Source organism: Saimiri boliviensis, chromosome 4 (assembly GCF_048565385.1).
Source record: "Saimiri boliviensis isolate mSaiBol1 chromosome 4, mSaiBol1.pri, whole genome shotgun sequence".
In the NCBI taxonomy this organism is placed as follows: Eukaryota; Metazoa; Chordata; class Mammalia; order Primates; family Cebidae; genus Saimiri; species Saimiri boliviensis.
In genome coordinates this window covers 56,900,497-57,044,675 of record NC_133452.1, presented here as the reverse complement: position 1 = coordinate 57,044,675, position 144,179 = coordinate 56,900,497, and the positions used below count along the sequence as shown (strand labels likewise).

The following is a 144,179-nucleotide window of genomic DNA, read 5'->3' as shown; positions in this document are numbered from 1 at the left end:
GCTTAATAGTCTAGTGAGTCCCTTGTCAACTGGATTTTGGGATATTCAGTTATCTAACAATCAAGTTCAGCCAAGACTTTGCATCCATATTCTGCACTTAAGAGTTTCCCTTTCTTAATACTAAGCTTGTGGGCTGTGCCATTCACAAAATAGGGAAAGAAAACCATAGGCTGGAGTGTGGAGAGTGATTCAACTCAGAGTCCTAGTTGAATGCAACTCACAAATTTAACTTTTGTCTTTATTGAGTTACTTATTCATCAAAGTAATGTCAGCACATAGTTTTCAAATCAAAGAATTACCAAAAACCTCATATTAAGAAGACTTTTCCCTCCCTATCTCTCTCCATCTTTAATTCCCCTTCTAGAGGTAACTACTTTCCACTCAGCCTTTTCTTCTGGGATTCACATTTATGTATTTACACAAAGTACTTATGCTGCTCCGTCTTGAATTTTTTTAGTTGATTTAGACTTTATTTACAACAATTTTTATGGCAGCTGAGGCATTGACTCTTACAAGGTATCCTTTTTATCTTCTTCTGCCAACCAATACAATCACAACTCAAATTTTCGTTAATATTTTTGTTGCATCATCGCGAATATACTGAATACACAAGCTTGTTCACTGATGAGTCAGAATGCTAGGTTAAAAATAATTTTCACTTGGAAGCTGAACAGTACTCCTGCTCTGTCCTCTAGCACTCAGTGTTGTGCACAAAAAGTGGTGCTATGATCATCCTGATACTGAAACCTGGCAGAGATACAATACGAAAAGAAAACTTCAGGCCAGTATCCCTGATGAACATTGATGAAAAAATCTTCAATAAAACACTGGCAAACTGAACCCAACAGCACATCAAAAAGCTTATCCACCATGTTCAAATAGGCTTCATCTCTGGGATGCGAGGCTGGTTCAACATACACAAATCAGTAAACGTAATTCATCACATAAACAGAACTAAAGGCAGAAACCAGATGATTGTCTCAATAGACACAGAAAAGGCCTTCAATAAAATCCAACATTGCTTCATGTTAAAAGTGCTCAATAAACCAGGTATTGAAGAAATATACATCAAAATAATAAGAGCCATTTATGACAAACCCACAGCCAGTATCATACTGAATGGGCAAAAGCTGGAGGCATTCTCCTTGAAAACTGGCACAAGACAGGGATGCCCTCTCTCCTCACTCTTATTAAGCACAGTGTTGGAAGTTTTGGCCAAGGCAACCAGGCAACAGAAAAGAACACAGGGTATTCAAATAGGAAGAGAGGAAGTCAAATTGTCTTTGTTTGCAGATGACATAATCCTATATCTAGAAAACCCCATTGTTTTAGTCCAAAAGCTTCTTAAGCTCATAAATTACTTTAGCAAGGCCTCAGGATACGAAATCAATGTGCAAAAATTATAAGCATTTCTATACATCAACAATAGACAAGCAGAGAGCCAAATCATAAATGAAGTCCCATTCACAATTGCCACAAAGAGAATAAAATACCCAGAAATACAGCTAACAAAGGAAGTGAAGGAGCTCTTCAAGGAGAATTACAAACCATGGCTCAAGGAAATCAGAGAGGACACAAACAGATGGAAAAACATTCAATGCTTATGAATAGGAAGAATCAATATCATGAAAATGGCCATAGTGTCCAAAGCAATATAGATTCAATTCGATTTCTATTAAACTACCACTGATATTTTTCAAGGAATTAGAAAAAAAAACTATTTTAAAATTCATATGGACCTGAAAGAGAGCCTGCATAGCCAAGACAATCCTAAGCAAAAAGAATAAAGCTGGAGGCATCATGCTACCTGACTTCAAACTATACTACAATGTCACAGTAACCAAAACAGCATGGTACTGGTACAACAACAGGCACATAGACCAAAGGAACAGAATAGATAACTCAGAAATAAAACTACACATGTACAATAGTCTGATCTTTGGCAAACCTGACAAAAACAAGCAATGGGGAAAGGATTCCCTATTTAATAAACAGCGCTGGGAAAATTGGCTAGCCATGTGCAGAAAATTGAAACTGGATCCCTTCCTTATACCTTATACAAAAATTAACTGAATATGGATTAAACACTTAAATGTAAAACCCAAAACTATTAAAACCCTAGGAGAAAACCTAGGCAATACCATTCAGGACGTAGGCATGGGCAAAAACTTTATGATGAAATTGCCAAAAGCAATTGCAACCAAAGCAAAAATTGACAAATAGGATCTAATTAAACTGAAGAGCTTCTGCACAGCAATTGAAGCTGTCATCAGAGCAAACAGACAGCCTAAAGAATGGTAGAAAACTTTTGCAATCTATCTATCTGACAAAGGTCTAACATCCAGAATCTATAAGGAACTTAAGCAAATTTACAAGAAAAAAAACCAACCCCTTAAAAAATGGGCAAAAGATGGGAACAGACACTTCTCAAAAAAGACATACATTTGGCCAACAAACCTATGAAAAATAGTTCAACATCACTGATCACAGGAGAAATGGAAATCAAAACCACATTGAGGTACCAACTCACACCAGTTAGAATGGTGATTATTAAAAAGTCAAGCAACAACAGATGTTGGCATGGTTGCAGAGAAATAGGAATGCTTTTACACTGTTGGTGGAATGTAAATTAGTTCAACCATTGTGGAAGACAGTGTGGTGATTCCTTAAAGAGTTAGAACCAGAAATATCATTTGACCCAGCAATTCCATGACTGGGCATATACCCAAAAGAATATGAATCATTCTGTTATAAAGATACATGCACATGTATGTTTGTTGTGGCACTGTTCACAACAGCAAAGACATGGAAGCAACCCAAATGCCCATCAATGATAGACTGAATAAAGAAAATGTGGTAGATATACACCATGGAATACTATGCAGCCATAAAAAGAATGAGATCATGTCCTTTGCAGGGACGTGGGTGAAGCTTGAAGTTATTATCCTCAGCAAACTAATACAGGAACAGCAAATGAAACACTGCATGTTCTCACTTATGAGTGGGAGTTGAACAATGAGAACACACGGACACAGGGAGGAGAACAACACTTACTGGGGCCTGTTGGGAATGGATGTGGGAGGAGAGCATTAGAGAAAAGAGTTGATACATGCTTGGCTTAATACCTAGGTGATGGATTGACAGGTGCAGCAAAGCACCATGGCACTTGTTTACCTGTGTAATGAACCTGCACTTCCTGCACATGTACCTTGAAACTTAAAAAAGAATAATTAAAAAAGTGGTGCTATCTGGATTTCCATTGCCTTGCACATACATGAGCTTCTGTTTGCTTTTTGCAGGTTTTTAGGATGTTCTGTGCTTTATATACCACATCTTTAATTTTATTGTCTTTTAAAATTTTCCATTTGTCTTTTTATTTAGCTTCCTGGGAGATTTCTTGAAATTATATTTTGATTCTTCTACTACATTTTAAAGAATAATTACCTTATTTCTATTTATAAGAGCTCTGTCTTATTCTGATTGGTGAAACTTGTTTTACTGACACACAGTAGTTTCTTACATAATTATGTTGTAGTGTGTGGTTAAAAGGTGGACCTGCTGCCAGACCACCTACATTCAAATCCCAGCTCTGTGATTTACTGGCTGTGCAAACTGGAACAAATTACTAAATTTTCTCATCTGTAAAATAGGATAAGGCCTTCATTATAGAACTGTTGTGATTATTCAATGAGTGAATACACTTAAAGCACTTAGAACATTGCCTGATCTGTAGCAAGAGCTCCATAAGCATTTGTTGCTTTCTTTATCTCTTTGAGGTTATTAGTTACAGGTTTAAAAAAATATTTCTGGTTTGTCTCCTTTCTTTGCATCCTGTTTGTTTAATTTGGTGCCCATCTTGAGACTGGATGGGTGTCAAGTATCTGGTGATCCCTGGCTGTTCATAATTAAAAGTAACTAAAATGTTGATTGTAAATTGTAAATGTATGCATCAAGCACCAGAATGTTTTTCTGATGGAGTTCACTGTAGGATGTGAATATAATGAACCTTCCCTTTTTGGGCAGGATGCTGAAAATCAGTACATAGAGAGCTGTTCAGTTTCTCCAGAGAAGAATTCTGAGAGCAATGGAAGGCCTTGGCATCCAAGAGTTCAATATGTATATTTTCAGTGATCCTCATTTTGGTCTTGGACTTTAACATAGTTGTGCATCCTTTATTCTGAATCCTCTCTGATTAGGTTTTCTCAAATAAATTTTTTTAAATTTTCTTTTGGGAAATTGATGAAGGGGTGGTTACTTATTCTCTTTGAGAAGGAGAGATGGGACTTCCAACTACTCTCTATTTAAATAGATTGTCAATAAGTCCATCCATTGAAAGGTGTTTAGCTTTACATTTAACACTTATCTGGTGTCTTCCACCTTGAGACTTTAGTGGGTGGGATATGTTAGCTCATTTCCTGCTAGTATTTTACTTCTATAAGCCCTTAACTTAAACAGTTCTCACCTCTGTTTAGTCAGTTAGTTACTACTGCTCTTTCCACTTTTTACCTTTGAAAATTTTATTAATATATTTCCCTTGCAGTTGTCTTCTCATTCTTTTTGTCTTTGGGTTTATATATTTTAATTTCTCTTAGTAATCACTTAAGTGGGGCTCAAAGAAGTAGGCACCTAGGATTAGTTTTCCATGTTTAACTAGAACTCCATTTTTTAAAATGGGAAACTTTATCACTTTTTTTTTTTTTCTTGGAAAGGCAAGGAATCGGTGATTACTAATTACTCTAGATCCTCTGGAATACACTTATTCCAATTTCTAGGACCCAATATTCTGCCTGTCAGCTCAGCACTTTAGGTGAGACAGAGTTTTCTGCAATTCATAAAATTGTATTATTATCTGATCTCCAGAAATTTCATGTTAGTGAGTCAATATTGTCCTTTAACAAAGCTATCCCACCTGTCTTTTTGTTCTCTGTCAATTTCAGTGAGTCAGATTGTCTCTCCCATATTTTATTTTTGTGAATGCTGAAGAAAGCGGCCAGTACTCTGTGATAGTCATGTAAGCATTTTTTTTTTTTTTTAAATCAAGCTTTCTAAGGCTGAAGTCTCCATGATTACTTGACCTGAAACCAAGAGGTGACAGGTGGAAGTTTAACCACTGCTTTGCCACTTTCAAAAAGTGTATATAGTAATGAAAATGTTCACATGGAGTTCTTGGATCTTGGATTCCAAACCTCAGCCTTCAAAAATATACTTATTTACGTTTTACTTGGATTCAGCCACATCAAAATTTTAGGTTCTATCCTTGTAGAAACCCTTTTCTAGATAATACTTTAAAATATATGTCTAGATTCTTCGGATTCTAACTAATAATAATCAAACTAAAATTAACTGTCAGAATCCATAGAATAATTCAACAATAAAGCTGAGAAGCATCTGGTTCTCATACGTAGTCATGACCAGGAACTTCAATGACAGCAGACCATAACCTGTCTCATCTCTGATATTCTGTATGTGGCCATGATCATTTCTAGTTTGCACCACAGAGGGCTGAATATGAGCCACCAAGAGTACATGAGTTTTTTTATATTATACGTTCCACTAAAGTAAAAGACAGTCCTACTTTTTCAGTTTCAGTCCAAAGATATCCCTGGGAAGGGCTTCACTTGGCACAGATTGAACGAGACAACTATTCCTGAGCCAATCAACTGAGGCCATAGCGTGGGATCCGGTAAGACTGTTCCTTATACACATCAACTTAAAGTGAAGCTATGAGCAGCAAAGGAAAACATTTTGTCATTTCAAAACCTTCACTCTTTTTTACTCTGAAAACGTCAGCTTATAGCACAGAAGCTGATAGTTCACTTTAAAAAAGGAAATCTGAGAGCATTTACTGACATCAATGCATTCAACAGGAAAATGTTCTTGTGGCATTGACAACCAGAACTATAAGCAAGAGAGTTAAGGATGTTGGAACAAAAAAATACTTTTAACATAATACACCTCAGTAAATGTTTTGGATATTGGTGATAGTGAAATGTTCAAACTGGAATTAAAATCACTTTGACACATTATCCACTAAGTCAGTCACTAAGGTGATTTCTGACAATCTGGTTAGTGTATACATATGAATGAGTTAATAAAACTATATAAATTGAAAGGGGAGAGTTACATCTTGCCTCAGCACATAGTTTGTCAGAGCTAGTTATTGGTACCTTGCAAAAGAATGGACACAAACTTGAATTTGAATTTCTTCAGTTGGTTTGCTGTCACACAGTAATTTTTACATTCTGATTGTTTAAAAATACATGTAAGAATTACAATTTGCATTTTAGCTTGTTCAAGCAAGTGCAAACAATTCAAGACTTATAATTCAATACTGAGTTATCCTTCCCTGCAATCTGAAGATGAGGAATTTGAATTATTTACTTTGTGTATCAGTGCAGATACCATAGACCTGATTTATTGCTGGTAATGACAGTGAGTAGATTAGCACTCTGAATATTCAAAATTTAAAACATGTCTTATTAATTGTTAAAAGTCTCCTAAGAATTAATGCTTGATTTTGAAAAGCAAGAAAACATATTTTGGTAAGTGCAAGTTTTCAAAAACATTAATGGAGAATAGTCAGAAGTATTCCCTATTGTTACAGTTTTCTCTGCTTCAAAATTTCAGAAACTCTCAACCCCAAATATACATGCATGATGATTTCAGGTAATTTCACCTATATGCAAAGTGTGATATGATAGATAGCTGTGAATTTAGGTACAATATCTTAAAACTCCTCTTTTGTGATATTCTCTTGAGGGTAATGTATTAAGAATGCATGCATATTTATGTAGATTAGATTGCACATTTGTCTAACATAAAGGTAGATGATAGTCGTTAGAGAGTCTTATTCATTTCAACTCACATTAAAATCTTTGAAATTCGAAACATTCAGGGGTGAGACAGAAGGTGAGTGTGAGGACAGAAATGTATGAGGATGGATTTTTTGTTTCCCTTGCAGCTTTAACTCCAGCAGTGTCACAGTGCCCAGGGAACAGAAGGAAAGATGAAAAGAGATGCTATGAGCTAGGAGTCATATATTTTGCCTTCATGAGTGGGATATGAGCTCTTTTAAAGCTGATTGACTTCAAATAAAGTCACAATACACCAGACTGTAGAGGGAGCATTCCAGAGAAAGCGGCTGATAAAAAGATAAATAAATTGACAGTCTATATTTAAGCCTAATTTATAACTGTTTCTCAGAGTTCCTTTGAATACCAGGGTTGCAAAGATGTGGAAGAAACTTGGCTAAAGGAAGCTGAGTGTAGATTAATTAACTCAGAGAAAGTACATGAAGATGTATCATTGCCCTGTGTATGTGTGGGATGTTCTTGATCATTTAATAGAGAGGTGGTGGTTTTCATAATTAAACTTTAGGAGTGAGTATTATCAGATATGTGACTCAAATAGGTGTAGATGACGGTGCTTTAAGGTATTACCTATGTCTCAACTTCATGTCTGACAGAAAGGTTGACTGGGATTATGGAAGATATAGAAAGGATAGTGAACTTCGATATGCCTTGGTACTTGCCAAGGCTTTGAAGGAGTCCAAGCAAAATCTTTTTAAAGGGTTAGTTGTCCAATATCAGTGAAATATGTAGAGTAAAGATCAGGAGGAGTAAGTTTTCCCCAAAAGATTTTTGCTCTCACTACAGGCATTGTTCTACCAAATTCAGGGACTACAATATTTTTAGAATTTAATAGATAATATGAGTGACTTGTAAACAACTATGTCCAAATTTCCAAGCTTTTTTCTGATTTAACTCAAAGTTATCAAATGCAGGAATGTGTGTTAGGGTTTTTGATGGAGTGCTGGAAGCCCTGGACAGCCCCAGACACTGAAGGAGGTGAAGGTTCACTAGACCACAGACTCAAGGTCCACATAACATGTTGTGGTGAGTCAGTTGCTCCTCTAGGAGAAAAAAGCTTTACCTTGATGGTATTTTGCTGGCTGTCACACGCCTCCAGTTGAAAGGCCAGTTGCCAAGGATCTTCATCTGCAGATCACTGCTTGTTGCCCCAGAATCTTTAGCAGAGAAGTGACCTGGGTCTATTGTTTCATCTCCATTCCATCATGAACTTTGGGAAACTTGCAGCATCTCAATATCTTGCTTCCCTCTTCTGTGTCGCTTTACTTCCTTTTGACTGTGATGAATGTTTTTCAGGTACTGCCTGTAATGAGAATGAAGAGATCTACAGCTCACCCACTGCAAAGTGAACGGGGGATTATTACAAAGACTAATTAATAAGACTCATTTGACTGACTGCCCCGTTCACTACCTCTAGTTCTACAGAAAACCAGAACTGTCAAGCAGTTTACTGCTAGGCTCTGTGAAGAGTAAATCTGTGAAGACTTTTACATAAGGCCAATGGAAATAGAAAGAGAAAGCAATCACTGATTTATGTAAGCTGGATTCCAAGCAAATCTTCTGGTCTGAAAGAAATTGGGAAGATTCTGGCTGCCTCATTGATCGTCAGAACTCTAATTCGGGTATACGAGATCCACTTAAAACCTGGACTACTTTCTCACTACCTGGGGCAACTTGCACCAACATCTAGAGATTAATTGGCTGTGAAAATAAAGCCACCTAATGGGAATTTGATACAACATAATCACATAAATGTACTGCAAAACTCACCAGACCCCTGCAACCCCAAACCCTGAAGCCCAGTCAACCATGGTTCATATGATTATATCCCTTCTTTTGTAAACCTTTCCTCCATTTTTGTGCTTCCAAACCCCACAAAATAGAAAATTGGCCTACAATTGCAGTTGCTAATTAATTGTTGATGGGAAAGTGAAAGCCATTGAAAAATAAAGTGACTGCATACTTAGGCTATTTGGTTATAAGACCATGATGGTATTTCAAATAATGGGTATTTATTATTTATAAGTTACTGATGAGGCAGTAATGAAGACAGGACTTCAAAAAGTCTGTGAAGGGCCAGGTCATTCCAAAGCAACAGGGGCCATGCTTAACAGACACAATTTAGAGTCTACACTAGAAGGAAGAGTCCTTCAGAATTCAAGCCTTCTCTGTGGAAATAGGCTTTAGGGGGCCTGCTCAGGTCTTCAATTCTCTGCAGGGTTCCCTTTGATTTTATGACTTCTCTTAACTACCATCCTTTACTCATAGCTTTACTCTATGGTGTATTTTTTGCTGACTCAAAGTTTCTGCTTACCTGTAATTTGGCTCTTCTATGGTTCCTCTACTTTATGTCTGATTTTGCTGTTTTTTAAATCTCCTGCTCCTGCTGATTACAGTTCCTCTGTCTTTCACACTAATATTTCTGCCACGTTAAGGGAAGATACTTTGGGCAAGACAATTACCATGATTCCTGTTGGATGGAAGGCTTTTTTTTTTTTTTTTTTTTTTAGTTGTGGTGACATTTATATAAAATAAAACTCACCTTTTTAGCCTTTTTAAAGTGTACACTGGTGTTTAATGCATTCATAATTGTTGTACAACCATTACCACTATCTAGTTTTAGAGAATTTTCATCACCACAAGTGGACACCCCAAACCCATTAATCAATGACTCCTCATTTTCCCCTTCCCCAAGCCACTGGTAATCACTAGTCTTTTCTTTTTCTGTAAATTTGCCTATTCTGGACATTTTATATAAATAGAATCATACGATAACTTTTGTGTCTGACTTCTTTCACTTCACATGATGCTTTCAAGCATTTTGTTTTCGTAATGCTTTGCATCCGTGGAGCCTATGTCAGTACTTCATTTCTTTTTTATAGCTGAATAATATTCCATTGTATGGATATACCACATTTTGTTTTCCCATTTATTGTTTCGTGGACGTTTGGATTGGTTCCAACTTTTGGTTCCTACAAATAATGCTGCTATAAACATTCACGTACAAGTTCTTGTTTGAACACCTGTTTTGAGTTCTTTTGGGTATATGCCTAAGTGTAGAATTGCAAGGTCATATGGTAGTTTTGTGTTTAACTTATTGAAGAACTGCTGAACTGCTTTTAAAAGTAACAGTACCATTCTATATTCCTATTAGCAATATATGAGAGGTCTAATTTCTCCATATCCTTGCTAGCACTTGTTATTTTCCATTGCTTTTTAAAAAAGAGACTTCTTAGTGTGAAGTGGTATCACCAAGTACTTTTTCTAAAGCTTCATTTAATTAAAAAAATGGACATACAATAATTGTATATCTTTATGTGGTACATAGTGCTGTTTTGATACATATGATATATAGTGATCAGGTGAGGGTAATTAGCATATTATTTCTTTTTGTTGGGAACATTCAATAACTATAGTCATCCTACAGTATTATAGAACCCTAGCACTAATTTATCCTATTTAGTTGTGACTTTGTGTCCTTTAATAAATCTCTCATGATTCCCTCATTTTCTCTACTCTTTTCAGCCTGTAACTATTACCCTCTGTTCTACTTTTTGCTTCTGTAAGATCAACTGTTTTCAGCATCTGCATATGAGTGAGAACATGCAGTGTTTAACTTTCCTTTTCTTGTTAATTTCACTTAACATAATGTCACCTAGTTTCATCAATTTTGTTGTGAATGGCAGTATTTCATATGTTTTATGGTTGAATAGTATTCCATTGTGCATATACACCATATTTTCTTTATCCATTCATCTCCTGCTGGACACCTAAATTGACTCCATAGCTTGGCTATTATGAATAGGGCTGCAATAAATATGGGGTTACAGATATCTTTTCAATATAATAATTTCCTTTTCTTTAGATATATTTCCTGCAGTAGGATTGCTGGATCATATGCTAGTTGTATTGGTAGTTTTTTTTAAAGAATCATTATACTGTTCTTCACATTGGTTGTACCAGCTTACATTCCCACCAGCAGTGTATAAGTTTCCCTTTTTCCACATCCTTATCAGCATTTGTTACTTTTTGTCTTTTTGATGGTAACCATCCTAACTGAGGTAAACGGTATCTGTTAGCTATTTGTATGTCTTCTTTTGAGAAATGTCTGTTCAGGTCATTTGTCCATTTTTTAAATTGGATTGTCTGTTTCTTTGCTGTTGAGAGTTTGAGTTCCTTGTGTATTCTGGATGTTAATCCCCTGCTTAATGAATAGTTTGCAAATATTTTCTTTCATTCTGTAGGTTGTCTTTTCACTGTTTTGATTGTTTTCTTTGATGTGCAGATGTTTTCTAATTTTTATATGATCCTATTTCTTTTTGTTTGTTTTGCTTTTGTAGCTTGTGCTTTTGAGGTCTTATTCATAAAAATATTTTCCAAGACCAATGTCCTAAAACATTTTCCCTATGTTTTCTTTTTAATTATTTCATAGTTTCTGGTCTTACATTTAGGTCTTTGATCGATGTGGAGTTGATTTTTGTATGGAGCGACAAATAGAGATCTAGTTTCTGCTTAGATAAAAAACCCAGAAGTTGTCTTTCATTTTCTTTTTATTCCATATAGCTGCATCACCACAAATGGTTCTACTTTGAATATATACTTGGAATTTGACCAGCTCTCATCACCTCCACTGCTTCCACTTTGGTCCGAATCACCACTGTCTCTTGATCCTCTACAGTTGTTTCTCTATCCCGTCATTCCCCTGCTGACAGCTGCCTATTAGCTTTCAGTCTCACTAAGAATAAATGTTCCAGATTCCGTATCATATAAAGCTCTGATTGGATGCCAACCTTTTCTGTGTTGTAATCTCCTATCTTTCTCTAACTTCTTCCCACCCAGGCAGAATACTCTGGATTTTATTTAGGCTTAAGCTTTTCCTCCATTTATGGTTTACTTTTGCTTTTCTCTTTTCCTGGAACACTTGTCTTCTCCCATCAGCTTCTTTTTTTTGTTATTCAGGTCCCTGTTCAAATATTATTCCTCAAGGGGGTCTTCTTCAACTACCTTATATAAACTTGTCCTTTCCCAACCCCATTTTCCTTTCTTATTTTAATTAATAACAATTACTCTATTTATTTATTTGCTTAAATAGCTATTGTCTGTTTCTCTTTAGAATATAAGCTAGAAGATGTCAAGGTCTTTGTTGTATTTATCTCAGTTTTCCCAGTGATATAGTAGCCTTTCAAAATATATTTCCTGCATGAATAAATGAACAAATGAAGAAATCCCATCCCTCTGTGGTGCTCTCAGTAGAGTCTGTAGCATAAAGAGGCAGGCAAAATTAATAACAATTTATAGGTTCAAAATATTTTTGCCTCATTCATCTTCAGGAATGGACTTTATTGTCTCATTTATTTTCTACTGCTTATTGAAAAAAATTGGATTATTTGTTTTTCTATTCATTTTGCTGTCCTTATGTAATTTTTTGGGGGGTACAGCTAAACAGACCACAGTTTGAACGATTTTTGCATGAAAGCACCCTTCTTTTCAAAGACATTTTGTTTAGTCCTTAACTTTTTGAGAAGAATGGTGTAATACACACATGTAAGTCATACAAAGCTATATTTTTCCCTGATGGGTTTATTAGTTTTAAGAAATTGTAAGTGCTATGAATCTAGCTCTTGCCTTTTAATTTCATTCTTGATATTATGAATTTTATCACCAAAAAGCATATTCATATCTTTCCTTAACCGTTTCTTTTTCATGCTAAGTGAGTCCTGTATGTGTAGTACTGCTTCATGGTAGGTGATCATCAAAAGAGAAAACTCTGTCATAATCGAATAAACATTACATTTTCAAATTTGACAAAAATATATTCTGACATAGTTATGACCAAATCACAATTGACCATTTGTTTTTTCTTGGCCCAAACTCTGATGCCAATAAACTAGGTAAAAGAAATTGTAAGAGCGTTGGCTTTGGAATTAGTCAACATGGGGTCAAATCTCAGTTTCGCCCCTTATGTCTATAATGAACAAGTTACTCTGAATTTCAGTTTCTTTGTAAAATGGCTAATATAGTGCAAGAGTTTAGTGTCATGAACATGAGCAATAATACATACAAAACACCTGGCAGACTCTAGCTGATAAAGATGTACTGAATAACTGATGTTATTATTTAGTTATATTTCTCTAGGGTTTTACTTCATGACCATAGGTCCCATAGAAGAATGAAAAATTCCTGGTCATTATAATTTTCTTTTTAAAACTAGCATTTGTTCTATTTTTTTAACCAAGGAAGTATAATCTGGTTGACTATTTCCCCCTGTCCCACTCTTAGAAATTGCCTACTCTGTTTTTGGATAGTATTTCTACTGTTTGAAAATGTAACTTAGCAGAATAAAAGTTGAGAGCTTTTGGTTGAGGCACATGGAAGACAAAGAGGGCATGTATGGAGGTAAGACAGATTATGTAACCGAGTGTGACTAGATCTCAGGTTCCCTAGGGTATGGAGTAGGATAGGTGGCTGGCTGCAAGGTTTGCAAGGTCAGATCTCATTGGGTTTGCTAGCCGTGCCAAAGAGTTTAGGTTTCTCCAGAAAGTATAGCCAAGAATTGAAACATTATACAATAGGTAATGGCATAATCACACTGATGTTTAGAAATTATTACTATGGCAACAATGTAGAGACAGGACACAGGGAAACTGTTTGACCACTTTTCTTTTCTTTTCTTTTCTTTTCTTTTCTTTTCTTTTTTTTTTTGAGAAAGAAAAATAGAATAATAAAAAGAATAAAGAAGAGGAAGAAAGAGAAAGAGGAAGAGGGAGAGAGAATAGGGGTATTGCTTTATTGCCCGGGCTAGAATGCAGTCTAAATATGGGTATGCCTATAATTGTCCTTAATAATGGAGACATAAAATAAAATGAGGGAAGAGAATAACAAACAAGGAGCCAACCAACATTTCGTTTAAACTTCTAAGTTGATATGATGTGGTACTGATAAGAGTGTATATTTTGTATATTTAAAGTGGAGAGTTCTATAAATGTTAATTACGTTTACTTGTTCCAGATCTGAGTTCAAGTCCTGGATATCGTTGTTAATTTTCTGTCTCATTGATCTGTCTAATATTAATGTTGAAGTCTCTGACTATTATTGAGTGGGAGTCTAAGTCTCTTTATTAGTCTTATATGTCTGGGTATTCCTGTATTGGGTGCGTACATATTTAGGATCTTTAGCTCTTCTTGTTGTTGCATTGATCCTTTTATCATTATATAATGTCCTTCTTTGCTTCTTTTGATCTTTGTTGCTTTAACAACTATTTTATCAGAGGCAAAAATTGTAACTTCTGCTTTTTATTTATTTATTTTAGCTCTCTGGTTGGTTGGTAAATCTTTCTCCATCCCTTGTTTTGAGTCTTTGTGTATCCTTGAATGTGAGATTGGTCTGGATGCAGCATACTGATGGGTTTTAGTTTTTTATCTAAATTGTCTGTCTGTCTTTGGATTGGGGGATTTAGTCAATTTAAATTTAGAATCAACAATGATATATGTGAGTTTAATACTGCCATTTAATATTAGCTGCCTATTTTGTCCATTAGTTGATGTAAATTCTTCATTATATTGATGCTCTTTTTGGTATTTTTTAGAAAGGCTGATACTGTTTATTCCTTTCTATGTGTAGTGGTTCTTTCAGAAGCTCTTGTAAAGCAGGCCTGGTGGTGATGAAATCTCTGAGTGCTTGCTTGTTCACAAAAAACTTTACTTTTCCTTCACTTATGAAGCTTAGCTTGGCTGGATGTGAAATTCTGGGTTGAAAGTTCTTTTCTTTAAGAATGTTGAATATTGGTCCCCACTCTCTTCTGGCTTGTAGGGTTTCAGCTGAGAGATCTGCTGCAAGTCTGATAGGCTTCCCTTTATGGGTAACCTGACCTTTCTCTTTGGCTGCCCTTAGTATTTTCTCCTTCATTTCAACCCTGGTGAATCTGACGATTATGTGCCTTGGAGTTGCTCTTCTTGAGGAATATCTTTGTGGTGTTCTCTGTATTACCTGGAGTTGAATATTATCTTGCCTTACGAGGTTGGGAAAATTTTCCTGAATAATATCCTGAAGCGTATTTTCCAGCTTGGATTCATTCTCTTCGTCACATTCAGGTACACCTATCAAGCGTAGATTAGGTCTTTTCACATAGTCCCATATTTCCTGGAGAGTTTGCTCGTTCCTTTTTATCCTTTTTTCTCTAATCTTGTCTTCTTGTTTTATTTCATTGAGTTGGTCTTCGACCTCTGATATCCTTTCTTCTGCTTGATCAATTCGGCTGTTAAAACTTGTGCATACTACATGTAGTTCTTGTATTGTGTTTTTCAACTCCATCAATTCACTTATATTCCTCTCTAAATTGTGTATTCTTGTTAACATTTCGTCAAACCTTTTTTCAAAGTTCTTAGTTTCTCTGGATTGTGTTAGAACAAGTTCTTTTAATTCACAGAAGTTTCTTATTATCCACATTTTGAAGCCCGCTTCTGTAATTGGAACACACTCGTTCTCCATCAAGCCTTGTTTTGTTGCTGATGAGGAACTGTGATCCCCTGCTGAGGAAGAGGCGTTCTGATCTTGGGTATTCTCAGCCTTTTTTTGGCTGTTTTCTTCCCTTCGTTGTAGATTTATCCACGTGGTCTTTATAATTACCGTCTTTGTAATTGGGTTTCTGAGTGGACGTCCAACTTATTGATTCTCAGCGCCAAAATCTGAGCAACCCACTGTGCTGACTAAATCAGCGGTGTTAAGATTGATGGTGCTTTTCTGACTCTGCACCAAGAACCAATGCTCTGAGGCACCGGCAAAACCGCCTCACCAGTCACAAGAGTCGTGCTGGCGACCCGTGGGGCTCCTCCGCTGGGAATCTCCTGGTGCGTGCGCAACAAGAATTCATGTGAAGGTGTGGCATCCTCTCCTTTGCGCTTTCACTGGGAGCTACAATCCCGAGCTGCTAGTGATCAGCCATCTTGGATCCATCAGCTGACCACTTTTCAAGAGAGAAATCCACAGTGGGTGTTGTAGTGTGCTGCCCAGATCACACCTTCAGGATGAGGCTCTTGTCTAGGGAGAGCCCATGTTCAGTGACTAGTCTCTACATGTTAGTCAGCCTATTTTCCTCAGTCTGGGACAACTCTGAAGAGCCATCTTAGCTTCAGAGCTCCTGTAGGATGAGCTGACACCTCTCCTGTATCTGCATCACAGTTCAACTTCTCCTTCTGTCTAATCCTATTTCCCCCACTTCCTTCCAGGTGGTGGTCTTAGTACATTCTCTAATAAACTTCCTGCACAGAAATCTTCATTTCAGAGGTCGTTTCCCGGCAACCTAAGACAGAAAGACACTTGTAAAACTTTAACTAAGAAATTGTGAGGGCCTAAACCTAGTGACTGACTAATGGAGATGTATAGGAGAAGATAAATTCCACAAGTATTCAAGAGGCAGAGTCAATAGAACCTTGCCTTTGATTGTATGTGTGTGTGTGTTTGTGTGTGTTGGATGGTAGGTAGGTAGTGTGAGCCTGGCAGACAATGCAGGAGAGGATGAGACCTAAGAAAAATTCCTAGTTTATGATTTAGGCAACTAGGTGGTCCTCATCCTTCAGGCATATGTGATGCCTGAGCACCCTCTTTGGCTGTGCTTTCTCTGGTCCAGCTGGTTGTTAGGGCTAGGAGTGGGACTGCCTCGTGGTCTATGGAGCATGAGGTTTGGGAAAAAGAAACAGTATCCAAGTCCAAAGCCAGAGTGAAACAAAACAAAAAGTCCACCTGAAGCATCAAACAAAAAGTGGTTATGGAAGGAGGCACCTGAGACATCAGTTAGAGGAGATGGCTTTGGAACGGGGATGAGGCAGAGCCTGAAGAAATTCCTTGAGGCACTGAGAGAGAGAGATCCAGGAACTTTCAGCTCCTTCCCTGTGGGTAGAAAAAGGAAAGACAGGAGGAGGAGAAGGTTTAGAGGGAGAAGACAAAGAGTTTCTATCAAAAATGTCAACTTTTGTAAGCTACAAAGCTTCCATAATACACGCTGCTTTTAATTATGTCATTCCTGGGACTGGGCCTTACATTTTCTGTTATCTGTATGACATTGAAACCAGAGGTCCCAGAAAATGAGACAAAGAGAACAGAGTGTATATAAACATAAATAGTACACATGTAAATTATATGATTCTTTTTTCACAAGGAGTGTAAAAATATAGAAGAAAGGAGATAACTTTGAGACATGTTTGAAAAAAGCTGAATAGAAAAGGAGAGAGCAAGAAACAAAGTATGGTGTAGACACTTAAATACTATCTATGAGATCCACTTAAAAACTCATAAATAGAATACTTAATATTTTGTCAGTCTAATTAGAAGAGAAGGTTAGAATGTAAACTTTAATTTCAGACCCTTGAAGAAATTACAAAGATATAGAGCCAATTAATTCTGCACTAAATATACCTCTAGACTATACCCATGGTGATTCAACGTTTATATGCTTGATTGTGCATAAAAGCATATAAAATGCTATTGAAAATGAAATAGAAAAGCACTGCTTTGAAACATATCAACTGCAGTTCTAAGAGAAAAAGAAATGATACAAATATATTTAATAGGCAGTAGGAGATCTTTCATCTTAGTCCTTTACTAACAATATTTTTTCTTAGAAAAAATATTTTTGTGGATATGTTAGATAATACAATGAAAAAGAATTATCTGAGAAGAAAATACAGTTGTTAGCAGTTGTCTTTGAATAGAAGGATTATGAAGGTGATTTTAATTTTCTCTCTACTTTTCAGAAGTTTCTAAATATTCTAAACTAAGCATATATTATGTTTACAATCAGAAAAAGTCAAAATACACCATGAAATGAAGATACTACATTTCATTTTATTGTGGGAAAGCTGGAGAAGCAGGACATCTTCTAATTCTTTTGGCAAAACACCATTTAATACCCATGAAAAATTGTGTTTGGCGAGAATAACCAGGGGATGTACAAACTCTGTCTCAAAATATAGTTCTTTCTGAAATACATTGGGGACAGAGGCAACCAGGGAAATATTCATCCCTGGCCTTAACTTGTGGGGTCATTTCTATCACTGCAGCTTGTGAGTCCCTCTGCTGTTGCAAATGTGCTTCACAATCCCCAAGGCGGGAAAAGCAAAGGGAATTGAGACTCCTTGAGATGGTTAATTACAGGTGTCAACTTGGTAGGCTACGGTGCTCAGTTGTTTCTTCAAACACTAATTTAGGGGTTATCATGAAAGCGTCTTATCTGATGTGATTAACATTAACAATCAGTTGACTTTCAATAAAGGAGATTATTCTCCACAATGTCGTAGGCCTCATTCAATTAATTCAAAGCCTCAAGAGGTTTTCCATAGAAATTCCACCTTAGTTTCCAGCCAGTTGTACTGCTCTGCCTACTTGACAGCTCCCATTGTCATGAGTCAGTTCCTTAAAATTTCTCTGTCTCTCCATATATGTTACCTACTTACATATATACAAAACATATTTATTATGTATTTACATGCATATAAAAATATAGAGACTACTGACTGAAACAGACCTCTAAGCTCATCTCTCCTGGAGCCCACACAATTCCCAGAGAGATGTTAATGATGCAGGAGGTTTCTTAGCCACTTTGCCAACAGGGGACCTCCATAACCAGTGACACTCCTGTGCCTGGGCCTTGCTCATCCCCCAGTCTGCCACTGGAGGTGCCCTGCCCACTCACTCCACATGTGCTATAGCTTGTACCTGCATTCTGTGGTTCCTGAGCTCTTGTCTCAAGTCCAAGAAGAACGAGGATACACTGACAATTGATACCTGACAATTGAAAGAGGAGGATGAGCAAAGGAGGATAACTTCATTGAGTGATGGAATAGCTCTCAGTGGAGGGGGTATCTGGAGAGGGTCCCTCACACTCACAGTCAGGTGGATTCTCTCCTGGTGTTGTTGGGTCCAGGGCTTTTTATGGACTCAGAATGGGATGTTTGTGCTGATTGGTTTGTGAATATACAAAAAAGGTTAAAGTGAAGACACCACTCAAAGGTGGGCAAGACAGTGCAGAAAATTAATTAGGAAATGGTAGGTATATGTAAAACAGGTGAAGGATGGGTATCAATCAGAGGAAAGCACTGCTAAATAGGAAGACAGGTTCTCAATCCAATATGTGAATTTACTGGGGACTTATAGCTAAGCTTAAACCGTCTTCAGCTTGAAGGTCAGGTTTCAGCAGGGACCCACCCCTAACTGCTTAGGCTTTTGTCTGCCTCCTGCCACTATCATTACTCTTCTTTCTCTAAGTCCTTCCCGTGTCTTGAGGAGCTGGTCCCCCAGAAACCAAACATCACATCTAATTGGAGCTCTCCTACACTCTTTTTCTGACAGTCAGAGACTTCAAATACACCTAGAGGATATGGGTTGAAACTTGACAAAGTGACTTGGTCCCTTGGAGGGAAGTATTGGACTTTGGGCCCCTGAAATGACATTGTTCTGCAAAGACACTGTCTTCTTCTCTTTCTATCTTCTCCCCTTTCTCATTCTCTAATTCCACATGTCTTCACAGGAGGTGTTTGATCTGTCCTTTTGGTCTAGCCTTGTGAATTGAAGGCTGGAGAGGTTCAGGCTTTGAGTAGATAATAAATGATGCCTCTTTGCATTTCATGTTCCCTGGTTCTGAAGGCAAAGGGGTGACTGACTATAATGGTCTGGACTCCTCGATCTATAGGAAGAGGGGTTGTAGGTGTTTCCCTCCTTTTTTTTTTTTCTTTAGAAATAAAATAAAGCACATGCCACCACAGAGAGCAGTGTTGTTGGTTTTGTCTTTGTTTTTGCTCCAAAGACTGTCTGGTCTTATATGAGGAAAGAATATTTATTCTATTAGCACAACTTAGACTTTCCCCTTGTGAATTAATAACCCTAGGTCTCTAGTATTCAGTGGCATGTGAAATTTACTGAGCTTGACTTTTTAATTTTTGTTTTTGTTTTTATAATTGTAATAAAATATATATAACATGACATCTAACATCTTAACAGTTTTTAAATGTTAAGTTCAGTAGTGTTAAGTACATCACATTGTTGAGTAACCAATCTCCAGAGCTGGCTCATTTTATCAGTCTCAGCCCTTGTCATAAGCAGGTATGTTTAGTGATTTGGTCTCTGCAGACCCTACTTTAATTGAATTCTCCCTGATGCCCCGGAGAGTGGGCTCTTTCTATTCATTTAGCACTGTAGTAGTTTTCCACAGCTGCTGTAAAAAATTATAACAAGTTCCGTGACTTGAAACACCAATTTATAGTTCTGGAGGTCAGATGTCCAACATGTGTCTCACTGAGCTAAAATCAAGGCCTTGGCAGGGCTGTGTTTCTTTCTGGAAACCCTAGGAGAGAGTCATTTCCTTTCCTTTTTCGGCTTTGAGAGGCCACCTATGTTCCTGGACTTGTGATCTTTTCTTCCTCTAAAACCAGCCATTTAGCATTTCTCTGACTTTATATTTTTAATCATATTTCTTTCTCTGACTCTTCTCCTTGACCCATTTTTTCACTTTTAAGGACTCATGGGTACATCGTCCTCAGGTAATACAGGATACTTTCTGTATTTTAAGGTCAGCTGATTAGTAACCTTAATTCCATCTGTAATCTTCTTTTTTTCTTTAATTTTTATTTTAAGTTCAGGGATACATGTGCAGGATGTGCAGATTCGTTACATAGGTAAGCATGTGTCATGTCATGTCATGGTGGTTTATTTTACCAATTATTTTATCATGAAGGTAGTAAGCCTGGCATCCATTAGTTATTTTTTCTGATCCTCTCCTTCATTCCATCCTCCACCCTCTGATAGGCCCAAATGTGTATTCTTCCCCTCTATGTGTCCATGTGTTCTTGAATTTAGCTTCCACTTATAGTGAAAACATGTGGTATCTGTTTTTCTGTTTCTGCATGAATTTGCTAAGGATAATGGCCTACAGCTACATCCATGTCCTGGCAAAGGACATGATTTCATTCATTTTTATGGTTGCCTGGTGTTCCATGGTGTATGGAATACATGCACCACATTTTGTTTATCCAGTCTATCATTGATGGGCATTTGTATTAATTTCATGTCTTTGCTATTGTGAACAGTGCTGCAATGAACATATGTGTACAAGTGTTTTTATAATAGAATGATTTATATTCCTTTGGGTATATATTCAGTAATAGGATTGCTGTGTTGAATGGTATTTGACTTTAGGTCTTTGAGGAATTGCCACACTATCCCACAATGGTTGAATTAATTTATACTCCCACCAACAGCATATAAGCATTCCTTTTTCTCCACAACTTATTTTTGACATTTTAATAATAGCCATTCTGACTGGCATGAGGTGGTATCTTGTGGTTTTGATTTGCATTTCTCCAATGATCAATGATCAGCCATGTTGAGCTTTTTTTTTATTTATATGTTTGTTGGCTGCCTGTATGTCTCCATTTGAAAAATGTCTGTTTATGTCCTTTGTTCACTTTTTAAAGAAATTTTTTTTTCTTGTAAATTTGTTTAAGTTCCATATAGATACTGGATATTGGATGTCAGATTCATAGTCTGCAAAAATTTTTCCTGTTCTGTAGTTTGTTTACTCGGTTGGTAGTTTCCTTTGCTGTGCAGAAACTCTTTAGTTTGATTACATCCCATTTGTCATTTTTTTCCTTTTGTTGCAATTGCTTTCAGTGTCTTTAGTCATGAAGTCTTTTCCCACACCCATGTCCTGAATGGTATTGCCTTGGTTGTCTTCCAAAGTTTTAGAAGCTTTGGATTTTACATTTAAGTCTTTAATCCACCTTGAATTAATTTTTGTATACGATGTAAGGAAGGGGTCTAGTTTGTAATCTTCTGCATACAGCTAGCCATTTATCCAAGCACCATTTATTGAATAGGGAATCTTTTCCCCATTGCTTACTTTTGTCAGATTTGTGGAAGATCAGATAGTTGTAAATGTGTGATCTTGTTTTTGGGTTCTCTAATCTGTTCCATTGGTCTATGTGTCTGTTTTTGTGTCTGTTCATCTCTTCATGTTAACAACTCTCAATAAATTAGGTATTGAAGGAACATACTTAAAAATAGTAAGAGCCATCAATAGGGTCACTGTGGCCTGTAGTATAGTATAGTTTGAAGTCAGGTATTATGATGTCTCCAGCTTTGTTCTTTTTGCTTAGAATTATTTTGGCTATTTGAGCTCTTTTTGGTTCCATATGAATTTTAAAATAGTTTTCCCTAGTTCTGTGAAGAGTGTCAATGGTACTTTAATGGGAATAGTGTTAATTTTATAAATTGCTTTGGGCAGTATGACCATTTTAACAATATTGATTCTCCCTATCCACAAGCATGGAATGCTTTTCCATTTGGTTGTGTCATCTCTGATTTTTTTGAGCAGTGGCTTGTAGGTCTCCTTGTAGAGATCTTTCACTTCCCTTTTTGGTTGTATTCCTAGGTATTTTATTCTTTTTGTGGCAATTGTGAATGGGAGTTTGTTTGTGATTTGGGTCTTGGCTTGATGGTTGTTGGTGTGTAGAAATGATAGAGATTTTGGCATATTGATTATGTATTCTGAGAGTTTGCTAAAGTTGTGATAAGATTTTTTTTGGCTGAGACAATAGGGTTTTCTATATATAGAGTCATGTCATCTGCAAACAGAGACAGTTTGACTTCTTTTTGTCTTATGGGAATGCTTTTTATTTCTTTCTCTTGCTTGATTGCTCTGGCCAGAAATTCCAATAATATATGTTGAATAGGAGTGGTAAGAAAAGGCATCCTTGTCTTGTGCTGGTTTTCGAGGAGAGTGCTTGCAGCTTTTGCTCATTCAGTATGATATTGACTGTGGGTTTCTTATAGATGGCTCTTATTATTTTGAAGTATGTTCCTTCAATATCTAGTTTATTGAGACTTTTTAACATGAAGCGATGTTAAATTTTATTGAAAGCCTTTTCTATGTCTATTGAGTTAATCATGTGGTTTCCATCTTTAGTTGTTTAGCTGACGAATCAAATTTATTGATTTGCTTATGTTGAATCAACCTTAGAAGATGAAGCCTACCTGATCACTTCGTCTTCTAAGATAAACTTTTTTATGCGCTGCTGGATTCGGTTTGTCAGCATTTTGTTGAGAATTTTTGTATTGATATTCACCAAGGATATTTGCTTGAAGTTTTCTTTTTTTGTTGTATCTCTGCCAGGTTTTGGTATCAGGATGATGCTGGCCTCATATAATGAATTAGGGAGAAATCCCTCCTTCTCAAGTGTTTGGAATAGTTTCAGTAAGAATGGTGCCAGCTCTTTTCTGTACAATTGGTAGAATTAAGCGTGAATTTGTCTGGTCCTGGGCTTTTTTCTGTTGGTAGGCTATTTATTACTGCCTCAATTTCAGAACTCATTATTGGTCTGCTCAAGAATTCAGGTTTTTCCAGGTTTAGTCTTGGGATGGTGTATGTGTCCAGAAATTTATCTGTTTCTTCCAGATTTTCTAGTTTATGTGGATAGAGGTGTTTATAATATTCTCTGATGGTTGTTTGTATTTCTGTGGGGTCAGGGGTAATAGCCCTCTTATTATTTCTGATTGTGTTTATTTGAATATTTTCTCTTTTCTTCTTTATTAGTCTAGCTAACAGTTTATCTATTTTATTAGTTTTTTCAAAAAACCAGCTCATTGATGCATTGATATTTTGATTTTTTTTTTGTTTGTCTCCATCTCTTTCTGTTCATTTCTGATCTAGGTTATTTCTTGTCTTCTCCTAGCTTTGGAATTTGTTTTTTCTTAGTTCTCTATTTCTTTTGGTTGCAATGTTAAGTTGTTAACTTCAGATCTTTCTGGCTTTTTGAGAAGGACATTTAGTGCTATAAAATTCCCTCTTAACACTGCCTTAGCTGTGTCCCAGGGATTCTGGTATACTGTTTTCTTTTTTTAAAATTCTCATTAGTTTCAAAAAACTTCTTGACTTCTACCTTGATTGTATTATTTACCCAAAATTCATTCCAACAGGTTTTTCAATTTCAATGTCATTATATGATTTTGAGTGAATATCTTGTCCTGAGATCTAATTTGATTCCATTGTAGTCTGAGACAGTGCGTATTATGATTTCAGTTCTTCTGCATTTGCTGAGACATGTTTTAATTTAATTCTGATTATGTAATTGATTTTAGAGGAAGTGCCATGTGGTGATAAGAAGAATGTATATTCTGGTGTGTGCGTGTGTGTGTGTTTTTTTTTTTTTTTGGGTGGAGTGATTAGGATGCGGACATCTTTGGAAGATCAGTGCTTTGCCTGCCACAAGCATCAACCTGGCAACTAGTTTCATTATTTCTAGACTGGGAAGTGACTTCCACACGACTTTCACAATCAATATATCCTCCCTCATACTGAGAAAAGAAAATCTCAAAAAGGGAAAAAGGGTTTTAAGCTGTTTTGTTTGCATGAGTATGAATCTAACTTAATAAAAACTGTAAATGGAATTGACAGTCATGGTAAAGTGTGACATTGCTACTTAGAAAACATCTTAGATTGTATCTAGTTGAAGTATGAAAAATTTCAGCTTCTTATTTTGGGGGAAATGAAATGCCTCATAAATAATATTCTAGGAAGGACAAGGAGCTTACCTACAATTTTTTTCTTCTTCTGTAAATTTTTCTAACACTTGAAAAAATGCTGACACTTTATGACTATGAAATTGGTGGGAAGAATGAATAAATAAGGTGCTCTAATAAAGAATAGCTTATCATTATACATTCAAAATTGTTCTTCACTTTAAGCATAGAAAACTGTGTAGGATTCTAAATCACAAGCTATTTGAAATGAGATAAGTGATATGTATTGTCTATGAATACTTAGAGAGCCATAATTTTATAAATTTTTTTAAAAAGGGAAGAATTTTGTTTTAATACATCTAAGAGGGCAGAAAAGAAATATCAAGATATTACATGAATTCTGAGCTACAGAATAATGAACTATCCTTTGTATATAAAGATGATAGTCAAGTCACCATTGGTAAAAGAGATATTCTAAGCTAATAAAATCTGAACCTCTATCTTCCCCTCAAGCTGTCTTACCAGAACTGAAGTTCAATAAGTCAATCAGACAATATTGCTGAGGGCCTTCTGTGTGAAAGTTACTTTGATTAATTCAGAGAAGCAAAGAAAAAATGGTCTTTTAGAAAGAAACTTGCTAAAATAATTCTGTGCCATATACTGAAAGAATGGTATACTTGGAAAGAGTGTCTCCTGGTTTAATTTAGTAGTTATCCCAAGGCATGCCACAAAAAAACCCAAATCTGGATATTCGTAAAATTCTTACATTGGGCACTGGGGTCATCAAGCAGAGATCTGGAGCTTATACTGCAAAGGAAATGATCACCTATAGCCCAAGCATGTGTGGAAAAATTGAAATGAGTCAGATTTCCACATCTAACCAACATCAAACTTAACATTTCTTGGATTTAACATGTGTCATAGGCCTTCAAAGTGCAGGTTGACTTGCCTAACTAATTTACACATTTTGAAAAGAAGCTGAACACTTAGAAATACTCTATTAGACACTGCTACTTCTGCTACTTAAAAACCCCAATGTGCCTCATTTTAAAAAGTACTTGCTGAGATTCTTTTAAAGTGTGATTATTATTATTCATTCAAAACCGCTTTTAAGTTTTTAACAAATGTATAAAATGATTTATCAGCCTTGTCCGTGGGTTGCTCCAGATGTTGCTTTCCAGGCTGTGATTTTTATGAGTCTACTTTATAGGTCAAAGAGCTGGGAGTCAGGGTGACTGGTTATAGCCTCAACTCTGGAGAGGTAGTAATCATTTAGTGGGCAGGAAAGCAATGAAATGATCATTGAAAAGTTTTGCATTTTAAAGACTATGTGAGATATAAATATGGGAAACAACAAACCCAGGTCACCAGTCAATTGGAGATACATTGACCTAAGTCTTTTAGCTCTTGTTTCTTTTCTTTTCTTTCTTTCTTTCTTTCTTTCTTTCTTTCTTTCTTTCTTTCTTTCTTTCTTTTTTAAAAAGAAAAAACCTAAACCCAATGGAAGTAGTAGTAGCATCTCATAAACTTCAATGTAAGGTTCCAGTTTCACTGCATCTTCTTATTACCAGCTCTATCCTTAATCCTGAGGCTATGATGCCAAGGGAATGTGACATGCTGAGCAGTCTAAACAAAAGAATAGAGCTGACCTGGATTCTTTTTGAATCCATTAATTAACTTATTTATTTATCCAGGAACATTAATAGGGCACTTACAGGCACTGTTGGTATATAAAGATGCCTGGGACACAGCCCTTCCCTCCACTGGCAAAAAATTCTTTGGTAAGGAATAATTCATAAGGAGGGGCCAAAATAAAGGTAAAGAAAAGTGTCAAGAGAGTGCTAAAGAGAGATGAATGAAACTTTTGAAAAACCATCAGGATAACTGGATTCACTGAAAAGAAAGCAGGATAGGGTAGAGGTGAAGCCTGAAATTTGGGGTCAGTTAGACCTGGGTTTGAATTTTGCTTCTGTAACTTCCAATATTGTGACCTTGCTCAGGTTATAGCCCCCAAGACTTTGTTCTTAAACATGATGATAATGGCTTCATAAGGTTCTTCATAGAGGATTAATACTGTCATTCTAAAGAACTGCAAATCTTGGCACATAAAGACTGATTAGCAAGAGGCAGCTGTTATTTTTATTGCTGTTTTTATATAAGACTGCTCAGAGGTTTGGAATATTTCTTGTGTGGGGCAGGGAATTGGATTTGCAAAATTCTTCTCGCCAGTAATATGGTAGAAATGCCCACATACGCTCATGAAAACATGCTGTGACGTTTTCAGGAATTTTGCAAGCTGTTTATTAAACATAGCTGTACTTGAAATCGACCATGGTGGGAGTATTTACACTGTGAAAACCAGCAAACACTACAAATCTGAGCTCCTTGGTGGCCACTTGATTTAGCAGCATGTCATTACAAGCAAATTTCAATCCTAGCAGACCTATGGGGCTCCGGGGGTGGAGGGTTGTAAGTGTAGGTTTGGAGTGGAAAGAGAGTGAACACATATTCAGGATTTTAAGTCCTGTCTTGAGAGAACATAACCAGGGTCAAAGGTGATGCCAGAATGAGAAGAAAAATGCGGGTGAATGAACCCTCTCTCTCTTTAAAAAAAAATTCCTTAGAACTTGTAAACATGTTAAAACTTTCTTGTAATTCAAACATTTTATTTAAGCCTTTGAAAGCACTGTTTAAATGTCATATTTATTGGTGCATTCTGGAATTGAAAATTACAGCCCCAGAACGGCCCAAATGTTTGTTCCTTGATAGCAGCTGTTTTCAATATAATTGGAAGAAATGGAGCACACATGTAGTAAAAATATTTATAAACACTTCTTTTTGTGCTATCCGAATCTCCACAGTGAGTAACAGTGCTCCGGGTGCCCAAGTGTACCCAAGTCTATCATTTTCCTCTTTTCTGAACTGTAACAGGAGGATCTTTGATGGTTATGAGGTATTTAAAATCCAGCCTGGTCCTTATGATGGAGAAAGTGTTCCTTGTGCCTAACCTAATCACTATTGCTTGAATTAAATCTCATTCCTTCTCTCTTTGCCTCCATTAGGAATGGAGAATTGCTGGTCAGTATTTCCCATTATTCCATCATCTAAGCTGGTAATGCTACATTTAGTCTTTTAAAATTTCTCTCTGTAGTACTGTTTTACAAAATTTTCATTGTCTAGGTTTTTTTCTGCATTCTCCTTTAAAGATATGTTTTTTCTGTCTCTGTTTCTTCCATACCTCTTATTACCTCTCCAATTGCAAAAGCATTCTTTGTTCCACTAAGTCCCTCATTTAGGGGCACTGCTGCCTGTCTATTCAAGCAGTAGATCCCTATCTGATAAATTCTCCATCCCTGATCCGTTTCTACCCCTAGATTACTCCTGTTTTGGAAGGAGCTCCATGTACCTCTGAGGTGAGGCACTCGGCAGTTTATTTATAGCACTTTCATTTAATTGGCCTGCTAGGTTTTGCAGCTTGCTACTATTGCGTTCCAAACCTCAGTGACCAATGATGTGTAAAGTCATCAAAAGTCTCTTAATTTTCTCCCTGAGCGAACCTGGCACTTGAAAGTTTAGAGTTATTAATGGTTGTTTTGTCAATGATTAAACTACATTTGCTTGGCCTAGGAGACCTTTTTGGGACAGGGTAGACATACTATTAACATTTCAGGGCCCGAGGTTTCAACCAGCTGACAGCTGAGTGGCAGTAAAGTTGGAATTGAGATGGAAAATCTCCAAACGTTTTTCCAACCCTGCAGAACCTAGAATGAACAAAACTGCTATGCATAATGGAGGAGAAAGAACGGGGGCTTTAATGTCAGGGAGAGTGAATGAACTCTGCCCCTGATTTGACTCTGTGACTGTAGCCAAGTGCTTAATTCCTCCTGGTGCTCAGTGTCCTTATTTACAAACTTAGACAATGTTATTTATTTCGTAGGGCTGTATAAGGAATAATGTAATACTATTTAGAGACTATAATTAGATGACTATCATTTATTATCCAAACCAGGACAGTTTTGAAATGAAAGGGGGAGCTTTTAATTATGCCATGAAAAGAGACATACACTGGGGCTTTCCCAGGCAAACGTGCATGTCCAGTTATGATCACTACAATTCCCTTATGTGGAGAGGCTGTGATATATTTAAGTGAATTTTGGTTTAGGGTAGGAACTAAATACATGTTTTGAAGGATTAACAGAGGGCTTTTGCCCTGTTTCCTATTGTCTCGTATTCTTCTCTTTTGATGCATAGCATAACTTCAGGAAAGAATGACAGTGCATAACACAAAAGGAGGCCAGAGGGTTTTTGGGAACAGGCCTCATTCCTTCTAAAATGTAAGCTTTATCTGGGAGTGGTTGAGAAGAGCGGTACAGAAATTGCACATGGGTTTGGAGGATGTAAGAGCAGAGGCCAGCAGATCAGGTATTATCCAGGAAGGAACTAAACTCCAGTGAAATCCTGATTCCAACACTGGGTGAAAATGGAAGCAACATTTGCATGCTTTTTTAACCCAAAATTTAAGTGTGGGGTTTGAGTATCTGAAATGTCCAAACGGTACTATCAAGTGTAAATACATCCCAGTTTTGAAGACTTAGTACAAAAAGAATGGAAAATATCTTGTTAATAATTTTTTATACCGATTACATGTTGAAATGATATCTGATATATCAGGTTAAATAAAACACATTTTAAAAATTAATTTCAGCTATTTCATTTTACTTTTTAAGTGTGCATATTAGAAAATTTTAAATAATGTTTGTGGCTTGCACAGGTGGCTTGCCTTATAGTTCTACTGGACAGTGCTGATGTAGACCAATGGGATGCCATAGACTTCTTGAGTTTTGCACATACCTGCCTTGTGTAGGAGCAGCAGGATGCCTTCCATGTTCCCAAGAGCAGTTCAGGTAAGCCCCTGAAAGCCTGCATACTGGCTGGGAATAAGAGAGGATGCAGGCAGCAGGGAATTACTGGGATCAATAACCAGTAACCAATGACCCCAACAGCTGTGAGGTGTCTTGGTGGCTACTATATAGACAGAAAACAATACTAAGGGCAAGATTCTGCCACATTCATCTTCAGATCCCCATATCCAGTGCTTTTGTGTTATTTAGGCTTTCTAGAACTTAGGTAAAACCCCCTGGGAAAGCAAATGGAGACCCTGGCATAACTGACATTGTTTCTGCCACTCAGTGGAATGGCCCCTGAAAATTGAAATTAAATTTAAATAAAGGCAAGGGTAATATTAAATATTTAGCAACTGTATAACACTCCTACCAACCAATCAGAACAGAGGTTGGCTGAAAAATTCTGGCAGCTGCCTGCTGTGCCTGACCTCATCTTTTAAATTTCTGGGACATTCAGAGGGCTGGGGCTTTGCAGAGTAGGGCTTAGGGTGGTAGTGATAGTGGAGAGGAATGCGTTTGACTGGTAATGGAACATTTTAATACCTAACATCTGTTATGCCTGTGCTAGTGAACACCAGTTCAATATCGGATCTGGTTAAAAAATAAAGTTACATTTCTTTTTCTAAGCTTGTGAGTTGATTAATATGTGTTGCATGTAAATTGAAAGTTCCTTGCACACTTTTTTTTTCTCTCTGTTTTTCTCTATTGCAGAGATTTAACTCTCACTATTGTTGTCATTTATTTTATTCTTCAAGCCATCACACACACACACACACCCACACACACACACACACACAGAAAGAGAGAGAGAGAGAGAGAGAGAGAGAGAGAGAAACTACCTCATTGATTATAGTGAGCTCTTCAGATTTTTCTTTTCCATCTTGATCTAGTTAAATATCTAAGTCAACAAGGACATTATTTTCATTTTAAGGAAGCAAAATTACTTATTAAAAGACATAGTAATGAAGTATCACACCATATCTTATAAATACACACAATTATTATATATCAATTAAAAACAAAAAACTTATACTTTTTAAAAAAGAGTAATACTGAAAGGCTTACTATATCAGTTGGGTTATTTGGCTGTGTGAGGGAGGTGTAACATAGTATAAAATGATCTTTAATTAATAAGGATGGGAAAAGCCCTAAATTGGAATACAAATATAAACAAATAAACTTAACTAGACATTAAATAGATAAAGTGGCCACAGAGAATAAAATAAAAAGCAATTCAATTAATTTTTGAAAGGAATTTCTTGTACACCTTCAATGGGAATGATGAACAAGAGGACGAATTCTGTAGTATTGGATTGGAATTAGAAGTATCAGTGATCAAAAAAAAAAAAAAAAAAAAAACAAAACAAAAAACAAAACTAACAAAGAAAAAAAAAAACTCTTTTAAAGGGATCTAAAAACAAAAACAATCCTTGTTGGTAAGCTCATCAGATGGCCAGATTTTGGTTTCTAATACCATATCTCAGTGAAAAGAACATGAAATCTTTGACGAAATGATCAATTCTAGGGCAAAGATGAAGAAAGTATAAGGTGAGTACAGAAGAAATAAATTGCTCAAAAAGGATAGGTCCTAATCTACTGGTACGAAAAAAAATGATAGAACATGTTGAAAGGATACAAGAATTAGCTTAACAGGTTCCAATTGGGTAAATTTTGGAATATGTGAACATCAAAATAAATAATGACAGGAATAAATTTGATGAGTCTATGACAGAACTAAACTAAACTAATGTAGAACAAATTTAAAAGCCCATGCGTGCAGAAGAATACCAAATATAAATGTGGAAGAAATAAATAGTATACATATAAAAGAAAATTAGTATTTTGCAACCACTGTACTAATAATTTGATTCAGGCAAGAATAATCCCATAAACTGAAATCATGAATGAAAGTATTTTCACATGGTCTCAAAATAGTAACTCCCAGATTACTAATTATGAAAGGGAAAAGCTACTTTTATGGCTATTGTAGACATCTGGCAGATATTGCTTTTGCCAGGTGATCAAAATATCATCAATGAGGGCACAAACATCTCTGATATAATGTACTGAAAAAACTAGAGCTATTTTTCCCCAAAATATTTGATAGAAAAATAAGACAAATCTACACTGAGTGTCATTTGGCAAAACTACTGCCTAAACTCTTAAAAAAAATCTTAGTGCCATGAAAGGCAATGAAGGTTGAGAAACTTCCCTTGATTAAAAAAGATTAAAGAGACAGGAAAACAAAATGCAGTGTGGTCTTTGATGGAGTCCTGGATCATTACTGGAACAACTGGGGTAATTGAATATAGATCATATAATATATATTACATTAATAGTATATTTCCTGGTGATAATTGTTTTTGGTTATTCAAGATAATGCCCTTGTTCTTAGCAGATACAATCTGAAATATTTGGCATGATGGGTAATATTGATTGTTTGCTAGTAACTCTTAGATAGCTTGGGATAAAATATATGCACTCATGTAAAACAAACATGTGCATGTTTATGTGCTTGTGTGTGTGAGAGAGAGAGAGAGAGAGAGAGAGAGAGAGAGAGAGAGAGAGACAAAATCAGATGTGATAAAATTTTAAAAATTGATAAACCCGAGGGGAGGGAATGAAAATGTTTCTTTTCCTTTCACCACTTTTCCGTAAGTTTGAAAATGTTTAAAATAAACTGAGAGAATGGTTGGAGGCTTACCTTTTGGCATGAGGGTAATAGAAAAATATCTTTTAGGGCCATGCGTGGTGGCTTAAGCCTGTAATCTCAGCACTTTAGGAGGCTGACGTGGGTGGATCACCTGAGGTCAAAGAGTTTGAGACCAGCCTGGCCAACATGGTGAAATCCCGTCTCTACTAAAAATACAAAAAATTAGCCAGGCATTGTGGCAGGTGCCCGTAATCCCAGCTATTTTGGAAGCTGAGGAAGGAGAATCACTTGAACCTGGGAAGTGGAGGCTGCAGTGAGGCGAGATCGTGCCATTGCACTCCAGCCTGGGCAACAGAGCAAGATTCTGTCTCAAAAAGAAAAAAAAAAAAACAAGAAAAAAAGAGAAAAATATATTTTAATAAACAAAATAAAAAGTATAGGTGTCATAGCATAGCCAAGATGGATTCTAATCTTCATAGTACCACTTGCTCTGCTTACTAGTGTTACATACAAAAGCAAATTTCTTAAATTTTTCATCTATAAAAGGGAGACAAACAATGAAATTTACCCTGTGATAGAGGCGGCTAGCTGCCTAACCAATATCTATTCCTTCATTCTTTCTTATTGAAAGAACCATAAATTTGATGACATTGGCAATGTGCCCAGCTATAGAACTACAGTTCCCAGAATCCTTTGTAGAATGGTCAAGCCATGTGATTGGAAGTTGATGAATTAGAGCTTTGACAGGTAGTACACTTAGCTGGCTGATGCCTTTTTACCTTTACTTCTTTCCCTTCCTCTTGTTCCTGCCTAGAAAATGGATGCAATGCCTGATTTCTGGTAAAGTAGGATTCCTTCTGAGTCTTCAACACTTGATTATTCAAGTCTTTGTAGCACAGAGATATCACACTGATTTTTAAACCCAGGATTCTGACAATCTACGTACAATAAATTCACTTTTGCACGTAATGAACATTTATAATTGAGCTAAAGAATTATAAGGACAACAAGCATAATAAACGCAAAGGAAGTACTCAGTCCTGCTCACATTTATCTTTTCCCTCCTTACAATAACCCTGTAAGGTGGGTGAGCTTGTCCCCATTTGTACAGGCTAGGGAACTATACTGGTCAGAGTCTCAGCGGGAGATAGATGGCACTGCTGAATGAGGTAAATGAAGGATGACTAAAGAAAGGAATTCTTCAAAGACGTCTTCAAGGTGTAATGCCCTGCAGGGGGTAATTCGATCTCCCAGGGCTAGTAATAGCAGAACTGTTATCACACCCTGGCTCAAAGAATAAGGAGAGAAAGTGATGAGTCCCTAGACCATAGAAAGAGAAGGATATCTTGAGAGAGATTGTGACCTTTAATCAAGAGACAGAGCTGCCCAGAGATGACTTTGTTAGGAGGAAATAAATACCTGGCCTCACTTCTCTCCCTTCAATCTCCTGTCAGGTTTCTTATAGCTGAACTTGAAGAGAAGCCAGTGGGAAAGGATGTCTGATAATATAATCCTTGCTGGTCTTCCGTGAGAGCAGGGCGGAGATGAGGGCAGTGCATCTGGGAGGACATGAAGAAGGTATCCAGCACAGGAACTGAAGCTCAGAGAGGCTAGACACTTTATTAGAAGTCACACAGCTAGGAAGCTTCAAAGGCTAGACTGGAACTCAGATATGACTCTCAAAATATCTATTCTTTCCATGATATCAAGTGATGGTTCCTATGAGGAGTGATATTATATTTGCAATATCTTCTCCAATCTAGTCTATGTGAATTTATCCATTTGTTTAATAAAAGTATAGAAAGAAGAAAATAATGTAAAAGTTTATTGTTTATGTGGTAAAGAATATACTTTATATAGAGAAGGAGCAGATGAATTGTCTATGGACATAATTAGCTTGTTCAAGTAATTTACAAAGAGAACAATAGTTTTATTCTTTTGATTTGATTCCCCTTTATTGCATACATCATCATAAAAACCCAGATTAGAGTTACAAACTAGTGTCTCCAGAAGAAAGTCATTAGTTTGTTAAGGTCCCAATCAATAATAGAACATCTATTTTTGCATAAGTTTCAAATTGCCTAATAGAAAAATCGGTTTTCTTGAAAATAATTAAATTGCAAGTCAGGGTTTTCTTTCTCTTCTTATGAGCATCAGTCATTTTCACTAGCAACCACACGGTAAAACTGAAATAAAATGCTTGCTATTTACAGGAATAGCTGAAAATTAATCTCATTTCTACAGGCTGCCATCAGATGTAAAATAATTTTTTCTAAACACCACAAAAGCCATAGTCTGGAAATACGATAATACAATAATGGTTCTGTTCTTTTAGGATATTTCTTATTTTATTAATTGAGTGATTGAGGATGGTTTTGTTGAGTAATTTCCTAAATGAATCATTTAACTTCTCAGTGGAACAACCTATTTTCTTAAAAAGTTAGATAAATTCCAGAAGTTTATAATTCATAATTTATTCTCCTTAATGAGCTGGTTAATATGAACAGTAATAGGATATAGAAATAATATGGTTACAAGTATAAAAACCAATTATTTAGCTTATGACAAAAATTTCAATCAAGCTAACATTAAATTCTGCGTGTTATTTAACAGAGTGACTTAGAATCGGTTTGATAAGGGATGAGAATAATTTTCCAAAAGATTTTTGAAATGCTAACATCATGGAATGCCTAATGTCTCCATAATCTCTTGCATTTTATTCAAGGAATCCAGTTAAAGTGTGTTTAAGAATTTTAGCTAAAGTTGACTTCAGCTGTGGTTCATGATTGCAGTATTAGTTTAGGCTGGGTACAGGGCTCACACCTGTAATTCCAGCACTATGGGGGCCAAATCAGGGGGATTGCTTGAGGCCAGGAGTTTGAGAACAGTCTGGGTGATATAGCAAGAAAGATTCTAGTGTCTACCGAAAAATTTAAAACTTAATTGGGATGTGGTGGTGCATGCCTGGAATCCCAGCTATGTGGGAGGCTAAAGCAGGAAGATTGCTTGAGCCTGGGAGTTTGAAGCTTCGGTGAGCTATCATCATGCCACTGCACTCCAGCCTGGGTGACACAGTGAGACTCTGTCTTTGCAAAAACAGTATTAGTTTATATATTCATTTTACATGCTTCTGAGATGTAAATTATAGGCAGAATTTTAGTAGGTAGAGATTTAGGAAGAATCCCATACATTATATTTTATCATTTTATGTTAGTATTCTTTTTTTGGTTGGATGGAAAGTGAAGAAAATGTGTTTGTTTTTCTGCCCGAAGGATACTTTTGCCTGTTTTAATTTACTAAATATTAACAACTTGTATAAAACAGCATTTAGTATACAAACTTGAGCACTGGCTTACCTGAGTTCAAGTTCCAGATCTTCTATTTACTAGCAGTGTAATGTAAAATAGTAGTAATAATACTACTAACTCTATACAGTATTGTTTGCAGAGTGTGTGAGTTAGTGTAAGCCCTTAGAGCAGTGCCTGTAACATAATAGGCTTTTAATAATGTTCACAGTTATAAGATCTGGGTTTAAGGTACCCCATTGCCTTTTCCTTGGTATGGGTCACATTTACCTCATGCCAATCTTTTATATAATGGTCTCATATGCTATACATTGGAAGCTGTTTACAAAAGCCTGTACAAAAAATTATCACAAAAAATCAGGGTGATTTTAAATCCACAAGTTTCATATTGCTGTTGATTTTAGAATTATAGAATAGAGAAATTGGAAGATTTCTTTGACAGTGATGAATGGGGAAAGAAAATGAAATAATTACAACCTCTTAGGTAGAAAACCTGTGTTTTATTCTGAGCCTGGCCACGAATTAACTGTATTATCTTTGGGGACATCACTTAATCTCTTGGGTCTCAGTTCCCTCGGCTAAAGACAATGGGCCTAATAATACCATTTGAGAAAGTGTATATTCTCAGATTGTACATTGTTCTCTTATTATTATCATTTACATCTACATTTTGTATTTCAAAAGTGCCTGAAAACATTTTATCCCTCTCTGAACTTTGGGATGTCTACAGAATAGTCAGCTTCCTATTGTATTGTCATCGTTTAGGTCATGTGAGTTGAGAATTAGGAAAAGGGCTGAGAGAAGGAGGCCTGGAGAGTCACTTTCATAGAAACCAGAAAAGTGTTTGTTAGGTTATTTACCTGTGCAACACAGAGGGGCTCTACAGCCAGGCACAGCAATTTTGGAGGCAGACACCACTCATTTAACCTTTCTGGATGCAGTTGTTTCTCACTTCATTAGCCCCAAATTCATTTGAATCTGGGAAACCCATGCCAGGAACACAGTTCATTCCACCTCTAATTCAAAATACCTGGACTCCTTTGGCCAGAGGCCACATCTTGGGGCTGGCTTATCTTTCTGTGGCAACCTGGGTCTTGCCTCAGCCTTTGCTACAACAGGAAAAACATCATGAGGAAAGATTAATTTTAGTGTAACAAGGCCAAGAAAAACAAACCGACAATTTAAAATATTAAAAACCTATTAACTGAGAAAATGGGAAGCCAACATTAGCCCTGAAGTAAGAAACGTGCCTAAGAAGCAAGAGCTGTTATAAGCAGCCTACCAATTACTGAGAATTAGAGCAAGATACCTTGGAAGGGTAAAGTGATTGTAGTAAAAGTGTTGTCAGAGCTTAATTAGATGAAGAAAACACACAGTTTTAACTCTGATAGGTTTGATATTTACTCTGTCCCTATGACCGTAGTGATGAAGGTAGCAACCCCATCCTGAGTCTCAGGGTCACCTGCAGGGCTGCGGAATGTGTGCCTTGATTAAACTTTTTGAAGACATAAACAAAGAAAAAGAGAAGATGTGAACACCAGCTAGTTGGTACCAGTAAGTTTTAAACTGGACATCTACCTTCACTAGTTGTGGTGTATATAGATAACACTTGTAGCGTAGTATGATGACTTTTCAGTCTGTGTTTTGCAAGTTTATCCCTAAATTCCCAATCACTTCTCTTTTCTGCCTGCCTTTCATTCCAGATTGTCTTGGCCTCTCAATATGATAGAGAGAAAAGGCAGGAATATAGGTAGCATTCCAATCTGTCCTTTACTCTTCCAGGATTCAATCACAGGTTTGCTTCAGTTCAACAAGCCTTTTCTTGACTGGCCCCTTTCTTGGGCACTGTGCTGGGAGCTGTAGAGATAATCAGGGCTTCATTTTAACACAATCAAACCAAAGACCTTCTGCTAGCCACCCTGCTAGTCATTGTTTCTCACTCACACAACATCAGTGTGCTTTGTTCTCAGCTGGAGGCTGAAAGTCTAAAACATTTGCACAATTATCAACACCCCACCCCCTGCAATAGTCTTAGTATAAGGCCCTAGGGTATTTCTTGGTTGTAGTACTGATGGTAGAAATAGAAGAAGATAATGGGGCAAACATCATTTTTTAGTATGGGCAATCAATTTGATTTTCTATAAAAATGAACAGTATCTTAGCTACTCAGGAGGCTGAGGTTGAAGAATGCTTGAGCCTGAGTTCAAAGCTGCAGTGAGCAATAATCACACCACTACATTCCAGCTGGGGTCAAAGAATGAGACCTGAACTCTAAAAAACAAAACAAAACAAAGAAAGGACAACTAGTAGTGATATTTCCATCAAAAATATATTAAATTTCAAAAGTTTTAAATCCATGAAGATGCTATTTTTCTATGTTAGGTGTATAATAAATTTTTAAAAATTTCATGGGTACATACTAGGAACATATATTTATGGAGTACATGGAATATTTAATAGGCATACAATGTGTAATAATCACATCAGGGTAAATGAAGTATCCATCACCTCAAGCATTTATCCTTTGTGTTAAAAACAATCCATTTATACTCTTTAGCTATACAATTACATTATTACTGACTATAATAACCCTGTTGTACTATAAATACTAGATCTCATTCATTCTTTCTAACTGTATTTTTGTGCCCATTAACCATCCCATTTCCACCATACCTCACTACCCTCCCCAGCCTCTTGTAGCCATCTTTCTATTCTTCTAGCTCCATGAGTTTGTTTTAATTTTAAGCTCCTACAAATTAGTGAGAACATGTGAAGTTTGTCTTCCTTTGCTTGGCTTATTTCATACTTAACATAACGACCTCTAGTTCTATCCAAGTTGTTGGAAATAACAGAAGTTCATTCTTTTCTATGGTTAAACAGCACTCCATTGTGTGTATGTATCACATTTTCTTTATCCACTTGTTTGTTGAAGGAAACTTAGGCTGATTCCAAAGCTTGGCTATTGTGAATAGTGCTGCAATAAATGTGAAGGTGCAGATATCTTTCTGATATACTGATTTCCTTTCTTTTGGGCATATACCTAGCAGTGGGATTGCTAGATCATTAGGTAACTATATTTTTAGTTTTTTGAGGAACGTCCCACTGTTCTCATCGTGGTTATACTAATTTACATTCCTACCAACAGTGTAAAAGGATTCTTTTTCTCCACATCCCCAACAGAGTTGGTTATTGTCTTTTGCATAAAGGTCATTTTAGTTGGGTGAGATGATATCTCATCGTAGTTTTGATTTACATTTCTCTGATGATCAATGATGTTGAGCACCTTTTAACATGCCTGTTTGCGATTTGTGTGTCTTCTTTTGAGAAATGTCTATTCTTTTGCCCATTTTAAAATTGGATTACTAGTTTTTTTCTTATGGAGTTGTTTGAGTTTCTTATATATTCTGGTTATGAATTCCTTGTTAGATGGGTAACTTTTAAGTATTTTCTCCTGTTTTGTGGGTTGTCGCTTGACTTTGTTGATTGTTCCCTTTGCTGTGCAGAATCTTTTTAACTTGCTGTAATCCCTTTTGCTCATTTTTTAATTTAGTTGCCTGTGCTGGTAGGATATTACTCAAGACATCTTTGCCCAGTCCAATGTCCTGTAGAATTTCCCCAGTGTTTACTTATAGCAGTTTCACAGTTTATGTCCTTAACCCATTTTGACTTGATTTTTATATATGATGAGAGATAGAAATCTAGTTTCATTTTTCTGCCTGATACCCAATTTACCCAGTACCATTTATTGAAGAGACTATTCTTTACTCAATATATGTTTTTGGCAAATTTGTCAAAAATGAGTTCACTGTAGGTATATTAATTTGTTTCTGGGTTCTCTATTGTGTTCCATTGGTCCATGTGTCTGTTTTTATGCTAGTGCCATGCTGTTTTGGTTACTATATCTCTTTAGTATAATTTGAATTTAGGTAATGGGATTCCTTCAGTTTTGTCCTTTTTGATCAGGAGAACTTTGGCTACTCTGGGTTTTCTGTGGTTCCATATAAATTTTAGAATTGTTTTTTCTATTTTTGTGAAGAAAGCCATTGGTATTTTGATAGGGATTGCACTGAATCTTTAGATAGCTTTGAATAGTATGGGCATTTTAACAGTATTGGTTTTTCCAATGGATGAACATAAAATATTTTTCCATGTTTTTGTGTCCTCTTCAACTTCTTTCATCAATGTTTTCTTGTTTTCATTGTAGAGATCTTTCACTTTTTGCCTAAGTCTATTCCCAGGTATTCTATTTTATTTGTAGCTATTGTAAATGGGATTACTTTATTTCTTTTTCAAATTACCTTATTTCCATTTCTTGCCTGATTGCTCTCACTAGGACTTCCAGTACTATGTTGAATAACAGTGATGAAAGTGGGCATACTTGTAGTGTTTCAGATCTTAGCAAAAAGGCTTTCAGCTTTTTCATTAAGTGTAATAGCAACTGTAGTTCTGTCATGTGTGGCTTTTAGTACATTGAGGTATATTCCTTCTAGATCCAGCTTTTTTGAGAGTTTTTATTATGAATGAATGTTCAACTCTATCAAATGCTTTGGGTTAAATCTGCATGGTATTCTATAGCCTTCTCATACTTGAATATTGATATCTTTCTCTAGGTTTGGAAGTTCTCTGTTGTTGTTGTTATTATTATTATTTAGATAATTCTTCCTCTCACCCAGGCTGGAGTGCAGTGGTGCAATCTCAGCTCACTGAAACTTCTACCTCCCAGGTTCAAGTGATTCTCCTGCCTTAGCCTTCCAAGTAGCTGAGACTACAGGTGCATGCCACCACATCCAGTTAATTTTTGTATTTTTAGTAGAGATGGGGTTTCACCACGTTGGCCATGTTGGTCTCAAACTTCTGACCTCAAGTAATCCACCTACTTCGGCCTCTCAAAGTGCAGAGATCACAGGCACGAGGCTCTGCACCTGGCCTAAGGCCAACAACTCTTAATTTGTCCCTTTAAGGCTATTTTCTTGATCTTGTAAGTGTGCTTCATTATTTTGGAGTTTTTTTTCTTGTATCTCTGCTGACATGTATTTTCAAATAGCCTGTATTCAAGCTCACTAACTTTTCCTTCTGCTTGATCAATTTGGCTACTAAGAAACTCTGTTTTTTTCCCAGGCAAGATGGCAGAATAGGAACAGCTCTAGTCTGCAGCTCCCATTGATATCAACGCAGAAGGCACCGATTTCTGCATTTCCAACTGAGATACCCGGTTCATCTCATTGGGACTAGTTAGACAGTGGGTGCAGCCCATGGAGGGTGAGCAGAAGAAGGGTGGGGTGTCACCTCACCCAGGAAGCACAAGGGGTTGGGGAACTCCTTCCCCTAGACAAGGGAAGCCATGAGGGACCCTGTTGTGAGGGATGGTGCTGTCTGCCCAGATACTACACTTTTCTAATGGTCTTTGAAACCCACAAACTGGGAGATTCCCTTGGGTGCCTATACCACAAGGGCTCTGGGTTTCAAGCATAAAACTGAACAGCTGTTTTGTCAGACATGGAGCTGGTTGCAGGAATTTTTTTTTTTTGTACCCCAGTGGCACCTGGAATGCCAGTGAGACAGAATTGTCCACTCCCCTGCAAAGGGGGCTGACACCAGGGAACCAAGTGGTCTTGTTCAGTGGATCCCACCCCACAGGAGCCCAGCAAGCTAAGATCTACTATCTTGAAATTGTCATGGCCAGCACAGCAGTCTGAAGATGACCTGAGAAACTCGAGCTTGGTGGAGAGAGGGATGTCCACCATTGCTGAGTTTGAGTAGGTGGTTTTCCCCTCACAGTGTAAACAAAACCACTGGGAAGTTCAGACTGGGCAGAGCCCACTGCAGTGCTGCAAAGCTGCTGTAGCCAGACTGCCTCTCTATATTCCTCCTCTCTGGGCAGGGCATCTCTGAAAGAAAGGGAGCAGCCCTCATCAGGGGCTTAGAGATAAAACTCCCATGTCCCTGGAACAGAGCACCTAGGGGAGGGGGAGACTATGGGTACAGCTTCAGCAGACTTAAATATTCCTGCCTGCTGGCCCTGAAGAGAGCAGTGGATTTCCCAACACAGTGCTCAAGATCTGCTAAGGGACAGATGACCTCCTCAAGTGGGTCCCTGACCGCTGTCTGGGAGACATCTCCCAGCAGGGGTAAAAAGACACCTCATACAGGAGCACTCTAGCTGGCATCTTGGTGGGTGCTCCTCTGGGACAAAGCTTCCAGAGGAAGAAACAGGCAACAACCTTTGCTGCTCTGCAGCCTCCACTGGTGATACTCAGGCAAACAGGATCTTGAGTATACTTCCAGCAAACTCCAGCAGACCTGCAGAAGAGGGCCTGACTGTTGGAAGGAAAACTAACAAACAGAAAGCAATAGCATCAACATCAACCAAAAGGACGACCACGCAAAGACTCCATCAGAAGATCACCAACATCAAAGACCAAAGGTAGATACATCCACGAAGATGAGAAAAAAACAGCACAAAAAGTCTAAAAATTCCATAAACCAGAAGGCCTCTTCTCCTTCAAAGGATCATAACTCCTCACCAGCAAGGTAACAAAACTGGATGGAGAATGAGTTTGATGAATTGACAGAAATAGGCTTTAGAAAGTGGGTAATAACAAACTTCTCTGAGCTAAAGGAGCATGTTCTAACCCAATGCAAGGAAGATAAGAACTTTAGTAAAAGGTTAGAGGAATTGCTAACTAGGCTAACCAGCTTAGAGAAGAACTTAAATGACCTGACAGAGCTGAAAAACACAGCAGAAGAACTTCATGAAGCATACACAAAATCAATAGTCGAACTGATCAAGTGGAATAAAGGATACCAGAGATTGAAGATCAACTTAATGAAATAAAGCATGAAGACAAGATTGGAGAAGAAAAGAATAAAAAGGAATGAACAAAGCCTCCAAGAAATATGGGACTACGTGAAGAGACCAAACCTACATTTGATTAGTGTACCTGAAATGATGGAGAAAATGGAATCAAGTTAGAATGCACAGTTCAGGATATTATCCAGGAGAACTACCACAACCTAGCAAGACAGGCCAATACTCAAATTCAGGAAATGCAGAGAGAGTCACAAAGATACTCCTTGAGAGAGCAATTCCAAAATACATAATCATCGGATTTACTAAAGTTGAAACGAAGGAAAAAATGTTAAGGGCAGCCAGAGAGAAAGGTTACCCACAAAGGTTACCCACAAAGGGAAGCCCATCAGACTAACAGCAGATCTCTGCAGAAACCCTACAAGCCAGAAGAGAGTGGAGGCCAATATTCAACATTCTTAAATAAAAGAATTTTCAACCCAGAATTTCATATCCCACCAAACTAAGTTTCATAAGTGAAAGAGAAATAAAATCCTTTACAGAAAAGCAAATAATGAGGGATTTTACCACCACTGGTCCTGCCTTACAAGAGCTCCTGAAGGAATAATTAAATATGGAAAGGAAAAACTGGTACCAGCTACTGCAAAAACAACCCCAAATGTAAAGACCTTCAACACTCTGAAGAAACTGCATCAACTAATGGGCAAAATCACAAGCTAGCACATAATTTTACACATAATAACATCAACCTTAAATGTAAATGGGCTAAATGCCCCAATTAAAAGGCAGAGACTGGCAAATTGGATAAAGAGTCAAGACTCATCAGTATGCTATGTTCAGGAAACCCATCTCACATGCAAAGACACACATAGGCTCAAAATAAAGGGATGGAGAAATAGTTACCAAGCAAATGGAAAGAAAAAAAAATCAGAGGTTACAATCCTAGCCTCTGATAAAACAGACTTTTAACCAAAAAGATCAAAAAATACAGAGAAGGGCATTACTTAATGGTAAAGGGATCAATGCCAACAAGAAGAGCTAGCTATCCTAAATATATATGCACCCAATACAGGCGCACCCAGATTCATAAAGCAAGTTCTTAGCTCTTACAAAGAGACTTAGACTCCCACACAAAAATAGTGGGAGACTTTAATACCCCACTGTCAATATTAGACAGATCAATGAGACAGAAAATTCAGGATATTCAGAACTTGAACTGAGCTCTGAACCAATAGGACTTAATAGACATCTACAGAACTCTCCACCCCAAATCAACAGAATATACATTCTTCTCAACACCACATAGCACTTATTCTAAAATAAACAACATAATTGGAAATAAAACACTCCTCAGCAAATGCAAAAGAACAGAGGTAATAACAAACAGTCTCTCTCAGACCACAGTGCATTAAAATTAGAACTCAGGATTAAGAAACTCACTAAAAAATGCACAACTACATGGAAACTAAACAACCTGCTCCTGAATATCTACTGGGTAAATAACATAATTAAGGCAGAAATAAATAAGTTCCTTGAAATCAATGAGAACAAAGACACAGGTACCAGAATTTTTGAGAAACAGCCAAAGAAGTGTTTAGAGAGAAATTTATAGCACTAAATGCCCACAGGAGAAAGCGTGGAAGATCTAAAATCAACAACATAACATCATAAGTAAAAGAAGTAGAAAAGCAAGAGCAAACAAATTCAAAAACTAGCAGGAAACAAGAAAAAATTAAGGTCAGAGCAGAACTGAAGGAGATAAAGGCACAAAAATGCTTTGAAAATAAATCAATCCATAAGCTTGTTTTTTGAAAATATTAACAAAATAGATAGACCGCTAGCCCAACTAATAAAGAAGAAAAGAGAGAAGGATCAAATAGACATGATAAAAAATGATAAAGGAGAGATCACCACTGATCCCACAGAAATACAAACTACTATCAGAGAATACTATAAACACCTCTATGCAAATAAACTAGAAAATTTGGAAAAAATTTGATAAATTCTTGGGCACATACACCCTCCCAAGACTAAAGCAGAAAGAAGTCAAATCCTTGAATAGACCAATAAGAAGTTCTGAAATTGAAGCAGTAATTAATAGCCTACCAACTAAAAAAGGCCCAGGACAAGATGGACTCATAGCTGAATTCTACCAGAAGTACAAAGAGGAGCTGGTACCATTCCTTCTGAAACTCTTCCAAACAATAGAAATAGATGGACTCCTCCCTAACTCAGTTTATGAAGCCAGTATCATCCTGATAATAAAACCTGGCAAAGACAGCAAAAAAAAAAAAAAAAAAAAAAAAAAAAAAGAGAGAGAGAGAGAGAGAACATTTCAGGCCAATGTCCCTGATGAACATTGGTGCAAAAATCCTCAATAAAATACTGGCAAACCAAATCCAGCAGCACATTAAAAAGCTTATCCACCATGTTCATGTCGGCTTCATTCCTGGGATTCACGACTGGTTCAAAATATGCAATAAAGGTAATCCATCACATAAACAGAACTAGTGACAAAAACTGCATGATTATCTTAATAGATGCAAAAAAGACCTTCAATAAAATGTAAGAACCTTTCAAGCTAAAAACACTAAATAAACTATGTATTGATGGAACATATCTAAAGCTAATAAGAGATATTTATGATAAACCCACAGCAAATATCATACTGAATGGGCAAAAGCTGGAAGCATTTCCTTTGAAACCTGGCACAAGACAAAAATGTCCTCTCTCACTACTCGTATTCAGCATGCTATTGGAAGTTGTGGCCAGGGCAATCAGGCAAGAGAAAGATATAAAATGTATTCAAAAGAGAGGAAGTCAAATTGTCTCTGTTTGCATATAACATGATTGTATATATAGAAAACTCCATCGTCTTAACCCAAAAACTCTTTAAGCTGATAAGCAAGTTCAGAAAAGTCTCATGATGCAAAATCAATGTGCAAAACTCACAGCATTTCTATACATCAATAACAGACAAAGAGAGCCAAATCATGAGCAAACTCCCATTCACAATTTCTACAAAGAGGAAAAAAGTACCTAGGAATACAACTTACAAAAGATGTGAAGAGCCTCTTCCAGGAGATAGATATACAGACACATGGAACAGAACAGAGGCCTCAAAAATAACACCACACATCTACAACCATCTGATCTTTGACAAACCTGACAAAAAAGCAATGGGGAAAGGATTGCCTATTTAGTAAATGGTGTTGGGAAAACTGGCTAGCCATTTGCAGAAAACAAACTGGACTCTTTCCTTACACCTTATACAAAAATTAACTCAAGATAGATTAAAGATTTAAATGTAAGACCTAAAACCATGAAAACCATAGAAGAAAACTAAGGCAATATCATTCAGGACACAGGCATGGGAAAATACTTTATGACTAAAACACCAAAAGCAATGGCAAACATTAATAAATGGGATCTAATTAAACTAAAGAGCTTCTGTACAGCAAAAGAAACTATCATCAGAGTGAAAGGGCAACCTACAGAATGGGAGAAACTTTTTGAAATCAATCCATTTGACAAAGGGCTAATAACCAGAATATACTGGGATCTTAAACAAATTTACAAGAAAAAAATAAACAACTCCATCAAAAGGTGGGCAAATAATATGAACAGACGCTTTTGAAAAGAAGACATTTATGCAGCCAACAAACATATGAAAAAAAGTTCATCACCACTGATCATTAGAGAAATACAAATCAAAATTACAATGAGATGCCATCTCACATCAGTCAGAATGGCGATCATTAAAAAGTTAGGGCACAACAGATATTGGAGAGAATGTGGATAAATAGGAATGCTTTTACACTGTTGATGGGAGATTAAATTATTTCAACCATTGTGGAAGACAGTATGGTGATTCCACAAGGATCTAGAACCAGAAATAGCATTTGACCCAGCAATCCCATTACTGGGTATATACTCAGAAGATTATAAATCATTCTATTTTAAAGACACATGCACATGTATGTTTATTGCAGCACTGATCACAATAGCGAAGATTTGGAGTCAACCCAAATGCCCATCAATGTTAGACCAGATAAAGAAAATGTGGCACACATACACCATGGAATACTATGCAGCCACAAAAAGAATGAGTTCATGTCCCTTTCAGGGACATGGATAAAGTTGGAAACCATGATTCTCAGCAAACTAACACAGGAACAGAAAACCAAACACTGCATGTTCTCACTCATAAGTGGGAGTTGAACAATGAGAACATATGGGCATTGAGAACAGGAAGGAATATCACATGCTGGGCCCTGTCAGAGGTGGGGAGCAAGGGGAGGGATTGCATTAGGAGAAATACCTAATGGGTTGATGGTTGCAGCAAACCACCATGGCACATGTATAGCCATGTAACAAACTGTACGTTCTGCATATGTATCCCAGAGCTTGAAGTATTCAAAAAAATTGTAATTTTGATAAAATCCTATTTATCTAAAAAATGCAACAGTTGATGGTTTTCTTGGAGCATGATTATCACCAAGTTGTACAGCCTTTTTATCTGACTGTAATTGCAGGAAATCTCACTGTGTATGTGACCTGAATGCATATTACCTAGTGGAAAATTCCATAAATGCAGAATAGCCTAGAGCACTCAACTTCTGCCTCACTTTTTTTTTTTTTTTAAATCAAACACAGGGATTGCCAGGCAATAGCTTTAAAAACCATGGGGTCTCTTTACAATCTTTACAATTCTCTGTCATTTTTGTCTATCTATATTAATTCTTAAATTGCATCCATTTAAATTACTATGCTTCAACCCTAAGGAATGTATTATGGAGGCAATTATGAAGCTGTGTTTTCTGGTGCCACACATTTCAATAATTAGCTGAAAGTCAAATGTTAGTATCACAAAATAGTGAAGTAAAATATAGTAAATATATCTTGCCCGTAGTAGGCTAAACTAGAACAAGCAATCTAACATTGAAAGGAAATTTGAATGTGGAGACTCAAAGTGGTTTTTTTAATGATGTAAATGTACAGAAAAGTAGATATATTTCATTTGCTTTAGCCTCTAGGCAGATCTGGTGGGACTGGAGGGGCAAAGATAGAAAAGGGAAATGTATGGAGATGGATTGTAGGACAAAATGTGAGTGTGCAATTAGGCAGCAGTGTGGGATGAGAAGACAACTCAGGGCACAGTCCTCAACCTAAAGCTGCCAAGAGCTCACAGACAGCAAGGAAATTCTTTATTATGTGGAAATTAGTTATGAGATTGCTGGATCCCCTTCCTTCTCTGGGTTCCATTTCTACAAATTGCCCCTCTTTCTCTTCTTTTTTAATACCCCATACCCTCCTTTAAGTCAATTTAAACAAACACTAACTATAAAGTTTGTAATGTCTCAAATTATACCCCAATTTTTATTTCTCATGCATTATTAAGCTCTTCTTTTGAGTAACTTCACAGAGTCATAAAATCTAATGTGAGTTGAATTGTGTGTCCTCCCAAAAATATGTTGAAATCCTAACCCATATGACTTTATTTAGGAATAAGGTCCTTGCAGATGTAATAAGATGAGGTCATAGTGGAATGGGGTGGACCCCTAATTCCATATAATGGTGTTTGTATGAGAGAGACAGCCATGTGAAGACACAGATATACACAATCAGAAGGCTGTGTGAAGCTGGAGGCAGAGACTTGAGTGATGCATCTACAAGCCAAGGAACACCAAGTATTGCCTATGCTCACCAGAAGCCAGGACACAGACATGGAACAGACGCTCCCCCAGAGACTCTGGAAGGCACCAGTCCTGTTGACATCTTCCTTTCAGACTTCTAGCTTCCAAAACAGTGAGAATAAATTTCTATTGCAGAGACAGAGAGAGAGAGAGAGAGAGAGAGAGAGAGAGAGAGAGAGAGAGAGAGAGACTCTGATGCATTCATTAGTATGTTAATTGCATTTTTCAACTCCAAAATTTCTGCTTGGAACTGTTTAACTATTTCAATTTCTTTTTAAAATTTGCCTAATAGGATTCTGAATTATTCTCTGTGTTACCTTGAATTTCTTTGAGTTTCATCAAAATAGCTGTTTTGAATTATCTGTCTGAAAGGTCACATCTCTCTTTCTTAGATTGGTCCCTGGTGCCTTATTTAGTTCATTTAGTGAGGTCATGTTTTCCTGGAAGCTCTTAATAACTGTGGATGCTTGCTGGTGTTTAGGCATTGAAGAATTTGGTATTTGATGTAGTCTTTGCAGTCTGTGCTTGTTTGTACTCATTCTTGACAACATTTTCCAGGTATTCCAAGGGACTTGAATATTGTGATCCAAGTTTTTAGTCACTGCAACCGTATATGCATTAAGGGGCACCCCAAGCCCAGTAAGGCTGTATTTCCTGCAGACTCACACAAGTAATGCCTTGTTGGTCTTGGATAAGATCTGGAAGAATTCTCTGGCTTACCAGGCACAGACTCTTGTTCTCTTCCCTTACTGTCTCCCAAAGAAATGGAGTCTCTCTCTCTCTTTTTCTCTGTTCTGAGTTTCCTGGAGCTGGCAGAAGGGTGACACAATCACTCCTGTGGCCATCACCACTGGGACTGTGCTGGGTCGAACCTGAAGCCAGCACAGCACTGAGTCTTGCCCAAGGCCCACTGTCACCACTACCTACATATCACCTATGTGATAAATCGCAATTTTATGTCTAGGATACAGAATAATTAATGAAACAAGCATAAAATAAATAGATTTTATTGTATATAGGGAAAGAAGTAAATGCTTATTATGCTTCTAAAATTCAGGTATAATCCTTCACACAGATATTTTTCTGCAGGTAAATATGGAAACACTGCAGTGGGGATTGAAGTATTTGTCACAGTACCAGTTGGTCTGAGTACCAGTTGGCCCTGAGCCTTTTAAATATGTTTTCCCATACAGTCTCCTGAGAACTTTTTAGTTCTATCCCCCTAGCTTTCCCAAATATGGCAATAGAAAGGGAAATTCCTGGCTCGGTGAGTGTTTTCAATACTTGTCCCAGCACTAAGGGTAACATCTCCTGTGATTGTTCTGTACCTGAGCAAAACTGCATGTGTTTTATATAAGTAATGCCCCAATTACTCCATTTCACAATGTGGAAGGCATAGTCAAGTAATTTGCTGGTAGGGATAAAGATAATTAGAGTTGGGGCTGAATTTTAAGTCAGGTATGACTCCAAGCCTTTCCTACCAAGCCATACTGCCTCTCCAGGTATTAGTGACAGGGCTGTAAAAGTTCAGGGCATGTTGGAGGGCACTCACTTTCCTTTGTCTGGCTGACTTTTGTCTTCATTAGAAAGCATGCTATCCATCAATTTGAGGATTTAACTGGTATTTCTTTATGTAGGGAACATGCATAGAGGGAGAGACTGGAAAAGCACCAAAACCATATGTGCAGTGATTTCCTAATGGTAATTTACCTGTATGTGAAAAGGCATGAGCAAGATTTGTATAATGACAAAAATATGAGAACTTTTGAAATGCCCATCAATAGGGAGTGGTTATATTCATTAAAGGAATTGTATAGAGTAAAATATTATGCAGCTCTTAAAAAAGGTAAGGTTGATCTGTATGTGCTGGTATAGAAATACGTTCAAGATAAAGAGCAAGACAATAAGTATAGCATTTTCTTTTTGGGAGATAGAAAAAATGGTGGAGTGAGGGGAGTAGCAGACAAGGCAGGGATTAGGATAGTGTGAGAAGTGAGAAGTTCGCAGGAGGGCTTGCAGCACAGAGACCAAGTCCCCTGAAGATACTAGGTATTCACAGGAGCTATATTCATGCACAAAGTCATTGTATGGCTGATCTTTCTCAACCCAATGATGACACAAATGTAGGTAATAGAGTATGATATTCACTTTGCCGTAATGAGATACTAGCACACACCTATTAGAATGGATACAATTAAATATATTGACCATACCAAGTGCTGGTGAGAATATGAAGCAACTTGAACTCTCATACACCACTGGTGGAAATATAAAATGGTCCAATCATGTTGGTATACAGCTTGGCAGTATCTAAAAAAATCTAATCATACACTTATTATGTGTCAGCCATTCCACTTCCAGATATTTACCCAAAGAAATAAAAATATATGTTCATAAACAGACTTGTACACAAATATTGACAGCAGTTTTATTTTAAATAGTCAAAACCCAGAAAGAACCCAAATGTCTGGAAATAGGTGAATGGACAAACATACTGCTGTGTATCCATGTAATAGAATATAAATCAGCAATAAAAAGAAATGAACCATTCAACATGAATGAATCGTAAAATAATTGTGCTGTGTGAAAAGCCAGGCACAAATACATATGGTGTGATTCAATTTATATCAAATTCTAGAAATTGCAAACTTATTTGTAGTGATAGAAAACAGATCTATTATTGATTGGAACTGGAGGAGGGTAGGGAAAGAAGGAAGAGAAACATTAAAAAGAAATATGGTGTGACTTTTGGGGGATGATGAAAAGTTTTATAATCTTGACTTTGGTGATGGTTTTAGTGAATACATATTTGAAAACTTATCAAATTGTGTACTTTATGTGCAGTTGATTGTACATTAACTATATCAATAAAACTGTTTTAACAATTACAAAAAATAAACAGCAGAGTTTAAGAGGACTTTTGATTCTCCTTTGGCAGGTAAGTGGATAATTATATACTTTTTTGTAAATTGATAAATATAAAGTGGGGGTGAAAGATGGGGTGGGGAGATAGAGAATATTTTCAGTCTTCTAGAAATCCAAGTCTACATATGCCAATGAATCAAAGAAAGACCTAAGTGGATGTTAAAAATCCTGGTTATTTGATTAAAATCATGACTTCGCCCTTACCGATAAACCTTCGTGTAAACACTTGAGTATGTTCTGCTGTGGATAATGAAACACACACTTTGAGTCTGTGGCGGAGGAAGGGTGTGTTTGGTAACTAGTGGTGAGGCTGGCAGCTGGATCTCTGAGGTACTGTTTAAAGATTATTTATGATTTGTTTTCTTTAATTTTCATAAACAGAGAAAAGGAGCTTATAAGTTTTTAACAGTCCACTTTTCTCTCCATAGGATTGCATTTTATCAAACACAGGTTTTTGTAGGATTCTTTAACATCTTACCACCAACTGAACCAGATGGTGTCTTAAGCTTTGGTTGGAATAATTTAACTTGTCTTTCTTAAACACAGTATTTAATAGCTTTTCTGAAAGAAGAGCCCCCTTAAAATATTAGCCTATTTCAAAGCACCATGAGCAGAAAATAGAGCTCTACTTTTTATTTTTTTTCCAACGAATGTTAGAAAGAAAAAGATGTTTCATTCCTGTGTTATTTCTCGTATTTCTATGGTTTGCTCCTCAGAAATGCACAGTAGTGGTATCTATGAGACCTGAAATAGATCCTCATGGCAAAGGTGGTGATTTCATCACATGTGGAATAGAACCTTAGAAAAGACCAAATGCCAATGGTGGCTTCAGTAGTCATGATGTTGTATCCTTCATTTCTTTATCTGAGAATTTTCCTAATGGGATTTTAAAAAAATGCAGCATTCAGTGTCATGGTGTTAAAAACTTGGAGCAAGGTCCACTGTTTACGCACATTGCAGGGTTGATAAATATGACAGTCAAGCATTGTTGGTTACATTGCACATTCATCTCAGAAGATTTTACTGCCTGCTAATCTTGTAAAGCACAGATTAACCTTTGTCCAAGTAGGGAGTGAGAATTGTGAGAATTTAGTCATTGGCCATCAGTCTAAGTCAGTTCACAGATTTTAATCTGTGGCAGAATGGCTTCTTAAATCTCCTTATTAAACAGCTCAGAGCTCAACAGGAGGAAATTACTGCTCCTAGATGACACCTTGAAACAAAGCCATACAGTTTCCTTTCTAACCAGCACAACTGGAGAAATGCCTTCAGATGGAATTATTAAGGAAGAGGAAATTCCTTGAAGCACAAAATCAACCTTATAAAGGTTACTAATATTTCAAGAATCTCTTTGTCACTGTTTCGCTTTCTCAAAAATAATCGTGCTCTTGCTGCCCTGGAAGACTTATAAAACACATAATCCGGGCAAGTGGCTTAGCACTGGAGGCTTCCACAGATTCCAGTGAGGAGAGTTGTTACTGAGGTTATCTTTTGAGTTTCTTTCAGAATGAAGGGGTAAGTAGACATATACTGGTGATGGATGCTTGGGTGCAATCTCAGGTCAGAGTCCTAATGAATAATGAGAGTATATTGGGAAAGAAGCAAAGGGGAAAGGGAAGAAGCATGAGGAAGGGACCAAGGTCTTGCCTTTGGGGAAAACTAACAAAGTGAGGCTTCCCCACTCTAAAAATGGGCATGGCACCTTGGCACTTTGCAGCATGGTTCCACTGTCACCGTAACAGAAAGTATTTTCTTCCTAGAAAGTTTCCTCCCATATGTCAGGTACTAGTGCATAACTTAGATTTGTGCTTTACAATTCACAGAGTACTATTTCCCTACGTACTTACCTTACTCCCTGAAATCCAGGTTGAGGTAGATGCCATTGTCATCCCTAGTTCGCATAAAAGAAATCAGATACAACGTTAAACTGTTTTCTCAGGAGCACATGGCTAGAGAAGGGAAGAGCATAAACTGGAGCCTGTGTTCTCTGATGCCGACACTGGATAATCTGTTAGTTGTTTAGTTTACCACTTTATTACCCTAGAGAAGTAGATTTACCTTTGGAATTTATTACAGCACCCTGATACTAAGTAACAAGTGCTTATCGTAATAAGAAGTTTAGTATGATAGTAAAGTGAGTAGACTTTGGAGACAAAATTGCTGGAGTTCAAATCCGAGTTCTATCACTCACCACATTGTGACCTTGGGCAATATTTTTAACCTCTTTGTTAATAGTATTATTTATTGCACAGAGTGGCTGTCAAAGAGTAAATGAGTTAACAAGCATAAAGCACTTAGAACGCTGCCTGGCATCTTCTACCATTTGCCTATTAGTTCTAACCACAACAGCAAACACCGTTGTTACCATAATTGATGCTTATTGTATAATAGTGAAAAGCATTTATTACATTTCTTCCAGCTCTCTGGGAATAAAATTTAGTTCTGAATGGCATGTTTTCAAAGTTGATTTGAATCCTGCCAGGAATACATTAGTCACTGGAGAGCTGCAGTCCTTTAGTAAATTCATGTTTCTATTCCCAGCCAATACCTTAAAGAACAGGAAATGTATACTCATATTTTAAGGTGTTTTATTTATACCTCCCAAGCCATATCTAGGGATTTCTGGATTGATTGAGTTCTATCTATAATCTTGAGTTCTATAGTATTTGAGAGGGCTTGTAGTAAGAGTGAATATTTAATTCTAGAGATACACACATGTACCTTCCTCAATATGTTTTTCCCCCTTATTTTATCTTCTGCCTTTCTCAGAGTTCAACTCTTGGATTTTTTTCTCTTCTCTACCTGCATCTACTTCCTTAGAGTTATAATCCAGTCACATGACTTTAAATTGTAACACCATGCTAATAACTCTCAAATTTATGTCCCGGTTGGATTTTTCTTCTGAACTTCAGACTTGTATGTCTAACTACACCTCATCTCTTGAAAGTCTGGTAAGTGTCTCAAACTCAGCATAAGAAAACAACCCTTCCTGACCGTCCCCCTGCAAACCTGCTGCACCTTTAGTATCCCCCATTTCAGATGGTGCTGTCTCCATTCTTCTAATGCTTCAGGCCCCAAATCTGGGAGTCACCTGTGACTCTCCTCTTTCATACCTACATCCAATTTGTTAAAAAGTCCTTTTGACTCTATCTTCAAAAGCAGTCTGGAATCTGGCTACCTTTCACCATTTCCATTACCACTACACTGGTCTGAGCCACCATCTAAATTAGGAGCCAGCGTCCTCCAGATAGGCCTCCATGATTCTATTCTCATTTTCCCATAGTTCATTTTCAACACATCAGCTGGAATGATGCTTTTAGAATATAAGTCAGATCAAGTCACTATGTTAGTGAAGAATCTAGTGGCCTAGAGATCTTTTTTGAGCACCACCTCTTACTTCTCTGACCTACTTTCCTTCTCTTCTCCTTATTTATGTTTCTGTTGCTTCCAGCACCTTTGCCTGCTTGTTTTTGCTGCCTGGAATACTCTTGCCCTGGCTGTCTGCCTGGCTAACTCCCTAACATCTGTAAGTGAAGGTGCTGAAATCCCAATTTCCCAGAGAGGCCTACTCTGATGAACCTATGTAATGCTGCACCCACGTCCCTGCTTGATTTCCTGTCTTCCAGATTTCCCTGACCCTGCTCCTCTTTCTTTTTTCCCTGGCACTCTTTCTAACAACACTTTGTGTCCACAATCCCCATCAAACACCCCTGGGAACAGATGTGCTTTAGAATTTAGGCTTTTTCATATTTTAGCAGAGAATGCAGTGCATGTACCATATATCTTAGTGAGTAGTGTTTTCAAATACATTTGTATTTCTGAAGCAAAATACAGAAATATGTAGATTTGCTATAATAAAGACTATCCATAGCTGCTTGTCACTTCAGTTCAGGCCAGTTGCACTGACAATTTAAGAAAAAAAATCCCCATTTTTATCTCTTTGGCAGATAAGGGATTGTGGGCCTGTATGTAATTATTTGTTGCATCATTTGTCTCTCCACTGGAGTGGTAGACTCCCTGAGGTGGGTAGTCATGTTCTTTAAATCGCTGACATACCCCAGATGCTGAGAACAGTGTCTGGCACATAGTAAATGCTCTATGTAAGTTGCTGGAATGAAAGAATTTGTCACACAACTCTTCCTGTCTTTCTTCCAGATTTAATAAGCTAGTAATTGTTTATTGAACATGTATTTATGCCTTACATATAGGCTTTTCTACCTGGATTTTCTGTTTTTTTTTTTTTTTTGGATCCTTTAATTCAGCTCTTTTTCTACTTTTTTTAAAGTAGTCAGGTCTTTCACAGTTTAGGCCAATCTTACCTTTTAAGTATCCCCTTGGAATACAGTTTGTGATGCCCGTTTCCTATGAACTGCTATGGTAATTGTTTTTCATATTAATACAGCATTTGTACCCGATATTCATACACTTCATTCCTTGTATTAATATATTTTGTGGTAAATAATCTTCACTCTATCTATATTGTAAGCACCTTGAAAATAAGGGCTATAATCACCACCACCACTAGCAGGGTGTTAAGTAAAGCTCCTATTTCACAGTAGTAGGCTCACCATTTAACAAGTTAATACGTTTTGTGGTTTTTGTACTAGACGTTAGGACTGTGATGACTTATTTGATTCACTCCTTACCCTGAGAAAATATACTGACTGTCTAGTGAGGGGAAAAAAATAGGCTATTACAACAGAATTGCTTGGAGCTATGGTAAGGGAAGTATCAGGGACTATGTGCAGTTAGCCCTGCCTTGGAGGACCAGCTATCCTCCTTAAGATATTGGAAGCTAAGATACAACATAAAAAATAGGTGTCACCCAAAGGAGGGGGACAGGGAAGGGGAAAGAATGCTACAAGCTGAGGGGACTCCATCTACAAAGACCTGGAAGTGAGAGAGAGAGGGTATGTCATTATATAAGGCACTCAGTGGATGAACTAAAGGCATTTTGGGTGGCTGGGATACAAGTTGCAAGGGAGGTGAGTGGTGGATTGAAAGATAAACCTGGTCTTGAGGGAGTCAGAAGCCAGACCATAAAGGGTGTTGAACATCATCCTAAAGAATTAAGCCTTATAAGAAAAGTGGTGAATTATTCAAAGGTCTATGATGTGCTCAGACTAGCATTTTTGAAAGATGACTCTAGTTAGACTGTGAAGAATATATTGAAGAGATGAAGGCTGGAAATAGAACAGCCCTTTATTTTTCTAGTATTTGTGGCAATGCCTTGAACAAATGTGCTTGATGTTTAACAAGCACATGTAGGATGGAAAATAAATCTTAATGGTTATGCTGAGGAGAATACAGGAATATGGTAATGCATTTATTGATTAAAAGGTTTTAGCTTTTATTTTGTGATCTTTGGAAAATAGATTTCCCCAAACTAAAACTAAAATGCATCCACGAAACATCTGAGTGGCAGGCATGTGTTCTACAAAACAGGATGCGATACAGGTTGAGCCAACCCTCTGACAGCAGAGATAGACTCCAGAGGGTAGGGAAAGGACAGGTCAGAGATGCAACAGAAAGACTGACAGTGACAAATGGGGTGTGAACTCTGGGAGAATGAAGAGCCCAGTGTACCTCACACTATCCTGATGAAAGCAACCCTCAGAGACCCTTAAAGGACGAATCTGTTAAGCAGATGCCTTCAATATGTCACTTGCAGACAAAGCATTCTTTGCTAAAACCCCTCTTAGACGATGAATATGTCTGGTGAGAGGAATAATTCGTCAAACTAATTTGTTATAGTCCAAGGAGGTCTCTGAATAATAAGTGACACTAGAGAATAGAAGGTAGTTATCTAATGGAGTGTTACAATTCTCTTCCCCTGAGACTGGGGCCTCTGTTTATTTATTTGTTTTTGGTCTTGTTGCCTGCATGAGGCTAACATTGTTCTCAGCAATTTGGCTTTGTTAATAATAGCCCATTGTATGTTTATTTTGAAAATGAGAAAATGTGAACACTGTGTGGGAATGCTGGATTTCAAATGGGATTCATCAGGGAAAATTGGGTCTGAAACTTAAAGCTATGGAGAAAACAGGAAACGGTACAGCTTGCTGTTGCTCCATTGCTTGGGTGTGAATCTATAGGATCCTCAAGGAAAGGACAACTAAAACTGGATTTGTAAGGCAGTATCTTCTGCTAGTGAGCTCCCTCAGAAGAGCTTGCAACCCAAACCCAAACCACTAAGCACTACAAGAGAACTCTTATTTTTCACTTTTGTGCAGTAATAAAAAAGAATCACCCTACCAAAACAAAACCAAACCAATTTATTAGCAACTAAATGGGAAAATTATCACCATTCTGATAGAAATAATCATGTTTCAAGGGAAATTGTCAACGTATCTATTCCTAACATAATAGATATAGGGCTGCACATTTCTGAAGGAACTATTTTCCTTAGTCATAGTAATGACTATATTTATCAAACTATAATCAAGAAAAAAGAGAAAGAAAATCAGAAGGGGAGAGAGAAAAAGAGAACATATATGAGCTTAGTCTGCTGGGATGCTCCATGACCATTATTTTTAGGTCTGAGGTTGTCCGTATTGAATCCAATCAGTATTCAGCTCCAGTTTTTTAGTCTTAGTTTCATAACATGCATTTCATGATCTCCATAGCAGCATTTCAGGAGTTAAATAATTAATGTCTCACAAAGGAATTTAATGATTTCAGAAGCAAATAGAAAACTTAAAATAAATTGTTCCCTAACTAACTGTCAGGGCAAGAAATATCAAGACAAGGATTATAAAGAAATCTTCACAGCATGGTAGAAAGAGGTAAGAGCTCCAAATCTGTGAGTTGTATAATTTTAGAAAAATATTCTACTTCCTATCACAATTCTTTATTCTGCCAGATGAGAAGTTTGGATTAGATGATCTCCCTAGCTCTTTTCAGATCTAAAATCTATCATATGAAGTAGACACCTTTAAATCTAGACAGTAAATATTTTTATTGCCAGGTTTTGGAGGTCGTATGATGAGCAGGATATGGGCCTTATTTTTGCAGGTTCACATAATGTGGCATGAAGGTCTCATTTTGTGCAGATGTGCAAACTGAGTAGCATTTTTGCTATTTTTTTTCTGAAACATATTAATATAATTCATACAAAAGCTTTCCAGTGAAACATAAGTAAATGCTAATCTATATGGCCCATTGGTGTATTTTTCATGCTTGTGAGTTCATAAGGGTCTCTTCAGCCTGTGTTGATGTACAGCTGGAGGTAGACTTTTAGGGTAACCTCACAGATACTATAGTTCGTGGAAGTTTGTTTGTATGTGTTTGCACAAACATGTACAAATTTACTCTTTAATCTTGTGTGAGGTCTTTCAATGCAGAATTATATTCACAACCACTTCTTCCACTCCTTCCACCCACCCACATACTTTCAGTACAAAAATTCACTGAACTCAACTGTAAATGGTCAAGTGTTTGACCAGATGCTACCATAAGAGGAATTTTATCTACTTTCCTCCTGGTTCTCAAGTGAAGCAGTGACACAAGTAGGGAAGAGGATTCTTATCCGAATTCTGAGAGCTTTACCTGTTTGTTTCCTGCCAGGCGCAAATGTGAGTAGACAGTGCTATCCAGCACATGCATTGTCTAGGTCTGCCAGCCGTGGCTGTCAGTGGGTTCCATGGTTCTGAGGTCAGTCTCCTAGAATGGCACATTTCAATGTCCACATGATAATAATTTGTAATACTAATCGAAGTCTTTTATTCCACCTTTTTATTTTTAGAATGTTCTGACTTTTATAAAATGTTAGAGTATTTCCTCTGAAAAGCATTTCTGGGAAAATGCCTAATACTCCATGTTAATTTTTTTTCCCTTAAAAGTTCACGTAGATAATACACAAGACCTTTTTGGATTTTCAACATTCCTTAGCCAGATGTTCAACAGCAAATATTTTCTCAGCTGGAAAAAAGAAAAAAAAAAAAAAACAGTGAAACTTGACAGCAATGGTGGGAATTATCAGTATCAGTGAACACTTATTATTATTATTTTTTGCTTTTGCATGGAAGACTGACAAAAATATTTGAAATAGGACTCTTAGTCCTATCTTTAATATACCTTAATGAATTCCAGCTCTGGAGTAGCCAAAGAAAATTGATACTGGAGACTGCAGAATGTACAAAAATATGGAACATATTCAGAAGTTATTACTGTGCATTCTACTTCCAATCATAGGTTCTCTCAACCTCTGTGTGATAAATGAACCTTCAGGGTATGTTTGCATTGACATTTATGAGTTTCAAGAATAAATGACCTGATTTTTTTTGGAGAGGCATTCCCTAGAGGAGACTTAAAGGTAACTGAAATATCTTTGGCCCAGAATGTTTCTTACCTAGCTTTGATGCCAAGATAATTTAATTAAATATGAAAACTCACTTAGGAATAAAAATCTGAAGGCACTTTGGGTATTGCATTATGGGGCTAAGCCAAATATTTCCAAAATACTGTACTTAAAATGAAATTTTCATACATTTGGCTTGTTAATTAAATATGATTAAAAAATTTCCTTGAGAAGGAAAGGACTTTTTGAATCCACCATATTAAAAAGAATGCTAAATAAATTGGAACACAAGAAACCATTGGTTTGGGGGCAAACTTGGAAAGTAACAGCTTTTTTATCAATGAAAGGAATATATTACTTTCCTTGGTCTGCTCCTTCCCTCCTTTATCTTGAAGATATTAGGGTCCACTTTATGGTCTTTCCCAGCCTGTATGGTTACTTGTTCCCTAGCTAAAGTATTTGGAAAAGAACTAGAATCCACTCTGCTGCTTTCTCCCACAATCCTCAGATTCTAAAGGGTTCTCAAGTAAGTAACAGTAGGCAAAGTAGTGTCCTTTTAACTCAGAATATCTGTGGATTTCGACTTGGGTTTTTCAATTATTGACTTGTGATCTTTCCAAATCTGAATCATCCTATAGACAAGGCTCCCTCATTGTAACATGGTAAATTATCTTATAATTAAAAACTAAGTTGTAGGCCAGGTGTTTTGGCATATACCTGTAATCTCAAAACTTTTGGAGACCAAGGTGGGAGGATGGCTTGAACCCAGGAGTTCAAGAACAGCCTGGGCAACACAGTGAGACCCAATCTCCCCAATAAAAAAATTAGTCAGATGTACTGGTGGGTGCCTGTGGTACCAGCTACTCTGGACGGTGAGGTAGGAGGATCACTTGAGCCCAGAAGTCCAAGGCTGCAGAGAGCTGTGATTGCACCACTGCACTTCAGCCTAGGCAAGAGAGCAATATCCTGTTTCATAAGAAAAAACAAAAACTAAGCTATTATCTTAGAAATATTTTTTAAGATACTACAGTAAAAACTGGCATACCAGAACACTATAAACCACCACTGAAAATTTTGGCATTTTAACTTTGAGAATGTGACATTGAGTGTGCAGTGACAGGTTACTTGAAATTTGAATGTTAGAATGTAAATTTTGGAAATACTTGGGCTTAAAGAGCAGTCTCAACTTATTAAATGATATCACCATGGACTTTTAAGTAGATATTAAAAATCCTTTAAGAAATTTCTTGAGTTTAATTAGCAAGAACTTTTTTAATCTGAAAAAATTTTCCTCACTTGAATGAGTAGAGTTGATGATGCTTAAGTTCCAATGTTAAGGAAATGCAGTCCATGGAGTCACCTTCCTGCTCAAATCCTTCTTATGGTAAATATTGAGCACAGGGAATTACCATTACCTATTCTCACCCCATCTCTATCTCTCTCTCAGTAGAAAGAAAAATGTTTTGTTTTATTTTTTGTTAAATTTTATATTTATTCCTCAAGCCATATCAAATTTATTATATTATATTAAATTACAATATATAACTTAAGTGGAAATATCAAAAGGCGTATTTGTTTCTAAAGGGATTAGCAAAATATTTGGAAATTTCTATTGTATTATTCATTCTTTGAATAATGCTTGTATCTGTGCTTTGGTTGAAAGGAATCTTTTCAATTATGATTGAAACACATAAAGTCAGCAAAGTTGGATAAAATGGTACCTTTATCACACCTTGATGTTATAGTTCTACTGGAAGGGTAGACAAGCAATTGATATACAAATAATTGAACATTCATTTGCTGTTCACACCAACCTGAAGCCTGATTACTTGCTAGAGAGCTGCCTTTCACTTCCTCAAACCATTTTCCAAGCACTTTTGATTTCATAATTGGCCCCAATGCAAGGAACCAGAAGTACGGAATGTACTGCCAGAAAATCTCTTTGCATTTCTGTTATTGGAAGCCAATAGGCTTAAAACAAAGAAATCTTTTAAAGGAAATTGTAAAGGACATATTACACAAATTTTAGGCTAAATAAATGAACTTAAACATTTTGAATGATGGTTGTTATTTTGCCTACCAATAATTGTAAACATTCTGGGTTATTCAAGGTGATGGATAACTGATAATGTAACTCTGTGTAATGTTCAAATAGTTAGAGTGTTTATAGATGTAGGATATTTATATCATAGTATATATGTGATAGTATATCATGTGCATGATATAAAATAAAGCCACATACTATTATTAAATCTTAGACTGGCATTTTCTCCTTATATTACCTAGTCTCAAACTGAACAATTAACAGTTAGCTGTTCACAAAACTGCCCAATTACTAACATCACTTAGTGGTATTAAAAAATACACAGGTCAGGTCTTTGAGTGAGTCCTTCTTAAGAGCTTCTAATTCAGCAGGATTGGAAAGTGTCCCAGGAAGTTTTAAAAAAGATCTTTGGGTGGTTTTGAAGATATATCACATTTCTGATCTTTTCACTTTAACCACCTGTTAGCCAGGTACCTCAGCTCCTTGGAGATGGAGTGAGTAAAGTGAATCCTCTGTTTGTATACCAAATACTAGGGTACGCTGCATTAAGACTAATCTCTGGTATTTGCCATTATATATGCAAATACCAACATAGATAAAAGAAGAAGCAAAACAATTATAGTAACAGGAAATCCACTCCTGAAGCTGTTGACTTCAATCTTAGAAATGGGTGGAAATTTCTACTTAGAGAAATCAAATTTAGGAATAAAAATTGAAAGTTGTCCCTCAGTAGAATGAAAGTGTCCTGGGAGATCAAATGCTAGAATTTTAACATACTATCATTTATTTCCTTATGAAAGTCTATTTTCTTATTGCAAAAGTTAAACTGAGGCAATAGAGAAAATGTTTTTAAAATTAGAAAATAAGTGAAGGTACAGAGTGTTTGAGTGACTTTGCAACCATTTTGAGGCCGAAGCAGAATTCTAGCCCTGCTGCAGAGGTGTTACTCTCGACAGCCATGCAGGCCTGTCAGGAGGATGAGTGGACGGGATGTGGATGTGGACTTGCAGTTTCCTAAACCTCCCCTCTGCTCCTGCATTTCTGTTTTAACATAAATAATTGAGGGGTAGAAAATTAATTAGGAAATCTTTAGGTTTGTTGGAGACATGTCGTGCTACTACCAAAATGTCTTAGGAAATATAGATTTAAATGTACCTGTCAGGCTGGGGTTTTACCTCAGCTTTTTAACTTTAAACATGGCCAATGGGAAAACAGAGACTTTTACAAATAACTAGAAACTTTCACCTGTGATGCATTATATGTTCCTTTTCTTGGTAAAATAATTCTGTTTTTTTTTTCTTTAGATCTCCCCCCCCCGCCCCCCACCAAATGACCACTGTAAATTTCTAAATATATGCAAGCATCCCAATAATATATCTTCTGTTTTTCAGACTAACTTAACAATTGGATACCTGTTCCTAATAAACAGTCACTTTAATTCAGGCTGTGAATTCAGAAAAGAAAAATACGAGCCCTCTCAACAGGGTTTGCTATTTTAGGAGTCTTCTAAGCTTTTGTGCTCGGTCATGCTTAGCTAACACAAAGCTCTCTCCCTGGGAAATCAGCCATCTTAATTGCTCAGGCTTTCGTTGAAGAATATTAAAAGTGACCAGAGCCCAGAGGGTCAGAGTCATAATGATGAATATTTATTGCTATTCTTATGTCCTCATTGTTCAGTGACACACAGAAGCATCTCTACATTTTTAGTATCATGTAATCAGCATCAAATCACTTTCTCTGGAAACCTTGACCCTGTTTCTGTTAAATCACATGCACACTACTAAATGATTTACAAGCTGCCCAGCTTAGCTTCATCTTTTCCCTCTCTACAGTGATTGCATTTCTATTTTTTTTTTTTTAACAACAAACTTCTCCTAAGTCAAAGAAAACCTCACCTCAAGGAGGTCAAATTCCCTTTTCCTTCTCATTCCATTAGATGAAACAGGACTGGAACTCACTGTTTCTGAAGTATAATTTTCAGTGCTAGGTAATATGGTAGCCTAGTGCTGTGGAGTGATAGAAACCTCTAGGCTGACATTTGGTGTTGGATCATTTCAGACACAAAGGAAATCTACTTATTCTGAGGCTGCTGTGGAGGCAGCTGGCCTGCAGTTAAGCAACAGCATAAAGATCATGCCTGCCCAACTTTGAAATTCTAAAACAAATAAAAAAAAAGAAAGAAAAAAAGAAAGAAAGAAAAGGAAAGCTTCTGTTGTTAGAAATTTTCTCTTATGAACCTCAGGATGTCTGTTTCTAGAAATGTCAAGTGACATTGCTAAGACTAGTATAATGTAGGCTACTGACAATATGGGGAGATAAAATAATAAAAATAGAAATTTTGTCTCTGTTTTGGTGAAATCCTTTCTAAGATATAGAGATCCAGTTGTGTTTTAGGGTACATGTTTAATTGAATAGGCCCTTTGTTTAGTTTCAGATTTCTTCCAAATAGTATTTTTATATCCTCAATAAATAGTATTTCCCATTCCCAGCCCCTCTTGTATAGTTCTTCATGTATAAGGGATGTTCGGTCAATCACTTTTGAAAGGCACCTTATCTGCTAAAGTTGTCAGATAATTTTAAAAAGCTTTAGAGCAGTAATAGTGGCTCACTTTTGTAATTCCAGCATTTTAGGAGCCTGAGGTGGGAGGATTGCTTGAGCCCAGGAGCTTGAGAGCAATCTGGGAAGCAAGGCGAAAACTTTCCTTTATGTAAAAAAAAAAAATTAGCTGGACATGGTGGCACATGCCTGTAGTCCCAACTACTAAGGAGGCTGAGGTGGGAGGATCACCTGTGCCAGGGAGGTTGAGGCTGCAGTGAGCCATGATTATGCCACTGCACTCCAGCCTGGGTGACAGAAAGAGAGTGAGACTCTGTCCCACTACTACACCCCCCAAAAGAACTTTGATCTGTTAGATTTCTTTTGTTTTTTTTCCTTATGAAAAATGTCCAACAATCTGCAGTTTCTATTGCATTTGAAAAAAAAAAACTTGGATTTGCTTTTATTTATTTAGAGACAGAGTCTTGGTCTGCACTCAGGCTGGAGTGCAATGACTGCAACCTCTGCCTCCAGGGTTCAAGCGATTCTCCTGCCTCAGCATCCCAAGTACCTGGGACTACAGGCACGTGCCACCACTGCTTTGCTAATTTTTGTATTTTGAGTAGACACAGGGTTTCACCATATTGACCAGGCTGTTCTCAAACTCCCGATCTTAAGTGATCCACCTGCCTTGGCCTCCCAAAGTGCTGGGATTAGAGGCTTGAGCCACCATGCCCAGCCTGGTTTGTTTTTAATTTTATCATGAAATATTTTAAACATAAAAGAAGATAGACAATAATATAATAAATGCTTACATACCCATGAACAAGGATTAAAAAGAAATCAACTTTATCCCATGTTGTTTGTTTCAGATATCTTTTTAAAAAGAAGCAGAACATTGCAGACATAGTTGAAGGTCCTATCACTCCAGGGATCTGTTCTCTTTTTCTTTCCTCCCTTTCTCAGATGGTGCTGCTACTTAGAGGTTGATGCATGTCACTCTCGTGCATGGCTCATTGGTACATGCTTATAACTTTTACTGTATAAGTTGCGTATATTTTACTACTTCATTTACTGTATAAATAATATATATTTTACTATGTATGTTTTTACTTATAAGATAGTTGGCAACACACTGTATTTACGATTTTCAAATTTTCTCTTCTTAATATTATATTTTTGAGATGTATCAATTGTCTATTCATCTAGTTAAAGTTTATTGCTTCTCCAACTTTGGAAAAGGAAGTTTTCTGTTTTTAATAATTTTTAATTTATTATGAACCAACGTCTTATTAAAATGTACTAAAATAAATTATTAGAAACATGTAATAAAACACAAGTTCTACATTTTTATTATTGCATTTAACAGATAAAAATTATTCCAAGTTGCTATTAAAGTTTCTAAATATTTCCTCTCAATTTCAGTTCTCCTTTTTACATAGATTGATAGATTAAAGACTTCAATGTAAGACCTAAAGCCATAAAAAACCTGAGAAGAAAACCTAGGCAATACCATTCGGGACATAGGCATGGGCAAAGACTTCATGACTAAAACAACAAAAGCAATGGCAACAAAAGCAAAAATAGACAAACGGGATCTAATTAAACTAAAGAGCTTCTGCACGGCAAAAGAAACTATCATTAGAATGAATAGGCAACCTACAGAATGGGAAAAATATCTTTGCAATCTACCCATCTGACAAAGGGCTAATATCAAAAATCCACAAAGAATTTAAACAAATTTACAGGAAAAAACAACCCCATCAAAAATTGGGTGAAGGATATGAACAGACACTTCTCAAAAGGAGACATTTATGCAGCCAACGAACATATGAAAAAAAGGTCAACATCATTGGTCATTAGAGAAATGCATCAAAATCACAATGAGATATCATCTCACGCCATTTAGAATGGTGATCATTAAAAAGTCAGGAGACAACAGATGCTAAAGAGGATGTGGAGAAACAGGAATGCTTTTACACTGTTGGTGGGAGTGCAAATTAGTTCAACCATTGTGGACGACAGTGTGGCAATTCCTCAAAGATCTAGAAATAAATATACCATTTGACCCAGTAATCCCATTACTGGTTATATAGCCAAAGGATTATAAATTATGCTATTTTAAAGACATATGCATACATATGTTTACTGCAGCACTGTTCACAATAGCAAAGACTTGGAACCAACCCAAATGCCCATCAATGATAGACTGGATAAAGAAAATGTGGCACATATACACCATGGAATACTATGCAGCCATAAGAAAGGATGAGTTCGTGTTCTTTGCAGGGACATGGATGAAGCTGGAAACCATCATTCTCAGCAAACAAACACAAGAACAGAAAACCAAACACCAAATGTTCTCACTCGTAAGTGGGAGTTGAACAAGGTGAACACATGGACAAAGGGAGGAGAACATCACACACTGGGGCCTGTTGGGGGGTCAGGGGCTAGGGGAGGGATAGCGTTAGGAGAAATACCTAATGTAGATGATGGGAGTGATGGATGCGCAATCCACCATAGCACATGTATAACTATGTAACAAATATGCATGTTCTGCACATGTACCCCATAACTTAAAGTATAATAAAATAATAATAATAATAATAATAATAAATGATTTGTCAACTGACACTGATCTCACAGAACATGATTTGAGTATACTAGGTCTATATCATCTATTTTCCCCACTGTACTTTATTTTATGGCCTGTAATTGTAACATTTCCTTATTAACTATTTTTGTAGTAAATTCTGGTTTTTGCTATCACAAACAGTGCTCCAATGAATATTGTGACCTAGTATATGGCTTCTTGTGCAAAAATACCAGAAAGCAATTATTTAGTCAAAAGATATCGTCTTCTTCCTCAGTGGTCTTAATACATTTTTGCTTGCAGTGTCCTAAAATAATTTTAAAAACCTAAACTCTCACACATCTTTATACATATATATACATATTAATAAACATTACATAATACCATTATGTATAAATATATATATGCATAATTAGAGAATGGTGCATATACACAGGCTAGTATATACGCATACATTTCCTAGCTGTGACCCCCGAGAGAGTCTAAAAGCAGTGACATTCCAGAAAAAACAAGTGCACCAAGCATGTAGATCCGGGTTTCTCTTACCATTCTCTGATTTAAAAAAAGCAGCGCGTTTTGGAAAAATGGCTGATTCTAGAACAGAGTCAGGGAAAATACAAGAATGGCTTAGAGAACTTGAAAAATCAGAAAGTAAGAAATGCTTTGAAGACAAAATGATGAGGGTCAAAGTGACACAGGAGCCAAGCTAAAAAGCTGTCAATGGACAAGGCTGGGGTAATTTGGGCAACAAAATAAATAAGGTAGTATCGGATTACAACCTAACATATAAAGTAAATACCCACGAATTTACAGAAATAGAAATACATGATAATACAAATAAATAAATAAATTAGGAAGAAGAGACAAATATTCCGTATCAAAGAATTTCAAATAATTATATATAGATAAAACTTCTTCAGGGAAGTGGGACACAACTCCTGGATGCCTTAAGTGAGGACTGTGAATACTGACTTCCCTCCTAAGAGCACAATATGGGTCATGGTGGGAAGGTCAGGAAGAGCAACTTTACGCTAGAGAGATCTGACAAACACAACTGCAGCTGGGCTATCAAGGAGAGTCTCCTCAGTGACGTCATCTTGATAGAATGTATCTTTGATATGATGTGATGATAAGGACAGTTTACCTTTGTGGTCTTCCATCACAAAATGCACAACCACAGTCTAACCATGAGAAAAAAATGTAGAAAAACCCAATGTTAGGGCATTTGTCAAGATAAAAACAATAACAACAACAACAACAAAAACCAAAAAACAAGGAAAGATTGACAAACTGTCATAGTCTAGAGGAGTCTAAGAAGACATGATGACTAAATGTGATGTAGTAACCTGGATGGGATCCTGGAATAGAAAAGGTATATGAGGTACAAACAGGAAATCCAAATAAAGTATGGAATTTGGTAATAATCAATTATGCATATTGGTTTATTCATTGTGACTATAGTAATGAAAAATGTTAACAATGGGAGAAACAAGGTGCAGGGAATATAAAACTCTATGCTGTCTGTAAATCTGAAATTATTCTGAAACAAAATGTTTATTTTTATAAAAAGGCAATTGAGAAAATGTAAAAGAACCAGAAACATAGACATTTACATAAATACCTGTACCCCCCAAATAAAACAAGTAGACATACATGTAAAAGTTTATTTTGGGGTTTTCAATTCCGATCCATGATTTAGATGTCTCCTTACACAATGCCACACTCACTTAATTTCTGTAGTTTTGCAGTGCATCTTGAAATCAGCTAGTGCAAATCCTTCAACTCTTATTTTTCAAAGCTTTTTTTGGTATTCTGGGTCCTTTGCATTGTGATTTGTTATTGCAATACCTTGCCAATTTCTATTAAGAAAGACTGCAGAAATTTTAATAGACATTAGATTAAATAAACACATACGTTAACCTGGGAGAAGTGACCTCTTAAGACATTGTCTTAGAATCTATGAATAGAAGATAGCTTTTCATTTTGTTAGAGATATTTAACTTCTCTCAGCAATCTTTTGTAGGTTTTTGTGTACCAGTCTTTCGTTTCTTTCATTAATTTTTTTCTATGTATAGTATTTATTTTTGATGCTATTTTGAATAAAATTGTTTTCTTAATTTCAACTTTTGATTATTGCTCTATTAAAAAATATAATTGATTTCTCAATTTTGATTTTGTATCCTGCAACCTTTCGAATATGTTTATTAATTCCAGGTTGTTTTCCTTTTTTTGTGTGTGTAAATAATAAATATTTTACTTTATTTGAAAAATAAACTATGGAAGAAACAATGAGTGCTCATCAATGAGAGAAGGCAACAGATTATTTTAATTCATTTTATCCTGGTCATGATATTTTTTCGACTTTTTAAAAAAATTATACTTTAAGATCTGGGGTACATGTGCAGAACTTTCAGGATTGTTGCATAGGTATACACAGGCCATGGTGGTTTGCTGCCTCCATCTCCCCGTCACCTACATCAGGCATTTCTCCCAGTGTTATCGCTCCCCAGACTCCCCACCCCTTGCTGTTCCTTCCCTAGCCTCCCACCACACAACAGACTCCAGCATGGCATATCCCCCTCCCTGTGTCCATGTGTTCTCCTTGTTCAACACCCACCTATAAGTGAGAACATTCAGTGTTTGGTTTTCTGTTCTTGTGTTAGTTTGCTGAGAATGTTGGTTTCCAGATTCATCCATGTCCCTGCAAAGGACATGAACTCACCCTTTTTTATGGCTGCATAGTATTCCGTGGTGTATAGGTGCCACATTTTCTTTATGAGGCACTTTTTACAATAGCAAAGGCCAGGAACCAACTTAAACGCCCATCAATGATAGACTGGATAAAGAAAATGTAGTTGGTTTTCCTTTTTGTTTTTCCTTAAGATTCTCTACATACAATATCATTTTGTCTGCAAATAAAGACAGTTTTATTTCTTTTTATCCAATCTATACCCCTTTAGTTTGTGTTTATGTCCTGATGACACTGTCTGAAATCCCTAGCACAGAATTGAATAGAAGCCATGAGAGCAAATATCTTGGCATTGTATCTGATCTAAGTGTGAAAGCATTCAGTCTTTTGCTATTAAATAGGATGTAAATCCTAGGGTTTTTCAAGAGGTCCTTTATAAAATTGAAGCTGTCTTATATTCACAGTTTGTTGAAAGTAATTTTTAAAATCATAAGTGGATATTGGATTTTTCTCAATGCTTTTCCGAGTCTATTGAGGCAGCCATGTGGTTTTTGTCTTTTATCCTGTTGATATTGTGTATTATACTATTTGATTTTTGGATGTTAAACACACTCTGTATCTTCACATCCAAGTGGGAAATCCCACTTGGACATGATGTGTAATCCTTTTGACCTGTTAATGAGATTTGGTATTGTTAATATTTTGTTAAGGATTTTTATATTTGTATTCAGTAATCCTAAATGAATTGGTCTACAGTTTCTTGTTTGATGTCTTTGTCTGGCTTTAGTATCAGAGTAATACTAACTTCATAGCATGAATCAGAAAGTGTTTCTTCCTCCTTTATTGAGTTTGTGCAAGACTGGTATCTATTCTTTTTTAAACATGAGGTAGAATGCACTAGGGAATTCAGGCTTTTCTTGAAGGGAATGCTTTTTATTACTAATTTGATTCCTTCCTTCCTTCCTTCCTTCTTTCCTTTCTTCCCTCCGTCCCTCCCTTCTTCCTTCTTTCTTTCTTTCTTTCCTTTCTTTTTCTTTCTCTCTCACTCTTTCTTCCTTCCTTCCCTCCCTCCCTCCCTCTCTCTCTTACTTTCTCTCTCTCTCTTTCCTTCTTTCCTTCCTTCCTTCCTTCCTTCCTTCCTTCCTTCCTTCCTTCCTTCCTTCCTTCCTTCCTTCCTTCCTTCTCTCTCTTTCTCTTTCTCTCTTTCTCTCTCTCTTTCTTTCTTTCCTTTCTTTTGCAGTCTTGTTCTGCCACTCAGGCTGAAGTAAAATGGTACAATCACTATCACTTCAACCACCACCTTCTGGGCTCAGGCAGTTCTCCCACCTCAGCCTCCCAAGTAGCAGGGACTATAGGTGTGTGTCACTATGCTGGGCTATTTTTGTTTGTTTTTCATAGAGAGAGGGTTTGTCATGTCACCCAGGCTGGTCTCAAACTCTTGGAATCAAGTGATTTGTCCACCTTGGCCTCCCAAAGTGCTGGGATTACAGGTGTGAGCCACTGCATTTGGCCTAATTTAATTTCTTGCTATAGTTTTCTATGAATTTTCTATTTTTGACTCTCTTTTACTATTAATAATAAGTATCTTTGTCTCAATTTTTCTATTTTATTCAAGTTGTTAATTCATTGGCATAAAGTGGATTGTAATATTTTCTCATAATCATTTAAATTTATGTAGAAGTTACTGATGCTTCCATTTTCATTCCTAATTTTATTAATTAATCTAATTCTTTATTGATTTTGCTGATTTTTCAAAGAGCAAACTTTTGGTTCCATTGATTTTCTCTGTTGGTTTTCTATTTTCTTATTCATTGATTACAGCACTGATCTTTTTGATGTCCTTCTACTTAATTTGGGTCTGGTTCACTTTTTTTTTAAATTTAGATGGACAAAGCTTAAAGTTTTTTTCCTTTCTGATACATATTTAAAGCGATTAATTTTTCTCTAAGTACTACTTTAGCTGCATTCCCAAATTTCTATATATTTTCCTCTTCATGTAATTCAAGATATTTTCTTATTTTCTAAGTAAGAAATAAGATTAATTGATCACTGTTAATTGATCCTTGGGTTATTTATAAATGTGTTGTTAAATTTCCAAATATTTGAGATCTCCCAAATTTCTTCATTAACAACAGAAAATGAACAATTTTTAATTTAACTAAAATTAAATTAGAGTTAACAATTTTAATTAAAAACTAATTTAACTTTATTGGTCTCATAAAACATATTTTAAGTAATTTCAATTCTTTTAAATTTATTGAGACTTATTTTATGGCCTAGAATATGGTACATTCTGGGGAATATTATTTTTGTCATTGAAAAGAGTGTACATTCTGCTGTTTTGGTGTGGAGTGTTCTGTAAATATCAGATAGATCAAGTTGTTTGGAAATGTCTGTTTCAGTTTTCAGTATCTGTATTGATTTTCTGCCTAGTTGATTTATTAACGACTTAAAATGAGGTATTAAAATCTGCATCTATAATTTTTGAACTGTTGATTTCTTCTTTCAAATTTGTTTGTGTTTGGTTCATGTTCTTTGGGGCTCTGATGTGATGTGTGGTACATTTAAAACTTCCATATATATTGATCCTTGTATCATAAAATGTCCTTCCTTGTCATCAGTAATTTATTTATATTTCTTTTTTTTTTGAATCTTATTTTTAATTGACATGATAATTATACATAGTTAGGGGTACAGAGTAATATTTTGATATATATATGCAATGTGCAATGATCAAATCAGGGTGATTTTCATATCTATCACTTCAAATATTTATCATTTCTTCATGTTGGGAGTATTCAAAATCTTCTCTTCTTGCTATTTGAAAATATGCAATGAATGATTGTGAACTGTAATCACCCTGCAGTGCTACAGGGCACTAGCACTTATCCCTGCTATCTAGCTATGCTTTTGTATTTGGTAATCAACCTCTCCATATCTTTCCCTCCCCATTCCTCTTCCTAGGCCCTAATAACCACAGTTCTACTGTTTACTTCGATGAGCTCAACATTAATAATATTTCTTATTTTAGTCTCTATTTTTTCTTATATTAATAGCAACTGCAGCTCTTTTATGGCTACTACATGTAAGGTATATGTTTTCCCATCCTTCTACTTTGTCTAGTTGTCTTTTTATTTATTTATTTATTTATTTATTTATTATACATTAAGTTCTGGGGTACATGTGCAGATGTTGCAGGATTGTTGCATAGGTATACACATGCCATGGTGGTTTGCTGTCTCCATCCCCCGTCATCTACATCAGGCATTTCTCCCAATGTTACCACTCCCCAACTTCCCCACCCCCAACTATCCCTCCCCTAGCTCCCCACCCCCCAACAGACAGTGTGGCAATTCCTCAAAGATCTAGAAATAGAAATTCCATTTGATCCAGCAATCCCATTATTGGGTATATATCCAAAGGATTATAAATCATTCTATTATAAAGACACGTGCACACTCATGTTCATTGCGGCACTGTTTACAATAGCAAAGACCTGGAACCAACCCACCAATGACAGACTAAGCAAAAGAAAATGTGGCACATATACACCATGGAATACTGTGAGGCCATAAAAAAAAAGATGAGTTCATGTCATTTGTAGGAACATGGATCAATCTGGAAACCATCATTCTCAGCAAACTGACACAAGAACAGAAAACCAAACACTGAATGTTCTCACTCATAGGTGAGTGTTGAACAGTGAGAACAGATGGACACAGGGAGGGGAACATCACAGACTGGGGTCAGTTGTCTTTTTAAATTCAAATGATATCTCTTGTAGAGAATACACAGTTGAATTTTGCTTTTTTATTCAGTCTGACAGTCTCTGCCCTCTCATTGGAGTGTTTATTTAGTTTATACACTTTGAAAGACACTATTGATATAGTTGGATTTACGTTTGTCATTTTGCTGTTTTTGATATGTCTCATGTCTTCTTTGTTCCTCTGTTCTTCCTTTATTACATTTTTTGTATTGAACAAATATTGCAATGTGCCATTTTACTTTCTATGTTTTTTAAAAATAACAGTTTTTTCCAGATAATTTATACACTATAAAATTAACGTATTTAAAGTGTGACATTCAGTTGTTTTAGAATATTCAGAGTTGAGTAGTCATCACTACAATCAATTTTAGAACATTTTCATCACCCCCAAAAGAATTCCTGTACTCATGGGACGGACTCCCCCATTCCTCCCTAAACCTCTCCCTGCCCAGACCTCAAACATCATTATTTACTTCCTGTCTCTAGAGATTTCCCTGTTCTGGTAAGAGCAAACATTCTTATATTGTTTCTGATCTTAGGAAGAAAGTACTCTTTCACTATCAAGCATGATGTGAGCTGTGCATATTAATAGATTCCCTTAGATTGGAGAGGTTCCCTTCTGTTCCTAATTTATTGAATGTTGTTTTCAGAGAGGGTGTGAAATTTTATCAAATGCATTTTTCTGTATCTATTCAGATGATCATGTAATTTTTGTTTTAAAGCCTATTACTGTGATGTGTTATACTAATTGATTTTGCATCTGGCGCAAGGAGAGGTTTAGAGGGAAATGGGGGAGGCTGTCCATAAGTACAGGGATTTTTCGTGGTGATTAAAATATTCTAAAATTGATGGTGGTGATGACTCCTCAACTCTACTCTATTAATATTTTCATAAACTTTACATTTCTGAAATAAATCCCATTTGTGAATGGTATATAGTCCTTTTTTATATGTTGCCAGACTCTGGCAGGATTTTATTGAGGATTTTTACAACTATATTCATAACAGATAGTTTTCTTTCTTTGTGATATGCCTTTCTCATTCAAAGATTAGGATACTACTGGCTTCATAGAATGAGTTGGGAAGTATTTCCTCTCTTTCTGATATGTAGATGGCTTTGTGAATCATTGACATTAATTTTTTTAGTGTTGGGTAGAATTTACCAGAGAAGCCAATTCGTCCTGTGCTTTTCTCTGGGGGTGATTTTTAATTATCTATTCAGTCTCTTTACTTGTTCTAGGCCTATTCAGATTCTCTATTTTCTTTTTGAATCAATTTTAATAGTTTGTGTTCTTCCTGGATTTTACTCATTTTGTCTAATTTATGTAATTTGTTGGCATATAGTTGTTCATAGTATTCCTTTATAAATGTTTTCATTTCTGCAGGATTTTTAGTAATGACTCATCTTTCATTTTTCTTTTTCTAACTCTATATTTGAGTTACTTTCTTAGTGGTTACTGTAGGGACACACTATATATTTTAGGGGTACACTATACATCTTAATTGTCACAATCTGGGCCAGGTAATACTGATTTAATTTCAATAAAATATAACAACTATATATGTTATAAACACAATACAGTATTACAGTTTTGCTTTTGTAGTTTTATACTTCTCTCATTCTAGTGTTTTCCCTCAATTGGGATTGCAAGCTCAGGCTAGTTTAGCATAACACGTTCTCATTTTGATAATTTTACTAACAACACTGCCATCCACAACTGTTGTGCTCTGCTCCAAATCAAATTCACCCCTGTTAGCAGCAAAGCTGCCGGTTTTCCTGGCCTGTCCTACTCTTGTAAAATGACCACGCCAACTGAGTAGGTATGTGTGTGTTTATGTGAACGTGTGTGTGAGTGTGTGTATGGGAGAAAGCAAGCTAGGTAAAGACGGCTGCAGGGAGACTTCTCCTGTTTTTACACAAAACATTGGTAATTTTTCATGAGTAAATGCTTCTTACTTTCTTGTTTACCACTGGCTAACTCTTTATAGCTTTGAAATGTTTGTTTTTAACAATTTTTCTAGTTTTATATTTGTTTTTTCGGTGGGGAGAAGACTCTCTAATGTCTTCATGACATCACATTCAGAAAGTCATACTTTGTTTTACAAAGAGAACACTTTTGTAAAAATGTTGAAGAATAGTGGGATAAAGAATAAAAGTCAATTCCCCTGTACCTTAATATACAGTTACAATCACTGTTAACCTCAATGTGAATATTCTTTCAGACTCTCTTGATGTTATTACTATACAATTTTATATTAAGAGGATCACACATTACAGAATGTTTTACAACCTGCTTTTCCCATTCAATAATATAGTAAATATTTCAACGTCAGCATTAATAGACTTACATCATCCATACTGATGCCTGCAGAGGATGTCCTTTTATGACATAGTTATTCAAAAATTCATTACCCATTCCTTATTGAGGAGTTTTAAGAAGATTTTCTTTCTTTTACTTTTTCTCATTTCATACATGACAATGTGATAAAAGTGTATCTGTACTTATGTGTGTAGGTATCTCTTTAGGATAAATTTTTATAGAAAATATTACCTGTTTTCAGGATGTAATCATTTTAACCTTGGATGCATTTTGTCAAATTGTCCACTGATTTATACTCCTCCATCTATTTATATGGATTGCCATTTGCTGTATTTTCATAAGCACTTGGCATCACTCATTACTTTCATATTTCCCAGGCAAATAATCGAGATGGATAATTCCTACTTTTGTTTGCATTTATTTGATTGTACAATTGAACATGTTTTCTGGTATTTATTGAATATTTCTAACTTTTTTTCTGTGTGAACTTCTCATTTCTATTCTTTGCCAATTTGTTTAATATTAGAATTTTTCCTATTTGTTAAGATTCTTTTGTCATGTTAATATTTTGCTTGTTATGTTTATTATGAATATCTTCCCCATTTTTTCATATCTTCAACCTTACAATGTGTTTTTTTAGTTTATTCACCTTAAAAAAGCTTATTTATTTATTTATTTATTTATTTGAGACAGAGTTTCGCTGTTGTTGCCCAGGCTGGAGTGCAACGGCGCAATCTCGGCTCACCACAACTTTCGCCTCCTGGGCTCAAGAGATTCTCCTGCCTCAGCTTCCCGAGTAGCTGGGATTACAAACATGTGCCACCACGCCTAGTTAATTTTGTATTTTTAGTAAAGACAGGATTTCTCCATTTTGGTCAGGCTGGTCTCAAACTCCCAACCTCAGGGGATCCACTCTATGGAGTCAGAACATTGAGGCTCCAATTCTAGCCTGTCTACTTATAAGCTCTGTGATTACAGATAATAAATTACTCTATGTCTCAGTTTTCTCATATGTAAATTATGAATAATGATATCACCTACCTTATAGAAATTGTATATTAAATGTTACAATATATGTAAAACATTTAGAATATTGCCTGTAAGTTCTTAATGACTCTTATCTGTTATTGTTGTTATATAATAAAATCTGAACTAGTTTCTGTCTTTCTGATATTCACAGCCACCCTCACACATGTAGCATATTTTGTAATACTTTTTGTAATATGCTACATGTGTTTGGTTGAAGATTTTAAATATATTTATTCATACTTTGTTCCCATACTTCTATAGTATTAATATTTATATACTTACATATTCAGTCTATTTGGATTACATTTTGGTGAATGAGATGTGTATCAAGTTTTTCGTTTATAGTTCATTTTATTGAATAATTGCCAGATAAGTTAATAATTTGTTACATAGTACATTTTTTGCTTTCTATTAGCTTGAATTCCAATATATAATTAGTAATAACTCTGGCCTCTCTACTTGGTTCTAATTAAGTCTGTCTTCTGCCTCAGGATAATGCTACAACTATTTAATTATTGAAATAGTTTTAATACCCTTATGCCTGTGTGATCCTGTTTTCTCAACTATAAAAGTATGAAAATAGTGGTGCCTATCTCAGAGAGGTGTTTGAAAATTAACATATGTTAAGTGTTTAGAACAGTTGCTTTGCTACATGCAAATATTTTAATACATATTAGCTGTTGTGATCATTTTTTTCTGCAAGAATGTTTTATTTCTAAAATGTTGGATCCAGTCAAGGGGTACAATCTATTTTCCTACCTCTTGGATCAAGTAGGCTTCTGCTGTGGCATGATCAGTAGAATGGCAGAAGTGACCTTGTGTGATTTGTAAGCCTGGGCCTCAACAAGCCTTATGACATCTACTTTTACCCTGTAGGAAATTTGGGCTCTCTTGCTGTACAGAATATAACTGAGGTGCTTGGGTGGCTGTTCTAGAAAACCACCAGAAGCATGATCCATTTTGGGGCTTTCATTCTTAGTATAAATCTCAGTGCCAGCAGCTGTAAGAGTGACCCCCAGGTGAGCTTAGCAGAAAGACTATCCAGCTGAGTGCAGCTAAAATTGCAGAACTATGAATAAATAAGCGTTTTAAGCCTCAGTTTTATAGCTTTCAAATGCCACAGTAGATAACTCATACAGAAACATTAGTTTTCCGTTTTATTTTAAAATCAAATAATTGCCTAAATATCTCAATAATTGAAGTTTTGTATTCTACGAGAGTGCTTACTTACTTTTCTGTAATTTGTCTTTGAATCTAAAGTTTAGTCATTATTCTAGCAACACAAAGGTCTATGAAGATCTAAGAAAATATGAAAACTCACAATACCTAAAATAAAAATTGATAAATTATTAAATTGTTATTAAATTATTCTCATAGTCTATGAACATTTTTTCTGTTAAATATATAGAGGACAGAGCTATAGTTTGAACAAATAATGGCCTATCTGTGCTTTAACTCAGCAGTCCTGGTCATCTGAAATGGCAAGATACTCAATCCTTCTCCCAGCCTACTGTCAGCCCCTAACCTCCCAGCCCCACTATCTAGAAACCTGGGATCAGTACCGACCAGCTACCACTAATTTGCATGTTTTCAGCAGTAAAATTCTCCTGTATAGAGAAATATTTAAAATAATAGTAAATGCAGTTGTGTTCTTTATGTTAATTTTTGATGTTTCTAATTTTTCTAGATGTAAATAATGGGGAAGTTATTTTTGTAATTTATCTGAGAAAGTAATAACCCAGGTTTTTCTAAAACAGGATGAGATGATAATGTTTTTTTTTTCCCCAGTCTCACCAAGAAAAACCTTTAGGGAACCACAATATAATTTGATGAATTAATTTTATTTTCTGCCACAAATACCTTTTCTAGCAGTGCATGGCACAACATTCTACCCTTTTTGTTCTATCTGTTCAACATATTAAGAAAAATTACTGATAAGATACAGGCCAGAAAATTGCTGCAGTCTATCAGACCAATGGATCTTTCTTCCCCACCCCTCTAGTACCTCTCATGATCCATGCACATGCATAGTGTGTGTCACATACATGGCATGGTTTCCAGGCCTATGCATATGTGTTTGTGTGTGTGTGTGTGTGTGCATGGGCTTATGTATCTGAAAGCATTTACAGTATATGTATGTATATATCTAGACTAGCATAAAATAACTGAGAAGATTGTTTATAACTTAAATGTGTATAGCATTTTATATTTTGCAGTTTTCTTTTAACAATCATATCATTTACACTTACATATATTTAAGGTAAAGAATGCAGGAAATAAGTGCCTCCCACTACAGAGAAACAACCATGAACAAAAGAGGCTAAGTAACATGTCTGAGGTTATGGAGGAAAGAAGACAGATGGGAAGCACAATCCCTGACTAGTGCCCTCTACCCAGCATTGTGCTGGCCCCAGCATGACAGACAGTACATTTTCTTCATGTCCAATGAATGCAATGGAAGAAAGATACTCCATTTTTAAACTACTTTTTTTAAGTAAATCTTCTTGAGAAAACGTCCAGTGTAATCTGGGCAGCATTATATAGGAAGACAAGGATTACGTTTCAGTTTACAGCACATGTTTTGTTATTCTGCATACTGATACCTGTTTAAAAAAAAGTAGGCTCTGGAATACCATTGGCTTATGCAATTTTGAGAGTTCTAGAATAGTCTGCTATATTCCTCCCTCCTAAACATACACACATACCTCTACATATTCTGTATAATGTATCACATGCTAATCATTAATCAGTTAAGCTTTTTAGGGTTAAATATTTAACCAAATACCTAATTTAGTCTAAAGTAAAAATAGCATAGTTCATGTTTCCTCTCTCCCTCACAGTAGAAATCTATAAATGGCTATCTTCTTAGCCATCTTATAGAAGAACAGAAAAGTTACAGATGATTAAAGAGCTGATTAATAATGCAAATATAACCTTTAAAAAATCATTGATCATATAAGCAGAAATGACTTCATCTTCTGTGAGTGGCTTGGTTATAAAACACCTATTTACTTTTAACCATCACTATTGAGCCAGCCTTGAGGAAATGGGAGAGAGCCATCTGCTCCAAAAAGGTGATCATAAATAACACATAATGAAGCATCATTCAGTCATTATTGGTTGGGGTAGAATTTCATGGGGGTCAATGACAGAACTTGGATATTAGAAAGATGGGGTTTGAATGGTGACTCTTCCACTTACTGCCACTGTAACTTCAGACAATTTAACCTCTTTTAGTCATTGTCCTTTTATCTGCAGAATGGAGATAGTACTGTCTACTTCAAGGGTTCTTGCGAGCATTAAATTTAAAAATACATCTATAGTACTGAGAATGGCACATGATATGTGTTCAATAATTGGTTTTTATTACAAGAAATGTGGCAATGATTTCATAAAAAAAATTCCCACTGATTCAAGAACTCAGATATTTAAAAAACATTCCTAAGATTCCATACATATTTAAAAAATATTTCTGAGATTTTTGGTTTTGCTTTAAAGCCTACTTTAGACACAAATAATGTGAATACTTCTGTCTGTTATGTTGCTCTTGGAGACACCACAGAACTTTCCAAGCCTACATGTCTTATCTCTTTCCTAGTGCAAGCTTCTGGATGTCCTGCTAAGTGCCTCATATCATGACTCCCTCACTTTGAGAAAATATCTATTTCCTATTCTTCTGCTCAGTGTCTTGGGGCCCTGACCTTTGCAAACTTGATTTTCTATCATCCCTCTGCCAATTGCTTTCTGCATAGATATGGATAATGGGAAGCAAAGCTGGGAAATTGGAAGACTAGAAGAGGAAGCCAGGTTATTTCTGTGCCTTCTCTTTCATCTTTGGGCTGCATTTCTAACATAGGCTGATTATTTTCCATAATTCCATCTTTCTTTGGCAGACCTTCTCTCTGTACTCACAATTTCTGTTGGGCAAATGCCTGCCATGATCCCAGTTCCCAGTTGAGACCCTACCTCCATGGGTGGCTGCTCCTCTATGGTTTCACTACAGTCTGAGTGTTCTGGATTCTGGACTCATAACTTGCTTCGTCTCTTCAGCTCTTGAGTAACTTTTGGCTGACACTGATCTCTGGGTTTTGCTGCTTAACTCTGGTGTCCTTACCATTCCCTAATTGTCTTTCAGTTCTTTCTGTTCCTTTGTGACTTAATTGCCTATATTAATGTCTTTTATTAAACTACTTGATTTGCCATCTCCTGATTAGATCTTGACTTATCCAATCATGGTGATTCCATAGCTATTTTCCAAGCAACTGACCTAGCATAGAGATTTGATTTTCAGTAAGTTCTGGATTCCAGAGGACTTTACAGTGAAGAAAATATTAACTATGACTCATTTTTTTATTTAAGAAATTTAAAAAATACTTGCTCCAAACTTTTATAACTATTTTTATTAGTAAGTAGCTATATAGTAGAAATTTTGTGAAAAAAAATTCAAGAAATCCAAGAGATAGTTTTCTTCATTCCTGTGTTAATATTATGGCTCCTGACATTTAGGATTTTGAAGCAGAAATAATTAAAGTTTGTGCTAAATAAATGAGCTTAGAATTCCAAACTAAATCCCAAACTTGATGCATTAAGATAGTTTCTTTCTGTTTCTCATTGATGTAATTACCAAAAATTAAACTGAAAAGAAAAGAAACAGTAAAATTGTTATGGTCTGAATACTTGTGTTCCCCTAAAATGTACATGTTGAACGTGATCATATTATCACCAATATAGGCCTTGGGGGGGTTATTAGACCATACAGTTGAACTCTCATGGATGGTATTAATGATCTTATAAAACAGGCCCCAGAGAGCTGCCTTGTCCCTTCTACCAAAAGAGGATGCAGTGAGAAAGTGCTGTGTACTACACAATTGTCTCTCACCAGACGCCAAGTCTTTTGATGTCCTGATCTTGGACTTCCCAGCTTCCAAAACTATGAGAAATAAGTTTATATTGTCTATAAGCTACTTTTTGTTATAGCAGCCTGAATAAACATAGACATCAGCCAAACATTAAAAAAAATAACTAATGTTAGCAAATGTATTTTCTACTTAATCACAGGGAATATTATAAAATAAGTCAGATATTTTCAAGTTACTGCAAAAGTCATAAAAATAATCAAACTTATGACTTCTTTCAGTGTTGTAGATCATCTGTAATTTAAGGGAGAAATAATTGACCGAAGAAAAGAAGGCGAATTGAATTCTGAAGATTAGGAAAATCTGTTAACATTTCAAATAAAATATAACCAGGTTCTCTTAGGAAATCAGATGTGAGCATGTATGTTTTCATTTTTATGCAAGTGGGTTGCATTCAAAAGAAAGAGAGTGTGGGATAGTCAGCATGCTCTGGAACATATGTCTTAGTTTAATTGCTTTTCTGTTTCTCATGATCATTGGGAAAATGTCATCAATAAGTTAGGGTTATGGAACTTATCTAAAATTGTAGAATATTTGCTCTGATGGATTTATGTGAATACTATGTTAATGTAAATTTAAAAATTCATTAAATTGACCATTTCAGGTAAATTTGAATTGAGGACAGACAAGAATTATTTCTCCGAGGTGGTGCAGCTGGTGCTTAGAAGCTGTTACTGACCTTGGGCCGGGCGCGGTGGCTCATGCCTATAATCCCAGCACTTTGGGAGGCCAAGGCGGGTGGATCACGAGGTCAAGAGATTGAGACCATCCTGGTCAACATGGTGAAACCCCGTCTCTACTAAAAATACAAAAATAAGCTGGGCATGGTGGCACGTGCCTGTAGTCCCAGCTACTCAGGAGGCTGAGGCAGGAGAATTGCTTGAACCCAGGAGGCGGAGGCTGTGGTGAGCCGAGATCGCGTCATTGCACTCCAGCCTGGGTAACAAGAGCGAAACTCCGTCTCAAAAAAAAAAAAAAAAAAAGAAACTGTTACTGACCTTGAAAATGCTGAGATTCACCAACAATAATGAATGTCTGATTTTAAAAAATGATTTTCAAGAAGGAAAATCTACATGAATGAAAGCACTTCTCAAAACTGTCTATCAAAATAATATTAGCAATAAAAATAAGTCAATGAGGAAGAAAACTTGTTTTAATAATGCATACAAGAAAGTATAAAATAAGAAACTAGGTCTAGAGGACTTAATCTTGTATTCCATCATTATAAATATGTAATGTAGCAATGGAAAAAAAGTGTTTAAAAGTAATTCAATAATAATAGAAACCAAAACCATCATATGAGAAGCGGTAAAGTAACACAATGCATATCTATTTATTTAACTTGACAAACTGTTTTTAGCGTGAGTTTATGTTAACAGAAAATTGAGTGGAAAGTACATGGAATTACCATATTGCCCCTCTCTCCTCTGCAGATAGTTTCTCCTGTTATTTGCATCTTGCATTAGTGTGGTACATTTGTTACAATTGATGAACCAATATTGATACATTATTACAAGTTTATAATAACTAAAGTTTGTAAGTTACAGTATGGTTAACTCATTATATTGTACATTCTATGGACTTTGAAAACTATAAGGTGACATGTGTCTAACGTTACAGTATCAGAGTAGTTTCACTTCCCTAAAAACACCCTGTTCTCTATCCCTTTTCCTAAACACTTATAATAGTTGATCTTTTTACTGTCTCCATAGTTTTACCTCTTCCAGAATGTCATGGTTGGAGTTATATAATATGTAGCCTTTTCATTTTGAATTCTTTCATTTAACAATCTGCATTTAAGTGTTGTCTTTTATTTAATATAAGGTTTCTATTTGATTATTCATGTAACATCACAGGTTGACATTTTATTTCTAAAATGTAAAAATAAAAATATGTGGGAAGAACAGGGAATAAAAATGGCAAATGAGATGTTTTTGTGTAACATAAAGAAACGTTTTTCTAAGGAATAAAACATAAAATATGACTCACTTGGTTTAAAGACTTCCTTCAATTCTCAAAAAGTAGTAAAATTCAATCCATTTCTTAAAGTGTAATTGCTCTTTCCTTGTAAAGTATGGGTTTGTAGTAAATATTTTAGGTATTTATTTTTATATGTTCAGTTTAATAATGCAAAAGCTGCATACCTAAGAAGTTAAGTTGTCTTTTATCCCAACAATTGTTAATTGGAGAAAAGGAAGGTAAGGACCAAATAATTTTAGTTTTGCAATACCAAATGAATTTTACTATAGAAAGTTCAACAGTAACAGTGATTTAAGAGCTGTTATGGATTGAATGTGTGTGCTCAGCCCATCCATACGTTAAACCCCTAATCCTCAATGTGATTTTATTTGGAGATAGGCTCTGTGAAGAGAGATAAATGTTAAATAAGCTCATAATGAGAGGGCCCTAATCCAACAGGGCTGGTGTTTTTATAAGAAGATGAAAGGATACAAGATCTCTTTCTTTCTTTTTACCACATGAAGACACAGTGAGAAGGCAGCTGTCTGACCCCACTTGGTCATCTTCTTAATTTTGAGAGATAGACCAAAACTATAGATATTGATGTCACTCTGTTATCATCATAATATATTAAATCCAGTATCAAGCACAAACTTGTGCTTGATATTGGATTTAATATATTATGGCTATTAATAAAAAACCCCATGGCTGTATGCAAACTTTTGAGAGAAGATAATGCAAGGTGGGGACTATTGTTATGTGTATCATTAGGATAATACCAAAAGTTTGGAGTGTGCTCTTGAGCTAGGATCCCCATGAACCAAACCAACTAAAATCGAATAGATCAAATAATGAGCCAGATAAAGAGTCTACTCCTTTTAAACAAGCTAGCTGTATATTAATTCCTTACAACTGAATCTCTGTAATACCCAATATATTTCTCCATATGCAACCAGAAGTACAAGCAACTACAGACACTTCTCTGTTCAGCCAGTAAATCATCTAATGGGAAAGCTTTTATACTACTGAAAACATGCCTTAAAATTGACAGTTGAATGAAATTCCTCTATAGATGTTTAAAAGTCCTATCTAGTAGCAGAAATGTAGCTGAGGTTTATGTTATTAATATTATCCCAGGATTATGAGTTTGAGAAACAAAACATTAGTCATGAACTATTTTAACAATTTAGAGCAGTCATCACACACACACACACACACACACACACACAGACATATGTATACATGTATATTATTTATTTAATTTGGATTATTTTATCTCTTCCATGATGAGTCATGGAATGCAGAGCTTTTAATAATGAAAGCTTTAAGGACTCAGGAAGGATCAGATGGCCATTCAGACTCTCCATGAGTCTGTGCTTAATATTGGATTTATGTCCTTCTAAATACTAGGTTTGTTTCTCCAATTCATGTGTATAACACGATAACTGATGGGTTATCATAAATAATTAGAATTTGATCATGGAGTTCATTCAAATTGCATATCTTAACAATTTCAGTACTGGCTGATTTAGCATGAAAATCTGGCAAAGTAATTTCTTGGTATTCAATTAATTTTTATCCTGCTTGTGTTAACAGTTTTATAAACCATTCTATCTTTTCATTGGAATTCTGGGAATTCTTATGCCATCCAGATGATATAATCCTAAAGTTATCAGATACCTTTTTTGACAAACACACATTTGTATGCCTTTATAACTTTCCTCATCAAAAACGTATTTTTGTTTTGTTTATAACTCTGTATACAGAATTGTTTCTTCATATCTAGTAGTTTTAATCATGTACATAAACTGCAATTTTAACTCTTAGTAACCTTAATTTATAGTGAAAACACTAGGAAGAAATTTTGAACTGTTTTATATCTGTATTTGCTGATGAAAACTGTTTTGTATTATTTAGAAAGATGTTTCCTTAAATTATTTGTTAACAGATCTAAATGTATTTAGTTTTTCTATACCATATAAAATTAAGATGTCAAAATATATAAACATAAACTTGTATTTAATAATTGTTTCAGTATTTTAACTTACAAATGACTCTGAACTTTTATGATTACCTATTATTTAACATACCATGACTTTAAGATTTTTAAATAACTGAAAATAATTTTCAAACTATGACACAGTGATATGGTTTGGCTGTTTCCCTACCCAGAGCTAATCTTCAACTGTAGCTCCCATAATTCCCATGTGTGGTGAGAGAGATTCAGTAAGAGGCAACTGAATCATGGGGGTGGGTCCTTCCCATGCCATTATCATGGTAGTGAATAAGTCTTATAAGAGCTGATGGTTTTATAAAGAGAAGTTCCCCTGCCACACTCTCTTGCCTGTTGCCATGTAAGATGTGACTTTGCACCTTGTTCGCCTTCAGCCATGATTGTGAGGCCTCCCCAGCCATGTGGAACTGTGAGTCCATTAAACCTCTTTCCTTTATAAATTACCCAACCTTGAGTATGCCTTTATTAGCAATGTGAGAACAGACTAATACACACAGGTACAGTCCCTAATGTCTTTTCCAGTCATCTCAGGACTCAAGTAGCCATGTGATGTCCAAGATGGCTACGAAGGGCAAAGCCTGTCTGAGTCCTGAATTTACATACCATGTGTAGAGCTTAGGACAGAAGATAGATCTGGAAAGACTATGCATGGAGGATCCAATCCCTTCCAGAATAGCCAGGAGGAAAAGCTGGGGCAGGCAAGAAGGGGCCATACTGCACTTGACTCTGACTTACAGCTGCTGGTATAGGCACTGAGAAAATGTCTCCAGGCTTCATGTCCACCTATTCAGACCCCCTAATCCAGGGGTTCACAACCAAAAACATAGGCTCGTAGTCAAATCAATCAAGTGTTCAATTATATTGAACCAATAGTTTTGAAGCCACTCTTATTTTACCAACAATTCAAAAACTAGCTATATTTACCAAATATTATCACTTACATGTAACACACACAGACATAACAGACACACAGATAGAAGCAGATCTTATAGATTTGTAAGATTCTTCATTTGCCAGTTTTCAAAGTTTCCCTCTCCACCCCCAATCAATTTCTTGATTACTTGTAAGTTTCCTAAGGCCTCCCCAGCCATGCCTTCTATACAGCATGCAGAACTGTGAGTCAATTAAACCTCTTTTTTTTTTTTTTTTTTTGAGATGGAGTCTCACACTAGCCCAGGCTGGAGTGCAGTGGTCTCGGCTCACTATGACTTATGCCTTTTGGGTTCAAGCAATTCTCCTGCCTCAGCTCCCTGAGTAGCCGGGACTACAGGCGCCCACCATCACGCCTGGCTAACTTTTGTATTTTTTAGTAAAGGTTGGGTTTCACCATATTGGCAAGGCTGGTCTCAAACTCCTCATCTTGTAATCTGCCTACCTTGGCCTCCCAAAGTTCTGGGATTACAGGCATTAGCCACCATGCCTGAACCTCTTCTCTTTATAAATTACCCAGTCTCAGATAGTTCTTTATAGCAATACAGGAATGCATTAATATACCTTGAATCTTATTTTTGGCTCTCAGATTCCCTTGAACAACTTAGCCAATTATTCTTTTCTTCCTAGGCAGGCAAAAACAAACAAACAAACAAAGTAGGTAGAGCACAAAAAAATCTCTGTGAATTTCCAAAAGCCAAAGTTTACACCTCCTGCAATATTGCTGTTTACTACCAGTTTCTATCAGACCCAATGAAACATAAGATGCCTCTAACTGTATCTGAGCCAGTTAATTATTGAATCCATGCAGTCCTGAATCCAGTCCAGTTTCTGTTGCAACTTCCAAACCCAGTTTGGTTAAGAAATTTACTCAAAGAAACTCAGGGAGCTCAAAACAGTGGAGCTCTGGAATCAGAGACAACTTGTCATGATCCCCGGATGCCGCAGGAGAACAACAGACACAATGGATTCAGTAAGTACCTCACTTAGTCACCTGATGCTCCTGGGGGTCACTAGAAGCTCTACTTCAAATCCCACTTTTGACACCGTTTGTTAAAAGAAAAACCTTAGACAAATTAAGTTGAACAGACATTAATTGAGCAAAGTGAATTGGGAATAATTAGTGAATTGGGAAGCCTCCCAAGCCAGAATAGACTCAGAGAGACTCCAGTACAGTCACATGGCAGAAGAAGATTTATGGACAGGAAAAGATATGTGAGGTACAGAAACAATCAGAGTGGTTACAGCTTGGCCTTTGCCTCATTTGAACATGATTTGAACAGCTGGCCATCTGTGATTGGCTAAAACTTGCTGATTGGTGTAAGAGTTGGTTACAGTATGCAGTTAACTTTCAGTTTACTATGTATGGAGAAACCTTTAGGCTGAACTTAAAATATGTAAGTTTTAGGTTAAACTTAATGTAACAATTGTCAATTCAAATTTTAAAAACCTTCCAGAAACAAAATCTTAGCTGGTGAAGGATGACAGTTCTTTCTGTTTTTTTGTGAATCACTCTTTTCCACACCTGAAACTCAGAGTCAATGAACTAACTTTCTTTCTGGCTATACTACCATTTATTTTCTTGTTACAAGAAGTAATTTAATCTTAAATCAGTTGCCTGAGGCTGTTGAGAATTTTTAGAAACTTTCCATAATTAGCATAAGTTTCAAAAAGTATATTTTGAGGCTGAAATAATGAAGCAATAAAAATTTTCTCCCAATCCCTAAAGCAATTTTAGTTCAATAACTAGTATGCTCAGTCTCAAGCAGTAATAAAAAGTCCGAACTTTTTTCTGGGTTAAATCTTCTCTCCTTATATTAATCGGGATAGACCAGGCTATGCTTTGGTAACATACAAACCCCAAACAAGTTTGCTTTCTGTTTGTTTGTTTTGTTTATCTTATGTCCTCCCAGGACCATAGATGCTCTAAGGCAGTAACTCCTCCCTGTAGTACCTGAGCAATTAAAGTCACTTTGCTCTTGGGATGTTACTTCTTGACATGGGGTTCCTTGTTGCTATGAAAGTGTGAAGAGTAAACAGTTATCCAGGAACTTCTTATGACTATAGTCTGGAAGTGATGCATATAATTCAGAGTGCATTAGCTGTAAGTAGCCATATGCCCCAGCTAACTGAAAGGGGCTGGAGAGTGCGAATCTTTCATAATCCAAAAAAGAAAAGACAGTGATTGGTGAGTATTAATACCATGTACCACACCTTCCTCCCAGTGCCTGCTAGGGCTAGGAGATGTGGTCAAGTTTTTATTTTATTGCCTCATGCTTCTGTCCCTGCCCTACCAGTGGTCTTAAAATCAGGGTAAGCTGTCATTGCTTCTCCCAGATAGAACAAAGACCAGAAAGAAAAAGTCAGTGATGACAAAGTTCTTATTTTACTAGGATTACTGTGAGCTGATATAACACTTTCTAGTGTGACTTGTTAAATTAAATTTAGCCCTAAGCTGCCTCCTTACATATTTTAAGTTTGGCCCAAAGGTTTCTCCACGCATACTGAACTGTACCTAACAGAATGTATAAATAGACTGTAACCTACTCTTAAGCCAATCACAGAGTTTTGACCAATCAAAGGCAGTCAACTGTCAAACTCCATTCAAAATAATGCAAATGCTGAGCTGTAACCAGTACAGCTGTTTCTGTATCTCATTTCTGTTTTTGCTACATTACTTTCCTTTTTCTGTCCACAAATCTTCTACCAAATAGCTGTGCTGGAGCCTCTCTGAACCTATTCTGGTTTGGGGGCTGTCTGACTTGCAAATCATCAAATCATTCTTTGCTCTAAACTCCATTAAATTTAATTTGTTTAAGGTTTTTCTGTTAGCAGGATAGTTTTTTTAAATGGATATTTTCTCTTGTAATGTGCTCCATAGGTTCTTTGGATATTCCCCCATTGCTGTGGATTGCTCATGGGCTGTTCTTTGAAGTTCTCCCATCAACAATTTAAAACTCTCAGTGGTCCACTTACACCCAGTTTTCTATGAGACTTACTGGACATAGAAGTTTTAGACAACAGAAATCTGATGCAAGCTCGCTTTCCCTCTAGTTCAGAGGAAACACCAACATTGGACTTGTTGGTAGAAGGACTTACATCCTAAATTGAAGTCATCTTCTCTGCTGCCATTATCCACTTTTCCCAGTTTTAAGTCTTTAAATTCTTCAGGTCTGGGTTAGGCACCAGTCTTATGTATCCTCCAACCTTCAAGAAATGTAAATTGATCTTTCTCATTGGTCTTCTTAGAGCTCTCTTAATTGGTTTGTATTCTTCCATACTTATTCCTCTTGTGTCACAGAGTAGTCATATATGTATTATGCAAAATAAATTGAGTCATATCATTCCCTTCTTAAGATCTTTCAATGGCTTTCCACTGCACTTAGAAAAAAATTAAAATTTACATTTATTTTGTCCTGAAAGGTTTCTCTGTTATAGTCCTTGTCTATCTCTCCAAACTTGTTTTGCATTGGAGGTGTTCAAACTTTTGCACATTAGAACCACATGATATTGTTGACCTAAAGGAAGAAACAGGAAAAATTAGCATACATAGAGAGTTTATTTGGACCAAGGTTCAGGACTGCAGCCCAGGATACACAGATTCAACTTGCCTTGAATATATGCTCCCATTAGCAGCAGTTACTAGTGGGTTTTTAAAGGAAAAAGGAAGAGACAGTTCTTAAGTTTTTTACTAAGAGTTTACACTGGTTCATTAAAATAACATAAGCTGTTGATTGAATATATATTGTTCTTTATATTACAAATTTCAGACACATGAAGATAATAGGTGAAGGTCACATTGTGCACTTTATGGCAACGTGTTAGGTCATTTATGAGTTAGTCTGAAAATGATAGGAAAGAAAAAAAAAACATTTTAAAGCTATGCCTTTAAAAATTTCCCCTGGGCATGACTGCAGGGGATATGACTGAAGTCTCATGCTCCTGTCTCTTTGGAACTGATAAATTTTGCATACCTTGCATTCTTCACACTGCTCTGAGCCATATTTTCTCAGTGTGCTTTTAAAAATACTGATGACCACGTTGTACACTATGTCACTTACATCAGAATGTCTGAGGGTAGTAGTCAGGCATCATTATTTAAAAAAATATATGCTATGATTCCAATATGCAGCAGAGTTTAGCAATCACTGTTTTACACCATTTTTCCTTTCAACAATTTCTCAGCGAAAATTCTAATCCTTCAAAATGCTAGATTAAGTATTACGTTATCATGATTCCCTTTCTTCTCATAATATTCTTTTACTTCATAAATTTTATTGTACCTTATATGTATCTGTGCATTTGTATATCAGTCTCCTTCCCTAGACTGTTGAGTTCTATGAGATTAGAAATCACATTTATTTTCTGTTTACTATTATATGTCCAGGAGTTGGCAAAGGGCCTGAGGTTTAGGGACTCAGGATTTTTTTTTGGTAGGCTTTTAAACAAATCTTTAGTTGTTAAATGAATAAATCTTTCTTGTTACTAAAATCCACCTCTAGATTTAGAATTATGTAGGGAAAATAGCACAGGTTTTGTTGCTGTACAAAGCTTGGTTCAAATTCTAGCTGTGTTCCTTCACTAGTCTGTGAAAACTTTGATAACTTTGGTCAATTTTTCTGAATCTAAATTTCCTCTTCTGTAGATTAGAGGTAACAATTCTTATCTCATAGGATTATTATGGGAACTGAAGGAACTAACAAGATAAAGCATCTCACAATGTACTTAGAAAAAAATTAGTTTTCATTTTTCTTTGTGATCTCCTAGGGATTATAATTCCATACTCTGTTCATCCCTTTTCTGTAGATAATATTTGTTTGATTTTCATTCCCTCAATTCCACATTTTTCCCCTCAAGGCCACATTTTCTTTATCTTCCAAAGAAGGCACAAGCTAATTATCTGGATTCCTCACACAGTGGGGTGTTCCTGCAGAGGCTCATCTAATAACTCTTGTCCGCTTTCACAGTATCTCCTGAAGAAGATAGCTCCACCTCAGTTATCCTATATTGCATTTCTTATTGAAGCAAAACTATTTGTGACATCAAAAATTGCTTTAAGTCACACTTATTGTTATGTAAAATGTACAAATAGATATTGACTTCTTATAGAATTCCTAATTATATAACTAAAATCATATGTTAAATATAATTAAATCTATAAAACCAAATTCAAGTTTGCAACATGAATTTAATGTGATGATAATGTGTGTTCTGAAACTGGATAGACTATGCTGATTTTAAGGATAGATAATTGAATACCAAAGGTCTTCAAAAAGTTAATAGAAAGCTTTTTTTTTTTTGCACCAAAATTAACTTGTAGAAACTTATTATAACATATATGAATAGGATCTACTTTTAGGTACTAAGAAGTTTGAAAAGAGTCTGTTATGAGCAGCATAAATTCTGTTAAAATTGAGGCAAGAACGAATGTCAAGTTTTGGTGAGTCTTGGGTGGAAGAATGATGAAATCACTGCATTATGAAAAGTTTATGGAAACAATTTTCACCCCCGATCAATCAACAGTTCACAAACAGATAACTCATTTTAAAAAGGGATGAGGTGTTGTTGAAGATGAACTCTACAGTGGTAGACCATCCACATCAATTTGTGAGAAAAAAAATTTATCTTCTTTGTACCCTAATTGAAGAGGACTGATGATTAACAGCAGAAACAATAGTCAACACCATAAACATTTCAATTGGTTCAGCTTACACAAATCTGACTAAAAGTTAAAGTTGAGCAAACTTTCTGCTTGATGGGTGCTAAAACTGTTTTGCCTAGATCAGCTGCAGACAAAAGCAAAGCTCTCAATGGACATTTTAATTAAAATGGGATCAAGATCCTAAAGCATTTCTTTAAACAACTATAACAAATGAAACATGGATTTACCATTACAATCCTGAAGACAAAGCACAATCAAAGCAATGGCTACCAAGAGGGAGAAGTGGTCCAATTGCAGCACAAATGGACTGGTCAAAAGCAAAGGTCCTGGCAACAGTGTTTTGGTATACTCAAGACATTTTGATTGCTGTCTTATATAAAGGGACAAAGAATGATAACATTTGCTTTTTATGAGAGCTTTTTGAGGAAGTTATCCAAAGCGTTAGCAGAAAAACACCTGGGAAAACTTCACCAGGGAGTCCTTCTTCATGATGACAAGGCTCCTTCTCATTTCTCTCATCAACAAGGGAAATTTTTCCAGAGTTTTGGTGCGAAATCATTAGACATCTACCTTACAGCCCTTATTTGGCTCCTTTTGACTTAATTTTATTTCATAATCTTAAAAAAGTATTTAAAGGGTATTTACTTTTCTTCAGTTAATAATGTAAAAAAGATGACAGTGATGTAGTCAGACTCAGGACCCTCAGTTCTTTAGAGATGAACTAAATGGCTGTTATCATCACATACAAAAATGTCCCAAATCTCTTAGAGCTTATGTTGAGACAGTGTGTATTTATATTTATATTTTTAAATTTCACTTTCCACAAGCTCTTTGAAGTTCCTCATATATGCTATATTTAACTTCATATTGACTTGAGTCTTCTGGTTTTGTCCATAATAATTTATAGAGTAATTTCTTTCTAGTTGTTTTTTTTCTTTTTAATAGTAAACTTACTGTTAAACACCATTTAACTATTTTATTGGGAAAATCAGTATAAACATGGACTCTTCCATATAATGCTAAAAAAGAAAAAAGAACACTGGTAAACAAAAAAGTTCTCTTCATTGAATATATATATTTACTACTGGAAAACTATTGCAAGGTGCCATACGGAGTGGCAGTATCTCCACAAACAACATCAGTGTGGTACTGCCCTCCCAGTGTGCAGAAACTTTCTGGTTTGGCATGTATGCAAGGTCATGTTTCATATAATGAAATCCTTACCCCACCATCTTACTCTTCTCACACCACAGTAAGGTTTTACTCACACACTGTATCCTGACATTCTTTGCCCTTCCTTTGGCTCTATTCTTCTCTTAAACATACTTTAGATGTATGAAGTCACTTGGCAGAATTCTGTTGTAAGGTGTTCATTTAAATCAGTGGTCATTGAACTACAGGCTGCAAACCCAATCTGATTCCCACATATTTTTGTGAATAAAATTTTATTGTAACATACTCACACTGAATTGATTTTGTTATTGCTTATAGCTTCCTTCCTGCTACAATGGAGAAGTTAAGTAGTTATGACAGACATTGTGTAATCCACAAAGGTAAACATATTTTCATCCAACCCTTAACAAAACATGTTTACTGACTCCTGGTTTACATAACCAAGATTAATCACTAAGACAAAAGCACACACATATAAAGATGCCAGAGAATATGTCTGTGGAGTTAAGGTTTAGAAATATTCATCTATTTCCTTGAAATAAGTGGATTTGAAATGTTGAGAGGGGCTATGAATCACTCATTAAACGTTAGATGCTTCAGGTATGTGTCTTCCTTGCCTCCCTGAGGCCTGCTGCAGAATACTTCACCACTCTAATATTTATGGTCTATACATCAAACACAGTGTTGGGAAAATTGCAGGGACTTAACAAACATTTGTTGAACAGATGGTATTGAGATAGGGACACTGAAGTAGGGATTACAAAGAAACAAGGGGTTTCTTTAGGAGAACTACCAGGTAGATGCAGACCAGATTCACCATTCAGGGCAGCTGTGGGGAACTCTGTGGAGCAAACAATAGGAATTATGTAGAGAACCTTTGAAAAGAGTGGACACTACAAGTGCAGTCACACTGGAGTTGCTGCCAGCAGAGCCCAGAGCTGCCCTGATGGAAGATCTTGCTAGTGGGAATTGCCTTAACAAAGGCAAAAAATATCTTCAAAGGCACTTTATTCTGTGTTGTGTAATATTTGCTATCCTCCCCACTAGGAGAAAGAGTCACAATTTACTCCTGATAGCTACATACGTGAGATGCTCACACAATCTCTTCTTTGTTACTAGATATTGTTATCTTGCAGCTCAGAGAAATGAAATAAAAACAGTAACAAGAAGAAAATGTTATAAAGGACTCTCAGGCCAGTAGGGAGAAACTATCTGTGTGAAGACCCTGGTGAAACTCAATAGTTTATTTTCCAACTTCTTTTGAAGGAGATTTTTATGGTCAGATACTTGAGACATGTTTACAGAAAAATTCTCAGCATTCCCCTTTTACATTTAGCTTAACACATATTTGTAAGGGAGTTTACGCTGAATTTACGGTAGTAATAGAATGAAAATTTGGCCTTTATTTTCTAAAATTTTTCTTAAATGAAATATATAAAGATTTTGGAGAAGCTTGCTTTAAAACTGCATTTTTTTAAGATCAAAGGAATATTGACATTATTTGTTGGCAAAAAGTGAAGTGACTTTCCAAGCATCAAAGCTGTTTAAAGTGTTTTGAAAATACAAGTACACTATGCATCTGTTTCCCTTTAGAACCAGTGTATAATGCATGCCAGCTATTGTACTGTGCTGTAGATGGGATGTTAAAATGTAATCTTAGTTGAAATAAATGGAAGTCTCTCATTAGATATTGAACAGCAACATGAGGGAAATTGGTTTCCTTTAATCTTCCACATAAGGAAGCAATCTCTTTATATGCAAGTAAAGGATTTTGCATATTTATTGCATTTTCTGATGATGAACTTATACATTTATAGGCTAAATGGCATTCTCCAAAGAGAAGATGCAGAGTAAATATCTATTTTCATAATTTCCTCTAACGAGTAACCACTCCAGCATGCCAAATGCTGTAATAGCACAATTCATATCTTCTTTCACCTTAATAGTATTATTCTCTTACATTGACTTTGTTTTAAAAAATGCATAAAATATTTACTGTTCAAACAAAATAGGAAGAATACCTCTGTCTTAAATGCTTAATATAAAATTTCACCCTATACTTGAGAGGTGAAGGGGGAGGCGGAGTGATTGATTTGCCCTGGTTCGTCTGGGACTTTTCTGGTCATAGTGATGACAGTTTTAGCCCAAGGAAGGCTAAATAGATGATTGGAACCCTTTAATCCTGAGCAAACTGGTTGGTTGCTAATTTGAGATTGCCAGATTAGTAATTGTTTAATTTTTTTCTCATCTGTTTAAATTTTCTCTCTTTATTTATGTATTTTTAATGAACCACTGGAGAATAAACTGGAAACATTATGCCACTCTACCTTTAAAAAATCAGTGATTATTTCCTAAGTACAGTCTCTTTCATGACCACAATGCATTCAGTACATTTATTAAAATCAGGAAATTTGATGTTTATAAAATACTCTAGTCCACAGATCATATTCAAATTTCTTTGAGTATCATCATGAATATCCTTGATAGCTTGTTTTTCTCCTGGTCTAGAATGTAATCCAAGATCACGTGCTTCACATAATTGCTATTTTTTTTTTTTTGTCTTCTTTAGTCTGGAATAATTTCTCTACTTTCTCTGTGTTACTTGTCCTTAATATTTTTGAGAAGTATAGGGCTACTACTATGTAGAATGTCCCTCAGTTTGAGTTTGTCTAGGTTCCTCATGATTATATTCAGTTTACACAGTATTTAGGCAGGCATACCACCAAGATGATGACATGTCTTTCTCAGAAGACACATGATGTTGGTCTGACATAATACTGGTGATGTGGGGAAATATTTAGATTTTTACTCTCTAGTTTAGTATCTATTGAAAATTTTCTAACGCCATCACTATTTTTATATTCATTGCCATTCTATGGACATTTTTTGAATAAGAAAGAGCTTGCCACACATTTTTTTAATTTACAGGGAGACAATCAATTAAGTGTAAAATTTATTGTTATACTTGTCCTATGACCTAGTTTTATTATTTTGCCCACCAGTAGGTCCACCAAGTAACATTCCCTGAGAAATGCAATGATCTCTGGACCATGAGTCTTCTGAAAAAAGGCAAAATCCATCGAGTTATTGCCCTTTTGTAAAAATAAGAGGAAGTTTTGTGCTATCAGAAAACATCTTTGAAAACTTTGGAGAATAGACATTATGTATATTTCATAGGAGGACTCTTTCACAGCTTAATAGCCAACCACATTTAGTGACCACCTTCTACCTGCAGCACGTTTTACCAAATACTGCTTTATAGAGCATTATCTCTAATCTATACCAGCACAGACTACTGGATCTCTTCGGAGAATATAGTTTACCCCATTGTCTGCCTCGAAATGATTTTTATTCGTTTCCAAATGCTACTTGCACAGTTTTTAAAACTCAAAGAGCAAAACACATCCAGTAACACATATACATTATATATATGGAATTTTCTTTGCTGTGCCATAGATTATCAGAAGTCATGCTTACATAGGTCAGATTGAAGACAATCAATGCTCATTTTGTGAAGAAAAGAGTGGCTTTTCAGACTTAGGAAATGTATAGGCATTTATGCCTTGTTTTGCCTCCCAATGCCTTTTTAGTTGATTGTTTTGACATCTATAGGCATACTTAATTCAGGAAGCAGCATCAAAACTGTACTAATTACCAAATGACTTAGGTTTAAAAGCCCTTAACTCAGTCTGTGTCATGGATTCTTCATCCCTAGGGTTATATGAAAGAGAACAAATTCTTGAGTGCTAAAATTCAGATCATTTATTTGGTTATGAGCATTATAGATAGATATGATGTGAAAGGTAATAAATTTTGGTAGCAGTGCTGAGAACAGATACAGCTGTCCCTTGGTATCCATAGGAAATTGATTCCAGGACATCACATGCCCCCAATAACAAAATTCATAGATGCTTGCTTCCCTGATATAGAATGGCATAGTATTTGCATCTAACCTATGCACATCTTTCTGTATACTTTGAATAATATCCAGAGTACTTACAATAACTGAATACAATATAAATACCATATAGTTATAATTTTCATTTGTATTATTTTTAGTATTATCTTGTTATTTTTTACTTACTTTTTCCAAATATTTTTAATCTTGGTTGGTTGAATCCACGAATGTGGAACCCATGGATTCGGAGGGTGACTGTAATTACCAATTGCACTTATATACTCTGGAAATTTCAACAGTTTTCTTGATTTACTTAAGTCTTTGTTTCAGGGACTAATACACATTTTGGTGCTGTAGGAGACTTACATAAGAGGTATTGGAGTTTTAACTCATGAACACTGTAAAAAGAAACCATATTTGTACATGGGCTGAAATAAAAAAAAATAACCATGACTTAGCTTTTAAAGGGACTTGAGGCATTTAGACAATCCTTCTAATCCATTTTCTATACTAAGATGAAAAATAGAATTTATTTCTTCATCAGTAAATAAAAACCAATGAGTATTGTTGAATTAGATGAGCTCTTTGCTTTCAGTTAAAAAAATACTAGATCAGTAATTGTCAAATACTTAATTAAATGTTTTTATACCTTGTACGTTAGAGTTAGACTACAGATAGCCATTTGTTTTTGTCTGGAGGCTTATTTCATAATAGGGATTCATAATAGAATAATCAATTTATACATTTAAAATCTATTTCTTAGGATATAAAAGGTAACTTTTTTTTTCCAGGAGTTTATAGTTATATCTTCACTTTAAAGACATATTGTTGGTCATGTCTATGATTCATTTGAGACTGTCTTTGTTTAGGAATGAAAACCCCAAACCTCAAACATTTTCCCATGGGAAAATGCCATCTGCTTTGGAGCCATTTACTTTATGATGTGGATTCCAAACTGCATTGTGTTCATCTGCTTACATCTAAACACACTGAAGCTCACCCGCAAGCAGAATTCTCATGAAAGATTCCATGGGAAAGAATAGAGAAAACAACTTAGCTGCAGTCTCCAAGAGTGAGAGAAAAACAGAAGAAAACAAGTAGTAGAGAAAGAAAAAAAGCATCTGAGAGCAAAGGAGAGTACAGTTAGAGAAAGAATTCAGGGGAAGGCCGACAAGTTAATAGATAAAAGAAGGAAAATATTTCAGGGAAATGACTTATTTTTCATTAGACTCAGTTTATGCTACTTTTTGAAAACAACCTACCCAAGAACTTTTCCACTTATCTCTATTTATTCTTCGTAATCATCTTTTCTTACTCACCCCACTTTGTTTTATGGAACCCTATACACATCAGTGTAGGCATATACCACAGAAAAAAGAAAGAAATGAGGAAAAAGGAAAAGGAGCAAAAACTGTGTGGGACTCTGTGCAAAATGTCATACTAATACATGTAGTATCTGCATGTTATTATATCACAGATGAGGAAAAAGAAATTTAAACCAAAGACTGAAAAAATGCTAACTAGTTGGATTGATAAGGAATGAATCATAAAATTCATGGAGATTTAAAGGGTATCACTGATTTTTAAATTTTTGTGGTAATTTCAATATTTTTACAGGCATTGGCATGTTTGAAAATAATGGCATGTAGCTAGAATCAAGCTGATTTGTATGTGGAGGGTTACTATTAATACACACACAATTTCTGTTTAAACAGAAAGTCTGTCAATAGCAAAATACTCTATTAAATAGCTGTCTCAAATATGCCCAGATGGATTGAGCACCATACATTGTCCTTTATTCTCATTAGTCTGTTTTATCTGCTTAACTAAGGACCACTGTATTTCCACTTTCTTTTTTTCTTTCTTTTTCCTGAGGGTAATCCCCATCATCTCCTCCTTTGCTATAATCACATTTCTTCTCTTTACACCATCACTGAAATATTATAGGATGAGAGTTTCATGAAAAGCTTAGCACATGAAATATGGTACGCTGACATATTATATTCACACAATGCCTGTTTTGAGGTTTTGGACAGAAGCTTTGGTCAATGCCATATGCTCAGAATGTTCCTATTCTTGGACTATGAATGTTATCTCTGAGGGTGTAATCAGAGTCTAAACTGTGTGAGCAGGTTCCTATTACCTCTTGATCACTGTCATTATGGTGCTGTGTTTTATTTCCAGATATGGGCATCTTTCCTTAGCCTACACAGAACATGGAAATTGTACATAATGTACACTCATCTCTTCCATTATGCCTAGCAAAGGGTTCTGGCCTATCATGAGGATTTAAAATAACAGAAAACCTCACAGGCTTATAAAACTCAGCTGTTGATCCTTTTGCAATTTGTGTGTGATGATTGGGTATTTGCGCTCATGTCTGAGATGTGCTGGCCTCCAACCTTGTTACCAGATTGGCATATTACTAATCTGATGTAAAAAAAAAACAACAATGACAACAACAACAAAAAACAACCAATCAACCAATCAACCAAAAACCCAACCCAACCCAACCCAACCCAACCCAACCAAACCAAACCAAAAAACTTTGGCTGTTAAATCACCTTCTCTTCTTCCCTAAAGTTATTGTGCTGGAACCTTATAGAGAAAACACAGGTTGGCTTCAGTTTGGGGTTGTTTTTTGAACACGGAGGTATTCTGTCCTTCACATTCTTCTGGGAAAAGTCCCAGTCACTAATTGGGAAGAAAGTCACAAGTCCGTAACGTCCACTACATATTGCCCACTCAGGGAGGGGCACATGGATAGGCTGGGGGTTGCTGAGGCCAAAGGAATAGGATAACAACAGGCTAAGTGTTTTCTTTTCCCCATCCCCAACCACAGGCCAACAGTTTTTCATCGAGAAGTCACTTCATATCATGATGTACCAACTTTAAAGATTTTGTGACATATTTTTAAACTCCTCTGAAAATAATATACAATATATTTCTGGTGCCTTAGAATTTGCTGTGTACACTTTCACATAGATTGCCTTATTTGATATTCACAAGAACCCTATGAGTGATCTCTTATTCCCCTTTGTGGGGAAGAAACAAATGTTGAGAAACTGCTGTTCTCAAGGCTAGACAGTAAATCAACGCATTTTCATTGGCACCCATTTTGTGTCAGGCATGATGTTAGTCAGTAAGGGCTGTGCCAGGATGGGGACTAAGGTTTTAGAATTCCCAGTTTCCTGGCTGGCCTGTCCCATGGTGTTTTCCTTCCCTATGAGAATAGCTGATAGAACTCTGCATTTGCTTCTAGGTGCATTTCTTTTCTCCTAGGTAAAATGTCCTCTTCTTCCCTAGTGAAACACATTCGCAGTCAAAGCTACTTTTATTTCTGTCTGCATCATTTCACCTATTAGAACGTTAACTCCCCGAGGACGAGAGTCACTTCTGCTCTTTGTTGTTATATTTTGTCATCTTACGGCTGTCAGGGCACAGTTTTGTTCCGATAAATTGTGTAACACAAAATCCCTGTGATATATAAAGCTCCACATATATAATTAGTCTATAGGTAACTATAAACTAAATCATGGTATTTTTGAGGGGAGGTGATGAAAACTAGCTTGAACTTGTCCTTTTCCATGCATTTAGTTATTTTTAAATGATTGACATTAAGTTGTGAAATTAGGTAGAAGTAATAGAGTTATCACAATATGTAGGGGAAATATAATCCTACTCACAAAAATATAGTTAAATTATTTTGAATATTCAGGCTTATAGTTTGGCATTGTGTGTGTCTGTATGTGTGCGTAAAGAAAAAGAATATAAAGCTCATTACATCCAGAAATGGAAGAAATGGCAACTAGAGACTGGGAGGCTGCAGCATTTTTTCATCAAAAACAATCTCAATTCCAACAAAAAATCTTTATGAAAGAGTTTAGTTTTCTGGGTGAACTGATGCACTCACTTTTCCTTTTCATTTTTCTTTCCAAATTACACAGCTGAAAAGCATCATCAGTGGAAACACCCTGTTAAGTCAGTAATTTATATACCCCCTATCTGTTAGTTTTTGTCTTAAGTTTCTATTTTAACTATTATCTCTTTGAGAGGATAAACATGATATTCTAAATACAGTCCTCAAATTTTTATATATTCACACTCAGAGCAAAACATTTATGAGTTATATATAATTAATGTACCCAAAGAGAGATTGAAAAATGTTCATCGGTTTCTTGTTGACACTTAATGCTAGCCTATGATATACTGTAAGAACCAGGAAACTGGATTCTAGAGCATCCATCAACAGAGTTTGAGGTTTAAGAGGCCTAAAATGAAAGCTCTGTGTTTGTGTGTGTGTGTGTGTGTGTGTGTTGAAAGGCTAGAAAGGGATGGAGATGAGAAAGCAGAAGAAAAGTCATTATATAAAAGTTCATTTGTAATAATAACATTATTTAAGAAATATTGAAAATAAAATTTGAATATTCCACTGCAATTAAAATGAATAAACACACTGTATATTAAGATGGATAGATTAGGTAAAAAATAATATTGAATAAAAAATCGCCCTGGGAACCAAAGTGAGACTTTGTCTCCACAAACAATGAAAAAAGTTAGCCGGGTGCCTTGAGTCCCAGCTACTCAGGAAGCCAAGGCTTGAGCCTGGGAAGCTGAGGCTGCCATGAGCCGTGATTGTGCCACTGTACTTCAGCCTGGGCAGCAGAGTGAGACCGTGTTTCAGAAAAACATCTAAGTTGCACAAAAATATTTAACAATGATGACTTTTATGTAAAATAAAAAAAAATACAAAATATATGTGAATTAGTATATGTATATGGTATGATTATTTTTTAAAACATACATGCCTTGAATTTTGGTTAATAAATTTCTGTGGAGAGGTAGGGTGGAGAATGTAACTGGAGAAAGATGAATTTAATTTTAATATTTTATTTCCTTTAATGAAGAAAATATAAGAACAAAATATGGCAGACTATTAATAGTTCAACGGGTGCTGTTTGTTCTATTATTTCCTATTTCACTATATACATAGTTTCCAAATTAACAAGAAAAAGTAAATTTTAGCCTTTAAAACCATTTGTATATTGAGAAAATCTAGAGTTATAGCAGTTTGGAAGTTTCAGATGCATATCATAAAAAAGTGATTGAGCTGTTGAGCAGGCTCTGTCAGTCTGATTCTTAGTTTTCTCAACTGTTAAGTAGAAGATACTATCACTTAAACAGAAACTACATATATCAGCAGTAACTCTCCACATATAAATCAGGTTGGCTTGTCCTTCCTTCCGTCTGTCCTTCCTTCCTTCCTTCCTTCCTTCCTTCCTTCTTTTCTTCCTTTTCTATTTTTCCATTTAATAGGGAGATAATTGTTTTATTTGTTTGCTGGCCACTCTCAATAAAAATATTCAGCATACTGGGATGTACATTTTTCTACAAACCTTTTCTATTTCTACTTAACTACTACATCCCTTGCGTGTTTGGAAGCTAATTTTCCCATTAGTTTTTTTAATTGACATGTTGTAATTGTACATATACAGGGTTCCAGAGACTGGGGAAGGGAGGAATGGGAGAAAGATGGGGAGATGTTGGTCAATGATTGTAACGTTTCCACTGGTTTTTACTCCTGAAAAGCACTCTGGAACTTGTATAATAGTTATAATTGTAACTAACTGCGTTGTGACTCACCTGGCCATAGAAGCATGCATTTAAAAGGAGGAGAGGGTATTGTAATCAATCTGCAGAGTGCAACAACTGTAGAAGACGTTGCTAGTGGTCTATCCAATATCCATATCCCATTGTTAATGAACTAACAGAATGCTGATTTCTTGAAGGTCAGCAGTGTGTCTAGTCAAAAAGCTCACTTCCCCAGCCTCTTTTGTGACTATTGATGAACATGTGACTTGGTTTGAGACAATAAAAATAACTGGGGGTCATTGAACAAGTGTTCCAGAAAATATTTTAAAAAGAACGAACTTGTTCTTCACATGTACCCCAAAACCTAAAATGCAATTAAAAAAAAAAGAACGAACTTAATGGGCAAAATTCCTTTGCTATTCCCCCTTTCTCTTCTCTCTTCCTTTCTGAAATGCAAACCTTATACCCATGTGACAATGCCTCCACATAGGGGAGGATCAAACATAATGGAGCACATAAATAAGTGAACCAAATGATTACAGCTTAATGAGAAGAAGGCAGTGAGAGAGGTGTTTATAGAGTCCGATGGGAAGGGAGAAGAACATTGAAATCAAGCTGTCAGTTAGGAGACACATCTCAGGGGAGATAAGACCCCAGATATGTCACTAGGGAAAAGTAAGAGTTGGCCAGGCATAAAAGGGAAGGAACATTCCAGCTGAACACAATGTTTAAAGAAGATATAAAACAAGGCAAGTAGGACTAAATTGGAGAAAGCTTACATAATTTAGCATATCTGGAATAAAACTTCATGTGGGAGAGACACGATAGATGAAGCTAGGAAGCTGAAAGGAGGAAGACCAGGAAGTATATTACTCAGTTAAATTAATATCAGTTCAACAAGCATTTTTTAATATCTTACTATGTACCAGGTACTGACCTGAGATGTGGATTATAAAGGCCATAAAGATTTACAGCTTTGTTCTAAATTGAGTTGGTGTGGTATTTTTTCCTCTGAAGGTTCCTCTGGATATTTCTGAGGTCAACCTGTTCCTTGAGTCATAGAAGAAGAAGAACCTGGAGATGGGATGGAGAGTGAGCTAAGCAGTGTCTGTGGTCCTGGGGAGCATCACTCTATGTGCTAGCCCACAGAAAGCTTGCTGGTTCTTCATGATTCCTGGCTTTTCCCTGTCAGCAACTGGATGCCATTTTCTACCTGAAACCCTGATACTTAGGGATGGAAATGAAGCTAGGAATTGAAATGGGAATGGATTGGCTCCTACTTGTGTGAGGTGAGATAACAAGAATGTTGATGTAATGAAAGCTCTTCTTGGTTGAAGCTCTTTATGCTACTCCCTGTGTTACCTTATTTGGATGACTATATTTTGTTTTTATTATAGGATTGAGTCAGTGATTAACTATCACTGTCTTCCATTTTGTATTCCAATGCACATTTTCAGAAATTTAAGTAAAATGCATTTTCATGACCGTCCATGATATTGCATTCTTTTACTTTCCATGCAAACCATCTTGACTTCCCAAGCCTCTTTGTTTCCCATCATCTGCTTCTCTAGCATCTTCTGCAATCTCGTTTGTCATTAATTGTTCTGTAAGTGAAAAATTCCTGCATCCTCAGGGATGGCATTTTCTAAGATGAAGTTTTCAGTACTTCTCAATTCTTTATCATCTCTCCTTCCTCTCCTGTCCTCTCTCATCCGTTTAAGTAAAGAGTCTTGTTCTCAGTTGGCTTCTGTCATTTGACATTACTTCTACCATCAAGTATTTACATTTCTAATAGGACATGCTTCAGGAAAAAACCTTCTTCAGGACCCAAAGGAATGATGCTATTTACAACAGTAAGGGGATAGACAATGCCGTCAAATTTAGTGTCACTCACTGGCATTGCTCAAAAATCACTCAGATCTCACCTTAAGACTGGATAGACCTTTCTCCTTTTGGCCAAACATATTTTTAAAGAAGGCATATCAAATCTAAGAAATTTAGAATATTTGTTGAAGCTATGACTTCACCATAGAAGAAAAGGCATTTTACCTTGCAGAACTTGTACTGTTACTATAAAAGAAAGCATGCTAGTAGTGCTAGCATTTAAGAAATCAACAATCTAAAGAAAGCAGCAATCTTTAATAATTCATCTTTCTTGAATTATTTCGTATTCTGACCAGCAGATGACCACTTGCTCATGTTTTTAATTTTTAAAAAGGAAGCCACCATTTTTTTCTTTTTTTGCTTTGTGTGACAGATACTACTAGGTACTATGCTTTAACAACTCAAATACTTTTAATAGAAAGAAAAATCTTTTATATACTATGTATGTCAGCATTAGCATATAATAGTAAAATAGAAGTACTTAAATTTTGTTTAAACAAAGATCTTGAGGATTTCATGTATTTATAATGAAATATAAATCTGAAAACAGGAAAAAAGTTATTAACATCAACTATCTTATACTGAGGTTATGTAGATAATAAATAGTATGTGTGCTTTGTCATACTATCTTCATCTCTCTTCAGCAACATCTCTTTCTGTGCTATCTTCAGTGTCCTTCCAGTTAGCATTAATCATTATGTAATAATGTTACCCCAAATGTTTACTAGTAGACTTTTTACAGATAGAAATCATTGTCGTTTATAATTATAGTTTATGGAACATACAATTTGCCTCTGAATTTCCCAGGTAAGTGTGTGTGTGTGTTTTGTGTGTGTATGTGTGTTTTGTGTGTGTATGTATTTTCTGATACAGAGTCTTGCCCTGTTGCCAAGGCTGGAGTGCAGTGGCAAGTGATCTCGGCTCGCTGAAAACTCTGTTTTCAAGAGAGTTTCCTGAGTTCAAGCCATTCTCCTGCCTCAGCCTCCTGAGTAGTTGGGATTACAGGCATGTGGTAGTACACCTGGCTATATATATATATATATTTTTTTGTATTTTTAGTCGAGACGGAGTTTCGCCATTTGGCCAGGCTGGTCTTGAACTCTTGACTTCAAGTGATCCTCCCGCCTTGACCTCCCAAAGTCCCAGTGTGTATTTTACAAAACATTAGAACTGAGAACAATTCCACAAATATCAGGGTCGTAGGGCCAAAGGAATGTGGGAAATAGTTCCTATTACGTTTTTCTCTTGAAAATTTATAATGATCTTTAGTATAAATTAAGAACTGCTATCTGGACTATAGGAACTTATTTCATTTGTTTAATTCCTGTTTTTCCAAATAACAGACTCATTTGGGTTAATGTTATGGGATCAGTGTTCCAAGAGCAATCATTCAGAAAACAATGGATTAACCAGACTTTCAAATATGAATGGTTTCAGAAGTCATTATTTCAGGCTTGTTGTCTTAACTTGCTCTCTCTTTTCTCTTGTTATATTTGCAAATTTTCTCCAATGTGGGGAAATTATTTTTAGCAAAATGTAACTGAAAGCAGATACTCCAATTTCAGTATTTACTAAGCTACCACTTGCAGATTCATCTAAATTCATTCTTCTTCCAAATGAAGAATCAATATCATCAAAGGCAAACATTTCCATTATAAAAAAAATATTGCTATTAATGCATTAAAAAAATTAGGACCATAGCACTTGAAATTTTAAAACTCTTATGTTGGCAAATATGTGACAATTAAAAATGCAAACAATAATGGAAATAAATGCATTACAAATTACAGGTTCAGGGAAGGTTTCTGGGAAGAAGTAAATGCCTATTTCTTAAATTTTCAAACATAGTGTGTTACTGTGATTCAAATGAATACTGGCAAGAATTAAAAGTCAAAACATTAGCTTGGCCTTATTCAAAGTTAAAGATTTTTATAATTCTGATTTGCCATGTGTTAAGGGATAAAGGAATGTAAAATCACAGAGAATAATTTGAAGAATAACAACAGTTTGATAAAGCACCCAAAGGGTTCCATGCTAGTATAAATGGAAAGAAAACAGAGCTTAATTTAAAAAATAGAAAGGAAATGTTACAACAAATGAGACCTACCGATATTTTAAATTTATGAAAGATGTGAGCAGCATCCTCATATATCAAATACAGAACACGTGAAAGTTGAAATATTAGTGCTATCAAAAGGGACACTTTACATAACACGTCCCAACAGTCAGGGAATGTAAAATGGTTCAAGGAAAGTTTTAAGATATTCATAAATAAACCATGATTTAAAAAAAAATGTTGTTGCTACTTCAAATAGCCATGGGAAATGGATTGCTTATAAACAAATAAGAATCTTGACTGTCTAAGCCAATATAATAAAGTATTTAAGAGTACGTTGTCTGGAATTTAACTACCTCATTCGTCATCACAACTTTTCCACTTATGTGTGATGTTTTACAGTTACTTAATGTATCTAAATCCTATTTTCATCTACAAAATTTGGCAAATGACAGGCCCTATCTCACTGGATTGTTGCAAAGTTTCAGCACAGCTCCAGGTACAGAGGAAGTGGATAAAAACTGGTAACCATTGTAATACTCTGATAAAATACGTTATTTGGTGACACTTCATTGAATTTCTGGAGAAAGAAAAATCCCCAGACACTTCTCAGAGCTATTTTAAAAGACCAGATATTAAGCTTGGAGGAAACTGGCAACATCTTCCATATTTTTAACCTCTTACATAATATTCCCTGTGGTACAATTTTGAAATTATATAATGATTTTACAGTCTATTATATGTCTAAATCTGCCATTAAATGTGTTTGGTGATTTTCTGTGCCCATAGTTTTGTCAACTGAAATATTTATTATAAAAAGCATTTCCCGAATATTTTATTTAACTTCCATGACTTTGCAAATATTTACTTATTTCTGAACTAGAAAAGACCTTTGTCTCATTCTAGCGATCAAATTCTTGTATTTTTACTTTTGTCTGATGTGATGGTAAAAGAAGAAAGTTGTTTTTCCTTAACTATTGAAACTTTCTGAGTGTACTTACTGTAAATAATGAACTTTAATTACTTTTGCAATTATAGCTTATTTGATTGAATTTTCCACTGACTGCACAAAACATCTGTTCTGCTGGGACCATACATAGTCTCTGGTCTGGGTACAATATGCTGTTAAAATATAGTAACATCTGCAGTCCATTAATTTCTGAAGCAATAGGCAAGTTGTGCTTCCAAAAGGGCCAAGTTTATACTTGGGAATTCTGTTTCTGTACTTCCCTTCTAAGTGGACCAAGACCACTCATGCTTTCTGCCTTGTATAAGTCTCTACTTAGTGTTTAATAAACAAATGTAAATAATTAGCACAGTGTTTGGTTTGATACTCTATTTTATTCTGACTATACCAGCTGTCCTCAGCGATAATAGATATAACAATGGCACTTCATTATGATTTTGCTGACATCAGGATGCTGTTATTAGAATTAAGTGATAAGATATTTTTTGATAATAGCACTTTTATGTGAACCTCTTTGAAGACTAAGACTAAAGATACTTGAAAGGTAGAAAAGAAGCTCCTAGGGATATAAGAACTTCTGATTTCGTCTGAAAGTACAGTGAAAGACTACTATTTTTATTCTTGTTTTTGTACTGAAATATATTTTAGAATATATTCTCAGAATATTTATCTAGTAAACTCTAGAGATTATTTTCCGTGCTCTGTGTTTCAGAGAAAACAGGTAAGGCATTAAAAAAATCACAGAGAAATAATAATGTTGAATATATATAAAGGCTAAGTGCAGCCACCAGTAAAGGTCATTTATTTCTATAAAGATTTTGGAGCTACCATATCTTACTCAAGTTTGGTTTGTGTTTCTCAATCAATAAGAACTGTTACTCCAATTTTCAAAACAGAAAACATTGTCCATCCAAGTCTTAGTCAGAAAATTATGGTTGTAGAAATCGTTCATGTTCACCCACGTTTTCCATACTTCTTGCAGTCTTTTTGCCTTATGATTGGTTTCTGGTCAGAGAATGGTTCCAGAGTAATAAATGCCATTTCCAAGCCTGGCTCTTCACCTTTCTCTTTTTCTCTCCCAGGTCAACCTTAGAGGTCAAGTGTTCCAGATGGCAGAGCAACAAGATAATGGGATTGCTTTGCTCACATTAGGCAGAGCCACCAGTAAAAAAAATTAACATTTTAAATCTTAAATTTATGAGATATAGGTCTGTTGCAGCACCTGTATTAAATCATTGCTATACCACTACCAAGTGATTTATGCAAGCCATGTGAGCCAGGTAGTTGTCATTGTAGCTATGAGAGTGAACATTACTTCAAGAGGATTATCTATGACTCTTGGGCACTTCTAAACTACATATTATGTCTATTCCTTAGTTCAGTAAGATACAGCATTTGTAGTCATACATACTTATATTCATGTATATAGCTTATTCTACTACTAACAAAGCAGACCAATGACAAAAATAGTACAACATAAACTATTTTTGTGAGGGAGGAGGGAGAGCCTAGAAGTAGGCTCAGGAAGCCCCACGGAGGGTGACCAATTAAATAGGTAGGGCTGAGAACTAGGGAATCATCAAGGGTTAAGGAAGGAGTGAAACAACCTCTCAAAGAGCATCCCTGAGAAACAGGCTTTCAACATCCAGCGCAACCATGAGGCTGAGAGGAATAATTGTGACTATGCCATGATTGCAGTGGGACCTGCTGAGTACTAACTGCTAGATTCATACTGAAGGCTCCTTCCTCCCTTTCCTATCACAAGTGTAGATGAAAACACACTGGTGGGGAAGGGTTGAGCCCTGTGAGGTTATCTGATGTATCTTTTCTACCACTTTTGTGCATCTTAAATGGCGTTTAAACATCCTAAAACATCTGCAATGCATTCATTTCCTGTGGTAGATCTACAGTGTGTGACAGGAAATCTATTTCTTTTCCTGAGATGCTAAATTCATTACCTTGACACAGAATTTAGACTCACTCTTTGCACTAGCTGCTATAGCAACCAGTATCAGGCATTTTTTTTTTTTTCTGCTTTTTCTTTTACTGGTAGCAGGGTAGTTAAATGTAGTGGCAAGAACAGTACTCAATTAAAATTTTGTAAAAGGCACCTAACATTGTTGTACCAAGGGTCTCTTTATACTATCATCTCTCTCATTACGTACTTCATAATCCCATAATCATGTTATAGACCACAAACAGAATTTAAGCTAATAGAATATGGCATTCTTTAAGATCATTTTACGAAGGAGTTTCCTTTTCTCTTTTTCAAATTCACAGTATTGAGAGCTATTTGAAATAATGGATGTAACTGATTATTATTGAAGGCAAGTCTTGGACAGGTACTATACTTAAGTGACCCAAATGTTGTTATGGCTCTGAATAATGCTACATTAAAATTCCACATGGATTGGAGTGGCATCTGTTTCTGTCTTCAGTAAAGAGAAGAATAACACAATTTCATCATGCAACAAATTGTCTTGGTTTCCTAAAGAGCAAAGTGAATACTTATTTAAAAACAAACAAACAAAAGAACATTAATGATTTTTCCTACCTTAAATACTAGTAGGGTTGGTTTGAATTGGTGGCTGAAGAGAAAGAGAAAGAACACCTGTTTTTAAGGGTCCAACATTTATATGCTAACACATATAAAAAAAAAGTGAGGCTGTGGGCATGCACACACTGATGCCCCGAGAAAACTCTTCAAACACTTGGACATTTTGAGTCTGTGTCATTGCCAAGCTAGGTACTAAATAGCAACAGTTATCTAGCATGGTACACGCTCACGGCTCAAACCACCCAGACCATCTGGTTTATCCTGCCTGGACTATTTAACTTTTTATTTTAAATGTACTGTTCAGAAACTAATTTGAGGTGGGAAAATGCTCTAAGGAAAAATCATAAAGTTTTACAGCTCAAAGCAAATACATCACAGTGACTGAAGAAGGGGTGATTGTTTATAACGTTTTAAATCTTTTTTTCTCTTGCTTCCTCATGTGTATTCGTATTTTCCTTCACCACAGAGGTGAAGGAAGATACAGCATTTGTAGTCATTTGTAGTAATTTTGCATTTAGTGTTTATCTTATTTTTTCCTTATTCTTAAGTCTGACATAAATCCAGGTCTATACAGTAAGATTTCACTATCACATATTCCCATTTCTTTCTTCCTCAAATCATTTCCCTTATTAAACATTATTTTGCTTACTTAGTAAATTAGGGTTGAAGTTTTAGTAACGTATTTTGGTAACAGCCATACACAATCCAAATAATGCAAATCCTATTTAAAAGTAGAGCACTTTAAGGCCTGCATTAGAATTTTGTTCAGCCACCCAAATTATACTAAGGCATTGTATTGACTGGTGAATATTTCATTGAAGTAGCATAATAGAACATTTGAATGATATGACTGAAATAGCAAACATAAGAAAAGTATGATGAGAGTAAATTCAGAGTCAGTAAGTGCTTGAGGAGTGATAGACTAGGCCGATAGTGCAGGGGATACAGAAATGTACGGATTATGGCACCTTTCCTCAGGCAACGGGTCTAATGCCCAATAATTGCAACAACAAGATTTAGATACTGTGCCACCAGTTATATGTTCTAGCAGGGGAGATAAACTACTAGTAACTGACTAAATAGGAAATGCTTCACAGGTGAGTAGAACTTGGTAGCTGTAACTAAAGGAAGGGTTCCTGGTTTAACAGCAGTGGTACATGAAGGAGAGGCATTCTAAGATAGACATGAGAAATGCAAGAACTTTTGTTCTGGGAAAAAGATATTCATGGATCTCAGTTTGACTAGGGCAGTGTATAGTGAGAGTGACACTTTAGGAAGATGACGGAAGTCAATTCCATGTTTTGGTTCCCTGGGGAAATGGGAATGGGTCAAATATCAAGGGACTCTATTAGGTTAGTAGTTATGAAATGAGTTAAGAAAGGATATTATTTTAATAAAAAAAGTTGATGGAACTAAGTGATTAATTAAATATATGACCTATATGATGATTAATTTCCAAATCAGTATTTTATGAGAAACTGATCTGTGGTTGATATCTTTTATTTTCTTTGAAAAGCACCAAATCTCCCATTTTTTTCTGGAAAAATGAGACTATTTCAAGAGTTCTATGATGTTAGAACAATTTTTGTTATGACATAAAGTTTTTTGAGTTTATTATTTTTAAGTGAACTTAAATATTATTAACATTATAAGTATTACTTTATTCTTAAGTGAATTGATAACACTTTTTAAATATTATCAATCTCAATTTCAAATATGGCAAATAATGACAGATATCTATCTACCAATCTCTCCACTTAAAAGCTCTTCAGAGTTCTTAATAATTTTTAAGAGTATAAAGGGATACTGTGACTATTAGTATGAGAACTTCTGATGTTTTACAAGGTATTAGTGTAGTCTTATCCATTAATATGGAAAAGTAGAGATAAGTACTTTGATCAATGAATATCTTCCATGATCAATCAAGTCCAAGAAGGGACAGTACAAACTGAGTGATCCTACTGATAAAACTGAATCATTTTTTAATTGAATTGCATGAAAAAGCTCTCACACTCCAGTACCCACCAATTCTAAGCATGCCTATTTTACATTGCATTAGTTGCCATTGTATTAGTTTTCAGAATGTCCACTGAAAAAAATTCTAGTTTGATAATTATAGCTGACACTGGAATTAGTCTAGGCAACAAAAATTGCTGTACATTTTGCCTGAATCCTCTAGTGAATAAAAGCAGTATGCATGTATCAAAATATCACATAGATCTCATAAATATGTACAATTATTATATATAAATAAAACCAATAAACTGTAAAAAAACATTAAAAATAACATGATGTTGACAACATGTTTCAACAGGAATTGTGTATCATACTCATATCACAATAAAAATATGGTATTTATGGCTCTTATCCATGCAGGAGATTCACCTGCAGCCAATTAGCTGGTAATGTTCAGGAGGAACATGCATAGAAAAAGAAACTAAATTTCTTCATATGCCTGTCAACATAATTGTTTCAGGGAAGAATGCTTTAGAAGTTAAATTCATATAGATTACCCAGCAGAAAAAATTATTTCTTTAATTCGTTGTAAACCAACAATGCTCTGAAAAAGGAGTGCTGGTGGGGTAGGGCAGGCAGTGGAGAGGGCAGTAACCAATCCCAGTCTCTACAAAGCTGCTAGGTTCTGGGATTTTTCCCGAGAAGCTAGGATCTGTTTCCCATCAAATACAGGTTTAGTTGTATATAGTCCTGTGTCTCTATGTGATTTTGGAAAGACTTCCCACTGATTAATGTCCAGCTTCCTCTGTCTTAAGATCATTTTGGACACTTGAATGAGCAGTCAACAGGGTCAAAGTGTCAAGATCATGAAAAACAAAGGCTGAAGAACTGTTCCAGATTAAGGAGGCTAAAGGGACATAAGAGGTAAATATAATGTTTGGTTTGGGATTGAATCCTGGATCAGAGAAAGGACATCAGTGTAATGGTAATTGGCAAAAGCGTAAATAAGGTCTGTAGATTTGGTGACAGTACTGTACCAATGTTAATTTTCTGATTTTGAATGTTGTACTGTGGAGAATCTGGGAGAAGAGACTGTGAAAATTATTTGTACTATTTTCATAACATTTTTGTGTCTGAAATCATTTAGAAATTAAAATTAATAATAAAAATTATAGATAAAAATGTTACAACTGTGAAGGTGTTTACTATTAAAACTATATTTCACTATGGGTAGTGATAAGGAATATAGGTTGTGGTATCAGAATTCAGGGGTTTGAATCCTACCTCCATCACATGGTAGCAGTATAAATTTCAAACTAATTAATCTCCGGGTACTTCAGTTTTATCATTTGTAAAATGGAGAAAATAGTGCTTTCTACCTTTTAGTGTGGTTGTGAATATTGAATGAGTGAATGTACATAAAGTGCTTGCAAAAATGCCAGATTCCATAAATGTTTGTGAGAATTATGAAAACTATTTATATGGTTACAGTTGTCATGTATGGAATATTAGAATGAAATGCAATACTATAAATTCTATCTCTCGGTGAGACACCTATATGTAAAGCCAACTATTTGTCAGGTATCCAGAAGCTTGGAAAAATTATTGGACTAGGAAGAAGCAAATAGTTGCAGTGATGGAATGTTTGACATTGCCCCAGGAGATCACATGAGTAGACACAGTTAGGAAGTCAGGGAAAACTGTTAATGAGACATTTTTAGGAGATTTGAACTTCTGGCAAGGTAACTCCCTATTAGCTAAAGATAGAGTATTTCTGAGAAATAATGTGATATAGAAGAAGTGACTTTCTATTCAATATGGAGGCCCAAGAAAAGTTTAAATTTTATTTATTGAAAATGTTAGTTTTCACATGTGCATCTGTTAAGAACCACTGCAGTGCAGCATGGAGAGGGGAGAATGTGGTTAAGATTAGCATTAGAAACCCAGTATTTCAACACAGCAAGGTCTGCAGGAATGGGAGAAGAGTTTCAAATAATGTGTCATTACCTATATGATGATATGTTGTGGAAAAATTGGACTTTGTATCACAAAATCTAGTTGGTCCGGTGCAGTGTAGCTCAATGTATACAACTTCTACCCTGCAATTTTGCTATTAAGACCAGCTGTGGTACACTAGACTCACCAAATTTTATATTGTCCAATTTTGTTCATTCTGTGAACTCAGCACTTCTCTAGGAAACCCTGAAATGAAGTATTAGGCTACAAAATTAATATAATGAAGATTTGATTTTGACAACGTGTAAGAATTAGATCATTGCAACTGAATAGATTCCTGAGTTATTTCTTACTTTCAGACTATAATCCTCATCTATTTTTCAAAGATAGTTGACACTAATCGTGACTCTCTCCATCAGCATCTGACCTGGAAACAGGAATTGCTAAATATTACAAACAGAGGGAGGAATCTCAAGACATTACTGTACCTCTAGGGGCAGAGGGACACAGAGAGAAGGTAATATTAGCAGAACCCAGGACTAAGGATTGTCTTTGTGACCCAGGATCATTAAGGTAGGTGCTATCTGGCAGGGAGCTAGAATCATATAAAATGGTGCTTGAGGAATAGAAAAAAAGGTGGAGAAACACTCTTTCTCTTCTCCTTCTACCCTTAGTCTTCCATTATTGTCTCTGGTCATGCCAGAAAGCCAGTTAGTGAGGGAACGTGGAAAACATTTTGCAGGAAAAAGGCAGGCACAGATCTGTGTGCAAACAGGCAATGACCACCATAATGCCTCTGTCCATGCCTAAAACAGATGGAAACTGAATCTCTGCTCTGGAACAGGTAGTGTTCAGGAGAAGCTTTTCCATCTAGATGCTATTTCTTCAATTTTTCAGAGCAAGTCTGTGAGTGGTTATTATTATCTCAATTTTGTAGATGACGTGGCAGAATCTTGAAGAAATTTTGGTCTCTGAAGTTTCAGATCCAGAAAGAAACAGAGGCCACCTGGTTCTACACATACTCATTTTTCTTTCTTCTGTATCCGTTCAACACTTGAAAGCTTGCTTTATACTATGCTGGGGCTGTAGAGTTTAAAACTCTGGAGCTTATGGGGACAACAGAATTCATCCAATCTGACTTTAAAGGTACAGAAACTGAGGACTGAAAAGCTTTGCTTAACATATATCTTGACCAGAATAGGAGCTATTACTTAAAGTTCTTTAAGATGTTGAGTAATTACATCAATATTTAACGTGGATGGCATCTGTCTTCTTGTTTTCTACACAGTCATTGAGCATCTCAGTGGGGATGAGATGAAGAGCTCAAGTGGAAGGGATTTGCCTTGAAGAGGAGGATGCCTGTTGTGCATGTTCTGCTCTACTTTTTTTCCTGAAGTAGGGATCTAAGCTATCCACAGGGCTGAGACAGAAGGAAAACATTAGGAGCACGGTATAAGTTTGAACTGTCTGCTGAGAGGATGGAAAGTGAATGTGCCTAGGAATGAATATAGTGAAGTGAATACATAATGGAGCATTGAAGACTCACCTGGGGGTGAATAGGAACAATGTTAGATGGCATGACTATGCTTTCATAAGCAGTGCTCATGGTTCTGGAGAAGAAATGGAAAAGTGAGTCCTTAAACTGATACAACATTGTAGAAGGCTCTGGCAAGCAAGGCTGACTGGTTAGAGAGTAAGCGAACCAAGAGCTTGCCTAACACAGGCAAGAGGGAGAGTAGCATCAAAGGACAAAAGACTCTGTGACATTTAAATTTGAGTTAATGAGAGAAAAATATTGGAAGAAATGAATGGGTAGAAGGTTCTGATCAGAAAATGTGATTTCTAAGCTTGAGCTTTCAGTATAGGGTAGTTCAATACAAAAGCCACTAATCACACATAGCTACTCCAAAATGACATGAACTGTCAGTGTAAAATACAGCCCAGAAAACTTAGAAAGAAAAACAGAATGCAAAATGTGTTAATATTTTAAATATTTATTTCATATTGAAATGACAATATTTGGCACATATTGGGCTAAATAGTTATTAAAATTAATTTCTCCTGCTACTTTTTTTTTAATGTGGCTACTGGAAAAGTTAAAATTATACATGTGGCTTGCATTATATTTATATTGGGTGACACTGTTTTAGCAGTGGTGTAGTTATAGATCAAAACAGAGCTTTTCAAAATGTGGTCTTAGATCATTCAACTGATTTAGGGCATAAATGACCAATATTTTAAAATAACCAGAAAAATTATCACAGCATAAAAAATAAAGAGTAAACAACATTTTAATATGTATTAATGAAAGTGATCATGAGTTAATTTAAGAGGAATGAATTCTCCTAGTTTTTCATTGAAATCATAATACCAACCTCATTTGTAGATAGATTAATACATAGATTAGGAAACACATTCAATAGTTTTCTATTCTTAGTCTTTATATATGTGTATTAAATTAGTCATGAGTTGGCAATATGGAAATAATTAGTTGATGGCTGTCAAATAGTGCTGAATAATCAGCTTGAAAATATGTTCAGAAACGCAAGGAGATTTCTGTTTAAAACCACTTCCAGTGCTGTTGACAAACATTTCCCACTCAAAGCAGAAGTCAAAAGATCAATGCAAATGGATTTATAATACATTTTTTAGTTGCAATTGTCTCTAGAAATTTTATTGTCATTTTTATAGAATTTGAATGTGGTTTTAAAATAAAATTCTCACATAGATAGTCAAAAGATCTTTGGCAAGGGTGCCAATAGCAAGAGGTTAATCTCCTCAATAAAAATGCTGGGAAACCTAGACAATACATATGTAAAAGAATAAAGCTGAACCCTTATTTTATGCCATATACAAAAATTAACTTGAAATATATTAAAGACCTAAACACAAGATCTGAAACTATACAACTCCTGGAGGGAAACGTAGGGGAAAAACTTCATGACATGAGAATTGACAATGATTTCTTGGACATGAAACCAGAAGCACAGACAACAAAAGCAAAAATAGAGAGATGGGACTACAACTTAAAAATTTTCTACAGATTAAAAGACACAGTTAACAGAGTAAAATGGAAACATACAGGATGGGAGAAAATATTTAGAAAACACACACGTGATATGGACTTGTGTTTGTATCTAGAACATATAAATAACTACAACTCAACAACAAAAGAATCTAACATCCAGTTTAAAAAATGGACGAAAGACTTGAATGGACATTTTACCCAAGAAAATGTACACACTGCTTGTAAACACATGAACAGATAATCAACATCAAAAAACACCAGGAAAATACACATTGAGATATTGCTTCACACTCATCAGAATGGCTAATTTAAAAATAAAAAGGAAGATAACAAGTGTTGAGTAGAATGTGGAGAAATTGGAACTTGTGCACTGTTGGTGGGAGTGCAAAATTGTGCGGTAAACTATAAAAACAGCATAGAAGTTGCTCAAAAAATTAGAAATAGAATTATCATATTTTTTAAAGTAAATGAAAACAGTTTCTCCAAGAAATATTTGCACATCCATGTTTATTGCAGCATTAACAATAGCCAACAAGTGTAAGTACACAAACGTTCATTGACAGGTGAATGGATAAAGAAAATGTGGCCTACACATAAACTGGAATATTATTCTGCCTTAAAAAGGAGGGAATCCTGTTACATGTTACAACATAGATGAACCTTGAGGACATTATGTAAGTAAAATAAGACAGTAAAAGAAAGGCAAATATTGTATGATTTCACTTATATGACATTTGTAAAATATTCAAACTTTCAGAAACAGAAAGTAGAATGGTTGTTGCCAGGGGCTGAAGGGAGGACAAACTAGGGAGGTGTTTCATGGGTCTAGAAGAGTTTCAATTTTGCAAAAGAAACATTCTGGTAATCTGTTTCACAATAATGTAAATATAGTTAACAATACTGCACTATACACTTAAATATGGATCAGTTGGTAAATTTATTCTTTGTGAATGGTGAATTTTATGTTCCTTATCACAACTTAAAATAAAAACCTTGAAAGTATGGTATTAGTTGCTTCACTGAGTGAAACAAATCATGAAGGGTTGGAGAAGCATGAAACTTTCAGCAATTGATCTATTAATAAAACAATTCCATCTTTGCAAGAAATTCTCACCATTTTTTCAAAGTATTCCCAACATTAATACATGCAATGTTTTATATTTGAGTGATAAATGCAGGTTATTCAAGATAAAGTATTTAAGAAAGCCACTTGAGATAGATATACACAGAAGCAGCTCATTAAGAAGCATTTATATCTTTGTTGATTTTAAAAATAGATATTTTTTTCAACACCCAGTGAACTTTTAATAGTTACTGCCCTTTATATGTCTCTTTAAAATATTGAAAAATCATATGTTTAGTGGCCCTATTAATTATGTTCATATAGTTTTATGTTTCTTTCAATACTTAGTATACATCAGGCAATATTTTGTTCATTATCAACAGTTATCTATGAATGAAGATGTGTATTGATTGATATGCAGGTGCAATTAGTTTTATTTGTGTGGCAACATATTTTGTTGCTCTATACACAGGTGAAAATTTGTCAGTATTGATTTAAATGAACTTTGCTAGTCAATATCTTGCTTGCAAAGTAATCGTTATGTACTAAATCACATCTCCCTTGGTGCCAATTTTCAGAGTTAAACAGAACAAATAACCACCTAGTACTTGTTCCTCATGTAAATCTCACACATACTGGTACCTAATTCTTGCTCTACATGTTGGTGACATGTGTTCAGAAATTTAGTATAGCCAAACAGACAGGAAATATGTAGAACTATAAAGCAAAATATCTGTTAGTACACAAATATAATAGCAGTTGCTCTTCTAAATTACACAACATTGATATTATGCAAAATACAATGCTGTATTTTGTGTGCAACTCATTTTGCTTTCTTTCCAATACACACACACATTTTAAATTAACTTTGCTGGTAGCTATATAAACTTCTCGGCAATAATATTCCTTATACCTGTTTGTGCTCTGAGGCATATGACTGAATGCTGCCTCTGTTGTTTCAGTTTATTCTCTGCTTTTGGCAAGCAAACTCATTAATTCTATACTGGAAAACGTTATTTTGTCTTTGTTTTGGAAAAACTCAATTGGTTTATCAGAGAAGTCCCTGTTGTTTTTTGTAAATCATGTAAAAGGTCTTGTGATCTGATACCAGTATTTGATATGCTTTCAACAGAAACTGCAGAGATAAACTAGTTCAATAGAATTCAATTTTCTGATTCTCATTATTATGCAGCCTATTTTCATTTTATCCACCTCTGTTTATGTAAGTGATTGCACTTGCAGAGTCACTTGTCCTGGAATTTGGTTCACTATTTATGACTTTCCTGATTTTAGTAATTTGTTGATTATTTTGCCACCTTTATGATTCAATAAACAATATTGGAGCCATTGATCCATTTTTTCCTGAATTTGCAATGTTGTAGGATAATAACTGCAAATGAAAACACAAATGCTGAAACAATATGTTGTTAAGCTGCGATAACTCTAGACCTGAATGTTAAATAAAATGTATATTGACTATTTAAGTTGTTGTTGTGTATGGGTAACCTTCTAGCATGTAATGTTGATTAAGAACTTAATACAATTTCTGGCACTTTTCATTCTTCAGCTCTGAAGTTTCGTCTTTTTGAAGAGTTTTTCCCCTCGCACCATATTTATTCTCTTCTTCCCAGCCCTCAATAGACTTATTTATTATTACTTGCTTACAGATGAGTTTCCCTACAGGAAAAGATTATTGGGGGCACAGGTTAGTATTATACTAATACGTCTGCTCGAGGTGGTGGCATTGACATACCCCAAGATGTTGGCAATAGAGAGCCTTACAGGTCAAGGGCAAGAGTCTTCAGTGAATTGGGGAGGTATATGGAGATTGGTAGATGGCAAAAATGAGGCTGGAAAGAGGTTAGTATAGCCAAGTAGACAGGAAATATGGTGCCGTGAAGAGAATCTCATTTGGGGGTCAAATTATCACTCCACCTCAAAAACTAGTTAGTTATTTAACCCATTGAAAACTTTCTTGGGGTGTTTTATGTGTAAAGCCACTGCTTTATGGAGTTCACTTAAGAATTACAGAAAATAGCCGGGCACGGTGGCTCAAGCCTGTAATCCCAGCACTTTGGGAGGCCGAGGCGGGTGGATCACGAGGTCGAGAGATCGAGACCATCCCGGTCAACATGGTGAAACCCTGTCTCTACTAAAAATACAAAAAACTAGCCAGGTGTGGTGGCGCGTGCCTGTAATCCCAGCTACGTAGGAGGCTGAGGCAGGAGAATTGCCTGAACCCAGGAGGCGGAGGTTGCAGTGAGCCGAGATCGCGCCATTGCACTCCAGCCTGGGTAACAAGAGGGAAACTCCGTCTCAAAAAGAAAAAAAAAAAAAAGAATTACAGAAAATAAAACAATTTCTTAAGACAATGCCTGTCATGTTATTATCTACTTATAATGAGTGAGTACATAAAGATAAATCCTACCGTCTTAAACAAGGGTAAAAGAACAATTGTTGAAAATGTTGTTGGGAACTTGGGAGTATTATGACCCTTGAAATACAAGGATAAGAAAGGCAAACAACTTCTATTTCAGGGGAAAAAGATCATTAGGATATAGTGCAGAGATTATGAAGACACTAAGTTTGTGGTAAATATACTGACAGTTGAATGAAGGTTCCTTTGGATTCACTGGAACTAGTATTTTAGAGGAGGCAGACAAAGGGAGGATGAAGAAGTTAAGGGTTGAAATGGAATTGGGTAAGGCTTTGCTGGTCCAAAGGGCTTAGTCTTGGCTGAACTGACTTGTCTTAATTATGAAGTGTGAGAAGCAGCATTTAGATAGTAGAAATGTGGGCTTCTTCAGGACTTCAATAGAATTTAGGAAATATACATATATATATGTATATATATATATATGAAATATAACTATATATAGTGCTATATATATACATATAAAGCTAAATATATATAAAACTATATATATATGTATAAAACTGGGAAACTGGGATTAAAACACTGTAGAGGAATATATAAACAGTGCTTTAATCCCAGTTATATATGAAGGCCTCAGAGTTATACTTGGTTAATTCAACTTTGGATTGTAGTTTCTACCCTCTATTTGCTTTCAAGGGGCAGTACTGATGGGACACCAACGGATGGTACTCTGGGCTTTTAGAGGGCTCCCAAGAAGAGGGATGAGTATGGTAAGTGAATCCTTTGCAATTCAGTTCTTCCTATTCAGATAAAGTGGGTGCTACTCAGTGCTATCTGTTATAAAATAAGCGGTAGAGGAAGTTGATAGATCATGAACTGCATATTTAGATCAAACTAGGTTTAAATCCAAGCTTTTTCAGTGATGTAAATTTGGGGAAATTACCTAGATGTTCAGAGATTCTCTTCTCTCATTTGTAAAATGGGGATAATAATAACAACCTTTCTAGGTATTTGTGAATGTTAAGTTAGATAATATGAGCATACTGCTTATTATATTGGAAATGATGAATAAAGGTTCATTTATTTCCTGTGCATTTACAAATTGTCTCTCAATTTTGAAAAATGGTTTATCTTATTTTTTCAGTAGTCAACAAATATGTCTTCAGCAACTGCTATGTGTAGGTTCTGTGGCGTTTCCTGAAAACTTCACACTATTATATGGAAAAGATAAACATAGCCACTAACCTCATAGAGTATATAGACTAGTATATATTATGATCAAAATTTTTAATTGTTAAAACCGCCAGGCAGTGGTGTAAGTTTAATTCCTGTGCAATCAAGCCCACATTTTATCAGGGCATTGCTATTCGTTTCTAGAGGACTGAAGAGAGTTAGCCCTCCATCTGTCACCTCTTCTTGGAGCCATTTTATTTTAATCTTTACATTGTCATTTATAATGGGATGAAAATATTAATAATGATTTAATTTAAATAAGATCGGTAATGTTAGCTGTTAGCTTTTATACAGCCTTATTCATTACAAATAATATACTGACTTGTGGCACATGAAACACTGTTGTCATGATTGTAAATCAAGTTTCACATTCAACACTTTAAGAAACCGTATCTATTTGCCTTTTAAGATAAGGACATAAAAGGTTTTTTGTTTTTTTTTTCTTCCCATATTAACTTGACTCTCAGATATAAAGATATGGAAAAAACCACGCAAAATTCTGTCCTAGTCACCTGATACTATTCTATTGTGAAGGAAGAAGACAATGTATCCAACAGGATGAATTCAATTATCTTTATATATCCAAAATGGAAATTGTAAGGTAAATATATATTCCCAGGCAAAATGATCTTTAATCAGTGCAGCAGTACATCAAAGGAGGATCTCAGGTCTCTCAGAATATACACTCTGATATAGATCACATCACAGCTTCACACAAAACACTTATTCAACATATACTGGCCTTGCAGAAGCTGAACTGCCCTTCCCCCTCTATTTCTACTTTCCATGCTCCCATCCTCCCTTGGGAAGATGCATGCTTGTTCCATTTGCACGCAGCACCAACGTTGCCATGGAAACTTGCCTCCTTTTCTTCCCCCTCCCCAGCTACCAAGTGCAGCTTCTGGACTCAGTGCCAAGACCTCCTCTGTACAACCTCAATATTCTTTCAATGTTTAGACAAATCTGTTGGAAAATGTTGTTTACATTTTTTTCACAGTGCTATAGCTGCATGTTTTGTGCAATCCATTTCCCATGGATCCACCTATGTTCTAAGAGAGATTCTTTTTCCCCCTTTATCACCATAGCTTTAAAAAGTATTTTATTATTTGATTTGATTTCTAATAGGGCATAAAAGGTAACTCAAGATCACAGATTCCATCCTGTGGTCGATTCCATCAAGTCCTGAATTTAATACCTTATATATCTGATTTTTGTGCTTTTACGGAGGATTTTCGTTTTGGAAAAATTGTAGCATGATGCCTGTTTTTTTTTTTTTTTAACCCTAAACACTTATTAAATTAGTTTTCATAGTTTAGAAGTTCGTTAAATTATATACGTGGACCTTACATTATTCCAGCCCTTATTACTCTGATGTTTAAATAGTATATTGGTGTCTTCCATTATTTGAAGTTATAGTGAGATGCCTTACATAGAAATTTTATGCAGACTTGTAAAGTATTGTTTGCAGTTTAATTAGTCATTCTAACATTCATGTCCACTGGCACACAAAGTTATGTTGGTGAAATAACTGTCCCTTCCCCCACCTTTAAAATGGCATTTTTTCTTATAAATTTCTTAAACATTACAAAGTAGGCTTAGCAAAGTATTTATTTGTTTAACTTTTTTATTATAAATAAATCATATAAGCCAGCCTGGCGTCTCACTACGCTGATGCCATTTTTCTTCAATGTAAACATTTATATTTAAAAATGTAAAATGATGTCTTCTATTTGGAAAGCAACTACCTGTGATAAACAGAAGAGGGAGCAATATTTCTTCCTTTTTTTGGACACAGAATGTGGTGGTGGTGTTTTTTTAATTACTATTTCACCTTTTTTTTTTTTTTTTTTTCCCAATGGAAACCTCTTCTGTTATAATCTCTGCTGTTGATTTTCCTTTCCTTTCTTTCAATTTTTTTACGGGAGGAGGGGTGTCTAGTGGTGGTAGTAAGTAGGACCACCCATTTTGATCAAAGAAACAAAGGTTAAATTCTTTCTGGCTTGATACTTTCTCTTAGGATATAGTTAAATATTAGAAATCTTTGTTTCCTACTGTATATTTTTACTTCCAACAATACTTTTTAAAAAAATGGACTGCAACGTTTTACAAAGAAGCCCTGGTATTGTGTAGTCAAATGGAGTGAATGAGTGCATTCTCCAGGGCCTGCCCTGTGAGAGACTCTGTCTCCCTGTTGTTCTCTCACTTTGAGCTAGCTAAGTAGGAGCTGTGCACATCTGAATAACAGAGTCTTTTCTACCTAGTGCAGCCCTGGATTATTACAGTCTAGAGGCCAGCTATGCTGTCACCGGCACAAATTGATTTAACCATCAATTGCTGTGGTTATTAAAGCTGTTAAAAGTCCCCGCCAAACTGATGAATTGCAACTGAATGTGAAACGAGTCTCTAAGTCTGTTTCCCACCATCTCATATCAAAGGCTATTGTAGCCCTGCAAAGTAAAGGGTCGGGGGTTCAGGCTGGGGTTCAACAATGGGCTCTGTCAAAGGATAGAGCTCCATTCACTCTGGCACTCCCAATTACAGTTTGCTTTCCATACCTTATTGTATAAAATTTGCATCCAACTAATACATTGAATTATTGGCATACTTAGGGTGTCAAAGGAGTCACTGAATGGTTTGTTTTTAAAATACATGGAATTCTAAGCATCTGGTGGCTACTGGGCAGTGACAATGAAATAATTCCCTGGTTTTTCATTGTTTGCAAAAGAACTAACTTTTTCTCAGCTCAGATTTAATACTTTTAAACATTATGTACAACCCCCTCCATATTCACAGCCATGAACCCATTTCTGAATTTTTTTAAGGAAAGGGATAGGGGAGTAATGGTACTATCCCTGCCTAACAAAAACATAGTTAAAATGATTAATATGTAATATAATTTAACTGACTCACTATCATCTCTTTGGGGCCAAAATAACTGGGCAAAACTGAAGCTACAATTGGATTATTTTTTACCTGAAGAAAAATGAAAAGTAAAAAAATGTGATACAAAACTAAAGTCACATTTAGGCATAGGATTTTAATGTCCAGAACAACTTTCATTAATTTTTTAGAAAAAATGATAGGCTAGATTTTATGTTTTCATGGTTAAGCCAGTGAAAGGGCTATGAATCAATCTGACAATGAACACATATATGTTGCTAATAATGATTATTTAGTTAATAAGAAAAGTCTGAGAGATGAATAATCATCAAAATTAAATTCTTCAAGCTCTGATACTGCAATGCTAGCAGGGAACTTCAGAATATTTGAGTTTTGTAGCAACATTAATAGCCTCCTGTTGGTGATAAAATTTTTCTTTTTCTTATTAGATACTCATCTGAAGAGTACTTTAAATCTTGAGTTTAACATATCAATTCTATTTCTACATGCACTTGCATATGCAATTTGCACAAGTTCACCTGAGGATTTTAAAAATGTTTATTTTAATATTTAAGGACTGCACAAGGAGTCTTTATTTTGAATTCCAGAGTTTTTAGCTGTCTTTTCTTTCTCTTTTTCTGTTCCCAAACTTCACAGTGGTGTGAATTCAGCCCCTAATGCTTTCCATGATGCATAGAGGAAGCTCTCTGTAGGAGAAACATGACTTTGGAGATCAAAGGAAGACAGCTCCATGTCTATTCCAGCTACCCCACATGCACTGCTTATTTTCTTTCCCTAGCTCATCTTGCCATGAAGTGCTATCAACAGGGCTGAGAAGAAGAGATGTGGAAAACAAAATAAATCTGAGTTAATATTGTAGTGGAGGTTACATGAATACAAATTACAGAAGAAAGTAAGCACAGACAGCAACCACTGAAGTGCCATACTGAAGAGAGGAAGGAGGAAAGTTTTGCTTACAGATTCACTACATAGGTCAGGGGTCCAGGCCATTCACATGTATTAATAATAAGTTGGCAGACAGATCCAGGTTTGCATTTCCCTAGACGCTATTTACCATAGACTTAGCGTCTCTGGTAACTGTGTATGCAAGTCCATCAGTAAGAACTGTTACATTTTACCAAAGGTTCCAAATGACCCTTGAAGAAGGTCAGTGGATTCTTGTTTTTAAAAGATCTATTGTTCAGAAAGAGGGGCGGAGGGAGCACAAGCTCTCTAGGTGGAGAAAAATCAAAACCAAAAAACTAACCCCAAACTGATGAAGCATTGCAAACCAAATGGAACATCTGTGTTTCATGACCCAAGGACACATTTTAGGTAGAATTTAATATGAAAATCGATTCTTTTGATAATCCTCTCTCAGAGGACAGCACTAGAAATATTACACTTGTTTGTGAGATGAAATATAAACGTGAGATAATTTCCCAAATTCTTTAAACATTATTCGTCCCAGCTATGCATTCTGGATTAACAGAATTGTTTTTAGCATTAGGTGGTGACAGCATTTCTACATTTATTATTATTAATTTATGTCCTTATCTATTTAAAAGTTCTTAAGCTGTTGCTGTAAGAAAGTCTCACTTTAGTGTTACGTAATTAGGTTGCCTACTACCCATACAAGTATACATTGAAATCTGTGTTCTTATTGAAAATATACTTACTGAATAGCATGGCACAAGAGTTTAATGAAGCCTATAATCAAGTTAAAAAATTTTAACTATTTAATAACATATTTTACTTGCATATATATATATATATATATATATATATATATATATATATATGTTTAAACAGTTTAAGAGGTCTCTAATGGATATTTTATCATTATTTCCTTTCAGTAGACTCAGGAAACCAGCTAAAATGCAGCACATGTAATAGGTACTTGATAAATCTGTGTAGGTTGAGTGAATACAGTCTCACAACACTGCTGTAAGATAGAACAGAAATGTATGCACATTTTATAGCTGGGAAAATGGAATCAGAATTTTGCTTAATTTTCTAACATCACATGATTGAGAAAACTTAGAACACTATTGTGTGTGAAAAGACTTATTGATTGTACTGTAATATTTCCATAATAACTTAAGGTTGATATGACAGAGGTAATTAATCCTTTCACAAAAAAATAAAAATTAAATAAACGAACTATTTTTATAGCACACATAAACTTTCATTCTCAAATTAGAGAGCACTGTGTCTTTCTTTCAGCAGAGGTCTTCTTCTCCCAAACCAGAACTCATAATATTATATTGTATATTACTTTATTTAAAATACCATATTGCATATTTCTAAATTTTAATGTCTTTCTTTTAAATTCTACTTAAAGATTATTTCTTATTTCTTCTAGCCTAAGAATTTCAATTTTAAAATTTCATCAACTTGTTTCATTTTTATTTAATTCGAAGTAGTTTTTTCAACTTCTCTTGAGATTTTTTTTCTTTGACTTAAATTTAATTTAAAGTGTGTTGCTTAATTTTCAAGTATTTTGGGATTTCCCAGCTAACTTTTTGTTATTAATTCCCATTTTAAATCCACTGTGGTCTGAGAGCAAACCTATGAATGATGTTCTTTTAAATTTGTTAAGGCACATTTTATGGACCAGAATGTGGTCTGTCTTGGTAGATGTTCCATGTGAGCTTGAGAGGAGTGTTATTCTGCAGTCATTGGATGAAGCAGTCTACAGATATCAATTATATCCGGTTGATTGATGGTGCTGTTTATTTCGACAATATTCTTACTGATTTTCTGCCTTCTGAATCTGTTTATTTCTGACAGGGGGGTGCTAAGTAGTTATACTCATAGATTCATCTATTTCTCCTTGCAGTTCTATCAGTTTTTGTCTTAAGTGCTTTAACACTGTTGTTAGGTGCATACACATTAAGGAGAGTTATGTCTTCTTGGAGAATTGACCCATTATTATGATGCAATGCCCCTGGTTAGCCCTGATAACTTTCCTTGAAGTCTGCTCTGTCCAAAATGAATATAGCTACTTTTGCATTCTTTTGATTCATGTTAGCATGGAATATCTGTCTCCATTTATTTATTTATTTAGAGACCGAGTCTCACTCTGTTGCTCAGGCTGGAGTGCAGTGGCTTGATCTCTGGTCACTGCAACCTCTGGCTCCTCGGTTCCAGAGATTCTCATGCCTTAGCCTCCTGAGTAGCTGGGATTACAGGTGTGTGCCACCTCGTCTGGCTAATTTTTTGTGTTTGTAGTAGAGAAAGGGTTTCACCATGTTGGCAAAGTTCATCTTGAAATCCTGACCCAAAATGGTCCACCTGCCTTGGCCTCTGAAAATTCTGGGATTACAGGTGTGAGTAAGCCCTTTATTTTTCAACTTTCTATATCTTTGTATTTAAAATGAGTTTCTGTAGCCAACATATAGTTGGGTCATGTTTCTTGTTCTACTCTTATAATGTGTATTTTAATTGATGTACTTAAATGTTGATGTTCAAAGTAATCATTGATATAGTTGAATTAATACCTACTATATTTGCTGCTATTTTCTATCTCTTGCCCTTGTTCTTTGTTCCTCTTTCTGAAATGGTTTTAACTGAATATTTTATATGATTCTGTTTTCTCTCCTCTCTTAGCATATCAATTATACTTTTTAACTTTTTGTGTGGTTGCTCTAAAGTTTGCAATGTGCATTTGCAAATAATCCAAGTTGACTTTCATGTAACACGATATACCACTTCATGCATAGTGTGAATCCCTTATAATAGCAAAGTAATGCAAATTCCTCCTTTCTATTCCTTGTATCACTGCTATCATTTATTTCATGTATACGTAAGCATATATACACATAAGCAGATATAATTGAATATATTATTGCTATTATTATTTTGAACAGTGTTATCTGTTAGATCAATTAAGACTAAGAAAAATAAAACTTTTCATTTTACCTTCATTTATTCCTTCTGCAATGCTTTTCTTTTCTTTATTTAGATCCAAGTTTCTGACCTATATCATTTTTCTTCTCTCTAAAGAACTTCTTTTAACATTTCATACAACTCAGATCTACCAGTAACAAAGTCCTACAATTTTTGTTTTTCAGAGGAAGTTTTATTTCTTCTTCACTTGAGAAGAATATTTTTGCAGGGCACACAATTTTTGGCTGGCATTTGTTTTCTTTCAACATTAAATATTTCACTTCACTTTCTTCTTTTCTGCATGATTTCTGAGGAGAAATTGGATGTACTTCAATTTCTATACCACTTCATGCATAGTGTGAGTGCCTCGTAATAGTAAAGTAGTACTCCTCTATAGGCAAGGTCACTTTTCCTCTGGCTTCTTTTAGAATTTTTTTCACTTTCTTTGATTTTCTGTAGTTTAAATATGATATACTAAGTGTACTATTTTTTGACATTTATTCTGCTTGGTATTCTCTGAGCTTTCTGGATTAGTGTCTGACATACATTTGTGGGAAATTTTTACTCATTACTGTTTCAAATATTTCTTCTGTTTTTTTTCTCCCTTTCTCCTCCTTCTGGTATTTCTATCATGTGTATGCTGTACCTTTTATAGCTTTTGCACAGTTCTTGGATATTGTTGCTTATTTTTTTCTTTTTTTGATCTGTTTTGCAGTTTCAAGATTTCTATTTAAATATCCTCAAGCTTAGAGATTCTTTCCTTCACTGTGTCCAGTCTGCTAATAAGCTCTCTAAAGGCAGACTTCATTTCTGTTTTAGTGGCTGTGTGTGTGTGTGTGTGTGTGTGTGTGTGTGTGTGCGTGCGTGTATGTGTGTGTGTCTCTAGCATTTCTTCTTGTTGTTGTTCTTTCTTAGAACTTTCTTCTTTCTGCATACACTGCCCATCTGTTTTTGCTTGTCATCTACTTTATTCATTAGAGTCTTTAGCATCTTAATCATAGTTACTTTTTTTTTTTGCCTTTTAGTATGCATTATACTTTCTTCTTAATAGCTGGACATAAAGTAAAAGGAACAGCTGCAAACAGGCCTTTGGTAATATGACAGTTGGTGTGACAGGAGGGGATGTGTTCTATCATTCTGTAGTTTGGTCTCAATCTTTCTGTGAACTTGTGCCTCTGGACTTTGAAACATACAAGTGATTCGCAGTCTGCTTCTCACCTTAGCTGGGAAAGAATGCCTACAGTGGACTAGAGTTTTTCCTTCCCCTGGGTAAGTTAGGCATGGATAAAACCCTGGCAGATTAGCTTCTGGTTAAATAGTTTCCCCTGAGGGCATACCTTGTTAAGAACAGAATGAACTGTTTTAAATTAAGCCAGTCAATTTTGTTCTTCATAGCATTATCTGATTCCAAAACTTCTAGTTAACTTTAGCTTTTAGCCCCACTTCTTGCTCCATTTTCCATGCTAGCTAATTCTGAGTTTGGAGATGCTCTAGATTTTTGCTGCAAAGTCCCTTCTCCACTGTGGCCACTAAGTATGTTTTAAAAGCTGCAGCTTTCTCCACCTTATTTCATTTACAAATACCTCCGTAATCTTTTTTTCTCCGGAGATGACTTTCCTTATAGTTTCCTTATCTTTAAAGGGTACATCATCTTTAAACATATACTTAAAAAATTACTTTACTCTCATTTTTTAAAGATTTCCTCATTTGTCATCTTGAATCATGCTGTTCATTTTTGATTCTAAAATATTGTTTATTGATTGATTTCTGGGGGTTGACTCAATTTTTATTTTATTTTACAGTCTTTTATTATTTAGAAGTACAAGTACAGTCCAGAAAATTAGAAAACACATCCAAAAGTTTAAAGAAATTAAGATAATTCCGGAAATCAATTCTGTGCATCCTTCTAGATCTGTCTTTACAGCCACCTGTCTACCTTCCTCCCACAACAACATTTTTTAAATTAAAAAAGACTACAAAGTACACACCTTTTTTTTGCAACTTGTTTTTTCAAAAAACTCTACCCTTCTATTTTAGTACAATTGCATTACCTCTCATACTGAGACCATATTTGAAATTCTCCAGCTGAGCCCCAAATATTCTTTATATTGCATTTGGTCTTTAAGATGCTATAAACTCTTTTGATCAAGCACAACTTCTCTTTCATGACACATTTTTATTATAGAGACCTTACCAGTTTCCTTGAAGAATGTTAAAAACTCTGCGTTTATAAACTCTCTGGGTTTATCCAATGGTGTCTCCATTTTCCTCCTGTTTCCTTTCTTACTTTTTTCTTTACTTTCTTTCTTCCTTTACTTATTTTACTTCCTTTATTCCTGTTTACTTTTCTTTTTCTCTCTTCTTCTTATGCTTGTTCTCCTTTCCACCACTCCTCTTCCTTCTGCAATTGAATTTCTCTATTCCCTCTGTATTTTGAACACAGGAATCATCCTTGGAAAGCTTGATGGATTCAAGGTAAACATCTTTGTCTGGGATACAACATAGGTGATTTTGTGGGTTTCATGTTAAATCATATCAGAGGACATAATCTATCCAGTTGACTCACTAATAGTAATGCATAGGAGGACCACTGGATCTGAATGAGGACAGTCTAATCCTTTTATTGCAAAGGAATGTTTTCTCCGAGACACAGAAAGTAACTTGTGTGAGTATGGTTTCTTGCTTTCACCTAGATAATTTTAACATGATTTGGCAATACTTGCCTAGGCCAATAATTTCACTAGAGCTTGGAAAATTATGTTTTTAAAATCCTATAATTCCTTCTACATTTATTAAGTGTTCTGTAAATTAGAGAAATCCCTCATCAGCTGTGATTATTTGTTACCTTGAAAGGCTGGGTAAATATTCAATTTCTTCCATTTAATTACCAATCATCAAAGTAAAAGTAGTTTGAAGAGTTACTGATGAGAGCAACATGAAATTTTTCTTTTTCCTTTTTGATTATTACTAGTAACTCCTGAATTTTCTTTGATTCTTAGTACTTATATCTACTATAATCTTTATTTCTAGGTATTTTTTTTTCTGGTCTCTTAGCCATCTCATTTTTCTAAAAGGCCATTTTCCACAGCTCTTCTCTGTTCAAATCTCTAGTACCTCCACCCTCATGCTCATTCTCACATGACGGCTGACTTTCTTTCCTATTTCACTGAGGAAAAAGAGGCATCATAAAAGTAATAGCACCCACTTCATCCTGGTTCCTGCATCCTTTTGACATGGCCCCATGATTTTGTCAATAGCACCTTGATTTTTGACATAAGATGTCCTAGGCTCACTTTGGACCACTCATGCCTAAAACCTTGAATTGAACAATTTAAAAATGATCCCTGGATCTTTTCAGTTGGGAATGATGTTAGAGACCACAGTTCATATGCTAGGTCTGAATACTAACATTAATAAATTTTAGTTTAAAACTGAATTAATTGAATTATATATTAGTCAAAAATCGAATACCAAACTTCCTTCTTTAGAAATACGAAACTTAAAAGAATTGAAGTATTGATACTTGCTGTAACATGGATGGACCCTGAAAACATAATGCTAAATGAAAGAAACCAGTCACAAAGGCTTCAGAGGAAAGGAAGAGGGTCTTTCATGAGAATATAATTGTTTTTTTGTTAGTGATGGAAATGTTCCAGACTTAGTGGTTACTTGGTATAACTCTGGAATATGTTATGACTCATTGAGCTGTATACTTTTAGCGGGTGGATTGTATGGTATATGAATTGTATCTCAATAAAGCAGTTATACAAAAAGTAAAGATTCAAAGTTTGTCTTGAGCAAACAAAAAAAGAATGTGAACTTAGTTTCAGCATTTCTCAGTAATTCAGAATTAAACTACAAACATCAGTTATCTGGACTTTGTTTTAGTAATTTTAGATATCCCTTTGGGTGGTTTGTCCCTATTCTTAATTTCCCATTTTCTCATGTACCAAGCTTTTTGAACACACTTCTGCCTGCTGATTTGCCTACTTCTATAGCCACACTACTTTTATTTTGTTAGGGGCTAAGTATAATTGCGGTACAATTCCAATAATTGTATGTAAAATAAGAGTTCATTGGTTCCATGCTGGCTGTAATTAATAAAATATATTGCTTTACTTTTAAAAAATATTAAAGGAAGTAGCCAAAATCCATTTGTTTATGTTAGTCCTTAGTTGGGTTCAAGCAAAGGATGCTATAGAAAGATCCTGAGATAAGCTTTAGGACTGAACACATTGCATGACGCCTCTTCATACCTTCACAGTGAAGAACTCTTGTGGGCAGAAGGCAATGAATGCAAAACTATACACAGCCATCCTATACTCCCCAGAGGTAAGACATTTCTGTGAACCCTGTGTTCATGTTAAAAATTAATATGGCTGTTGAATTTTAATCATTCATTCAATAAATATTTATTGCCAGGCACTATTCTAGGTACTGAAAAAAATAGTGTAATAAAGCTGCTCAAATATCACCCTTTGTCAAGCTTATATCTTAGTGGGGAAATACATAATAAGCAAAGAAATAAGTAAAATGCATTGTGATATTGGATAGTGAGAAGGAGAATGGAAAATACAAAGGCATGAAGGGAGACAGACAGTTCAATGAGGAAGAGTGTTGCAATTTAAATAAGATGAACAAGGCAGGTCTCACTGAGAAGACAGCATTTAAAGGTCTGAAGGAGGTGAGGGACCAATACACAATGATGTCTGGGGAATAGTGCTTCACTCGATGGAAACTGTGCAAATACATGGGGCAGGAATGTGCTCAGGGAACAGCTAGGAGGTAAGTGTAGCTGGAGCAGCAAGCAAGACGGAGAATAATAGTGGTAGAGCTGCGAGAAGGAAAGCAAGGTATCGTGTAAAACAGGTGACAATTGCATTAATATAAGATGGTGGTGGTTTGGATTAGAATTGGACCTTGGAGCTGATAACAAGTGCTTGTTGTCTGAATGCATGTTGAAATTTTAATTGACAGGATTTGCTGATGGAATGAGATATGTGGTAGGGGAGAAAGAGAAATTAAGTATTATGGAAGTTTTCAAATTTCAGAAACTGCAAAAATGGAGATGCTATTTCCAGTAATGAGGGATATTAACAGAGGAACAGATTTGTTGAAGGGAAATGAGAGGTCTAGTTTTGGATGGCTTGAGTTTATGGTGCTTAGTAGATATTAAAGTGGAGATGTTGAGGAGCCACTTACATTCATCTAGGAAGAGAGGCTAGATGTAGATAAGAAATGGTCCAAGGATTAAGTCCAGGGTACCCGACTTTCTTTACAGCTGGAGGACAGCAGAGAATTGAGGCATAGATGCAGATAATTGGGTAGATGTGGTGCCGGGAGCTTACAAAAACTTCTGAGTGCTTCTGTTCTCCCGTTGAAATAGAAAGTAGGATCAACATCTGAGAAGGAGGATCGGAAAAGAAGTATAGGTTTCAAGGGAGATGTAAACAAGAGTTCTTTAGAAGATAAAGGCATGGGAAGGTGAAGGGATCTAAGTGGCAGAGTCAGAAAGCTCTTAGGGTGTACCTGAATTCAAAGTTACGAATTCAGCATGGGACCATTCAATGTGATCGTACTGCTTACCCCAGCAATGTTCAGCTGTGTTAGTGAAATCACAAAGTGGGTGCAAGAGTCGGACTCAATCAGGATTAGGTTTTTTACAAGTGAGAACATTGAGGATGAAGGGGCAAAGGAGTTGGGGGAATGCAGGGGAGTAATTATAATGAAGAATCAGGGAACTTAAGCTGAGTTAAGAAGATTAGATGCCAAAGTACTAACATACAATTAAAAGACAGTGTACTAGACCATTGCATGAGAATTTGCACTGTGAAAATGTGTTTTATGTCTTCAGGTGCCCCTGGGATTATAAATACTCTTTCATTAAAGAGTATGGCTTCATACTCCTATATGACTTAGGTCACTTTATTGTGACAGTTTTGTTTAATGGGTTCCAAAACATCATGGAGACAGGAACAAATATTTCAGGTTCACAGTACTTTTTCTGCAGTACTGAAATCCAAAAGCTACTACAAATTGGAAGCCGATTTTCTAATTCTTTTGGTAGCAGAATATGATCTCACCTGAATTCTATTGGTGGCAAACTGTTGTTTATTTATTTGATGTAATAATGTAAATAATCCTCCATTCTCTGCTGAAATACTAGCATGTTTGATTAAAGGGAACAGCTGGAGACTCTGGCTGGGATGTCACATAATATATAGTATGTGTCTTGTTAACATTCTAAAATCTGAAAAACACTCAATTTCAGAAAACATTTCACCTTAAGGATTTTGGATAGGAGACTATAACCCATACTAACATTCTATTTGCAAGAAAACTGATGTTTGGATATTTAAGTAACTTGTGTAAGGCCATAAGTTGTAAGTGGTATAGCCAGGTTTGAACCTGATGCTGTGCAAGTCCAGGGTGCAACTAGAAAATCCACTACAGCATCTCCCTCAGCAACTTGCTTTCAGATGGATGTAGAGTTGTTCATTTAGCCACTTAACACTCATTGTGCAACTCGGGACCACAATGTGGTGGAAAGAGAAACTCTATGAGGATTCTTATAATCCTTAATTATAATTATAATCTTATAATTCTTATAATTTGGATATACTCAAATAGTCTGGATACATATTAATGGTAGAGGTATCTGTCTGCCTGGCTGTCTATCTGTCTATATGTCTGTCTTAATCAGGAAGATGGGTCAAATTTGTAATGGAAACATTCCTTTTTTTTTTAACGTGAGGCAAGAAACTCAAAAGCAGAATCTCTCCTGTTGAATGAGCTGACATGCTCAGCCAGTACCTGCAATCACCGAAATTATCCAGTTGAACGGCTGCATGTACAAAACGTGAGTTCTCAATCAAAATAAAATTATTTTTGAAAATCCACTCTTTTCACACTCCAACTACTGCCAATAATAGCAAACATTGAATGCTCACAATTTTTCAAACACTGTTGTGAACACATCATATACTTTATTTCATTTAATGTTTAAAACAACCATGTGAAGTAGGTAATATTTATTATCTTTCTTTTATGGATGAAGAGATCAAAGATTAAAGAGGTTTAGCAAATTTTCCAAGATATGTAGATAGTAAACGGAAATAAAGACTTCTAATCCATGCTGCTGGGCTTGAAAACAGTGGTTTATAACCATTTAGCACCTTGCCTTTCAAAAGTAAGCCATGATAGCAATAATAATAGCTACTACTTTTTGTAAGCCTACTATGGGTTATATGCTTCATACACACTATCTAATTTTGCTCCTACAATAATCCCAAAAGCTTATTAACTTGGAGAACTAAGATTCAGATAGTTGTGCAATTTGTCAATGTCTGTACAGCTACTAATTGATCCTTTCTGTTACCAAGCTATGACATTCAGGTTTGAGAAAGAAGGGGTTTCTATATATGGTTTATTATACTGCTATATACCACGTGGGCAGTTTTAGTTATGGGGTAGGGGGTGTAGTTTTTATAAAAGTCCAGGGTCAAAAGCAGTGAAAACTATGACTGCTTACCCTTTAGCCTCTAGTTTGGTAATTCTGTAAGGTTTTCTTACATACTTTCCCCTTTCTTTCCTTTCTTCCCTCAACTCTCCTTGGAGAATGCTTCACAGTGAAAGAGAAAAAGAGTGACTTTGTTAACCTTGTCACTTGTTACAGTGTTGAAAGTCTTTTGGTAATGGTAAGGACAGGTATGTTTGTCTTGTAGGTATTTATCCCTGAAGAGACTGAAGGACTTAAAGCCACCTCCAATAGAATGGAAGACTAACTGGACCTGGTTATTTTTTTTTTTTCCTTCCATGGAACTTGAAAGGGGAACAGAAATAAAATAATAATGAGAGGGAAAAAGAGTGGGGAGACCAGGGGAAGAAAGTATTACTGAATGTCCATCTGAAATGGGTCCTCTACAGGCTGAGAACTGACTCAATAGGTGAAACAGAAAAATGTTTGCCAACGCCCTTAGATCCCAAGGGTAGGAGAGAAAGTCTCATGGTAAGACTTCCTTTCTGGCCATAGAATGTTGTTACCTGTCTTTCCTGACATTATGGACCCAACCAAGGGGTTACACATTGGGGTGAAAATAAGGAAAATCAGTTGGTCTCTTTCTCTGCATTGATACTCTGAGCAAGGGTTCAGTAAGAACTCAGGTAAATACAGAGGGTAGCACTTTCTGTTGGAACTATTCGAACATAAATGGAAGATAAATTGTTAGCCTATAAAGGGCTTAGGTTAATCACTTTAGAGGAGGGCCAAGTTTAATCTGTGAATGCTTCAGTGACGATTGGCCTTGAGAAACATGACTGACAAAAATAGCATCCCATGATGTTTCAACAATCAAGTGTCTTCAAAATTATTGGTTAGAGAGGTGTTTCAAAGCCACTTGGGAGCAATAGTAAGTTTCTCAGTGAAGTGTGGTTCTGGTTGAACCTGGAGTTAGGTCCAGGTTAAGAGTGCAATCCTTATGTTTAAAAAAAGAAAGAAAAAATTTAGCTGAATTAAATTTAAAAGAGTTTACTTGAGTAAGAAACAATTCATGAATTAAGCAGCCTCCCAAGCCAGAGTAGTATCAGAGACTCCAGTGCAGCCACATGGTGGAAGAAGATTTAGGGATGTCAAAAGGAAAATGATGTAGAGAAAATGGAAATGAGGTACAGAAATGGACAGATTGGTTATAGCTTGGTGTCTGCCTTATTTGAATGTGGTTTGAGGAGTTGGCCACCTTTGGCCAAAACTCAATAATTGGCACAAGAATTGGCTATAGTCTATATACAACCCCATTTAGGTTATAGTTTACAAGATACAGAGAACTTAAAATATGTAAGGAGTCAGGCTTAGGCTAAGCTTGATTGAACAATTTCTCCTTTTTGGTCATCCTCTCAATTTTAAGAAGACGACTAAAGCTCTAGTCATGGATGTCACTGTCGCCATCATGCATGTACTTATTTGGTCTTGAAACCCACTGGGAGATAGCAGAACAGTGGGTTTTGGAAGGTGAGAACAAGGATTTCAGGTTACTTTTTGTAAGGGTTAGTGTAGAGAGTACCTCCTTATGCTGGAATGTCCTTTTTACAGGAGAAAAGACAAACTTGGTTAGCTGTAGGATCTATGTGTTTCCTTGAAGTCTTAGTTTGGTTGTCACATTTACTACATGTCACTCTGTTTTGGTTTGCTCTGCTCTGTTGGAGCCTAACGCATGGGCTCAGTCCAAAACAATAACCTTGTAATTTTGTTTAAACAATTCCCCATTTTGGTCAGGTTTGCATTAAAGTGAGAGTGTGACAAAAACTTAGGACCTTAGTGCCACTCTCAGTTACCCTGATTTGGGGTTTCTAGTCTCAGCACATCATCCATGGGTTACATTTCCCTCAGAGTCACACATTTCTTTCAACTCATGTCATTCCAGTTAAAAAGAGACCATTTGACATTCTAGAGATAGCTGCATGCAAACATTTAAAACTTTTGTGAAAATACAGCATGCCAGGGAGACCACTATTATATCTGTTAGGAGGATATTACCAAGAGTTTGAAGTATGCTCCTTAGCTAGGGTTGCCACATACCACACCAACTAAAATTAAATAGATCAAAGAAGAAGCTACATAAAGAATCTACTCACTTTAACTAAGCAGTCTCTTTGTTAATCTCCTACAACTGAATCTCTGTAAGAGCCCAGGTGAAGTATTTCTCCATGGGCAATTCAAAGTAACAGCAGTTGCACAGATACTTCTTTGTTCAGCCAGTAAGTAATCTAGAGCAATTCTATCATTTACTATAACTTTTACAAGAGAATTTACAGTGTGTTATGTAATCATAGCCTTTACAGTAGAATCTGCTAAAAGCCTATCATGAGGGATAAATTTCTAATCATTGCCTCATTTACTCTAAGCCATGAAAAAAAAAAAAACTTAACAAATGATGCCCTTCTTAAACAGTAAAGACCTGCTAGCAATGTTCTCTTTAACCCATGATGTAGGTTTAGAGGAGTGGAGCAATATTCTGTTTCTGATTGATTATGAGGTAACATGTGTACCACTAAAATTTCTCACCTATATTGGGCTGTCATCTTCTATTTAACAAGGCATAAAGATATTCATATATTAGGCTGGCTGCAAAATTCTTTACAAATAAAAGTATACCCCATGAGTGCACACAGTGAACCCCCCTTTCACTTCTATCATTCATAGAGGCATCAGCAAGAGAAAATGAAAGATAAAAGTTTCAAAATAGAAAAGAAGTCTTGATCTATGCTCTTGGGAAAATGCTGTCCACATCAAGGATGCTGTCTTACTCTGGGGAGACACTTCCCTGGTTGGCTTTAACTTAAGTTTTCCAATGTGTACAGTTCCTAGAGTACAAAGAGACGCTTCTGAGTTGTAAGGTTATGAACCCAAGGTTCAAGGTCCCCAAGTTTTGCTGCAGTGTGTATGGCAAGGGCAGTCTTTCTCTGATGTTCTCAGAAGATCTAATTTTCAGTTTCTAGATTGTGAAAGGGTTGATTTTCCTCAACCAGTGGATCATGAAAACCTTTCTTTACCTGGTGGAAATGCACTTTTGTTTAATGAGCTACTGTTACAGTTACAACAGCCTTCTTGCAGGGTAAGCTTTTATATAACCAGAAAACATGCATTGAAAATTATAATTGAATAAAATATCTCTATAAATGCTTACGTGGCCCATCAGGTAGTGAAACGTACCTAACATGTTGATTGTCTTCTCAGGAATATGTGTTTGATAAACCAAGCATTGGTCTTAAACTGTTTTAGTAATTTAAAAGTCACCACACCAATATACATACATATTTAATTTAGATAATTTTATCTGTTTCATGATAAGTCATGGAATGCCCAACTTTTAATAACAAAAACTTTAAGGACTCAGGAAAGACAAGGTGACCATCGTGGTTCTTCATGAGCTTGTACTTAACATTGGATTAATGTCCCCTTGAATACCAGTTGTTTCTCCAATAAAGGTGCATGGCCCCGACAACTGATGGATTCTGTAGGTAATTTGACTTAGACCATGGAGTTCATTCATTCAAATTGTATATCTAAGCAATTTCAGTATTGGCTAATTTAGTATGAAAACCTGGCAAATTATTTCCTTGATATTCAATTAATTTTTGTCTTGCTTGGGTTAGGCATTTTATAAAAGTCAGCCTCTTCATTAAAGTTCCAGGAATTGTTACCCAGTCCAAATGATATGATTCTAAAGTTATGAGAAACTTGTATTCAAGAATACCTCTCAGGGTCCTTTGTATCCTTTCATGAACCTCTGTAAAGACACCATATTCTAGGCTTTTGCATGCTTGTGAAGTTTTCAGAAACTGCGTTAGAACTAAGCAGTTAACCGTGGCAAGGACTTTAAATAGTTATAGGTGAGGAAACAAATGATAAGGAAATTTGTTTTTTTCTGTGGTTTACTAAAATGTAATATAATCATAATTTTGAATGATGGTATATACCCAGACATATTAGAATTTTAGAAATCTCATACAATTTTGAAATATATTAATAACATTCATTAAAACATAACCTAAAGAAGGTTAAATATAATTTATTCTTCATATGAAGTTACAATGCTTCCTGTGTAACCTAATGTGTCAAAAATCCTGCGTGCCTCTCTTTTGGATGCTTCAGGGGCCCTCTGTAGCTTCCCAAAGTTAGAAGTTATAAAAGACTTAATTTTGGAGTTGAAATTTCATTTTGGGAAGCCTGTCAAATATTTCAGAGGCTTAAACTATGACAAAAATAGAATGACAGGTTATTTTTACATGTGACAAAAATAGAATCACAGTCATTTATTTAGCCAAAATGATTAAAAGATTCTTAAAAGTAAAAATCTGTACTCTCTGAAAAAGGAGACTCAGTTTTCCAAACAATAAAAGGATCTAAGACAACACAAAACAGAATTTGTTTCTTCTGCTTTCCTTTCCCTTTCCCCCTCTTTTTGCAGTTTATTCTAAAGGTTAATAGAAATATTTGCTGTGTATTATTAATACTATACAAAATTTTTGTTCAAAAGTGGAAACCAAATTTTACTTTCGCATTAGTATATTATCAACACTAAAACTAATTTTAATAAAAATCATAAATAAATTTTCAATTGTGTTATCTTTTAGCCACACAAGATTTTCATAAAACTTTCAATTTACATTTTCCCCAACTTTTTATATTCATCTTGTTTTATCTATTTTTCTTTTACTCCTTCAGTTTGAAGCCTTTAAGTAACTTCAAACCAGACAAATGTTTTAACACACATTTTTATACCTTTATAATTTTCCTCATTAAGTGCATAGCTTACTTTTGTTTATATACTTTGTATACAGAATTACTTTTTTTCATATCTAGTAGTTTTTAACTCTTAGTAAATACTCTCAATAATTTCTAGTGAAAATGCTAGAAAGTAATTTTGAACTCTTTTCTATCAGTATTTGTAGATAAAAACAATTTTATAATTTTTTAGTTCTTCAAATTATTATTAGCAGATATGAATATATTTAGCTTTTTTATACCATGTAAAAATAATTTGTCAGCAAATACAGGCTTAAATAATTAATAATTCATTATTTTAACCTATAGATGACTTAGACATTTTATGATTATCTATTACTTAATTTGACATAACGTGACTCTAAGATTTTAAATTACTGAAAATAATTTTGAAAGTATGACACAGGAAGCCTCCCTAGTGTCTCCCCCCAGTCCTTCTGGTCCCAAGTAGCCACATGGCACCCAGAAAGACTATGAAGGTCAGGACTTGTCTGAGTCCATCAGGACAGAAGACAGGGCTACACCTGGTTTACCTGAAAGCTCCAACCCCTCCCAAGGTAGCCAGGAGGCAAAGCAGGGAAAGCAGAGGAAGAAGGGGTCATATTGGGCTTGATTCTGGCTTGTAGTTGCTGGTTTAGGCACTAAGAACATGTCAACAGACCTCATGATGGTCACCAGTCCAGAGCCCCCCCGAATCCAGAGACTCTAAACCAAAGGCATAAGCTCACAGTAAAATCAAGCAAGTATCTAATTATATTTAACTGATAATTTCGAAGCCATTCCTATTTCACTAACAATTTAAAAACTAACTTTACCAAATATGATCACAGATACATAATGCAGATAGACATACAAACACACAGAAGTAGATGTATCTTTCATAAAGGGTATTCATTTCTCAGCTTTTAAATAGATTTTTTCTTTCCCATTGATCTATCAGTCTTCCATTTACCTGTTTCGTTGTCCTAGCACTTGTTAACTAGGCAACAGATTTGCATTTCTAAAGGGACAAATCTTAGGTGAAACAAAATAAATTTGTTTTTTCTTTTTTTCTGAGAAGAGTTTCACTTTTGTTGCCCAGGCTGGAGTGCAGTGGTACACTCTTGGCTCACATTAACCTCTGCCTCCTGAATTCAAGCAGTTCTCCTGCCTCAGCCTCCAACAAATTTCTATTTCAATAGCATAGAGCTAAGATTTTACGCCTAAATATTGTATCAGCATTTGCTCAAACAGAGGGAAAAGAACTGCTCAAATAAAAGTTAATACTTAAGACAAGATGGCCAGAAGAGTACCTTAAACAAAGGTATGACTTATTATGTAAATCTAAAAGGATTGTAAGAATTTCTAATATACGTAGGCAGACATCCTTAAAAATGCATATTTCCTTTTTAGATTTAAATTCCTTTTACAAAAGAGTTTCAAGATAGCCAACTAAATTCCAGAAAGGTGTATTTTAGTCAATAGGGTGTTTTTTTTTTTTAACGTAGCCACTGTTTCTTAGCTAAAATTATTGAGTTCAGGGTGGAGCCCACTAAGAAACAGGGCAAAGAAAGCATTCTCTATGCCTGTCCTCTGCATCAATAGACCTAAAAAAGAAGCAAACTTATTATACCTGAGTGCCTACCTTTTATAAACACTTTATTTATTACAAAGTGTTCTTTCCACCTTTGGGATGAGATAGTATCTAAGCCGAAAGTTTAGCAGATTTAATTTTTCTTATCAATTAGTCACAAGTATTTTTTGTTTTATAAAGTCTTTAAATAAAAAATACTGACATCTTTTTAGAAGCTTCTGATGTCCGTAGGCATCCCTAGATGAGACTAATTTGGGAGTCCTTATTTTCAAATGCACTTCTTCAGTGTAGTGTTGTTAATTTGGAATGTTTGACTGTAACTTTTAGGGAGAAGGTTTTTGCCAGTTCTGTAAGACTTTGCTGCTTCTAGAGCCTAATACGTATGCATGTGTAAGCTGAAAGTTACTATGTTCTTCAGAAACTAAAGATTCCATTTTTACCTTAAATAGTGGCTTTGGTATTCGGGTCCCCTTGATCAACATATATTTTTTTCCGTACTCAAGCATGTAAGAAAAATTAAACAAAGTGGGTAGAACACAAAAATCCCTGTGAATTTCCAAAAGCCAAATTGTATACCTCCTGCAATACTGCTATTTATTACCAGGTTCTTTCTGACCCAGTTAGATGTAAGAGACCTCTTACTGGATTCAATTCAGTTAGTTTTAAGATCCAATCTGATCCTGGACCCAGTCCAGATTCCGTTGCAACTTCCTAACCCAGTTTGGATCAGAAATCTGCTCAAAAAAAAAAAAAAAATTGGGGAGCTCAAAACCCAAATCTGTGGAGCATTAGAATCCAAGAGAAAACTTACCACAATCCCCTTTTTACTCCAAGGGAGCAGTGGACCCAATGGCCATAGCAGATAACTCGCATGGTCACTCAGCACTCCTGGTGGTTGTTAGAAGCTCTACTTTGGATCCTACTTCTGACACTACCTGTTAAAAGAAAAACATTAGCCAAATTAAATTTAAAAGAGTTTAACAGAGCAAAGAACAATTCATGAATTGTGTAGCCTCCCAACCCAGAGTAGGATCAGAGACTCCAGTGCAGCCATACGGTGGAATATTTATGAACAGAAAAAGGAAAGTGATGTACAGAAAATGGTGGGGAGATACAAAACCAGCTGAATTGGTTAAAGCTTGGCATCTGCCTTATTTGAACATTGTTTCAAGACTTGGCCACCTTTGACTGTCCAAAACTCTGAGATTGGCTCAAGAGTAGGCTACCATCTGTTTTCAACTCCATTTAGGATAGTTTACAATATACAGAGAAACCTTTAGGCTGGACTTAGAATTTGTAAGAGGGCAGCTTTAGACTAAACTTGGTTTAACACCTATGCGACTACATTCACTTTGGAAACCAAATGGAAGTTTCAGAGTTCCTAGGCCACCTGCACTTCTGGTCAACTGACTACTACAATTTGTGGGCTCCTACCACCCTATCAGGTTTGATAATTTGCTGGAATGACTCCTAAAACTCAATAGAGTATTACAGATATAATTATAGTTTTAGTATAAATAATATAAATCATTACCAATCAAAAGAAGAGATGGACAATGTGAGGTCTGAGAAGGTCCTAGATGCCAAGTTTCCTTGTTCTCAGGATATATCACCCGCTTGGCTTATCAATGTGTATTACTAACCTAGAAGTTCATTCAAGCTTCAGGTGTTCAGAGTTGTTGTTGGGGTCTTTCCATATAAGCACGACTGACTGAATCATTGGCTATCTGATTGAAAAGCTCTTTTCTTTCAAGGTTTATGTCTCTGGTTATGGTAGAAAAAGATGCTTTGGATCAATCAGACACTAAATTTACCTTTTTATCACTACCCAAATAATGCTGTGGGAAGCCACACTGGATTTGAAAAATGGAAGAGGATGAGAGGACGAATGAGAGTGGTGATATGCCCCACTATATCATACATATTAGCAATAACTCTGTGGGAAGTCTTCAAATGAGACTGAGGTACTTATTCCCAGGCACTGGGACCTGCTTGTTGGGCTTATGTCTCCAAGGCACAGATTGTATTATTTCCCGTTTCCTAAGACACCTTGGTGTCTCAGGTTTGGTTTTCACTTGTCAATCTTTCTCCTTGATGTCTGCTTAATTCAACTCCTTTTCCTCCTCTCCCTGATTAACTTTACCATCGATAAGGATTTGAAGGCCTCTTTAAGGTGACCATGCAATTGTTTATTACTTTCTGTCTGTAAATCACCTTTACATGAACTGAAATTCCGAGCCTACACATCTCTTTCCACTGTGTTGGGGTAGAAAGCATGCTAGAATGGTTCTTCTACCCCTGACTGTAAAATTAGAGCATATTTTTTACACTCCCTACACAAGGCTGTAAATCCTTGTCCCTGAATGTTTGGCTATGCACTACTTTTAGGA

General features: G+C 35.8%; 1 non-coding gene across 1 annotated transcript; it reads left to right on the top strand.

Moving 5' to 3' along the window:
* Positions 1-98,827: 98,827 nt before the first annotated feature.
* On the top strand, positions 98,828-98,929 carry LOC120363510 (small nucleolar RNA U13). The gene has a single exon (XR_005579053.1). It is a non-coding gene; the product is annotated as a small nucleolar RNA U13 (small nucleolar RNA).
* The last annotated feature ends 45,250 nt before the right edge of the window (positions 98,930-144,179 follow it).